The sequence below is a fragment of the Apium graveolens genome, chromosome 1 (assembly GCF_009905375.1).
Source record: "Apium graveolens cultivar Ventura chromosome 1, ASM990537v1, whole genome shotgun sequence".
Taxonomy (NCBI): Eukaryota; Viridiplantae; Streptophyta; class Magnoliopsida; order Apiales; family Apiaceae; genus Apium; species Apium graveolens.
In genome coordinates this window covers 194,761,060-194,903,506 of record NC_133647.1, presented here as the reverse complement: position 1 = coordinate 194,903,506, position 142,447 = coordinate 194,761,060, and the positions used below count along the sequence as shown (strand labels likewise).

The following is a 142,447-nucleotide window of genomic DNA, read 5'->3' as shown; positions in this document are numbered from 1 at the left end:
TACAATTAGTTTATTGTGCAAGTCAAAATTTATGTGTCCTTTTGTGTCTCCAATCTTGACTTTGCCCTTCTCTGTGTCAACCTGATTGGCTAGTTCTAAGTAGTCACATCTTCGTGAATCATAGGCATTGTTGTTGAAGCTCTACTTGATTTCAACCTCCTTGTGCATACCTAATATGTGAGGGCCATATCTTGTTAATCAGATAGTGAGTTTATTTGAGTTGAAATATCTTGGTGTAGTGAGGAGTTTTTTTTTTTGGGCTTCTGTTTGTCAGCAAGTTAAAGAGGTTACAGGGCCTTGGCTAATGTTGGCAGATTGGCATTTTGCAGCCACCTAGTTGTACCTATATAATTGGAATTGGTTTCTCATATTCGGACTCCCCCTGGGGGTTCCCGCACTGTTATTGTTGTGTACTACATCAGGCACACAGAGGAAACCATAAACATATTAAAATTTTCATGCTTGTTTAAGAGCTAAGGTCTTTTGTCTTGCTCTGAGTTGCAGTGATAACTTCTGCAGTACATTTTTTTTTTTTTTTTTTTTTTTTGCCAATAAGGCTTTGGCAAAATGAACCATGCATTTTTGCTTCAATAAAAGCCGCATGCATAGTCTTTTTATATGCCTTTTAATGCTATAGTGGCAGTGCTAGTGAATCTTCTTACCTAAATACTCTTTGTAATCTCTTTACGCATGTAGTAGCCATGGAAAGTTTGATGGCTGCAATTAAGCGTAATCACAAGTTCCATTTTTCTACTATTTTAATTTGGTCCAAGCGTGAACCATGCATCCTAAATGTCTAATCTCATTAGGTGAACTTCTTTAGCTAGTCTCGTAAGCCAAATATCAAATTTTATACAGTTTGCAAGTGAGTGGGGTGCTATCGACAACTATCTTTCAACTTTTTTCAACTACATTATTCCTGATAATTAAGTAATGAAAATACTATAAATGCAACCAAGTGAGATAATAATATATTGAATGTTTCTGTTACTAAGGTTTCATGCAGAATTTGTACTTGAAACATTGCATGTTGAAGGTTTGCATTATTTCTACTATAATATCATATTACAATATGATATTAGCCAAAAAGCCTATTACTTTCGCCTATGTCAAGAGTGCTAATATAGTCAAATGTTACAATATATATTAGCCAAAAATCCTATTACTTTAGCCTATGTCGAGAGTGCTAATATAGTCGAATGTTACTAAGGTTTCTCGATAATGAAGCAATTGGACAATGTGCATGTCTTTAAACCCTTTCTCTTGTCAATGACTTGGTACAAATGTTGTTTTTGACTTGCTGACAAAATCAGAAGATAAGCTTTGTGATGAGGAACGAGAATAAAGAATAATATATATGTTATTAATTAGTTTATATTTATTTGGTTAAAGATAAATACAATATTTACCTATATGTTTTATGTGGGGCTAGTATTTATTAATCAAGTTGGTTATTTATAATAAAGCCCAATTGTTACGGACCTTAGTCCATTAGGTTATTTATTAGGGTTTCTATTCCTATATAAGCATTGTAATTCCCACATTATTACTTAGCTTTGATTATACACTTTTCTTGAGAATAATATTGATTAATTATTCTTGGGATTCGTATAATTCATTGCTTTTTTCTTCTGTTCTTGATTCTATATTATAATTCATCTTTCTAAATTCTTTACTGCATCAGTTTGCTGTAGAATTTTTTTCCTGAAAAAGTTGACAATTTGCTGCAGATTTTGTCTTGCCTGTTTATTTATGTCAATCTGCACTATTAATTGGTACTTCTTTATTGCAGCTTAGAACAGAGGTACCAAAGTTTGGTAACTGGGAAAATGAAGATGTTCCGTATACCACCTATTTTGATAATGCAAGAAATGTTAAAAGTGGTGCCAAGATGAGCCCTGATGTTCCTGAAGACAATACTGATACGCTTCTGAATGAAAAACAGTCATCGAAAGTCTCACTCTCTCAAAAAGAAGGTAACTTACCCGCAATCAAGACAGGCGCTAACCACTCCTCTCAGCAACGTCACGGTGTTGTGAGATCCGTCAACAAGTCAGAATCTGAATCACCCAAGGACCCAGACGCATCAAGACCAAGGCATGAGCGCCGACTGAGCCATGGAGAAGGTGATCTTAAAAGATCAAATGACTCCTCATTGCGCCAGGAAGCTGATAGCAGGAAAGCTGTTAACTCACCACACCATGGTCTTGGAGGAATTAGTACTGATAGCCCTAGAAGGGTTTCAAGGCAAGGTGTGGGTTCTGACCGCAGTGTTGAACAGTCACCACTGCATCCAAATCACCAGACAAGGCTTGGAAACAAAAACAGTGGTGTATCTTCTCCCTCATGGGAAAGAAAGAGCACTCTTGATAGTAGCCATGGCTTACCTTCCACTCCTGGAAGATCTAGATTGAGATCAGTTACACGAGGCGGCGATGACACTGTAAATTTTTCTTAACTCCCAAATGTCATTTCTGTACCTCTTTTGAGTATCATAAATCCTTGCAAAATATTATTTCTCTTAAAGAAGTATGGACCAAGTTACTTGCAGAATCAAACCCGGAATCATCAATTCTCATATGCTCTGATTCTAGGGCCGCAAAAACTTGAAAAAAATATTGGTAAAAGAAGTTAAAAAAAAATGAAAAAATGATAACTTTTCTGAAAAAAAGTAACTCACTTTTTATTTTTCAAAATGAGATTTGATCTTAAATTTCTATAATTAATACTTCTAAATCAAAAGAAATTAGAAAAATGATTTTTTTTAAAGAGTTACTTGTTGCTTATATTTTTTAAAAATAGTTGTGCTTGTTTTCTTGAAAGGGGTGGGGTGGAATATTGTGTTTTGCAAGGGATTTAGGCTTGGAGGGAAAGCACTAAGGTTAAGAGAGAAATGTTAGGAGTAGAAGACATGTGTAGTGCAAGAAAATCGAAAGTTGGAAGATCATGGCACATGAGAATAGAATAAGCACCATGTGAACTTTAAATCTATGAAAGGAAAGCATTTTAAAATAGCTTGTTGCAATATAATGAGGTTTAAGGATAAATTGAGGCATTCATGTTAACAAAATAGCCTTTGGATTCGCTCACTTGTCATCTTAATTCCATTTAAAGCAACTTAAACAAAATTTATTTGCATTCCTTTATATTCTTGTAGCAACTAGTATACTAAACAGCATGATGATGCTGAGAAAGTTTTGGCTTTTAAATTCGTAAATTGCAGTTTTATTCTTTCACTTCCCCAAAATTTACCATGGTATAATTAATAGTATAAAACGTTGTATGGTATATGTTGCTGAGAAACTTTGGTAGTTCATTACAAAAAAAAGACATAGAAAACCGCTTATATTCTGAAACTTCAGGGCATTAGTACATGAGCTTTTAGTTGACTTACTAAGATGCAGTGTTGACTTGGCTTGAATTTCACAGCCTGATGATAGTCCTGCAGTTCCAAAATTTGGTGATTGGGATGAAAGTGACCCTGCATCAGGTGAAGGGTACACTCAAGTATTTGACAGGGTGCGAGAGGAGAAACAGAGTGGTACAGGAAAAGTGCCCATCATGCCGACTGAGTCTTCTTACTCGAACGGACACAAGCAATATGGCAATGACAGCCCAAAGGTTTTATTCTCTAAAGTTCCATTTTAATCGTTGAAACATGTAGACTAAAAGGAGCATTGCTCCTTGTTCTCTAACCTCCATATTTACGTTTTTCTCCATGTCTCATTGCACCATCTGCATGTAGCTTCAGAGTAAATTGGTTTTATTGTTTTCTTTAACCTCCATATTTACATTTTCAGGGCTGTTTTTGCTTTCCGTGGGGTAAAAAATGAAATCTTTTCATTATCGGATGAAAAGTGCATAATACGTTTTACTCAGAAGGCTACAGAATGTATGAAGAGAATGTAGCACGTGAGTTCTTTCTACTATATATAAGTTCACCCTTGAAGTACAAAATGATATTAGAACACCGGCGGTCCTTTTTAGGTGGTGGAAGTACTGTCAAAACTATTTTGAGGCCTTAAACAGTAATGTTATTTTGCATGTAACTTATGCGTTAACGTACCCAGATGTTCCTTTTCTAGTGCTTTAATTTTTGGGCAATCATTAATACCTTTCGCAAGATTGTGCTGGTTTTCCTCTGCTATTTTCATATCTTCTGTTGGCTGCATACTGCTGTACCTACATTATATTTTTTGAATATATGGAGACAAAACTCCAAATTTAGATTCATTTTATACCCTTTTGAATATATTGTTTCCACTTTCTTTTCTATAATTTCATTCAGAGTTATCACTTATCTACATTTTTTCATCCTTGATATTTTTGTTTGTGGGGTTTATACTGTCACATGTCTGACACATTTATTTCTACAAATATGGGTTGCTACGTAGTCGTCGTAGACAGGGGTCTTTGGGAACTTGCAGTTTTTATGCTACAAACTAGTATAGAACCTACCTTGGCAATTTGTTCAATCTTAGAACAGCAGAGTTTCTTCTTCTGCCCTTGCAAGTAGTTTTGTTTTTTGCCCTTAAATACGCTTTGCTTGTGGGATGGAGGTCCACCTTCTGCAGTTTCGACAGGGACTCGTGACCTAATTCAATAGTGTAATAACGATCCAGGATCTTACTCTGTCCATTATGGATGACCATCATACGATAACCCTGTCGATCTTTTTTAATTGCAGCCTTGAACCCTACCGGTGGTCCGGTTCGGGTCTCAAACTAACCACACTTTGATTGTTTTGGGTGCAAAAGAGAACCCGTGCCTTGATTGTTTATAAGTGAAGAAACCCCACATTATTTGATTTTATCATCTTTAATATAAACAAAATTAGGTTCTTTTATGCATGTAACTAGACAAAAACTAATAAATACAATGCAAATTACTTGTATTATGAACATCTTTCGGTGAAAGCTTAAACCAGGTAAACAAATTGTTGGTAAAATACCTTCATACATGATACTACCAAAAGCCACATGAACTGATATTGAAATGACACGAAAATAACATCTTAAATGCGCAACCAACTGATACAACATGATATTAAACACCAAAATGACATTTTAATTGTGCAACCAACTAATAGTCTGATACAACACGATATTAAATCGTGTGACCGATGGTAATTGAGATTTAGCTCTCCCTAATCTGCCGCTTGAGTTAGCATTTTGCATAATGAGAGTCTGTGATCCATCAAGAATAGTTTTTCTGTGAAAACTTCCTAGATTCAGTGGAATACTAGTTTGGTTATGATCGGACGAGGATCGTTCCTTTTTCGTCTTTAGATTCTTTGATCTTGAACTTCCTAGAATTCGGTTCCTTTTTCGTCTTTAGACTCTTTGATCTTGAACTTCCTATAATTCGGTGGAATACCAGTTTGGTCTCTACATTAAAACTTATGATTCGTTGGTCTCTACATTAAAACTTATGATCCGACAAGGATACTTCCTTTTTGATCTTCCTAGAATTCGGTGGAATACCAGTTTGGTCTCTACATTAAAACTTATGATCCGACAAGGATACTTCCTTTTTAATCTTTAAACTCTTTGATCTTCAACTTCCTAGAATTCGGTGAAATACCGGTTTGATCTCTCCATTAAAACTTATGATCCGACAAGGATACTTCCTTTTTAATCTTTAGACTCTTTGATCTTCAACTTCCTAGAATTCGGTGGAATACCAGTTTGGTCTCTACATTAAAACTTATGATCCGACAAGGATACTTCCTTTTTGATCTTTAGACTCTTTGATCTTCAACTTCCTAAAATTTGGTGACTAGTGACTCTTTGATCTTCAACTTCCTAAAATTTGGTGGAATACTAGTTTGGTCTCTACGTTGAGACTTATAATCCAACGAGGATACTTCCTTTTTGATTTTTAGATTCTTCCTAATTAAACTTTGGTCGGATAGGCAGAGAGGCAGGGCTTTTGTTTTTTATTCTATTGTCAAAAGTTGACTGTTGTTCGTGTTGTCGAAAGAGTTGAACAATGAAAATACACAATGAGTCGAGTTTATTGATCTGTAGGGCTCAAGTTTATCAGTCTGTTTTTGACCTTGTGATCCTTAAACACCAGTCTACTGTTATGATGTTCAATTGCAGTTTGCAGTGTTCTCCAATAACATTTTAAGCTTAAACAATTTTTATTCAGAAACAAATTCAATGATTGAAAATGTTCTTTCTCAGTACAAATATTTACATATGAAGTAGTTACAAGTTACAATAGTATTAGACATACTTTCTTGTAATCAAAACAAATACAACTAGATTTATTTCTCTTACATATATCGAGTTCACTCTATTAGAGAAAAGTGAATCTAGAGCAAGTGTTGTACTAGTAAACATTTTACATGTGATAAGAAATGATCAGCATCTTGGGGTAGGGACGTTACAAACAGAAGAAACTCTCCTGGTCCCCGGAGAATTAACATATCCCCTGAGCAAAGGATTCCTCAAGTACCCGCAAAGACATGGCTTCTGATCTCGCAGATTCTTGCAGCAAGTCGATGTCGGTGATTGCGATGGATTCTGAATTGCCGGTAGACATGAAGATAGTGCCACAGGACTGCATGTAACTGCCTCTGTTGCATGCATTTCTGTAACTAAAACTAACACCAGTGCAATACAAAGTGCAGATATGTAATAACCATTTAGCAGCTTCACCATCTTGAAATGTACAAACTGAATTAGTTAGAACAATGTGTGTTTGTGTGTGTGTGGAACTTAACAGAGTGAGAGTGTTGGAATAAATAGGCAAGAAAATGAATGGAATCAGATAGCAGTTATTGTCAATTTACCTAAATAAAATTTATGGTAGTGGCCTTGTGGGTCTGCTTTGAGTAACTCCCAACCAACTATCTTATTTCAACTCATAATAATTTCGATTTGAGAAAAATGGGCCTGAGGTCACTGAGTCTTCCATAAAATTATTTAATAAAATAAATAAATAAATTTATAATTTAAATTGAATAATATGATTATGAAATATTAAATTATCTATATAATAAGTGTATTACATCTACATATTATAATAAATTTATTTAAGAACTACTTTCGTTACATATGTTAATTTTATATTATATATTTTATGAGATTATTTCTATAAATAGATCTATTAAAATTTAAACTTTACTTCAAATTTGTATTAAAAACTTACCATAAGTGGTTTTCAAAAAAAAGAAAAACTTACCATAATAACACAATTCATATTTAAAATTGTATTGTAAAGTTTCTATAATTAAAATGGGTCATAATAATTAAAATGGATCATAATAAGTATATGGATCTTTTATGAACCTAATATGGATACCAAACCTAAAAATGGATAGTCCACTAGGTCAAATTAAAGTTAAAAATCATATCCGAACCAAAATATGGATACAAAACTTTAGGAAAAGGTTATCCAGCAATTTATAATATATAGACTAGTAACTCATTTTGAAATTACAAATTTAACTTTCTGTATTTATAAGAGAAAATGTTATAACCTGAGGTAGTACCCTGAGGTCATGATTCTCGTTCGATAAATAAATATTCGTAAAATCAATAATTTTGTCAAATTAATAAAAAAAAATCAGTAATTTACGTAATAAACATAATATATTTTATTATGTTGAAAATGATATGGAATAGCTAATGGGAGCAACATAATGGGACATCCACTATAGCCATAGTTGAATCATCATCGCCTAAGTTGGGACAAAGCACCACTTATGTTGTAAGATAATCTTAAAAGTGGCTTTTTTATTGGTTATTCTTTTTCAATTGTTGATTATTCAAGATCAGTAAAAGTTGGAGAAAAAGTAATTACTGATTTTTAAGAACGACATTAAAATTACATTTTTCTATAATACCCAACTTTTTTAATATTTCTTCACCTTTAATTTTTTGTTTTTAAATTCAGTATCAGTTAATAATTTAATAATTTATTGAGGTGAAGAGAGTAATTATTATTACCATTACCGCACCGATAATATATTACCCTTACATGAATATATTGAGATGTATTAACACAACAAATACAATCAAATTCTAAAACAACTTGTTTACATATTCACCGGTGAGTCTCTTGACATCTCCAACAGTCTATTGAGATCATTCTTTAATATAAAATAAATTATCAGTTTTTAGTAATTTAGTGTACATTCATCTCCAACATCACTCTTTATATTCATTCCTCATTCAATTTAATATTATTAAAAGTAAATTAAAATCATTAAAGTACAAAATAAAATGGAAAGAAATAGAGTATATCTTATTAATTTACTATAAAAATATTAGTTAAGAGCTAATTAGAAGCTTTTAGAATTGAGGAGAGAGAAGAGACTCTTAAACTTTTAAAAAGTTTCTAAGAGTCTCATGAGTTCAAATTTAAGCGGCACCTTTTATTTTACAATTTAAGAGCCTATATAGAATTTGTTCGAGATGCTCTTACAATACTTATTTCCACATCCTCTCTTAAGGCTCTGGAAAGTCTCTCCCCCTTCCCTCAAAATCACATTCTCAAACCCGAAACCCCTTCGGGGAGATAGTTTGGTTTGCCATATCCCGAAATCAGTTATGAGTTTTAGCCATTTCAACCCCATGATATTTGGTTCAGAAAAATAGAATTTCGTACTCATTTCTCAGACCCAAGGTATGAATTTTTAATAACTTGAATTAACCATTATGGGGGGTATGGTATCAATCTTTATTTTACTATTTTAATTTTTACTTTAACAATTAAATATAAATATTTAGTACTTAAAGAAATCTATGAATATAAAATATATTAAAATAATAATAAAATTAATATATTTAATTAAATTAAATTATTGACTTAACATATTTTAAATTAAAAAATTTATTACAACAATCAACAAAACACATGATATGAGATATGATACGTGTTCCTGATACTACTTTAACCCGATTCTTGATTTCAACTTGATACCACATTTTGAACCAAACGAGTCCTTACTTATTTAGTTCGGAGCCTACTTATGTACCCTGCAACTGAATTGGCCCAATTAAGCCCATTTAACGGTTTTGGTTTCTTATGTTTACCTTCAATATAGAAATATATATTATTTACCTTTAATATTAAATTACATGAAAATGAAAAAATTAAACTATATTTACTTGCAACCATATATTATTTACCCGCATACTCAATAACATGTAGATAAAAGTAAAAAAAAAAATATTATTTTCTATAATAAACACATTACAATTTATTGAGATGTGCCAAGACAACAAATACAATGAGATTCTGAAATAACTGGTTTACATGATCCACCAAGAACATATGGCATGCTCAAATTCCTGCAATACTTGTCGCACCCACTAGATCCTCCATATTTTGAACATGTTCCCACATCTAAATGTACCCAGCAAAGCTCAGCAGCTACCAGCCCTGTGACAAAATACACAACTTTTTTTTATCTAGTTTATAAAATAAGAAGAACTAATCAACATCCACAAATCAAATAGCTACCTATCGTTAATAGATGTGCTGTGAGTATTTATATAAATTATGTTACTGTTTTTTTTTTTACTAATTAATAATGTTACTATTTTCAGTTATATAAAACAAATAAATAGAAAAAAGAAAAATGAAACACCGAAAAATAGCGGCCGCTGGTTCTCTACCAGAAAAAAAAATGAAACAAACACGCCGCTAAATCTGATAATTGATTAAATTAAAGTAAATAAACTGAAACACTTTTATCTCTTCATCGATCATAAAAGTTCAAAATTATTTTTTTTGTACCATCGAAATTTAATTTTTTTTATTGTACCTGTATATATGGCCAAAACAACAAAAAAGAAAGTTATGAGCAAGTGATTTGAAGAAATCGACATGTTCTTCCCGGCCATTTTATTCCTCTTTCTGCGGTGATATATAAAAATTTAACTTCGATATATATGTAGTGTTCATAGATCAGATTTTATTTATAGTAGAGAGTAGCAATAAATACATGTCTTATAGATATGGTAACATCTATACATATAAAATCTTATGGATTTTGTTTTGGATTATGTTCTTGAAGAGTCTAAAACCTATCTCTTGAATCTCAAGAGATAAAGATTCTGATTTCCATCTTGTTTTTTAAACGGAAAAAGTCAAAACTTAAATGTGAACAAATTTTTGTTGTGTTCAAATAAAATCAGGCGAGATACAAACTAGTGAAACTTATGAAAGATGGCATGATTTATATTTCTCGATAATCATAACAAATCTCGTAAAATTTATTTCATGCTTAATGAGTCCGGTTAATAAAAATTAAAAACTCCTACAAGTGTTTGAATTGGTAATGTTTAAACGGAAACTCATTTATTTCACATATATATTAACTATGCATGTATAAGTGTTTGGATTATTAATTCGGATTTTTTATGGTGTGGCACACAATAAAAATTAATGTGTCAAATTTTGATTAATGTTTTTCTGATAAATGCTGATGGATCCCCTGTATTTATACTCAAGCAATAAGAATACTTCAAATTTATAAAAGTTAGTGTTTAATGTGTGATCATAGACATACCGTTATTAATATAGTAGCTATGTTGAATGGGATTGAGAATCCAGTACACATATTTACCGTATCTTGGTTTTGCGTCATTCACATGTTTACCATATCTTGGTTTTTCGTCATTCCCATATATATCGTTCCAATACCATCCATATTCATTTTTTCGGATATCCTCCATTTTCATTTCTAATTCTCGTTTTTAACGTTCATTGTAACGCCTCCAAGTGAGTTGATAGTGATTTTACTTTTTAACTATGTCAGATAATGATAAAATAAACGGTGACGACGACGAAGACTTGAATGATTCAGCTCAGCGTCTTTATTGTTGATGATTAATGAAATGTGGAACATATTTCTACTGCGGCATGATTTACAACTAAAAAGAACACTAGCAGTAACTTTACTTGCAACTCAAGTGATCGTTCCAAATTGAACTCTCCACCATGATCTGTTCAAATGTCAATTATTCTCAAACATTTTGATCTGAACATAGCATGGTGAACATGATATGTAAGTTGTACAGCTTACTCCAGTAGAGGGGTCCAAGCCCTACTAAAGTTTGTTCTAGAAGGTATGGACTGTAGTTATACTTGCTTACTTCATTGATGCGGATCTGGAGAATGATGAAGGCGAACATCTTGCTTCAACTGATAAAGTCTTTACAGTGCCTCGGCATGGGTCACCAAATACAGCATTTGAAACTTTAATCGAACAGCTATTTCGTCCCTCACATGCCTGATAAAATGAGAAATATTTGAGATTGAGCTTCAGTATGTTCAGCGAAGCATGTCCTGTTACACTAAGTTGGCCCATTTCCAATCATTGTTATCCCTCAAATTTAATTGTAAGATTAAAACTTAGTAAAGTTTAGGTGTAATTGTAAAAGACTTAAATTGGGAATAATACAAGGTGATAATAAAGAATTAGCAGGTTATAATGGCACACCTCTAAGAACTTTGAATATCGATAATTAGATCATAACACAAACAATTAACATACAAACACTTTTAAGTATCAGTTACCTGGGACACTACAGATAACGAGTTAGGTGCATGGCAGTTGCCTTCGGAGAAGTACTGGCATTTTCCTTGAGGGGTTCCATAGCTAGCAAATTCAATTGAAGAGATAGTATGTTCATCTTCACACTGCAAATGCAGTTCGGGTGTCACATCATTTATCGAGATTTTTCCTTTTGTAATATCTGGATGCCACCACATTTGAAGAGGTGGGTAGTGCGTCTCTGGCACTTGACCACAAATAGTTTGGCTAGAAATTGTGTTAATTGTAATTTTAGATGGGTTCCCTCCCGTTTCCTCAAACATAACTAGTAGATTTTGATTTCTCTGTAACCATGACCTCGGTACGTGGTACCTAAAAGAAAATAATCTTAGTAAGTTTATTAGATGATAATTGCAGGCTCATCACTGGTGTCTTCACATGCAGACTTAATCAGACAAGAACTATAAGCTTTCAAGGGTAAGAGTTGCTGCTCACATAGATGTTGCAAAATGACCATAACCATATAGTAATGCATTATATTCAGATAAGATCGATACAAGTATGCATACCATATTTGAGTAGGGTCCCCACAATTAGTAGTACACTTATCAGAAGAGTATGCTCCACGATAATCACAACTTCTACATCCACCTTTAGGAGAAACCAGATTCCAGTATCTTCCTATATGGTGACCATTAACCCACGCCTGTCCCTTTCCCATGCTTCCCAAATTAAGGACAACAGGATCAGTTCCGCCAGGAGCATCAAAGTATGTCTGGTGATTGCAACCAAACAACAAGAGAAACTTAAGATGTTAGTAGCACTTACCTTCCCAAAAGAAAAAAGATCTATGTAGCATATACAATAACTGATCTGCAAATAACATTAGCACAAGAGCAATATACAGTTGTGGCACTTGGGTGCATCATCAAAGATGCAACGATCATCCAAGTCCTTTAAATTAGAATTTCAATACGTCTAACACATGCGCATCTTAACACACACATCTACGTGCTTGCAAGTTAATAACCGACTAATAAATTACAAAGTATTCAAAACAACAGTACTAGTATATACCATGAGTTATACTAGCTTGTACATCACCCGCATGCAAAAAATTTACGTACAAGAAAACTCAAGTTCAAGTGTATCACTTCATTAGATTATGCCAAATATCAGTAATAAGAATAATTACTAATTTACTACAGTAAATTAAGAGGTAGTGTATGCAGCTAGTAGCAAGCTTGTTGGCACCTTATCGTCTCTTGCTATTCTAGCATCTATTTCTACTCTAGCATTAAGTAACATAGGCAGTAAGTTTTATAATTTTGTTCTATCAAAATAGAGATATTGCCTCATTGTAATACTTGGAGAAGTATGAATATAATTATCTTCTACCCCAACTGATCTCCCTCTTCCCTCTATAATCTGGCATATAATCTCAGTTTGTAAGAGGTTACCTTGTACCAAGAAAAAATTGATGGAGTAGCAACAGGCGTCAACTTGGTCCATCTCACGGATTCGGCTTTCTCCCTAGTATATAATTTTAGGAACTCACCTTTAAGTCCAACCTATTTTCATAAGAACAAAATGATTCAGAATATAGTGAACTATTTCAAAGCCCTAAAAAAGGAAATCAATTGATTAAGAAAATGTACAACTGTGAAGTCCATTGATGAAACTTTTAGATATCACAGAAAATCTAGAGGATTAATACCTAAATTTCATATCAGAACAGAAAAAGCTTTATCATACAACAAAAAAAAAAAAGCGATTCCAATTTTAGTCAGCAGGCACAGTTTAAATGTCTACTTTAACGATTCAAAAAGCTACCTCTCGTGGTTACAAAAATACCAACATGAGAAAAAGTGAATGACTAAAATCAAGTGTAACCGTTTGCTGCTAATGCTAATGTCAAAATTTAGAGAAAAGATTTCAGAAAAAACCTGGTAGGTCCACGAGGATTCTGTAAGATCTATATCCCCATTTTTGCTATTGGTAAGCTTAATACGACCTCTAAATCCAGCCCCATCTTTCTCTAAGAAGGCTCCATAATTCTGAAAATTGAAGATATAACTAAGACATACGAAACAATCCATAAAACTTTTATCATCTCCCTCTCAAATATATACAATATTTGGGCATCCCATCACACACAAAAATAATATAGAAGAATAGCTTAACTACATTCTATACTAAATACAGGAATGATATGCGAAACAAGTAGCAACCAAAACTAAGAGAATTCAGGACACAATAATTCAGACTGCATGAAGGGGTTCTTATAGCTTTCAGTTACCAAATATCTGTAATAGAGATAGGGAGCTACTAATAATGAATTGTAGGAAATCAAATTGTAATCTCATTAGTAGACTATCGGTTAGATAAAGTAGTTGTAAAGCTTTTTCTTTTTCTTTTTTTTGTATAAACCATTTTATTATTCAAAATTTAATCTTTTTTTCAGCGTCCTATTTTTCAGTTTCTTTTTCTGGATTATAATTCTGTATTCCAGTTATGACCGTAAACTGAACCTCTGTTTTTTCTGGATACGCATTTTCAATAGATACTTATGTTGATCAAATTTAATTGTATAATGTTTCTACATGTCATTGTTTTAATGAATATAGATTCACTACCAATCAAGATAATGTTTTCTGTCATTATATATATTTGCTAATTTATAATTTTTCCAATCACATAGGCGTCAATTTGTAAATGCTAAAAAAGGGGTGAAAATGAAATATAAATTCTCTGTATAACAATTATGAACAACAATAATCTTAACAATAATTAATGAATCCCCAGTAGAAAAGCAAGGTTTTAGCCCCCCTCCTCTCTTTCCTACTATTACCTGCAAGCCCACGGTTTCAGATAGCAATACTATGTCATTATATCCTTGTACAAGTTGAATAGGGTGAACCACCTTTATCCACTGCCCTTTTGCACTGCCTTCGCTTCAAAGAATGTGAAACAATTAGTAGATTTATGGAATAAGAGTGCAAAACTCTTGGAAAAGAATATGATTCGCGTAAAGAAGGATCAAGAGCAAGAGAATATATATCTGTGCCGAATTTCAAATGCCTAGACACATTTCCTAAATTTCTATAGCATTAAATTTTTTGGATAACCACTGGAAATTGGTGAGTGAGTGTAGACTGTAGAATAAGTTAAGATTAACCAGTTCTCATCTGTTCATGGATAATTACTAGATGAAGTAATGTCTGAAAAATCTAAACATAATTCTGTATAGGTAAGAGTAACTGATGAACCAATGCGCAAACATGGTGTTACAGACACATATATTAGGCAAAACAGAATTAGTTGCTTGACTTTCCCTCTGTCCCCTTAGTCTACTTAATCCTTATGTAGGGTTTCCTTTCTAAGAAAATGAATAGACTTAACAAGTTACAGTAGCTTAAAGGGGTTAATTTAATTTTAAAGAATTGTTGACTGTTACCCTCTCCAACCAACACAGCACCTGCACCAACCACCACCTGACAACCCCCTTCAGCTGCACTAACCAAAACCTCCTAAAAGGTAGAGTTGCAACTTCTTTTAATATCACAATTGAACCAGTTGATCCACATATTAACATCTGTTATAGCCACCCTGATGATATATCAGGGAGCCAAACAGAAGCAACAGGACTTCTAACTCATAGCTCAAATGAACATGTATCTTATGTTCATACTGGTGTTTCATGTGGAACCGTAGAAGGAATTCAATCGCCACTAATTAGTGTCACTATTTTCACATTTACGATTATAGACAAAATCACCATAGTTTGTTTGTGCAAGATATAGGGTGTGACTTTTAGGCATTGAACACCAGGTGCAATATACGTACAAATTTTTTTGTCAAATGATTTAGTTACTTTGGTTAAAATATATCGTGAGCAAAAATCCAATTGCTTTTAAAAAACAAACACTCCAATGCACTAGCTTGAAGGCTGCGGTGGTATCATAATTTAACAATATGGAACATGTTTCTAGAGTAAAAAAGATTTGACTGACTTGTGCTACAAATTTCCTCAATTTTAAATAGAAAATTTGCTAAAACTCATCAAGCTCAAAGAGTAAGGCGAAGATAATTTCAAATTACAGATGCAAAGAAAACAATATCACATACCTGAAAGCTCCCCATTAATGAAAATACGAACCAAATCACGCATGCTATCAATTGATAGTTCTGGACTGACCTCATTTTCCTCCCAGAATGATATTTCATCATCTGATATGTATATTCTGTGATTTATTTAAAACCATAAACTGGTATTAGAACTTAAATGGATTCATAAGACAATCAAAGGTGTAATAGGAATTAAAACATAATATGCCTAAGGTTTTTTAGGCTATAATGCCATGATAGCTCACAACCACTAAAAGGCAGATGTTAACCTACATATTTGTACATTTGGAGAAAAAAAATTATCAAAGTCAATAATATACAAATAGTGTCAAATTAAAAGGCTGAAAGAGAAATATGTTTAAATCAAGTTGCAAACAGTTTTTCATTAAAAACAGTCATTTGCAGGAATTTAAATATGCAAGCACTTCTGGCTTCAACCCCCAACATTTTACTACCAAGAGAGGAGTATTCTCCATACATGTTATAATTATATCAATGACAGATGTACATTGTATTAGGAGCCTATCACGACCTACAATTATGCTATTGCTTCAATTAGATCTAAGTATATGTCACTTCAAGAACCCAACCCTTCGCTCATAATAATTTTCTTAAACCTTCAACTCCGGTGACGAACTCTCCTTATTTCATGTTTTGAGACAGATATTCTTGTGTCTGGAAGGGAACAAAAACTAGAAAAGGAAAAAAGTGTATATTTTGTAGGCTTTGTTGTTTATGAATTGATAAAAGAAACAGAAAGAGAAACCTTCTATTAAAGCTAGGGTTTTAATTATCTGTGTAACTAGAGGAAAACGCATAGTTATTAACAATTTACACGAGTCAATTAGCTTTATTTCGAACTCAGTCCATATTATGACAAAAATCATTGACAAGAAAATGATCAAATATTTTGTCCAATAAATATAACTTAGAGAGATGAAATTATATCATGACTTAAAGTCTTAAACAGTTGAACTATTTCTCCTTTTTGACGTCTGCTAAATGTTTAAAATTACGTGTGGAATTAGAATTATACATGTACTGCTTCTGCAACTCATAAATCAAATTTAATTTGCAACTATGGCAAGAAGAGTAATAATTCCTGTTCCCACTATTTGTAGTTATGATATTACTAGTGATCACCTTTGCTCCAAATAAATCTTTGTCTTAGAATTTGAACTGACTTGAACAGGGTCGGGACAGAACTGCTTTGTACAATTGGACTAAACTGTAATGCCCATGACTGGGGATTTTTTTTAGAAAATAATCGCAGTTCCGTACCTGGTGGTATACCACAAATAATCAGATTTGTCTTTTGTGACATTCAAATGTTCCATTATGCTTCGAGATGTGAAGTTATTATTACTCCACAAACCGATTGGTTCCTTCAAAGTCATCCAGTCATGTGCAATATAAGTAACTTCTTCTTGAAACATTAGCAGCTGAGGTATATACATTTTTGAAGAAGGCAAATTAAGCTCCACGAGCTTTATTGAAGTTTGAGCTCCGACCTGTTACCAGTAAGGAACATATGTTTACCAATTTCATCATGAAAGTAAATATGAATTATATAAAGTACTAGCTATGAAATTGTCATGGTAGTGCAGAAGAGATGTAGAGTTGGGTGTGAGAAGCAGTTTTAAGATTTCTTGAATTACAAAATAAATTTAGGTTTCTTGTCTTAACATACGATCTATGGTAAGATACTGGCTTTGATTTAAATTATGTCTTTACTCCTTAGAAGGTATGCTTACGATAAAAACATAAAAAAGATATATGACAAATAGTCCGGACAGTCAAAATTAAAGGCTAGTCTACTTCTACATCACTAAACATTTCCAAGAGAAGTCTTGAGATGTAGCGCTCTTAAGTTAGATAGGGCATCTGATGCTTGTAAATGAATAGACATGCATGATGCAATATAAAACAAATAAAGGTCAACAACCAATCAACATAGTGCTCATAAGCAAAATATAACTGCAGTGCTGATAGTCACTTTGTTGCAGTCGGGGAACATAGAAATGATATTTATATGCAGAGAGACAGAGAGTATATAATTATCACATAATAACTAACCATTAATCAAATATATGATTTGAAGCTTCACTGCACAGACAATTATTCCAAGTAATAAAAGAAAGCAGAAATTTTCTTATCAGTGGTGGCATTCTTAAACCTTTGCTGTGTTGAAAGCCACATGCTTGCAATCTGGCAATATACTCACTGACCACGGAGGTAAAGTATATACTTGACCGAGAAATTCAGCATCAGCTGCTTTATGTTCATCTATATTTGCAAGGAATGCTGCACAGATACTCCCACTTTTGGAGAAAGTTCTGATTTGTCCTTCGTCCAAAATATTTCCACGGTACACATGCGCCTACGATTTGTTTGAGTTCAAGTCAACTTTCAACTTCAGATAACATATAAATTTAAGAAGAATCATAGAAATGTTAGCATCAAACTGATGACACTGATGAATTGTTAAGAAGAGTTTGGATCTTCACTTCGGTACAGACAGGGTGATTTTTCCTTCACTGAACTCTGGTTTCAAAAATGCTGAAGCAGCTATTTGATCACTTAAATGGAAAGAGGTAATGAGTATGAAGTAATCCTTGGTGGCTCAACTGAGGGACATTAGTTTCTATGATCTTGGTAGCATAAAATGGCCCATTACAGAACATTCAGGATTTTGTATGTTGTAGCTAAGTGTACAACGAAGATGACAACATAGTCAACTACAAAATATAAGACGCATAATCCTTAAACTTATTCAGTTGGGACAAACCTCCTGCTTTGGACCTAATTTCATATACTGAGGCGAATCAGCGGCAACAAGTGCAGGTTCACAAAGTTTAATAGCGGCATGAAGGTCCTTCAAGTGTCCCCATTTTGGTTGGCTCAGAAGTCCTAAGACAAATTAAAAAAAAAAGAAAAAGAAAAAGCAATTAACCACATTTCCTAAGGATGACATAATGTAAACACCAACGGAATGGATGCATACATAAGTAATCATTTTGACACATATAACTTAATGTTTGTTAAATTAATACCGTATTCATCGAGGGGGGCATCATAGTCATAACTAGTGATATAATTTGGACCTCCAGAAGTCCTTCCGAAGTTCGTACCACCAAAATACTAAAAACACAGAGTAGGACAAACATGAGTTCTAAGTCTTCCGTAGGCGATTTCTTCACATGTACAAGTAATAATCATCTTTTTGTTTGTCTAAAATGTAAAGTCCTAGATGCATTACCACTGCAGACATTAAGTAGATAAAATTTGCTTTCTTACTCGGTGAATTGAACAATATTGTCAACCAGAACCACAAGAAACATTTTTCCCAAAAATACTTCAATTCATATTTGTTAAAGAAGCTATTTATAATTGCTAAACTAATCTTTGTAAGGGTTCATATTATATTCAGAATGATAACATTATATTGGTTTGTGTGCCATACCATATAATAATTCTGAAAGCTTCCTCCACGTTGAAAAAAACGAGCAACTGCAAATGCTAGGTCTTCAACTGGTCTATGGGGTAGTGGACCACCCCAATATGCATACCTTCATTAAGAGAGAATATAAAGCAAACATAAATCACGAGCTCAGTATGCAGGCCTGTGTCGCATTATTAAGTGAAACATATTTGGTTCAGGAATACCAACAAATTAGTTTACAAATTCAAATTAATTACTTTGTTCAATAGCAATGTGAATAGCGTTTTCTTATGTCTGATTTGTGGTCACTGTGTCAGGTGTAACCATGTTTAACAGTTCACGTTGGCTGATGTCATCACATTCCACAATTAAGAACATCAAGAAATTTAATGACAGAGTTTAACATTCAACAAATTTAAGATAAGGTACAATCATGACATTCAAATGTCACTGTTTCTCTACCATTTAATTTTTTTACTCAAAATTTCCAGTCATGAACATTGTTTTATATCAGCGATCTCTTGCTGGCTTCCCAAAGATGTCATCCAACATTTTCTTTTTTGTATGGGAGAATTATTTTTCGTGCTAATTATTGGCCGTTTCCCGCCTTCTAGAGTTTGCTCTTCTATTTCTAAAGATTTCATTCCTGGGCTGACCAACTAGATACGGAATAAGAACAATACTAAACTACTTGAATAATAGATAAAACCTGAAGAAGAGGAAGAAAAAGATTCAAGAAGGATCAACAGAAATATACTGTATAAATATGATGGTAATTAATTAGGAGGTAAATGTAAAACCAAAAGCAAATACAATGAATAGATACGGAGAAGAGCATCAATCAAGTGTCATCAACAAAGATTTCTTGGTACTTACCATCCATCCCAATTTTCTGTCCAAAGCATTGGTTTCTTTTTTGAATTTGGTCTAAAACTGTCGCAATAGTATCCATTACAGGCATCTAGCTGCAAGCAACATAGTAGAAACAACAAAATGACCAAAATAATTACAATTTTGAGAGTAACTACTTATTAATTGGTGGAAAGTATTTCAATTAATCAATCTTCTCAATTCAAAAAGGGTCATATAATAAAAAATGAGAATATTTTTTTCCTCATAAACAAATGTAATAACAGCAGAAACGTGAAAAGCAAACAGCAAGGTTTAAAAAAGTTTACTATGTATTCTGGAGCATCTACTTGTCTGCACATAACCCATGGAACACCAGCACCAAGTCCAACAGCCATTTTGGCAGCCCATTTTACATAGTCCTTTCCTTTCTGTCCAAAAGAGCCCTCAATATCCCCATACTCATTCTCAATCTGATAAACACATCAATTATGGGATGCCAAAGATACTAGTAATTCAACAGGAAAAGAGAAACACCAAAGGAGTCCAATTACAAGGGACTTGTAGTAAAGCACTGAAATACATTATTAGAGTGGCAATAAGCATCACTTCTTTTTTGCAATTTCTTAATGCAAGACAACAAAAATGGTCTACTTAATAACAACTGCACCTAACCCTGATATATCAGGCACGTGATGGTCATAGTTGTTGATTGCGTAGAAGTTAGAACAACACAATTTACACTTTACAAAGTACAATACTTACACTGTGAATTTGACATTATGAATCACCTGTGATATTATGATGAATAAACCCGTACTATAATTGGAAAGAATGGAAAAGCAAAATCAAACCTTCATCAAGGTGGCATTACCAAAGTGGTTGAAGATGAAAATATTTTAGAAATAGTATAATGATTTCGTGGAAGTAACAAATGCATTGACATTATTATTACTAACGGTGATTGTTTTAGTCCTCAAGCTTAGATGTCAGTAATGACTTTAGTTATATCATATATTGTGCACCTTACTTCAGTATCTTATCATACATGATGAGATGCATTAAACGTGATATGGGGTTGTATGATTTACTAGTCACAACTTGTTTCAAACCGTTTCCCTCTTTATATAAACGGCACATTGCATCAGGCTGATTAAGTATAATATATCTACAAGGTAGTCAATATAAGATAAATTTACATAAACCATTCCTACAACCTGCAACATAATAATTGGGCCACCTTGCCAGCTAAAGAGATTTTCCTCCCGCATAAGTTCAACTATCTTTTTCACGAAACGCTGCATCTCCTCCTGGAATAGACGAGGTATGCCAACATAGCAATCAATTAATCAACATATATAGGAAAAAATAAAAACAACACCATACAGTTTGAAAGATTGGGAGGAAAAACAAAATTTAATGTACAAAATTAGAAGTAGTTTATTAAAAGGGCTCGAGAACCCACATATCAATTTCAAAAAGTTTATAAGTTTAAAAACATCTAAACTTCTTCTCTGTGATTGATCAATAATTTTATATAGGTCTGCATTTTCCAAAAATGACAACCGTATACATTGAGCTTGTGAACGAACTATGCCCTAGCTATATTTTTTAAAAGCTAATACAATATAGGATGTTTCTCAGCAGATCACATTAATACTCAATACCAAGCACTGTATGTTTTATTCTATAATATAATCTACACATGTGGATTATAATTCTGAATATAATCCACTTGATGCTGACTAAAATGTACATCGAGTTACATGATATAGAGATATCTAAAGTCACTTATATTGTATATGTGACATATATCTTGACCAAAAAGGAGGTGGAGTTTCCAAAACATGAACAAAATGGATTATACAAAATACGTAATGAATTAAATCATTTTACATTCTAAAACTGTTATCACTATTCAGAAATTTCTGCCTTGTACCTTAAATGGCTCATTGTTAGTACGAAATTCGATACCAGGCACATCACGAAGCCAGACAGGAAAGCCCCTGAAAGGTTATCACGCCATTAAATAATTGATCATTACAGTCGATCACAGGCTGCTAATAAGCAAACAATTCCGAGTCTCCATATAAAATGTAAATTTAAGCAAACTTTATGAAGATGCTGCAAAATGTAATAATCATTCAGGAACGATTTACCACAAAGACTTGAGTTATCGCTGCACAATCTATGACTGCTAATGTTTTCTTTTTTGATGTTAATGTTTTATTTACAATAAACCTTCCCTACCTGATGAAAAGGTTTAGCAGCTCATTTCTTTGTAACTTACTGTGTGTTTATGCAGGCAGGCACATGTGTGTGTGTGTGTGTTCAGTTAGATGAATAACGAGAGAATAACAAGATTTTCATTAATAGAAGAACCAATTCTGAGAGAGAGGAAATCATTGATGCAGTTATATACAACAGTTAATGGAGAAGGATTTTGCTACATAAAAAGATCGCACAAGACATTACGATCATGTTTCAGAAGTAGGTACCGAAACTCCATCGCAATGCACATAACTAATTACACCTCAGCAAGTATTGCAATTCAGGGAATCTATACTATACTATTATAAGCGAAACATGGTTTCGTTTGATCGGTTGGTTACCACCTTCCTAAAAAGGAATGCTAAAACCTTCTAAAATAAAGTTTAAACAATTATAATTTTATTAAAATAAATAAATCAAGTATCTAATATAACTACAAACTCTATAAATTGTCATCCAACTTAATATCTAATTGCACTCAACTTCTTTTTTACCTCTTTTGTAGGAAACCAAACACTTTCAAAATTAATGTTAGTAATCAAATTGTAATATAACAATAATATAATTAACAAATCAAGAAAAAATAAAAAATATTTTTAAAAAAATAATAATATCAACATATCTATCTATCTATACTATACTAAACATGGTTGTTAACACATTCCTAAAATATTTATTTTCACCTACCAAAATAAAGTTAAAAAATAATAAAATATTTACCTCTTTCACAGGAAACCAACCACTTCCAAACTTAATTTTAATAAATCATATTCTAATATTAGAAAATATTTCATATTTTTAATTCTTATTTTAAATCCGTCAGTATCACAATACATACAAAAAGTTAACTTTTTTAATTTCAATAATACATAATTATTATCTTTTATAATTTATTTTTATAAGATAAGTAAATTGCAAATATTATAATTAGTCCGTGCATCGCACGGGTTATAGGCTAGTAACTTTGAAGTAATTTAGTATGCCATTAAACTATTTCATCACAGGCTGTAAACTTGTTTCAAATGAACATACTGGAAAGTGGAAAAAAATGATAACAAAATAGAACTGCAAAAGTGAAGAGGAATAGTATGAGACCCAAAGTTCCACTCGGCGCAAACATAAGGACCTATCCGTAGATGAAGATAGAGGCCATTTGATCCCACTAGCTTCACAAACTTGACGAGATCATATCTTCCTTGAAAGTTATACTGGATTTCAAAGGTAAAAAGGAAAAAACAGCAAGAGTTAACAGAGTGTTGAATCGACCTTATAAAGGAAAATCTTTAAATAGGAAATCAAACCTTTCCTTTAACTGGTTCATGACCACTCCAAAATACGTATGTTTGGATAACATCTGCGCCACCTTCCTTGCTCTTTGCAATCAGATCAGGCCACATCTGCAAGAAAATTCTATTAAGTAGACAAGGAACACATGCACCTCGAAGCTTGTCAAAAAAATTCCATATTCCCACAAATGGAACACTGCGTATAAATTGTAGAAGTCCATATAAACTGTGATGCATAGAGAAGTATAGAGGCCCGATAGTACATTGCAACAGATAGTTACTAAATATAAGAGTTTGGTGAAACTATATGAACCTTAATGAACTGGTTCGACACAGAATAGAACGTGTCTGAGTCTCTGACATGTTGCAGTGATCGAAATGTTAGTTATTACTCGATAGTCTAAAAAAAATATTGTGGCAATTTGTAGGCATCTTCAAGGTGTACCAACCATTGCATTCGACTAAATTTTGGTTACTACTCCATTTATGTTTAATGACTACAAAAAAATTAGAGTCCGCCAAAGTTGATGAGCTATACTGAACTGCAAAGGGTAGATGATGCAAGATAACCCCTAAAAGTTTGACACGGAGCTTGACACTTATATATTGCTAAAACACTACTGATGCAATGTCTTAAATTTAAAATTTTCTAATTTACAATAGAACAAAAATAGTTTCTTCAAATATTTATTTATCTTAAAAATAGGAATCTTCACCGTAAACAATCCTCTGTTTAAAAATAGTTGTCTACTACTTTAAAAGGCATTGATCACGTAGTTACATAAATTTATTTTATTGGTCTTTAAAATACGTGCCGAAATTAATTTTGAAACGAAGGAGGGAGTAACATTAATATACTGTGTAGAAAGTGAAATTATTTTGAAACGGAGCAAGTATAAATAAAATAAAATAAAACCGGTGCAAATACGAAACTTGAAATAACAGCGTGCACATAAATTGCAACATATAGTTACTAAATATAAGACTTTGGTGAAACTATATGAACCTTAATGAACTGGTTCGACACAGAATAGACCGTGTCTGAGTCTCTGACATGTTGCAGTGATCGAAATGTTAGTTATTACTCGACAGTCTAAAAAAATATCGTGGCATTTTGTAGGCATATTCAAGGTGTACCACTACCAACCATTGGATTCGAGTGAATTTTAGTTACCCCTTTCATGTTTAATGACTACGAAAAATTAGAATCCGCCAAAGTCGTTAAGCTATATTGAGCTGCAAAGGATGATGCAAGATTGCCCCTAAAAATTTGACACAGAGCTTTACATTCAAAAAATGCTAAAACACTAATGATGATGCAGTGTCTTAAATTTATCTATACTATATTATAATAGACGAAACATTAAAAGTTTGGTAGTCGATCGGTCGTTACTTGTTAAAATTACTTAATTACCCTTACTTAATTATTTCAATTCTAATTATTGGGTCGATCAATTCTAATTCTAATTGATATTGAAGTCAACTTCATCTGTTACTTTACCAATTTCAATTCTATTTTATATCGAACTCTACATCATTATAATTTATATTAAATTCAACTTCTTCTACCAATTTATATTTTAATTCATGTCGAGTTCTATATTATTCTAATTTGTTACTTCGGCCTAAATTAATAAGCAAACTAAATATAATTATTAAGATTTAGTTGATATGTCATGTGAATCGGGCTAAGATAAAATAATAATACTACCAGTCCTCATAAAAAAATTATAAAAATGAATTTGGATAAACAAAATAATATATTTATTTATCCAGGATAAAAAAAATACATTATACAATTGATTCAGAATAACACAAAATTAAAATAAAAATACAATTCGACCAACAAAAATAAAATAATATATACTAATTATTCAGTCTAAAACAAAATTATCTTATTGATCCACACTTAAAAAAAATAAAATTAAACTAAAAATAATTAGTTTGATTTGGTCGGTGTATTGGGCATCACGCTAAAATAAAATATTATAAACCACTGATCCGAGATAAATTAAATTAATATTATACTAAGTATAATTCGTATTCTATTGATGTGAACTAAAAATAAAATTTTAATTAAAACATAAATATTATTTTTTTAAAAATACACATAGAATTATCAATAAAACTATATCGTTCAATCAGTAATATTGTCTTTTTCATATATCTTTTATAGAATTTGTGTTAATCGATTAAGTAATCAACATGCTAAAATAATATTTTTTAATGTCCCAACATAATGAAGATATTATATTTTTACCCTCAATAAAATAATAATTTCGTTATAATAACATTTCCCTCCTTACCAATGCTATCACTTTAAATAAGTTTAAATGTTCTAAAAAGTTACGAACATATACGTCTACTAATATAATTATTATGAAGTCATATCATTTAAAATTTTAAATGAACAAAATTCAAAATTGAATTCAAAATTTTAAAAAAAAACTTATATAATATTAAAAAAATCCGTGCAATCCGTGCATCACACGGGTTTTAAGTAGAGCCGGCAATTTCGTACACGACACGATAACACGTCACGAAAATAACGGGTTTGGTTTGACATTTTTGGTACACGAACACGAAAGTACACGGATGAATTTAGTGTCGGTTTTGGGTTTACACCTGGGTACACGACACGAAACGAAAGTACACGAAATAAATAAATATTTAAATAAATTTATTAAAATTATATGAATACATATATCTTACAATAATATTTTACATATAACATGTACATAATAAAATAGATTCAAATTTAAATTTCATTATAATTGAATACACTTGAGTCTTTATGACTTATTAACTTAAGACTCGATTAATAAAAATTTAATACTTAAATATATATTTTATTTATCTTTATTTTTATAATTAATTTTAAATTACACGAAACGTACACGAAATGAAGGTACAAGAATACGAAACGAAACGAATCCTTAACGGTTCGGGTTCGGGTTGGACATTCGTAACACGAAACACGAAAGTACACGACACGAAAGTACACGAAACGAACGAATTGCCAGCTCTAGTTTTAAGGGGTGAAAAACCTAAATAACCATTTTTAAATAATAATCGGCCAAAATACCCACCAGATACTCCATTTTTAGTGAAGTATCAGGTTGATACTCCACTGACATAGGAGTATCATGATACTCCTTTGTAGAGATGAGCAACGGGTCAGAACCGGACCAAACCGAACCGGAACCGAAAGAATCGAAAACCAAAATAACAATATTTCAAAAACCGAACCGGACCCGTTTATATGTAAGAACTGAACCGGAACCGAACCGTAAATTTCGGTTCGGTTCGGTTCCGAACCGAAAGAACCTAAGTTATATTTTATTTCATATTTATTTATTTTGCATATTATTTTATATTCTAACTTTTTAAATTTTGACTAGTTTTTATTATTTATTAAGGGTAATTTAGTAAAAAAGGATTTTTGATAGTGGTGGATCATTTTAAATTCGATTACTTTCTAATATTTAAGAATAAAAACATTTATAAAAATATTTGAAACTCCATATATATTTAAAGAAACTAGTAATACAATAAAATTCTTATTGTCTTAAAATTTATTAAAATGTTATAAATAAGAAAACATAATATTTGATATATATTCATATATTTATATATATATATATATATTTGTATTTATTCATTTATATACGGTTCGGTTCTTACGGTTCTAGTATGTTAAGAACCGAACCGAACCGAACCGAGAACCGAAAAATCTAGAAAAACAAGAACCGAACCGGACCTGAATTACTGAAGAACCGAATCAGAACCGCAATTTTTGATCGATTCGGTTCGGTTTTTGGTTCTCAACCGGGAAATGATTACTCCTACTCCTTTGTCAGTGGAGTAACATTTGAGATACTCCTTTGTCAGTGGAGTATCTCTAAAATTTAAAAAAAAAAAAATTATTATTATGAAATATTTTTTTCGATTGGGAAAGTAGTATCAGGACTGATGCTGACAAAGGAAAGTGGCGTATCCCAGAGTATCTTGCGGGTATTTTGAGCACTTTTTTAGAAGTATTTTGGTCATTTTTTCGGTTTTAAGCTAGTAATTTTCTAATTTACAAGAGAACAAAAATAGTTTCTTTAAATATTTATTTATCTTAAAAATAGGCATCTTCACCGTAAACAATCCTCTGTTTAAAAATAGTTGTCTACTACTTTAAAAGGCATTGATCACATAAATTTATTTTATTGGTCTTTAAAATACGTGTAGAAAGTGAAATTATTTTAAAACGGAGTGAGTATAAATAATAAAATAAAACCGGTGCAAATACGAAACTTGAAAGAACAGCGTACACATACCTGAGGAGTGGCTCTAGGGTAGTGAATACCGGCGGAAATGAGCATTCGGCGACGACCGTCGATGATCAAAGCTCGATGATCGTAACTCACATTGAACGGCGTGAAATACTCTCCGGCGACGGCGATGATCGCCGTAGTAAGGAGGAGTAAACATGGGAGTGTAATTTGAGTTGAGACCATTGTTTACTCAGAATATAAAATATTATATTTTTATTTGAACACAACTACGAGAGAAATTAAAATGAAGAAGAAGATATGTACAATCGAAACTAGTACGTGTAATCAATAAAAACACCCTTTAAAGCCAAGACTGTGTATTTGTTTTTTCTTTTTTAATCAAGGGGTCACGTCACGTGGTCACCCTTATCTTGAGCTCTCTCTTTATGTTATTTTTATTTATGTTTCGTTTATTTTCTTCCTTTTTTGTTTTTGTTAACTCTTAAGATTTTGATGTTTTGATTCGGGTTAAATATTTCCTTTTTAAAACGTAATGGATCGGTCTCAACCATTTTTTTACACTGTATTTTTAAATATTTATTCAATTTGTTACATTTTAAAATTTTCCAAAAATAATCAATTTTTTATAATATAAAAAATAAATTCATCTGTTTATTTCCACTATACCCACTTTATACATAAAATATTAATCGGTCATACCACTTTACTCACTTTTATAAATTTTAACCACTATTTTATCATTTTTCTTAACTTTCGTGCTCAACCCAAATATAAACAAATGAGAGAGACGGAGGGAGTACTAACTTTACAATCCGTACGATGCACTGGTCTTCATTAATATTTTTATATTATCAAAAATTATAATAAAAAAAAAATTGGATCATGATCTTATTAGTATATTTTTAAATAACAATAAATATTTGTTGTTGGCGAGATTCAAACTTGAATCTTGAGTGTTGTATAAATAATAATATAAATATTTGTTACTGTTAGTAGTGTATAAATATTTGGTGTTGGCGGGGTTCGAACATGAGAGTTTGAATAGTGTATATTCTTTTAGCATTTGAATTTAACGGTCATGATCACTTGATTAAAAAGATCTAACGGTCATAAATATGAATAATCAAACCAACCAAAAAAACATACAAAATATACCTCATTCCGGTTATATGGTTAAATATATACTAGCTTAAAACCCGTGAGATGCACGGATCGCGCAGATTTTTTTAATATTATATAATTTTTTTAAAAAAAATTGAATTCAATTTTTAATTTTGTTTATTTAAAACTTTAAAGATATGACTTCATAATAATTATATTAGTAGACGTATATGTTCATAACTTTTTAGAATATTTAAACTTATTTAAAGTGATATTATTGATAAGGAGGGAAATGTTATTATAACGAAATTATTATTTTATTAAGGGTAAAAATATAATGTCTTCATTATGTTGGGACCTTAAAAAATATTATTTTATCATGTTGATTACTTAATCGATTAACAATAATTCTATAAAAGATATTTAAAAAAGACAATATTACTGATTGAACGATATAATTTTATTGATAATTTTATGTGTATTTTTAAAAAAATAATATTTATGTTTTAATTAAAATTTTATTTTTAGTTCACATCAATAGGATATGAATTATACTTAGTCTAATATTAATTGAATTATCTCGGATCAGTGGTTTATATTATTTTATTTTAGCTCGATGTCCAATACACCAACCAAATTAAACTAATTATTTTTAATATAATTTTAATTTTTTTAAGTGTGGATCAATAAAATAATTTTGTTTTAGACTGAATAATTAGTATATGTTATTTTATTTTTGTTGGTCGAATTGTATTTTTATTTTAGTTTTGTGTTAGTCTGAATCAATTGTATAATTTATTTTTTTATCCTGGATAAATAAAATATATTATTTTGTTTATCCAAGTTCAGTTGTATAATTTTTTTAGGAGAACTAATAATATTATTATTTTATCTTAACCCGATTCACATTACATATCAAATAAATCTTAATAATTATATTTAATTTTCTTATTAATTTAGCCCGAAGTAATAAATTAGAATAATATAGAACTCGATATGAATTAAAATATAAATTAGTAGAAGAAGTTGAATTTAATATAAATTATAATGATATAGAATTCGATATAAAGTAGAATTGAAATCGGTAAAGCAATAGAGCAAATTGATTTCAATATCAATTAAAAGTAGAATTGATCGACCCAATAATTAGAATTGAAATAATTAAGTAAGGGTAATTAAGTAATTTCACCAAGTACCGACCGACCGACTACCAAACTTTTAATGTTTCGTCTATTATAATATAGTATAGATATATATATTTATTTGATTTTAATTTTTAGATATGTTGAAGTTTTAATTAAAATGTTAGTCAAAAAATGGAAAGTTGTAATGAATCTGAAATCTCAAGCAGTACACCAAAGAAGAAGAAGAAAAAAAGTAGAAATATTAATTTTAATGAGTTTCAGAGAACTCTAAAACTTGTATATAAGAGGAATAATATTTGGATCAACTGCTACCCGTACGGGTTCGTCCCAGAGCGGACAATATCATTCTAATATGTAGTTAGGCCTGCTTAGCAAGTCTAACGAGTGTTATCAGAATTTCAGGTTATAACAGTACATAACAATCTCATATGAGCTCCATAATGGACCTAAAAAGCAGCTGAAGGGTTACCCCATGACGGCTTTAAGGGGGCAGATGTACCTTCCACTATGGGCCTAAAGGGAGCCAGAAAGCAAAAAGGATTTCAATATAGCTCAAGGGGGAGCAAGATCACACAATCAGGTGGTAGATTCGACAGGTGTCGAGCCCGATGTGTTAAGGAAAAGATAAATTGTTAGAAGTTTTCCCACGTCGTTTGTGGGAGGAGCATATTACTATTATATATATATATATAAGAAGCCAGATAACCCCATTGGTAGGAGGCCTTCTGGGAGTTATCCAAAAACAAATTCGCGCGGACTCGGCCTAGAGCGGACAATAATATACTAATTGTAGAGTTAGGTCTGCTTAGCAAGCCCATGAAACCTCGAAGAAAAGGAAGCGAAAGTTCGATGTAATTAAAACTTATGAAGTGAAGACATAAATCACAAAAAGGTGTACAAGTATGAAAAGTGAGGTATAATTGAACCAAACAAGATGAGAAGACGTTTAATTTTTTCATATTCTCTAAAAGTTGAACATTGATGTTTTGACAAGAAAACTATGTTGTTATTTATGGTTGCATAAGAAACCAAACAAATGGATCAAAGATTAAATGATCAAAAATTATAAAAATGAATTAAAATATATTAAGCTCTCGTAATAAATACCTGTTAACTAACAACTTAAAAATTATTATACTCGCATTTTTGTTAGCAAAATATTTAATCAAGTATTTAATGTATTCTCCTCCCGTGTGATTCGACCCTGTGACCAAGAGGATAATTATCTCCTCTTTAACCAACTGAGTCAACCCTTGCGGACATATATATTTGATATTTTATTTAGAGGTATTAAAATTTGAAAAAATATATATAAATAATTGAAATGTATAATATTATTGATATTCGTATTTACGGAAGATGATTATTTTTAGAATTATACAATAAATTATACCCCGGGTTAATAATATATGTTATGCAAGGCATGCCTATAAAATAAAAAGACTTAGTCAAATTGACAGCCCTAAGAATTAGTTGTATGATTATATAAATCTGTATTATGTATTGTATTATTTGAGTCTGTAAAAGGGTTAAAGATCAGACTGAAGTATTTTTCTGTAAACAGTCTCAAGACTAAGAATAAACTCTGAAAGAAGATCAACAAGATCATGCCGCAGAGAAAAGTTGAAGAAACTTGGAGTTGAATAAATATGTTTTAGGAAAAATATTATAAGTTAAGATATCTACAAGTCACATATCAAGTCATATAGAGAAGTCATTCGAGAACTCCAGAATGACTTATCGAGAAGTCTAAATGTTTTATAGAGAAGTCTCAGAGAAATCGATAAGTCAAATGAAGATATAAAAATTGGAGATATCGACAAGTCAAATTATCATTAGAGATCTCAGAGATATCTACAAGTCAAAATAAATATAGAGATCTCTGAGATATCGACAAGTTATTTCTGTATATAGAGAACTTAGAGATATCGACAAGTCAAATGAAGATATGAAGATTGGAGATATTGACAAGTCAAATTATCATTAGTGTTCTCAGAGATATCTACAAATCAAATGAAAATATGAAGATTGGAGATATCGACAAGTCAAATTATCATTAGAGTTCTCAGAGATATCTACAAGTCAAAATGTATATACAGATCTCTGAGATATCGACAAGTCATTTCTACATACAGAGATTTGGAGACCTCGACAAGCCAAGTTCACTTATAGAGAACTCAGAGATCTCGACAAGTCAAAGACACTTGTAGAGAACTAAGAGATCTCGATAAATCATTATACTTATCGAGATGTCAGTTCTCTATAGAACAAACTGGAGATCTCGATATGAATCTCAAGTACAGAATGCAGACAAGTTAAATATTCAAGGTTATCAATCAACAAACGATCTAATCACTTATATTGAAAAATCTATAAAAACGGCTTGAAGAGTGCAAGATCAAGGGCCAAGATTAATAATAGTACTGTTAGTTGCGCGTTTATAATAGTACCTTTATAATTGAATTTCAGTTTAATAATTGAATTTTGTATTAGTTTTGATTTAGAATTAATAGTCCGGAAGTGCGGGTTGTTGCATTGGTTTTATAATATATAATATAAGTTGAAGAACTATCGACGTGTATGATTTTGTGTAAAATGTTAACGGTCTGCATAATGTTGTTAATTTAACTCAAATTCCTTTTGCATTCAAGAATGGTCCACCTCCTTGCCCTTTTCACCTTTTTATGCTTGGAATATGATTTTATTTATTAACTTGCAAAACAAAGTAAAATAATTTATTTATTAATAAAATTACGAAAACAGACATAAAATAGATATTGAAATATATTAAACGGACCTATTAGAGCTCTAGAAAAAAGAGATAAATATGATTCGAGCAATTATAGAGCTCCCGATGATTTTCCTTTATACAGTAGTCGACTAAGCCGCGATTCACGTCCGCCTTATAAAATATTTTCTTAAATTTGTATTAAATTTTATAATTATGTGAACAAAATATTTACGGTAAAAAATAAAAATTACATAGAACGGTAAATAAATTATTCACATGTTTTCAAAATTAATATTAGTTAATTTTGTTTATTACAAATACAATAAATTAATAATATTTTTATCACGTTTTTTCAGTCGCTGACGACGACCATCATATTTAGTAACTATTTTTTTGGCAAAAAAATATATAGATCAAAACCCTAATTATACACAATAACAAAACTTTGATTTTTGTAAAAAGATATATTATAGCATAGTATATATATGCATGCATATTCCTCTCTATCTGTCTTAATAACCTCTCTCAAAAACTCACAAAACACTGTAATATCTTCTTCTTCTTCTTTTTCTTATGGATTTGAAGAACTTTTTTTGAAGTCTACATTTTTCTGAAATTTCCGATTTACACTTTTCTTGAATTCTACATTGTTCTGAAATTTCATGATTCTTGATTTAAACATTTATCGAAGGCTACGTTGTTATGAAATTTCTTGATTATTAATTTTTGTTATGCGCAATAAAACGATGGTAGCTTTTCTTGATTTATGATTTTTGTTATGCGCGAAAACACAATGGTAGATTTTCTTGATTTTTTCTGTAGTTCAGATATTGGTCACAAGACTGTATTGTTGCTTAAGATGACAAGTAAGTTGACAGATTTTGAATACCAACTAGAAAAAGTAGCAATAAGCGGATAGTAAGTCACAAATCAAACTTTGTCAATACAGTTGTTAAAGGATTTGTTGATGATTGTGAAGCATCTAACGTTCGTAAATTTTTTCGTCAATCGAAAAAATTTCAATTTCTCTTTCGACTATCTCGATAACCTTATTCAGTACAATATTGATGATCCTGAAAATATGTTCATGAGTGTCCTTGAGATTCTTACCCTTTTGTCAAAGGATGATTTGAAGCTTGTATGATGAATAACATGAATTAAGACTCGGTTTTCCTCCATATAAGTCGTACGAAAAAAAATTGCTCAATAAATTATTTCTTTTGATCGATGAGTGTGATTGTACTTTTTAACCAAAATGATTTAGTTAGTTTGATAAACATGTTACATCTTGTAATCTAGTGTTGTGGGACAAGCAGTGGCAGACCTAGGATTTTTCATTACCGGGGCTGAATAAAAAATCAAGTCTTAAAATTTTTTCATCAGTATAAAAAATAAGATTATAAAGTAAAATTTTATTTTAACATTTTTAATTTTGAAAGGATATATAAATTATTCCATTAAATAATAACTGAATTATTTACATGAAATTTACACATTATTTTATGCATGTAATATACATGTTAAAAAATTAAAGTAGATGTTTATAAAATAAATTAGTGAAGCTAAATTTTCGATTTCCTATAAAAAGTACTAATAGGTAACTGTTATGGATAAAAAACTAAGGTTATTACTTGCTGTATTTATTACTAAGATTCGGGAGCTCAAGGCCTTTAATGGCTGCTCTCGTGTTTCGTGGCTCGATCTGCCTTTACGAGATGCCTACGTATCTCTGTGAATTAGAGAATCAAGCCAAAAAACGTAGTTCTGATTGGTGGGGGTGATACCCCTTATATAGATGTTGGGAGTCCTTGAATTGGACTTGGTGTAGGAGACTTGGTGGGCAAGTCTCATAATTAGAATGGACTTTGGAGTCCTAGATAGTAGGAAACTGATTCCTTATCCTTTTAGGTCCCCTTGAGGCTAATCTCTAAGGATTTTTATCCTTATCGGGACTCTTCTCAACATCTGATTTTTCTCTTATTAATTAATTACGAAATTAATTAATAATCAGGGCTTTTGGGCCTTTTTTATTCCATCAGGCTTGATCTGGTCCATCAGGCTTAACCTTTCTGGTCTGAGTATCATATATCTTTTTATTGGGCCTAGCAGTCCACAGCTTGTACAATTAATGCAGCATTTAATTATACAATCATAATTTATTTATCCCTATCATTTGCCCCCCAACTTTTGGGAAACATTGATTAGGTTTCGCAGAAGTTAAGTCTATTCGTTCCCTTACAGGGTTTCGTTTTCCCGTAAAGTGTGGAGCGACCTACACATTTACAATGAATTTTCCTTTTATTCAGGAATTATCTTAATTTCCAGGAATTCTTCCCTTATTTCCGGGATTTTTCCCTAATTTCCGGGATTTTTCCCTAATTTTCTGGATTTTTCCCTTAATTTCTGGATTTTTCCCTTAATTTCTGGATTTTTCCCTAATTTTCCCCTAATTTTCTGGGATTTTTCCTTTTTTTCTGGAATTTTTCCTTTTTTTTACTGGGATTTTATCCTTATTTTCTGGATTTATCCTTATTTTCTAATTTAAATGATCAGAAAAATAGAACTTTTGCTGCTCAATACATCCTAGGCGTTGTTGATCCACGCCTAGGAGACAGTTTCCTAACAACGTCTAGGAAACTTGCGTCCTGGGCGTTGTTGGAGGCTGATGCTTCCTGGGCGTTGTTGATCCACGCCTAGGAGACGGTTTCCTAACAACGTCGAGGAAACTTGCGTCCTGGGCGTTGTTGGAGGCTGATGCATTCATAGATCCTAGACGTCGTGCACCCACGCCTAGGAGACAGTTTTCTAACAACGTCTAGGAAACTTGCGTCCTGGGCGTTGTTGGAGACAGATGCTTTCTGGGCGTTGTTGAGGACAGACGCTTCCTGGGCGTTGTTGATCCACGCCTAGGAGCCACACTCCTCACAACGGCTAGGGACAATGCATCCTGGGCGTTGTTGAGGACAGATGCTTCCTGGGCGTTGTTGATCCACGCCTAGGAGCCACACTCCTCACAACGGCTAGGGACAATGCATCCTGGGCGTTGTTGAGGACAGATGCTTCCTGGGCGTTGTTGATCCACGCCTAGGAGCCACACTCCTCACAACGGCTAGGGACAATGCATCCTGGGCGTTGTTGAGGACAGATGCTTCCTGGGCGTTGTTGATCCACGCCTAGGAGCCACACTCCTCACAACGGCTAGGGACAATGCATCCTGGACGTTGTTGAGGACAGATGCTTTCTGGGCGTTGTTGATCCACGCCTAGGAGCCACACTCCTCACAACGGCTAGGGACAATGCATCCTGGGCGTTGTTGAGGACAGATGCTTCCTGGGCGTTGTTGATCCACGCCTAGGAGCCACACTCCTCACAACGGCTAGGGACAATGCATCCTGGACGTTGTTGAGGACAGATGCTTCCTGGGCGTTGTTGATCCACGCCTAGGAGCCACACTCCTCACAACGGCTAGGGACAATGCATCCTGGGCGTTGTTGAGGACAGATGCTTCCTGGGCGTTGTTGATCCACGCCTAGGAGCCACACTCCTCACAACGGCTAGGGACAATGCATCCTGGGCGTTGTTGAGGACAGATGCTTCCTGGGCGTTGTTGATCCACGCCTAGGAGCCACACTCCTCACAACGGCTAGGGACAATGCATCCTGGGCGTTGTTGAGGACAGATGCTTCCTGGGCGTTGTTGATCCACGCCTAGGAGCCACACTCCTCACAACGGCTAGGGACAATGCATCCTGGACGTTGTTGAGGACAGATGCTTCCTGGGCGTTGTTGATCCACGCCTAGGAGCCACACTTCTCACAACGGCTTGGGATAATGTACCCTGGGCGTTGTTGAGGCTGTTCGAGCCTTGATTCATTCAATGAACTTTGATTTTAAATCTTTTCAAAATTCAAATCTTATGGGCTTCCCGCCTTTTTCTTAGGCCCAGGCCCGTTGGTGCATCTTTGAGCTCCTCTATATAAGAGGTGGAGTGTGAGTTCATTTCTCATACTTCACTTTCACAAAAAATTCTAAACTTCAACTCTGCAATTAGTTTCTCAAGAATCGCCACCTCCAAGCGATTTCCGGCTTTCTACTCCGCCGCTTTCTGGGCTTATTTTGAAGATTCCGTTTGAATCTTCATCTTTTTTACTTACTTTCAAGAGCTTCCTGGGTTTTTGTCTTCATCCATGGCGGATTCTGATTCATCTCACTCCCATGTCCCCCAAGCTGTTGCCCGTCCCTCTAGAGCCAGCCGAGGTAAAAAATCTCTTGTACATTCCTCAGTTATTTCTCTTAGGGATCTTTTAACCGAATTTGGGCAAGCCTTTCCTAACATGTTACACTTAGATGCATATAATTATCCTTCTAGATTTGGTCCAGATCAAGTAGGTACCATAGCCCGCCTTTTTGGCATTTCTCACCCTTATAGGGCCGAGGCTCCAGGCCCAAATGATAGGGCCTGCTACTCAAAGCCTGGGGCCATTCGGGTCTATAAGGAAACCTTCTATGCTGGTTTTCGCCTACCTCCTCATCCCTTTGTTTTTCACCTTTTGGCTGAGGCCCGAGTCTGTCCGACCCAACTCACACCCAACTCCTGGCGTTTTATTCATTGTTATATGGCCCAATCTCGTAAACACGGTTTTGAGCCAAATGTTTGTGTCTTTTGTTATTTATTTAAATTTGTAAATGCTCCTGAGGACCAAGGATGGGTCAAAATAGTTCATAGATCTTTGGCTCGTTCCTGCTTTATTTCTGGCACCAACCCGACTCATATCCAACATGGAAGAGTGAGTGGTTTTATGTATTTCTGGATTCCGAGGAGGGTTGGGACCATTTTTTCAGGCCCAACTTCTCAAAAAGTATAGACGGGTCTTTAAGAGACCTAAAATTGGGGATAGATGAGGATGCGGCCATCAAGGCCATTACTGCTGATAACTTGCACCATTGCGCTCTCATCCTTTCAGAGGGTAATTTGCAAGGTTTAGGTCTAAGTGACCTTGGTCCCGAGGGTATTTCTTTCCCCTTTTTGTTCCATTTTCTCCATTCTCTATTTGTCCTTTTTCTTACGTGCTCTATTTGCCTGCAGCTAGGGCCGCTTTGGACACGATCTTCAAGAAGCGGGAGGCCCGTGCCGCCAAGGGCTCTGCTGTTGAGACCCACCGCGACAAGCGGGTTAGGATTGGTGATGGCCCTTCAGTCACAGTTCAGGAGGCCGTCCCTACCTTTTTATCCCAGAGGCCACCTAGCCTTGATGAAGATACCTCTCCCTTCACCGTCACTTGGGGCCTTCAGAGGAGGGACACGGTGGTAGGGAGTTCCGAGGCTGCCGCCGTTTGGTCTCAGAGTGTGATCACGCCTCGTGACAGGGCTGAGATCGTAGAGTCTTCTGATGACCTACAGATTGAGCGTCTGGGTGCTCAGGCCGTGGCTTCCGTAAGCCTCTTCCTTTTCTAACTGTTTTTTTTAATTACTTACTGTACTTTGATATGTTCGTACAGATGAATACCTATCTCCAGGCTGCCCTTCATAATTTGAAGGATGTGAGGACCAGCCTAACTATTGCTGAGAGGGACAGGGATAGGTACCTCAAGGCTTCCGAGGCCAACTTCACTCGTTTCCGTGAGGTAGAGAAGGAGCTGGCGGATGAGAAGGAGAAAGTTCGTAAGCTGGAGCTGGATGCTCAAAGGGCCCGAGCTGAGGTGATAGCTGAGTATAAGGCATCTCAGGACTTTCAGGATGTCCTAAATGCTGAGTACGATGCTAACTTCCCGGAGACCTTTTCTAGCTGTTGGGAGCAGATAGTAGAGGAGGTTGGGAAGAAGATTCCGGAGGTGACTCTCACTGCCTATCCAGTCCCTGATATTCCTGGGAAAGAGCCTCTTCTTGATGATATCCCTCTTTCTCCTATTCTTGCTTCTTCTGCTGAGGCCGAAGCTGTTTCTCCTCGAGGTGCTGATCCTGTTCCAGTTCCTTCTTCTGCTGCCGATGAAGGAAACATCGATGATGACTTCTTCAAGGATCTTTGAGTATTTTGTTTGGCCCATTGTGGCTTTCTATGTATTGACTTAATCGTATTCAGAACTTATTACCCTTCGGGGCTTATATTTTATATGTTGCTTTTCTTGCCTCTTTCCGTTTTGACTTTACAATCTTAATATGCATTTGAATCTTAAACATCCTTAGATTGAAATAATTTCAAACTCTTTAATATGAAGTCTGGTTTTTCAAAACCTTGCATAGCATGGGTTCGACCCTAATCAATAATAACTAGACAATGTAAATTCTACTGGAATATAAAATCCTACGCAAGCAAAGCTTCCAGGTGCTTTTAAACCTACTTGTCACAATGACAAGTGAGAATCGTACTTCGCCTATCTTACACGTAGTAAACCTTCAGGTTTTGTGCGTGCCAGGCCCTCGGGACTTCAAAACCATCCATAGTTTCCAGCTTGTAGGTTCCTCTACCCTGAACGCTCTTGACTCTGTACGGCCCTTCCCAATTTGGGGCTAGCTTTCCTTTCTGTCCGACACCAGAAGCCTCTATTTTTCTCAAGACTAGATCGCCTTGTTTAAAAAACCTTTCTTTAACCCTTAGGTTGTAGTAGAATGAAGCCTTTTTCTGATATTATACTATATTTGCATGTGCCGTATCTCGCACTTCATCGATCAGATCCAGGGCTAACCTCTGCCCTTCCTCATTTTCTTCTGCATTGAAAGCCTGAATCCTTGGAGAGGAATGTGATATCTCTACTGGAACTACTGCTTCTGCCCCATACGCCAACATGAAGGGAGTTGCTCCTGTCGTAACTCTACAGGTAGTCCTATAGGCCCATAATATGGGAAGTATCTCATCCACCCAATTATTTCTTGACTTCTCGATCCTTTTCTTTAATCCATCCAGGATTATTCGATTTGCTACTTCTGCTTGCCCATTAGCTTGCGGGTGAGCCACAGAGGTGAATCGTAACTCAACTTCATTTTCTTCACAATACTTCTTGAATTCCTCATTGTTGAATTGCGTTCCATTGTCAGTGACGAGGATACGGGGAATTCCATATCGGCATATAATGTTTTCCCACAGGAATTGTGCAACCTGCTTAGTTGTGATTTTGGCCAAAGGTTTGGCTTCGATCCACTTGGTGAAATAATCAATGGCTACAATCAGAAATTTCCTTTGTGCCGTGGCCATAGGAAAAGGCCCTAGAATATCCATCCCCCACATGGCAAAGGGAATAGGTGAGTTGATAGAGGTCAGCATCTCGGGGGGTTGTCTAACAACTGGTGCATGCTTTTGACAGCGGTCACACTTCTTCACATATTCTTTGGCATCAGCCATCATTTCTGGCCAATAAAAGCCTAAACGGGTTAACTTATGAGCCAAGGCCCTGCCCCCCAAGTGCTGCCCGCAAATACCTTCATGCACTTCCTCAATAGCCAAGCGTGCCTCATCGGGCCTGAGACACCTCAAGTAAGGAACCACAAAAGATCTCTTATACAGAATCCCATCTATCAAGGAGTACCTTAGTGCTCGAATAGTTAATTTCCGTGCCTCAGTCGTATCACTTGGCAACCAACCGGTCTGAATATGAGCCTTGATGGGATCAATCCATGACGTCCCCAAGCCTATGGGAGCCACAAGCTTAACATCTATGCTCCGTGTCTTCAAAACACGGAAGTACACACTTCCTGAACTTTCTTCAATCTCAGACGAAGCGAACTTTGATATCGCATCTGCTTTAGCATTTTCTTCCCTTGGAATGTGTTCAACATGGCATTCATTAAATTTGGTCATCACAGCCCTTACTAGGCGAACATACTTAGCCATCGTACCATCCCTTGCCTCAAATTCTCCCTTTACCTGGGATATGATCAGCTTCGAGTCTCCACGGACTTTTAAGTTTTTGACTCTAAGTGTCCCAGCTAGACCAAGGCCAGCAATCAGGGCTTCATACTCTGCTTCATTGTTTGTGGTTGGGAAGTCTAGCTTCATAGCATACTCAATTAGGAATCCATCAGGGCTTTGCAAAACCAACCCTGCTCCACTGGAATTTGTTTTTGATGCTCCATCAAAATAGAGAACCCAATATTCTTTCTCCTTGTCCTCCTTGTCGACTCCCTTGTCTTGAGGTATGGTATCTTCCTGCCCCCCGACTTCTTGGTTGGGTATGGTACATTCCACCACGAAGTCAGCTAGTGCCTGGGCTTTTATGGCCGTACGTGGCTTATACTTGAGATCGAACTCTCCCAACTCTATTGCCCACTTAATCAGTCTCCCACTCGCCTTGGGACTGTGAATGATGTTTCTCAGCGGCTGATTTGTCAGCACTTCAATCTGGTGAGCTTGAAAATAAGGACGCAGCTTTCTTGAAACCATCACCAAGGCTAAAGCGAATTTCTCAATAGTTGAATAATTCAACTCTGCACCATGCAAGATTTTGCTGACATAGTATACGGGTTTCTGGACTTTCAATTCCTCCTTAACCAAAACCGCGCTCAAAGCGCTTTCTGAAACAGCCAAGTACAAGAATAAAACTTCGCTCAGAACTGGCTTAGCCAACAACGGGGCCTGGCCCATATACTTCTTTAACTCTTCAAATGCCTTCTGATTTTCCTCACTCCATACGAAGTCTTTAATGTTCTTTAGTGACTTGAAGAATGACAAGCACTTGTCTCCTGACTTGGAGATGAATCGTCATAGCGCAGCGACCCTTCCTGTGAGCTTCTGGACATCCTTGATGGTTTTTGGTGGTTCCATGTCCAGGATCGCCTTGATTTTATCGGGGTTAGCCTCAATTCCCTTTTTTGAGACCATCAATCCCAAGAACTTTCCAGATCCTACTCCGAAAGCACACTTCGTAGGATTCAACATCATCTTGTGGTACCTCAGGACCTCAAAAGCTTCCCTCAAATGGGTTATGTGATCAGTCTTTACTAGACTCTTGACTAACATGTCATCAACATAGACTTCCATAGTCTTACCAATAAGATCCTTAAAAATTTTGTTTACCAACCTTTGATAGGTTGCTCCTGCATTTTTGAGACCAAACGCCATAACAAGATAGCAATAAACACCAAAGTCAGTGATGAATGATACCTTTGGAATGTCATCTTTATGCATTTTGATCTGGTTGTATCCGCTAAATCCATCCATGAAACTCAGCATCTCATGCCCAGCGGTGGCATCAATTAAAGTATCAATTCTAGGCAGCGGGAAACAGTCTTTGGGGCATGCATCATTCAGATCAGTGAAGTCTATACACATCCTCCACTTTCCATTAGCCTTCTTCACCATTACAGGATTTGCTAACCACTCTGGAAATTGAATCTCCTCAATGAAACCAGCCTCTAAGAGCTTTTCTACTTCCTGTTTTATAGCCTCTTGTCTTTCCGGGGCAAAATTTCTTTTCTTTTGTTTCACTGTCTTCCTGTTTGGATCCACGTTTAGCTTGTGAGTAATTAACTCCGGGTCTATGCCTGGCATATCAGCTGCCGACCATGCAAACAAATCATTATTTTTTTGCAAAAATTTCACTAACTTCCCTCTAAGGGGATCCTCTAATGTGGCTCCAATGAAAGTCGTCCTCTCAGGATTCTCGGGGTCTAAAGGAACCGAAACCAATTCTTCTGCTGGTCTTCCTCTATTCTCATCATTTTCTCGAACATCCATATCTTCAATAGGAAGAACTTGCCCCCCGACTCCATCTGCCCTCAAAGAGGCCACATAACAGCTTCTAGCCATTTTTTGATCTCCTCTCTCTTCTCCAATCCCGTTTCGGGTGGGAAACTTCACAACTGAATGGTATGAAGAGGGGACTGCCTTGAAGGCATGTATCCCTGTTCTCCCCATGATAGCATTATAAGTTGAACTAACTTTTACCACCACGAAATCCAGCATCTGCGTTGCTTGCCTTGGCTCCGTACCTATGGTGGTTGGTAACTTGATTATCCCTTCTACAGGACATTCTACTCCAGCAAATCCATATATCGGCATGTCGGTTGGTGTTAACTGGGAATCGTTATACCCCATCCTTAGAAAGGCGTCATGGAGCAAGATATCCACAGAAGCACCATTATCAACAAGGACCCTCTTGACCGGGCTGTTTCCTATTATCGGTATTATGACCAGCGGGTCGTCATGAGGAAACTTGACTCCCTCTAGGTCAGAATCATCAAAAGCCAATGTTACTTCTGTCCTGGCCCTTTTCGGGGCTTCTCCAACAATATGCATAACCTCTCTAGTATATGCCTTTCTGGAATTTTTGGATAATCCAGCAGCAGTTGGACCTCCAAAGATCGTGTTTATCACAGGCCCTCGAGGTTTCGGCCCTCCATAAATGGTGTTTATAACTGGTCCTCTAGGCTGGGGGTTTCGCCCCTGATCGTCTTGGTCCCTCCTACGATCCTCAAAGTTCTTCCTTCCATTATTATTCCTGTCCCCTCCTTCTCCAGTATATTTATTCAACCTTCCTTTTCGAATCAAAAACTCAATTTCGTCTTTCAATTGCCTACACTCATCGGTGTCATGGCCAACATCTTTGTGGAATCTACAATACTTGCCCTTATCTAGTTTGGCTGGATCAGCCTTCAAGGGCTTAGGCCAGCGAATATCTCTGTCTTTCTCAATTTCCATCAAAATCTGACTTCTAGGAGCATTCAGCTTAGCGTATTCAGTGAACTTCTGCCCAGGTCCTCCCTTCTTGGGGGTTGAATCAGGATTTTGTTCGGTTCTAGGATACTTGTCCTTAGCGATATATTCCAGATCTGTTTTTCGCTTCTTGCCTCCCGTGGGCTCATTACTTACTACGGTCTTCCTCATGCTTTCTTCAACCTTGATATACTTCCCTGCCCTCTCCTGGAGCTGTAACATATTTTCAGGGGGACGTTTGGCCAAGGACATCTTAAAAAACTCATCCCTAGTTCCTTGCTGCAGTGCTATCATGGCTACCTTATCATCAAGGTCTGGGACTTTTAAAGCCTCCTTTGTAAAACGATTCAGGTAGTCTCTCAAAGATTCCTTTGCTCCCTGCACAATACTCATGAGAGATGCTGAACTTTTCTTATGGACTCTCCCACTGATGAATTGCTTAATAAAAGCCTGACTTAACTCCCTGAACGATCCAATTGAGTTTGGAGGCAAGCGACTATACCATCTTTGAGCCATACCTGACAGGGTTTGAGGGAAGGCCCGACATTTTATAGCGTCATTCACGGGTTGCAGCAGCAGTGCATTAGAAAATGTCCTAACATGATTAGCGGGGTCTCCCGTGCCATCATAGGCTTTGATACTGGGCATCTTGAATTTTTTCGAGATATGGGAATTCATTATCTCTTCTATGAAGGGTGGAGTTGGATCATCAGGATCTCCAAGGGGAAGAAGATTGCTTGGATCAGTTCTTGGGACAGCAGCCCTTCTTCGTACCGGACCATCCAGGTCTATGACAGGAGGAGGGTTTCTCCCCCTAGGAGGCATCTGGGGTTTGGTGGCCTGGTGAGCTTCCAAATCACGCCTCAACCTTTGGATTTCAGCCTCATGAGCCCTGATCCTTTCCTGCACTTCTTGGGGATTCGCCCCTGGGGTGCTTTGGGGGCGTTGCCTTCCATTGACCATCGGCTCTTTTCCAGGACGCCTCCTTCTCGGGGCCACTTCATCGTCCGAAGATTCGGAGTCCCTCTCAGTGTAAAGACCAGAAAATTCCCGATCTTCAGGGATAGGATCCAATCCTCGTATATAGGGGGGCGACTGCCCTCGTGCTATGCTTCGCCCAGCATATCTGCTTCCTCCAACCTCGGGGTAAAGGGGCATCCCATAAGGGGGGTTAGTGGTAACAATAGTTGAATATTCATACCCGACGGGTCGAGAATTCACAGGTATATGTACTTGTTGAACTTGAGGATTCGTACCTTGAATAGTCGGGGGAGTCGTCCCTTGTGGTTGAGATTGAGTTGCCCCTATCTGGGTCTCCCCCTGAGTAGATGCATAAGTTGAATGTGGAGGAACCTCCACGGTTGATGAAATCACCTGGGTTATCTCTGATGGTGTTCCTTCCTCCAGAGCACTAGTTGTTCTCCGTGTTCTCGCCATGGTTGTTGTTGTGCTTTCCCACAGACGGCGCCAAATGTTATGGATAAAAAACTAAGGTTATTACTTGCTGTATTTATTACTAAGATTCGGGAGCTCAAGGCCTTTAATGGCTGCTCTCGTGTTTCGTGGCTCGATCTGCCTTTACGAGATGCCTACGTATCTCTGTGAATTAGAGAATCAAGCCAAAAAACGTAGTTCTGATTGGTGGGGGTGATACCCCTTATATAGATGTTGGGAGTCCTTGAATTGGACTTGGTGTAGGAGACTTGGTGGGCAAGTCTCATAATTAGAATGGACTTTGGAGTCCTAGATAGTAGGAAACTGATTCCTTATCCTTTTAGGTCCCCTTGAGGCTAATCTCTAAGGATTTTTATCCTTATCGGGACTCTTCTCAACATCTGATTTTTCCCTTATTAATTAATTACGAAATTAATTAATAATCAGGGCTTTTGGGCCTTTTTTATTCCATCAGGCTTGATCTGGTCCATCAGGCTTAACCTTTCTGGTCTGAGTATCATATATCTTTTTATTGGGCCTAGCAGTCCACAGCTTGTACAATTAATGCAGCATTTAATTATACAATCATAATTTATTTATCCCTATCAGTAACTTTTTAATCTTACGTGATGAATTCTATAAATAATATTAGACAAATATTTATATATAAAAATAACGTTAAAAAATATAATTGTTTTTCTCAAGAAAAGTTAACACGTGAGATACAAACACTGAATCAGTTTCGATATGTGTGTTTAATTAAGTGGTAACCTAGATTATCATATGATCATAAGATTGACAGAGGCTCATATGACACCATATTACATGTAAAATTTTACAGCTATAGAAACTGACCAGGGCTGGAGCCAACCCCAACCCTACTCTCGGTCCGCCCCTGGGGACAAGATTATGGTAATCATAAGTTTTCACTAATAGATTTAATATTCTTCTTGGATGTTATAAGATATATTATGCTCAACTATTCTATTGCAGTTGCTCGAGTTAATTAAGTATACAGAGATATAACCTAGAAAAGTTTCACATAATTGTACAAATCTTTTTGATTTTGAGGTAGAGTTATATAATGCAGCTATGCAAACCTCTACATCATTCAAATCACTATAATTCCCCCTAAAGTTAACCAATAAATCCGCTTGTCTTCTTCTAATTTTAGCCGCCTAATCTCATTTTCCATTTGTTCTCCCATCTCAATATCCACGTTCATCCCCTATTTTCCCTTCTCAATTTTCTCTCCCTCTCTCTTATACCCCCTCTCAATTCCTAGCAGCCCCTTTTCCATCCATACAACACCTCTTTCTCTTGTTTTTTTTCTCGATAAACTTCCATCTTTTGTTTACTTCTTCTTGTATAAGAGTAAGTCCAATGCAATGCTATAAGTGGTGTCATTTCTATAATTTGAGACAAAATGTCAAAAAATTTCAACTCCAAAAGAGTTCTATACTTGGATGCAAATATGCATATATGCATCCTTGGTTCTAAATTTGAAACCAAGGATGCATTTATGCATCTAGCCACATCATTAAACTACTACAAATGAGATGAATGTTTTTATGCTTTAAATGAAATTTAGGGAAATGTGACAAAAATTAGGTAAATTAGGAAATATTTGGTTTTAAAATGCATCAAGTATTGGAGTTGAAGTTTTATTTTAGTATTAAAACACACTTTTTGGTGCCAAATTATAGCAATAGTTATAGCTATTTTGCATCTTGCATTGGACTTGCTCTAAAATCGAGTTTCGTGGATCTATTTGAATTTTTCACTTTTAACTTTCAGATCTATCAAGTTAAGACTAGTTCTGATTTTATAATAAATTATAAAATTTATAAACAAATTATATCATTGAAAAATATATTTTATTTATTTTATTAAATAATTTTTAGTTTTTTTAAATAGTATAAAAATAATTTTTTAATCTATGGTAAAAAATAAGTCAACTTCACGAATAAAAAAAAAGAAACGTGACAAGGAACGAGGGAGTACTTAATTGCATGGAGAAATGTAAGTTGGATCAATGGACATCTGTTTTGGGTGTTTTGTAGGGTTTAATTCTAAATAAATTATAATTAATAAACATATAAAGTAATGCACGGTTGAAAACTAAGAGAGTTGATGACGCGGAAAACTTCTAAAGAGAAGAAAAAACCGTGGGTGCGTATTGTCCCTGCCAAAAATGTTTCACTATTCTTATGTGGATACAATATAGAGGTTCTACTCTAATTATTTGAAGTAGCTTGATCTTCTTGTACATGATTCATCTATATTTATATACATGTTTTTCAACTAATCTCCTAAAAAACCTCCTTCAACTCTGAACTGGCTGACGTAATATTCAAATCCACTATCCCCATAAATAGGAACCATTTCCCATGTTTATCACTTAAATATTTGTTAATTGACTGAGTCTCATCTTATCCGTTATTCTTTTATCCTGCCACATGTCGTCAAGACGCCTTCCTTTGCCATCACGTCTGTGTCTTCACGTTGTCATCTCGTTAATCAAAATTGTGGTCACAACATTTGCCCCATTAAATTAATGAAATTAATTTTATTAATTTAATCTTCCAGAAGCGTGTAGAAATGCAAAGCAATCTTAAACTGATAAGTCACAGTCTTTTCTCATTCTCTACCTCTAGATTCACGTTCCTCGTAAATAGGGAAAGCCAATTTATCTCCCAAATGTTGTGTATATCCCTTTTGTATTCTTACTTTCATATATCCATGCCAAAAATAATCCTTAAACATATTTCTCCAAAAAACTCTATATCAATGGCTGAATCGATTGAGAAAAGCAAATGGGTTCCCACCAATATCCTCGACCCTCGAGATAAAGGCAAGCAAAATTGGAAAAATGATAGGATTGTTGAAGCTATGGATGTATTAAAGGATAAATTTAACATGGTGCTCCCTTCTCCCGATGAACTCATCGAGTGGTACCGCGAGGGCTGGATATGCTTATATTTCTACCCTTTCAGCATAGGTTTGTATCTTCCTTACTCCGATCTTGTTAAGAATATCCTTAATGCTTTGCATGTATCTTCGCACAATTGATGCCCTTCGCTTGGAGAACCTTGGTTTGTCTTGACGTCATCGAAGAAAAACACAACTTAAAAATCAATGATGATGTAGTTAAGTGTTCCTATTCCATCAAGAAATTCAGTAATTGTCGATTTAGTTTTGTGAATAGAGATAAGCATAATCCCTTGATTTTAAACAATGATACGGTGAATGATCGTGGTTGGAAAGGAGAGTATTTTTATGCCAAAAAATCGACCCTTGGCGAGGATGTTGATTACTTACTGGAGAAGTGGAACGTAGATGATAACTTTACCCTTTCAGTTCTCGTTTTTCTTCATGTTATTTTTCTTTATGTTTCTTGATAATCGTTCAAATTATTTTACCCTTGTAAGGGTTTTAGACCTTGCTTCCTTAATTTTTCTTGCTCATTATTCACATGTTATTTATCACAATTGTGGCTCTATATGTCATCGTTATTTTGAAGAAATTTGTACTTGTTAGCCCAACATGTCTTGATGTTCGCGTAACTACTGACTCTTTTATGCACCCGTCCTCACTTTTTTCCTAGGTGTCGAGTTCAAAGCAAAAGAGGATGATGACGTTGATAAGGAGATAACTAGAAAGATTATGGCTTTACCAGTTGCCGAGAGGATTTGGCCGAATTGTCTTAATAGACCCATCATGAACGCTTCAACGATCGATGTGGAAGAGTTTGTTGCCTCCATGAAGAAAGTTACGACAAAAGGAGATGTCAGTCTTTCATCCGGAGTTACAGCGGCTAAAGGTGCTTCCTCTCGAACTAGAAGTAAGTTCATATCTCTTGCTCCTATGCCCTCTTTGTCCATACAAAGTATTTTTTCCGAATCTAGAAGGAGTCCCAAACCCTTGAATGATATTGAGATGAGCTCTGGACGCAAGTATGCTAGAGGTATTTGTCGTGTGCTTTCCCACTTGCTATGCCTTTTCATTCTCCTTAGTGCTCTTGTAGTTCTTTTATCGACTATTGACCCATTCTTTCTTGTTGTAGAATTTAAGCCACCAGTGATCAAGCCGTTGATTGTTTCTAGTAAAGATCTTTTTAAGAGAGCATGTGAGGATAAATATGTTGAGATCGAGAATTTGAAAGCCCCGGTAATTTTTAGCCCTGTTGTTAGTCCTCCTGCTAAGAAAGTTAGAACAGGTCCCTCTAGTGTGTCCACATTCGGAGATATGAATTATTTTATACCCCTTGTAGCTCACTATTACAGTGTGCGAGCGAAGCCTTCCTCCTTTGCTCATTTGTTGGGGGACATGTTATTGCCCCAATCTATGGAAAGCCAAAGTTCTAAACCTATTGAAAGCATCTTGGATGATACAAAAGGCCACATCTTTCACGTAAATCGATTGTACTTTCTTAATGTCACATTATCAAGCTCATCATGTTACTGTGATCTTTATGTCTTCTTTTCCCTTTCTTTGCAGGCCTTACAGAATGTCATGGTCGCCTATGAGGCTTATGCGAATGAAGTGAAGAAGTTTAAGGCTCTCGAGGATGAGCATAAAGATTGTTCTAAAAAATTGCAGACTGCCCTTGATCGTGCGTCGGAAAATATGAAGAAGGTTAATGAAATTCAACAAGAATTCGATGAATTTGCTGCAAAAGTCCAGTCGTTAGAGAACGATATGAAGGATGAGGCCGCCAAAGTGGTGACACAACATGTTATGCGTACCAGAGTGGAAATGATGCTTGAATACAATAAAGGCGAGTGGAAAAACTGGGATGTTGACGAGACCATGAAGATTTATAATGACACCTACCCTGATGACACCTTTCATGTTACGTCTCCAGATGGTGTAGACGACGAGGAAGGTGGTGACAAGTCTACTAAGGATCTTGATGTCGATGACAAGTAGTTGTTTGACTTTCTTTAATTTTGAGACCATGAGTCTTATCATATTGGATTTTCTTTTAAAACTTTGATAGTGTTTTTGACTCCCGTTTCACCTGTCATGGTGGGGAGCTACGTTATTTGTCACTTGTTGTGAACAATTATCGTTATTTCAGTGTTTCTTGTTCAAGCTTTATATCGTGTTGCTTTTCTTCTTCTTCTTTGTTTTTGTTATTTGGATATACTTTTATCCAAACAGTTAAGTTTTTTCCTTTTTCTTTGTCAAACTTATTTTGTTATTCGTGATTCGTACTCATTAATGCATGCATCGTCATGTCTTATCAAGAGGGTTAGAGGCCTAACCCTCTTGAAATAAGTCAGTTTGTTTAGAGGTTCTTGTTGGCGAATCTTGAGAGATTAAGCCCCTTATTTGCCTTGTTTATATTATTATTTTTTTGTAACATCAAGGTTGGCCCTTGATACGTCGTGGGGTGATCAGCCCACTTACAGTAATAGAGTTGAGAATCTAAGCTTCGTATCTATTGTATAATTCGTCGTGTATGTTTATCATTTAAATATAGAAAAGTTGTATAATAAGTAAATGATAGAGATATTAAACTCTTAAAATTAAATCAAGTATAAGTAAATGTGTGAATAAAAATAAGCTAAGAACCACACGTATTTATTCATAATGAAGAACATAAAAGAAGCATAATCAACTACAAAACAAACTAGTTCCTAAAGAATCCAATTAACCATAGGTCCAAGTACTTGTCCTAACGACTTATTTACTACCAAATAGGAGACTATAATTCAAATGAATGGTGAAGTGATTACATGTGGTATTTCTTGAGATGCAGCACGTTCCATTTTCTTGGAACTTGGATGCCTTCTAGAGTCGAGAGTTTGTAAGCCCCTCATCCAATAATTTCATCAATCAAATATGGTCCTTCCAAAGTGTCAGCGAACTTCCCAACTGTCATGTCCATTGTAATTTGGAATACTTTTCTTAGCACCAAGTCGCTTACTGCAAACGTCCCAAGACGTACATTATTGTTATAACTTCTAGCTACTGCTTGTTGATAAGATGCCATCCTGATTTTGGCCATGTCACGTAGCTCATCAACTACATCTAGATCGTGTACTCGTTCTTCATAGTTCATCTCTGTAGTTGCCAAACCATACCTGGCTGTTGGTAAAATGAATTCAGTTGGCATGACAGCTTCCGCCCCATAGACTAGGCTAAACGGAGTCTGTCAAGTTGACATTTTAGGTATTGTCCTGTCTGACCATAACACCAAAGGGAGTTGTTCAACCCATATTCCTTTGTGTGATGTCAGCCTCTTCTTCACATTGTTGATGATAATCTTGTTGCTAGAATCGGCTTGCCCGTTAGCTTGTGGGTACCTTGGTGTAGATTTCACCAGGTTAATGTTCCATCTTCTACAAAAATCTTCAGTCTTATTACAAATGAATTACGAGCCGTTGTCACAAATTATTTCATAAGGAATACCAAATCTGTATAATATATTCTTTTCAATGAACGAGATTACTTCTCTAGATTTAATTTGCCTGAAGGCCTCGGCTTCGATCCATTTTGAGAAATAATCCGTCATTGCCAACATGAACACCTTTTGTCCTGGAGCTGGGGGCATTTTCCCTACTATGTCCATTCCCCATTTCATGAATAGCCATGACGGGATGAAAGGATGTAATAATTCTGACGGTTGATGTATGATTGGCGCATGTCTTTGGCAGGCGTCACACCATTTAACGTATTCAATAGCATATTGTTTTACCGCAGGCCAATACCCCATTCTAAGGATCTTACATGACAATTTCCTACCACCCGTATGATTACCACAGTCTCCCTCGTGCACATCACGTAAGACTTTTTCATATTCTCTTTTCTCTAAACATCTCTGTAATAGGCCGCTAACATATTTTTTGAATAGTACACCATCAATCAAACAAAATCTGGACATCTTCATCTTGAATGCCGTAGCTTCACTCTTGTTGTTAAAAGAGATGTCTTTCAAGAGGAATTATTTGTACTTTGTTGTCCAACCATGATGTTCTCATTTCTCTATGTCCATGACATAGTGCTTTTCTTCGTTCCTCTCCATAGCTGGTTTCAGAATGTGAATATTAGGGATGTTCGAGAAGTTCATTTGTCGAGATACTGCCCCAATATCTGCCAAGGCGTCTGCCTGAATATTTTGTTCCCTTGGAACTTGTCGTATTGTGAAAGAACCAAACTTACTCTGTAGCCTCTTGACAAGATATGCCATCATTTTGCAATCTTTAGCCTCATAAATTCCCTTTACGTGATTCACAATGAGTAAAGAGTCACAATTGACTTCTAAATGTACTATGTTCAAGTCCAGAGCTATCGTCATCCAAATTATCAATGCCTCGTATTCAGATTCATTGTTTGTTGCTTTAAATTCACAACATAAAGAATATACCAAAGTGTCCCCTTGTGGTGACTTCAGTACTAGTCCTAGGCATGTCCCATTGACGTTAGATACGCCATCTGTGTATAGTGATCAGGGTTCTACCTTTGTAGTAGAAATCAAGTGTTGAAGTTCCTGATCTGCTTGACATAACAAGTTAGGACTGAAGTCGGTCACAGAGTCAACTAATGCTTGAGACTTGATGGTTGTTCGGGAATCGTAAGTAATGTCATACGTGCTTAGACGTATTGACCACTTCGCCATTCGTCCCTCCAGTTCTGGCTTGCTCAACACGTTCTTCAATGGGTAATTCGTTTTGACACATATCCTGTATGTTTCAAAATAGTGCCTCAACTTCGTTGACGTTATGGACAGAGCTAACACCAGCTTTTCCAAAGACGCGTATCTAGTTTCTAGTAGACTTCGACTCACATAGTAGACATGAAATTGTGATCCATTTTCTTCTCGCACAAGGACACCGCTGACGACATGATCTGTTACCGACAGGTACACATATAAAGTTTCACCCGGGATAGGTTTAGATAATAGTGGTGTTGTAGACAAGTATTTCTTTAACTATTCCAGGGCCGCTTCATGTCTTGTTTCTCATTCAAACCCTTTGTTTTTTCTACGTACGTCATAGAATGGTTTTCATCTGTCTGATGATCGTGATATAAATTTGTTGAGTGTTGCAACTCGTCCTGTCAGTTTTTGTACTTCTTTAATAGATCTTGGACTCGTAATTTCAGAAATAGCTTTTATTTGCTCCGGACTCACCTTTATTCCTCTTCTAGTCACCATGTGTGCTAAAAACTTTCCTGAAGACACTGTAAAGTTGCACTTGGATGGGTAGAGTTTCATATTATATGCACGTAGTACGTTGAATACTTTCTCCAAATCCTGGACATGATCATCTACATTCTTCGACTTTACCACCATGTCATCAATATACACCTCCATTGTATCACCGATTTGTTCTTTGAACATCTTATTCACCAGTCGTTGAAAAGTTGCTCCCGCATTTCTTAACCCAAAAGGCATTGCCAAGTAGCAATATATACATCTATCTGTCACGAAAGTTGTTTTCTTTGCGTCCGATGGTTCCATTCTAATTTGATTAAAACCACTCGACGCGTCAAGAAATGTAAGCAGTTCATGTCCTGCTGTAGAGTCGACCATCGTATCAATGTGTGGTAATGAACACAGGTCTTTAGGACAGACTTTGTTCAAATCTATATAGTTAACATACACTCTCCATTTGCCATTCTTCTTTTGTATGATTATTACATTTGCCAACCATTCCGGGTAATCGACTTCTTGAATCATTCCGTTTTTCAATAACTTATCGACTTTTTCGTTAATTATCTTGTTTCTTTCTGGTCCAAACTTGCGTCTTTTCTGTTGAACTGGAGCATAGTTAGGGTCAACGTTTAGTTTGTGTGTAATGATGTCTGGGCTGATTCCCGTGATATCATCATGCCCCCACACAAACACGTCCAGTCTTGTTGTTAAGAATTCAACCAAGTTAGCTTCTATATGAGGTGACACGTCTTCTCCTATCAGGACCTTTTTGTCTTCATTTGTCAACTTCACTTCTATTAGATTTTCTGGTCCTTTTAACTCGATGGTAGGTAGTTCCTTCTAAACATGTTGTACAGTGGGTTTTAAGCAAGTTTTGTAACATTCTCGTGCCATAGCTTGATCATCGCAAATTTGCTGGACTCCCAAGGTGTAAAAATTTTTACCGCCTGATGTAGTGTTGACGGGACCGCCTTCATGTCGTGAATCCATGCTCGTCCCGGAATTATATTATAGGTAGATCCTTCTCACCAGTGAAGCCAACGAGTATGGTAAATCTTTTCTCAATATTTGCTTCACTTAATCCCATTTGGCATAACGTGTCAAACATCATTATATTAGCAGCACTTCCATTATCCACCAGTATTCTTTTTATGAGACAGTTTCCCATGGGTAAGGAGATCACCAAACCGTCATGTTGGGATGCTACGACGTGTTCCATATCTTATTCACCAAATTATAAAATAATCGAATCATCCGTCGTGATGTCGGCTCTTGAGACTTGTAACGTTTTTCCTCTAGGTATCCTTTTGGCTTGAGAATATGTAGCTTCAAAAATTTCAGACCTACCAGCAATGTAGTTGATCACTTTGGGGTGAGGTGGTGGAGGTGGTAGTTTTGTAGGCGTTCTTTCTCTTCGAACATGATTAATTTTATGTGTCGACATGTATTCTGTTAAGTACCCCTTCTTGACTACAGGTTCTATTTCTTTTCTCAGTGCCACACAGTCGTTAACCCTGTGCCCGTAGTCCCCGTGGAACTCACACCACAGCTTTGAATCGAGGTTTGACTTCTTTGGAGGCCATCTGACTTCATTACCCAACTTCCCAAATTCTTTAACTACATCACATTGAAACCATAGCTGTCGAACGTGGGAGGCAGGTTATGATCTTTTCTCCAATCGGCTCGAGTTTGTGACATGTTCACATGCTGCTCTTCTCGCGAGCTACATGAGTATGGCTTGTAATCTGTTTTGTAGTCTTTAAGTCTCGACGTCGTCACCTTCCTGCTTGGCCGATAATACTTATCCTCGTCTTCCATCTTGTCCTCTTCCGGGCGTACCTGCGCCATAGCTTTAGCTTGGACGTCGTCCATAGTCTTGCATGGATATTTTGTTAATTCGCCGTAAAGTGGCGAATCTCTTTCTAATTCTCTACTAAATGCCTCAATTTTCGTAGGAGTGTCATATTTTGTTATAGTGACCTTTACTCTATTGAACCTGGTCAAGTAGTCTCTGAGGGGTTCTCTATACTTCTGATAAACCTTGTACAAATCACTCGTAGTTTTCTCAAATTGTCTGCTACTTGCGAACTGTAAGTTAAACGAATCTTCTAATCCAGCAAACGTCTTTATGCTTCCATTTGGTAACCCCATGAACCATTGTAAAGCTCGTCCACTTAATGTCGATCCAAAGCCTTTACACATACAAGGCTCCCTATACTCACCATATATGGGCACCGTGAACATTCGTTGTCTGTATTGAGCAATATGTTCTTGAGGATCCGTCGACGTCGACCCCTCGTACTGTTTCATGTGAGGGACCGTGAAACATTTTGGAATTTCGACAAGGGCAATATGATCTGCGAAAGGAGAATCAACATAGCTCATCGGATTTGTCATTTCGAGAGGTCTCGGAACACCAGGAATTCTTTGGATCATATCCTTCACTTCTTGTAGTTCCTTCTTGACTGATTCAGGTATCTCAGTCCTTGATCTGGACTTTCTATGCTTCGATTTCCTTCTGTCGTTGCTCTTTCCAGATTGCTCGTCGTAATGGCTTTCTTCCGGTTGATCAGTGTCCGTGGGTATCTCCAAGACCTTTCCGTCTTTGTCCGTCAGAATAACGTCATTAGTCTTTGCTTGGCCTTCTTCTCCTCCGTCATCATTAAATAGCCGCCGGACAACTGGTTTACTCTTTAGTCGGCTTTTGCTTTTGTTGTGAGATTTAATCGTCATCAGTTCTTTTTCAAATCGTTTTTTTTTTCAAATTTTAGAGTCTTCATGTCTGTTTGCAACTTCTTTACAATCGCCATTAATTCGATGTTATCCTCCTGTTGTGAGTCTCCTTTCGTGTTGTGGGGTGTCGTCGGCCATGTTTATCAATCAATCAATCTTTAGAAAAATTTTCCACAGACGGCACCAAACTGTTTTGGGTGTTTTGTAGTGTTTAATTCTAAATAAATTCTAAATGATTAATAAACATATAAAGTAATGCAAAGTTGAACACTAAGGTCATGTTTGTTTAATGGTATTAAGCAGGGGATAGGATTATAATCCTTTAAATTTTCCAATCTCATGTTTATTTTGTAAAAAAATAGTGAAGAGTTATCCAAGGATTATAATCATTTAAATTATCTTATCCCATGTTTGTTTTGTTGGAGAAGAGGATAATACTATAATCCCATCTAATGCTTGGTGGGAGGAGGTATTGTTTTATCCCTTCTACAAGTCATTTTTTAAAAGATTATAATCCCCCTCATTGTTATCCCATATGAAACAAACATAGTATTGGAAAATTTAAAGGACTATATTACAATCACATATACTATCCCACAAAACAAATATAAGATAAAATTTTAAAGGATTATATTCCAATCCTACACTTAATCCTTCCAAACAAACTTAGGATATGATTATTTAATCCATATGACTAATTTTGATGGGATTAGTTATCCCCAGATTATTATCCCGGGAAAACTTCTAAAAAGAAGAAAATATTCACTGTTCTTATGTGGATACAATATAGAGCTTCTACTCTAATTATTTGAAGTAGCTTGGTCTCCTTGTACATGATTCATCTATATTTATATACATGTTTTCTAACTAATCTCCTATATACCTCCTTCAACTCTTAACTGGCTAACTTAATATTCAAATCCGCTATCCCCATAAATAGGAACCACTTCCCATATTTATCACTTAAACATTTGTTAATTGACTGAGCCTCATCTTCTCCGTTATTCTTTTATCCTGCTACATGTCGTCAAGACGCCTTCCTTTGCCATCGCGTCCGCGTCTGTGTCTTCACTTCATGTCATGTCGTTAATCAAAATTGTGGTCACAACAACATCCAAACTGGTTTACTTTAAATTTGCTGCTTTATCTGGACTTTAGAATCTACTTTTAAAAAAAGTATCAATTTGTTGCAAATCTCGAAAGCCAAGTGTACAGCGGCTAATGCTTCTTCCCACAAACTGTAGCTCTGAATCCGGTCAGGAGAGGAGATGGTATTGTATCAGCTTGTCTGTATCCCAGCAGGCAGCAGCCCTCTATTCTGTCAGTATTCCTCACATTCAGGAGGCTCTGATAATTTGTGCGTGGCAGCACAAATTATCCTGGTTGAGCGTAGAGTCCAGGGAAGATGAGAAAATCAATTCTTATATGACATACAGTACTTCTTTGTATACATAATATCTGGAGATTGAGGGTGTTGGATTAAAATGTTTTCCAACTTCTCTTAACAACATACATACTAGATCGTTGTCCGGTTACATCATGTGGAGTAACTTATGACAAATCAGGATTGAGCCTCACAAGACTTTCTATGAAGAAAACGGCATTATATGAATTCTGACTGTCACCAACAGCAATTTTTCTATACGAGTTCTCACTAATATTATACATCACCAAGTCCCTTCCATCTGTAAGTGTAATGACCTCCCTTTTTCTTGATATGCAAATCGGGATAGCATAGCTCGATGCTATGGGCTTTATCAAAGAAATAACTTCACTCCAACAAGCCTTTCCATTGTAGTCTATCATTCGTATCTTAACATCAGTTTCTTCATAAGAACACACACAAAGGCGACCTCCCAAAACACCAAGTCGACTCTGGACTATGCTCAAATTTCTTTTAGCTGGCAAACATATCTCCCGGACTTTCTCATTTGCCAAATCAAAGCAAAGGATCGTTAGACTTGGATAGGCAGCATAAGCTTCATCCAGGGTTGTAGATATTTGCTTCAACCAGTGCAAAGACCCTGAGAAATGTACTGCCTGCTTTTGTATATAGCATTGCAGAGTACCAATGTCTCCAATTCTTCGCCAAGTATTTGATATACCTGTGAACACCTCAAATTTGATAGGAGAGTCAATATAAACAAGCCCGTGATCATCATCCTTAAATCTAGAAGCAGCTGCTCTAACCAGCTTGTAGTCATCAATGGATGAATCATAACCGCCCATCCCATAAAAGACACCCCCATGGAACGGATTTCCTGGTCTTGGCAAAATCTTGAAATCATTAGTTGAAGGATTCCACAGCCCTAATCCATCCATGTCAAGAATTAGACATATCAAGCCATTGCAATAACCATAAATTTTGGTTGAGTACATGAATTCATCAAAAAAAGGAGTTTCAGGGAATAGCTTCTCTACTGATCCACAATCAGTATCAGGCGATAAGATTTGCATAGTGTATTCAGCAAACTGTTGCTTTGAATGTGGAAGAAACAGTATACGGCGTTTAAGATGCGTGTTAACCAAAGAACAAAACGACTTGTTAACACACCTTAACTGTAGCAAGCATTTCACAGGAATGAACAACAATATTTCTTTAAGTATTTCTTTTGGAAGATTCTGCAGCGACAAGGATGCATAACGTACATTCTTTGCATCCATTCTTGCTGGGATGTGATGCTTTCAAGTCTCAAGTTCTAACCAATATTTCAGCTTTTTTTCTAGGCACAAAATCAATTCGTAATTAGATATTACATGCATTATGTAAGGGTAAAAATTACTAAATACAATAATTCTTCAAAGAGGTGCCCTCAATAAAACATACACGAAAATTTGGCACCAATTACCAAATTAGCTTCTCATGTCCAAAATCAGTATATTTTTGTAATTATGCGCAGTTTTGCATTTAGGATATGAGCAGTCTATTCTGGATAGGTTTATCTAAATTTTTATATCATAGGACATTCTAAGGATACATACGACAAGATCCTTACTTTACCTTCGGTCCTGACTCGATCCACGTCATAAATCTCATTGAAATTGTGAGACTCGCAATTGATAAAAACAAGAATCTGGGGAAATTGAATTGAGGACACAGTTGTAAAGCTAGATTCTACTGTGAGCTTCTTGCAATAAAGCCAAGCATCACTAGCTCATCGATCATGAAATTGATTCGATCAATAACTCTTCGAATAATTATGCTCAACCTTAGGTATGACAAGGACTAAGGACAATCCATGCTAAAATTTAAACATTAACTAAGAACAAATATAGCACAAAGGATTAATAAGCAGATTGAAATAGCAAGTAAAAAAAGGAAGAAGTTTATAAAGACCAAATACTCGTAGATTCGACTCTCGTATCCAACATATCGGAGATGATGAGATCCATACATGATACACTTTAACATGTTAATGTAAGAATTGTATGAAAGAGGAAGGTAGACTCACCGGGCACGAGAGAGCAGGTGATGATCATCCTCATAATATGGTTTCTTTGTTGTGCGTGTTGACTACTTTCCAAGTCTTTGTGTAGTGTTCTTCTCCTTTGTCTTCTTCCGATTAGTTTCAGAGAATAAATAAATTTCTTTTTTTTATAAATAGCCTTGACAAGAAAGTAAAATTTTCCACAAGTGTTCCTACTCCTCACTTTACTTTTTCTTATTCTTAAAAATCATTTTAGCCGTCAAAAAAGAGTATGTTAATAAAGAAAGTGTGAACTCTGGTGGCACAGGACTGTTACTCTGAATAAGAGTCTGCAAAGTCAAGAATGTTGTGGCTACATCAGGTTTATCATTGTCACTAGGGGAGCACGGGTCGGATCGGGACGGGTTTTGAATAAAACCGAAACCGAAACCGAAATCGCATACCTTCAGTTTCGGATTCGGTTTTGGTTTTCTGCTCAGCCCTATTTGTCACCGAACTCATCAAGTAGTTTCTGCAAACCTATACATTTACTCAGCATCAGCATCCTTTACCATAATAAAATGCTGATTGCTGAGTAAGATGATATTATAATGCACAGCTAACCCAGCTATTTCTGTTGAATGGTATCCAGATTTTGGGCAGAGAATCTCAACTTCTGCAATGCATCGAGAATATTTTGTGTTCGCAGTCAAAGAAACTTTTGATGGAAGCATAGTATCATCAGGATATGCATGGAGCCAAATTAATGGAGCCTCTGTGCAACCTGCTTGCAAATGCTACGTATGATTCCGATGTAAAGATGGAGGCGGCATGGGCAATATTTAACGGAATCTATGGTAATATAAATCGAGAGATAGACGACTACTCGAGATACGATGGACAGATAAAGAAATAACGAAAAATATGAACAAACTCAAGTATTAACAAATTTTCGTGACAAAAAAAAAGTACAACTGATATTTTCTGATGGCTACTCTCGCATAAGGAGTTTTTATAAACTAAAATGCAAGTATACTTTGATGCATCCAAACCATGTGCTATAACATTTTGTAATATTTTTGATAGTTAGAAACACTCCAATATGAAAGAAGTGTACACCCTTTTACTTTCTCTGTCTGGAAGGTTTCCAATAGCTGGTGTTACATATATTGGCAGTCTAATCAATGTTATGAAACCCAGGAAGAAGTGAAGTAATAAAGCCAAAAACAATCATTTGAACCTCCTTTACAATGCCCCACCAGCGATTTCCGTTATTGCCCATGCCAGGTTCTTGCTCATTCATAACTGCCTGCTGTCCATTGTGCTCGGCATGATTCTCATTCTCAGCTCCAGGTTGATTACCTGGCATAGACAGACATATTCAAATAAGAGTGTGTAATTAGTGCGAAAAGAGCATGTCTGTATTTATCTTTGATTTAACAGTTTGGATTTAGTCGTAGTAACCAATAGCCTCTGTAAGAATCAACCTCCTCTATGGGAGCTTAACAAAGGGCTAAGGCTGAGAGATCACACTTTCTTGTTTGCAGAATTTTCTTAAAATAGTCCCACGCCTAATAGTTCACGGGTATTAGGCTCTGGTCTGTTGGGTTCGTATATAGGGTATAAGCAAGGTCTATTAGGTAGAAAAGGTTTAATGTCCCTTCCTTTTAAAATAATTGTAATTATCTTTTGTAACAAAAGGATTATTACAGTATTATCTTTCCTTAAAAGTTAAAAGAACCAAAGAATTTTTTATCTTCAAAAAACAAAAATAAACCTATCTTCACACTAAAAAATCACTGTACTGTTTTTTTTAGTAAAATACTGAAAGACAGAAATATTATACACTGGGTTAATATTGAACACGCAGGAATCTCAAATAGGTTTTAATCAGGATTGGTCAGGATTGGTCCTAGTCATGCTTTTTAGATACCGAGACATACCTGCCCAAGCAGCATCCCCATTCCCTTGTCTATCAAAAGGAGGAATATTATCAGGCCTAACAGCTTGCCTTGGTGGTTGGGGAGGTGCAGCTGCTCTCTGCATACCTTGTGATAGCCATCGAACCAATGGTGCAAGAGCTCCAGTTTGGTACCTGCAGGCAACCAGAGTCAAGTGAGTCATACTTGACGTTATCACACTGCTTCTGTGTGTGTGTGAGAGAGAGAGGGATGGAGGGAAGGGGTTTGTTTCTGGGATAAACAACTTACAGATATATTAGTGCAGCAAAAAACACGAGAAGGAAAAGCCTCTGTTTTGATCCATCTTGGTTGAATAGAAAGATTACGGCTGCCAGCTTTAAGATAAGAAACAAGTCAATCTGAAACGCAATCTGAAATCTTCTTACTACAACCTGTCTTTGTTGTCCGGGTTGTTGCTGCTGTTGGTCTTGTTGTCTTACTTGGCTTTGCTCCCCACCCATTTGTCCAGCCTCAGAAGTTGGTTCACCGCTGGAACACACATGCAGGAAAATACAATATTTTTTAAAAATTAGACCTCTCATCAAAGTGAAAAGTCCCATTGCTCATTTACTTATGGGAGGCCCACTGGCCTAGATACACTGTCAATTAATTTATCATCATCATATCTCCATCATCTAATTTCAAAATGTTGAATATTACTAAATACCAACCTCGTCCTGATATTAAAAAAATACAATGATATGTTATTTATAGAGCTACTTAACCACTAATTTTAATCATAGAGTTCCATCACCTTTTGACAAATTCAATGCATACAAGTATATACGAAATCGAGAATGTCTTACGTCGGTACATTGTATGTAAAGGGAATAAGGGTGGTAGGTGGAAACGCCGACATGGGACCCATAAAAGGATATGTAGGAACAGCATAAAGGCCTCCCCTACGGTTCACTTGATCTTGACCCTGCTGCAGAGGAGGAATAAGTACTGGATACATAACCGGGAACATCTGCATACTTCCATTCGGTGCAGGGGAGCTGCCTAAAGGAGGCATCTGAGACAATAAAGTAAATATACATTATTAACACTTAGATTAGCTGACACAATGACATGGATATCTGAAGGAGATCCTGATAACCAAAGTACAGATGACTTGGATTGCACACAAATACAAAAGTAAGGCAAGGGAAGGCTTATATGTACTCCGTCATAGGTGAATTCTAGCTTTTAACTTTAACAACTCGTAGACATCTTTTTTAAAAGGTCTGAAGAAGGTGAATGAAAAAAGATTTATAAAATTGTTTCCTAGTCATTTACATTCTAATTGTGTAGCCAAGACTATATTAACTAGGATTCATATTTGCCTATTTGGTGTTAAGGATAGTTATCAACACAATCTGGTTGATCCCAATTTAAATTTGTCCTTCCATATAAGAAAATTTGAGTCATTTCTATTTTTTCAGAGCATATGTTTACTGCTCCGAGCAGTGGCGGAGGGAGTATAGGGCTGGTGGGGTCACAGGACCCCACTAGATTTTATAGATTTTAAATACATTTATATATACGGCATTTCTAATGGGTGTCCAAAACCACACAATAAGCACTAAATTTTATGAGTTTGATACATTTTTATAGGTAGAATTGTTGTAAATGCAGGGGTCCATCAATATTTATGATTAGAGGACCAATCAAAATACACCCAACTCATGAGAGTTGGCGTTTATTGTGTGCTCTTGAGTATACATTAGAAAAACAGTTATATATAATGTCCATACATAAAATATTTAGCTGGTTGACTTTGTTAAACTTAAAAGGGATTTTTGTTTAATCTTTACAATTGAAAAACCTGAGTCTATGAATACAAGAACAAAAAAACATACAAAGGAGATTGAGAGATATTTGGACAACATTCATCATCCACCTTTAAACTTTTGACCCGCGCGATTCGTTCACGCGATTCGTTCATATCTTTTAACAAACAAAAATTATTCCAATTTCCTATACCTTTAATAAGAACATGAGAAATACTACTACGAATTGTAAAATATGTGAAGTTTACTATTTTTTATTATAAACTATTATCTATTAGTATTAATATTTTAAGAAAATATTTTGGCCCCCACTACGATGTACTGCAAGCTCCGCCACTGGCTCCGAGCCTTATTTCACATGTTCCTGGGAAAACACGTCATATTACCTCTTTTAGTTTTTTCACATAACTATATCTATATATAGTGAGAGTAAGAGCAATTAGACATATTGAATAAAATGCTAGACAGCTATACGCTAGCATCCGTGTAACCTAGAAAATAGGCTGAATTAGTCATCTATACCGAGCCGCACATATCTCGTAGGCCGCACATATCTCGTAGTTGTACTCGAGCTTTTATCATCCTAATCGGACCAGCTTTTACTTTCCCACCGGATGCTTTTCCACTAAAAACTAAAACACTAAATTAATTGCTTGGGATTCTTTTGAATTTGTTTTTCCATTTCCCCACTAGTCGAGGAGGCTATGCTAAAAAATTTGCATTTGGCGACAAAAAACAATTAATTCGTATTAACAAAAAAGAAACTTGCTACATAAAGAAAGCTTTGTCCTTCTATCTTCCCTAAACCTTATAAAAGCTTAATAGACCACTCACTAACTCCCAATCTCATAATAAAGATCGCATAGATGTCGAGTTTTTGATATATTCGTAACTGATATATATACATTAGATACTACCATTCAAATCTTACATTTGAAACAATTTGATGCTCCCGCTAGCCTAGCAAGAAACAAACCACTGAACTTAAATTCTGATATTCAGACCCTAAAAAATAAAATGCTTCAGGATCAGATAACCAAACACCCAACTCAAAATCCTAAATTCCGATCCTCAAAAACCAAATGCTCCAAAAAACAAAAACCCAACTCAAATTCTAATATTCAGATCCCAAGATACTAACTGCGAAACACGTTACACCCAACTTTATTTCTATATTACCATCCTAACAAAACCAACTGCGTCAAGAAACAAAAACCCAACCCAATTTCCGATATTAAGATCCTAAAATATCAACTGAATCAAGAAACAAAACACTCAACTTACATTCCAACATTCCCATCCTAAAAAAACCAACTGCTTCAAGAAACGACAACCCAACTCAATTCCAATATTAAAATCCTAAGAAAACCTACTTGTTCACAAACTGAAACAACAAACTTAATTCCGATATCCCAATCCTATTACTAAAATCAAGAAACCAAAAAAACCCAACCAACCTAGATTCAAGAATTCAGATCAAACAACTAGTTATATCATCATAAACCCAGTTCACTAGATAGAAATTAAAAAACTTTACTTAGATATATCATCACAAAACATATAATTACACAATTTTCTAAATCAATCTTTAAAATTTGTGTGCAAGTAGAATATAAAAACCTAAACTTGATCTATAGAAACAAGACATACATACAAATATATAATGAGAATTAAAGAAAAAAAAAGAGGTATGAAAATAACAACCTGGGTATGCTCATGCTCATCACCAACAGCCTCTTCAATCCCTGTTTTCATCATTTTCTTTCCTCTAGGTTGAATGAATGTGTGCGCGTCTGTGTTTTTATTTATTCAATGTCGTCGATACTTTGTTCTTTATTTTATTTTATTTTACTTTTTGAGTTTTCAACTTTTACTCATTTTTCTTCATCCTTAATCCCAAGTTTTAAATTAAAAATTAATGGAAGAAGTCGTAGATAAGTTAAGTAATTTTACTTTATCTCGTAAATTTGATCCCTAATTTTTAAAAATAATCCTAAATTTGACACTTTTACTTCAAAATTTTCAAAACAATACTTAAATAATATATTTTTTTATAAAATCATCAAGTTTAGTAATTTTTAAAATTTTAAGCATCTTTATTTTAATGCGTATAGTGAATTTTCTTTCATTTGTCTCAGATTTCCAAAATTAAAATTTATCACAAGTTTAAAAAGCTATCAATAATCTAGAAAGTAAAAAATATATCAAAATTAATTTTTTTCAAAACTGAATATTTCTGGAAATTTATAAAAATATTTGAGAACAATTAATGAAACATACCCCTTGAATTAGTGAAGAAGCATCTAAACTGAACTTTAGTGATCTATCATCAGTAAATTTTGTATTCATTTTACTTTTTTTTCTAGGTGATAATTTTCCAGCAATTTTTTGGAACCTAAAAGGAAAAACTGAATAATGTCATCATATTTATACAAGAAAAAATATATTGAATATCATATAAAAAGCTTTGAATTTTAACAAATCTTTTTTGACCATAAAATCTGAATTTACAACTCCAAATTTTAATATGATTCTTGCAACATATAGACCTTTTTCTTCCAAAATCAAAACATTGTGTCAAAAGAGTCAGAAACCAGAGCATTTGATATTCATCCTGTCAATATGATTCCATGAACTTCAGAACTAAAAAAGTGAAGCTGCATTTTTTGCAAACGTGCACGACAGGCGACAGCAATGATATATTCAACAAAGATGGGGTGGGGGAGTTTTTATTAAGCAGTAGTTACATCGAAAATTTGAAGCTCCATTGTGCCAATTATTCGATAAATTATAGAATCAATACTGAAATAACTGTAATGGACAGAATTCTGAAGTTTTTGAAGCAAAAGAATATGTTCTTGATTTAAATAAAGTAGAGAGTAATAATCTTCGATGAATCCTTGACCTTTCCACCAGCGTTCGTCATCATATTCAGGAGTGCTCCTCCAAATTTACTGCAGGAGGTAACTGCCGAGTTTAACTGATATTATCAGTCGATGATAAATTGATCATCCTGATGATCTCCTTCAACTCTTGTGTCATCATGCACTATGTCATTCACATGGTGCAAGTTCTGCATCATTTGAGAAAGATAATGATTGCTAGCGCTAGTATGATCAGAAATACCAGCTGAATGACCACTCCACTGTGAAACCATGCCAAGCAATTGGCCAGTAAGGTTTTGCTGTTCATGAAGGATCCTAGTCTGAATCTGACTCATCTCAGCTCGGTGCTGATTTAGTGTCTCATCAATCTTCTTCTTCCACTCTGATCTTTTCCTATTAAATCTCTCATCCAACTCATTCTCGTACATCAATTGTTCTTCTCTTCTTCTCCTAACTCTTTCTTCACTCTCCTTCTCCGTCGATTCCCATTCACTGATTCTTTGTCTCCGCACCTTCTCCATATTATTAACCCTCTCTTCTCTATCGTTTTCCCTCTGTTCCCATTGCCTCTCACGCAGCTGCTCGTTTTCAGCTCGCAAATGTTCTCTTCGCTGTCTCTCGCGCTCTCTCTCCACCTCCCGCTGCTCAAAACGAGTTTCCGATTCTCGTAATTGTCCCAACTGATTTGCAAGAAACCCCCAGGCCCTTTTATCTAATCCCTTCAGCACCTTCCGCTTCTTCCGCGTATCCGACCCCATTGGCTCAATATCTTGATATATAAACCCATTATCCCCATCTTCCTTCAAAAGCCCACTACTACCACCATTAAAATTCTCCTCCCCTTCTTCCCCATCATACTCAAATTCCAAACCCATAACCCCATTCCCATCCATACCGCCACCAAAATCACCATCTTCACCCTGACCCAAATCCCCAAACTGAACCGCATCAATCCCGTGACTACTCCCATCAAACCCTTCACCATTTTCATTATTCCCAACAACCATCAGTTCATTCCCTCCAAAAACAATCCCCACATCCCCAAAAACCTCCTTATACCTCAAAAAATTCGACCAATGTGTCAACCCCTCAACCCAATCAAACTCCTCACCACCCGAATCACCAACCGATTCCGACTTCTTAATCTTCTGCTTAACTAATGAATACTGATGCCTCATATTCTGCACTTTAGTACACACATCCTTCCAAGTCCATTGCCAAGGATACGAAATCGGGTCACGAATATGATGAATAGAATTCACATACAAAGAAATGGGTTTAAATTTTTTCTCCCTAGTTTTCATCTTAGCTAAAGTTCCATCACATACCATCTCTTCATACTTGTCTATCAAAGTTCTCTCCTCTGCCTCACTCCATTTTTTTCTCCTCGAAGGAGGCATCAATAAATAACAACTAAAGATACAAACTTTACATACATTCAACAACTCAAAACTACAAATAACAATTACAATCAAGAACCCAAATCAATTTCTACAAGAAAAATGTCAATTCTATACATACATATACATATAAATAAAAAATCAAGATTCACTTAGTACTGACCTTGAGATCACGAAATTTTTCAAGAAATCTTGATGGGTTGTTGTGGATTGGCAAAATTGGAACTGGGTTTGCTCCAATTTTAGGTCTTGATTAAAAAGATTAGATTTTTATTTTATCTGTTCATTTTTTTCTGGAAGAGAATGAAAAACAATTGGGTTTTTGCTAGGGGAGTTAACAGGCATTAATCGATTTGTACGTGGGTAAGGATGGGTGATCAATTTCAAGTCTTAAAGGACCAAGAAAGTCGGGCCATTTGGCTGCACTAGATTCGAGGTATTTTTTTAATGATATACACTATATTATTATAGGTGATTGTAATCGTATATTTTATGACACAAAAAATTTGGATTAATTATCAAATAGCTCACTTACTCCGTTGAAATGTATCAAGTGAGTCACTTATTATAAAACGAACGCAAATGAGTCACTCATTTAAAATTTTGTATAAAAAAGATCACTTTATCGTTAGTCGAAATTCTTAAAAGTATTATATATTGAGTTTCACACATTTTTTATAAATAATATTACATCTAACTTAAAGATTATGAGTTCTAATATTTTGAATAATATTTTTAGATTTTTAAAAATTTATCTACTATTTATTTTTATTTAAATCAAATAAAACAATCAAAACATTAAAAATAAATAGTTGATAAAATTTAAAAAATCTAAAAATATTATCTAAAATAGTAGAACTCGGAAACTTTCATTTGGATGTAATATCATTCATAAAAAATGTGCGAAACTTAATATATAATACTTTTAAGAATTTCGACTAACGATAGAACGATATTTTTGATATAAATTTTCAAATGAGTGACTCATTTGAGTCCGTTTTATAATCAGTGACTCACTTAATATATTTGGACGCAGTAAATGACCTATTTCATAATTAACCCTAAAAATTTTAGGATTTTTTACAATATTTAAAAATCAAAGTAATTCATTTTCATTTACACTGGCACAAGTTTAGATTTGTATAGACTATAGATACAGTCGCGCAAATTTTTTTCATTTCAATATTTCATTATTTTTGTGAAAATTTTTGGGCAATCACTTACTCAAAAATTGTCTCCGCGAAGATTCGATGTTATTTGAAACTTGTTTACCTTGAGAAAATGCTGCAATTTTTGTAGAAATTATGAAATGACACAAATGAATACATTGTTCTCAAATGGTGCAACAAATATTTACGTAACTACGTGATCTATTTTTGTTCTGAAATGATATGACAGCACATATGTAAATTGATGATTTATTTTAATTTATAGTTTTTACCTGAATATAGCAGAGCATGCTAATTTGGAAATATTGATTCTGTAATATGAAATAACAGTTACTTATTTCGGATCCTGCTATTAAACAAGATTCCCCCATCATCAAAGTTCATCAATGCATCTTTAAATAGCAAAAATGGAAAACACGGATGCGGCTTTGTATTTGTAGTAGATCAAAATTGATTTGGGAGCAAGACAGATTTCCATGATGTGAAAAATATTGAACACGTTCTGGTTGTGCTGGATTGAAGACCATCCAGGTCCTGACACTCGTTTGTACTAGTCAATTCCTCCACAAATAGCTTTGTGTGTGGAAGAAACACTATTTGTACTGATTGGATATCATACATTGGAGTGATTGAGGTGTCCTATTCTTCATGTGAAAGCAATGAAGGTATGTAATATTTTTTTGTTCTAAATTTAATGTTGTCCACCTCTGTCAAATCTACTGAAATATATGTTATTTGCTATGTAAAGAAGAAATGCTTGATGAAAAACAAATAGTTGATGGACAACAAATACTTGATGAAGCACCATGGTATTTCATTGTTAGCTAAATGTCATGGAACAGTAAGTTAAGTTTTCTCATTTATATCTATTTAGATTTATCAATTTATTTTATATTTTCGTATATTGGGACATGTTTAAGATATGTTTACTTTAACCGGGGGAAGAACAAACACAATATTGATGTAGTGCCCTATCCACTAATATCCGAATCTTATTGGGAACATATTTTATTTTAGTTTTGGCTGGTTTGTTTACCTTATTCTGATATATAGTGATATATTATGGTGACATATAAATGGTATTTCGTTTTTGTTTTAATTTATTCAAAATTAAACTTTTCAAAATTTTGTTTATAAAGGAAACAATTATACTATCATAGTCATTCTTTTTAATTTATAACGTGTGTAATTTAATATTCATCATATTTTCATGTTTCTCGTAACGAAATAATAAAATTTGAAAATGAAGTATTAATATCATATTTATACCATCTAATATGTCATGTGCCATAATTTATACAAGTTATCGATATTTTGACAGAAAAATTAAAATAAATATATTTACACACAATTGTCCTAGTGTCGAGTTCTTTAAATACTTTAATGATGTGCCAATTAAGTATATTCGTAGAACTGCGAATGTTGTAACTTATATGCTAGTGAGAGCTCCTCATTACACGTCATATTTTATGGAATAATTTGATATAATTCCTGATATCATTTCCAATGCATTACTTATTGATAAATTCAATAAAAGTAAGCACACTTTTATTTTTTTAAAAATACCTTTACTAGATTTTCTCACAAAAATTGGGGATTTTGTTTTGGACGCACATTAAACACAAAAAGCATTTGGTTTGAAACAGGGGTTCTAGTTCTTGTTGTAGCCTTAAACCCCCCCATCATCACAATTCACACCCAAAGTAACATAACAAAGATGAATACCATTACTACTACTAGTACTACTACTACAAATTTATTACCATATGCCTCTTATTCACTACAATCTCCCCTTCTCAAAAAAATTAACCATCTTTTTCTCTCTACACTCATCACTAGTTCTCACCATCACTCCCCCAAAATCACCACCACAAATCTTGCAAACCCATCAAACCACGCTCGCTATCGCAATCGTAATGAAAGTGTTCTTGTTTCAGCTTCCGGGTCACCGGAACCTCAACCGGAAAAACAACAAGGGGTTTTAGCGTCTGCTATTGAGGCTGTTTCGGAAATTGTAAGGGAGTGTAGTGGGGGTAGGCTTTCGAGTGAGGAATGTTATCGAATTGCGGAGAAGGCTCCTAATTACGTGGAAATGTTGGTGGGTTCTGTTAGTGAATTGGGGGTTGATCAAGATTCTTGTTTTTTTAAAGATAGGGTTTTTGAAATGGGGGTTGAGAAAGGGGATAAGGGCATTGTTCCTTTTTTGGAGAGTTCTTTCGGGTTGTCGCTTCCGTCTGCTATGCATCTTTCCAGATTGTGCTTGTCTTCCAATCAGACTCTTTCAAAATTAGTTGTCAAAGTAAAGTTTTGATCTTTTGTAAATACTGTTAGTAGTACTGTTTGTCTTGTCTTGTTGTTGTTGTAGCTAATGTTTGGTGTTATAGGTGAATTACTTGAAGGAAACGTTGTTTTCTGATGATGGTAACGAGGACCGTGGTGATATTGGGAAAGTTGCTCGTAGGATGATGATGCGGTTATCGATATCTGTTGATGATGATGGTCTTCAACAAACCTTGGCCTTCTTTGAAAAGGTTTCTACTTATCCTGTATTCATACTACTTTTACGACTTCAAAAGAGTGACTTATGATAAGAAATAAAGGAGCCTACCTCCCCTTTGCAGTCTTTCCTATTGTTACGTACTATTTTGAACTGTCCTCTGCTCCTTCTATGTTTCTTAGAAACAATTTGTGTTGGTAGTCAAGTATTAGAAGAAAAGAAAGGGATTTCAAGTTTTAAGAGTATAACTATATAAAAATGAGGGGCTTCTACTATTAAGACATATTCTCTTAGGTCTCATGTTGTTGAATTCGAGTAAGCATTTCAATTGCGGGGAGAAGGGGAACATATAAAGTTATGTATATGGTGATTTCTTAGGCCAGAGCTTTAGCAATGTCCACTATTGCCCTCCAGCCGTAGTACATATTACCTATGGCGCTCCTTGGTGACTCGTAGCTCTAGATTTTCCTTAACTTTTCTTTTCTCGCCATTGTTCATCTCCTATCATGTTTAAGGCTTATAGCTCGGTTTCTCATTAGATTGTTCAAATAAATATTCTGTTATTGAATCATTGATAGATACTCTCCACTTAGAGAACTTATGGCAGTACTGTATTTCCCACCAATGATAATCCCTATTACAAGTGTGCATGACTACATTAATTCTTTGTATATCATGTTTCCCAACGTAGCTTATCTATTTACAAAGCATTAACTATAAGAATTGTGATGATGTGAATGTAGAAGATCACAAATAAAGGACATTTGTTTTAATTTTCTGAGAGAAATTTAAGTTTGTGTGAAAGTTGTATTGTCCTGTTCCATGCTTTCATGTGAGTAGCTAAAACCTCAAAATTTTGTATTGCGTTCTCATTTACATGTCCTCTAGGCTTTCTTTTATAATGTACGGTGCTCAACCGGGTCATGTCATGCCAAATAATTAGTATATACACCATGCAAGTCAATACAGAAAGAGTAAAATATAATATTCCTCTAAATCTACACAAGTGTATTTTTTTTTTGTAATCAGAGAATGCTTAGGTCCTGAATTTTGCTTTCCGTTCAATCTCCGAAGCTGGGGTATGCGGTGTGATCTCAGTGGAGAGCAGATACTGTTTGGTATCAAACCCTGATGTCATGTTAAGGTGGTTGAGATTATCATCAGGGGTGGAAATGTAAAGCTCGACCGACTATGACCACGATTTACAGAGTTGTCACCTTAGATAGACACGTAATTGATATTATTGACCCAAGTATGTGGACCAAAACGATCCTTTTGTTGACACGTTTCTGAAGATGAACACTGTGCTAAGTCTGGAGCTAAAACACACACTAGATAATTACTTTAGACTAAGAATAGAAGAGGAAAACACATAAATGTATTACGGATATAAGATGTAATCGAATTAGTAGCTAATTTTAATACAACCAGGAGCTTTCGAGAGGCTTTGGACTTTACTCAGACAAACACATACACTGACTTCTATTTCAATACCTCAGCTAAACCCCTCCTCCCCCTTTTTTATTGTCCTGCTCTTGTTAAGTTACCCTTCTGCCCTCCTACCTCACAATTACTTTTCCACCCTTGAATAATTTATTTATTATTTTTCTTTCTTCGTGAATATTTCCATTTCACATACTGAGGGTCTTCATTCCTTGCAATACCCGCCTCCCAAAGAGGCACCTTGTCCTCAAGGTGAAACTCCGGAAACCGTCGTTTAAGCGCAGTGGAATCCTCCCAGGTAGTTTCAAATGCCTCCATACCTTTCCACTTGACCAGCACTTCCATTTTTTCCTTATCTTTCTTGCGCACTCCAAGTATGCTCTCTGGTTCCGCCAGAAGCACTAAGTCGGCCGAAATACTAGAGGGAATATTTGGAGATGTTGGTACGTCTCCTATAGCCTGCTTCAACTGCGACACATGGAAAACAGGGTGAAGTTTGGATGATTCTGGTAAATTTAGCCGGTAAGCTACCTTACCCACCCGCTGCATTATTTCAAATGGACCATAAAATCGTGCTGATAATTTTTCCCATGCACGCTTTGCTAACGACTGTTGGCGATATGGTTGTAATTTTAAAGGATGAAGAAAACTACTCCAATCCTGGCATTACCTAATTTCGAATGGCCATTTGTTTTAGTAACAGATGCGTCAGGCTTTAATTTGGGAGCAGTACTGTCACAACATGGTCATCCTATAGCGTTTTATAGTACAACTTTGGGACCAAGGGATCGTTTGAAATCAATTTATGAGAAGGAATTAATGGCGATTGTGTTATTTGTGATGAAGTGGAGGCATTATTTGTTAGGCAGAAAATTCACCATCAAGACGGATCAGCAAAGCTTGAGGTTCTTGTTGGAACAACGAGAGATTGGAGCTGAATATCAAAAGTGGGTCAGCAAGTTAATGGGGTTTACATTGAGATCCAATACCAACCAGGACCATCGAATACGGTGGCTGATGCTTTGTCTCGACAAGCTGCAACACCAATAGAATTGGGCAGTAAATGTCAACCCATGGGGCAGAGTGGGAACCGATTCTACAGCAGATTCAAAATGACCCTTACATTGTTCGATTGCGGCAGGAACTCGATTCTACAGAATATTCAAAATGACCCTTACATTGTTCGATTGCGGCAGGAAATTATGCAGCGGGTAGTCCGTCAAAAGGTTTTGAATTAGCTCAAGGAATTGTAAAGTACAACAGGCGTTTAGTTTTGACAAAAGGGTGTAAATTCATCAATACAATTCTACAAGAGTATCACAATTCAGCTGTTGGAGGTCATACAGGAGAGTTGAAGACATATCAACGGGTGGCTAGGGAGTGGTTTTGGCCTGGAATGCGGAAGGAAATAGCTGAATATGTTCATGGGTGTTTAGTTTGCCATCAATATAAGACTTCTACCTTGAAATCAGCCGGCCTCTTACAACCTTTACCGGTACCGAATAAGGTTTGGGATGAGATATCACTTGATTTCATTGAAGGATTACCGAGATCAATGGGGTTTGATGCTATATTGGTAGTGGCGGACCGTTTTACCAAGTACGCACATTTCTTGCATTTAAAACATCCTTTTAATGCTCAATCAGTTGCAGCACTGTTTGTTCGTGAAATCGTGTGACTCCACGGTCTTCCATCTATCATAGTCTCTGATCGAGACAAGATCTTCTTGAGTATGTTTTGGAAAGAAATCTTTCGGCTACAAGGTACGCAACTGCACAGGAGCACAGCCTTTCACCCCCAGTCCGATGGACAAACAGAGGTAGTTAACAAGGTGTTAGAGACGTGTTTAAGTTGTTTTGTGAATGGGCAACCTCGTCAGTGGGCATCATGGCTATCTTGGGCAGAGGACAGTTATAATACTACTGTCCATTCAGCCACACCTTACTGACCATTGAAGGCTGTGTATGGAAGGGACCCCTTTCCACTAGTGAAGGGAGCAGCTAATAATACAGAAGTAAGTAGTATTGAAGAGCAATTGTTTGAGATAGATGCGATGCTGGATGAATAGAGGTTCAATCTATTAAGGGCTCAGAATCGAATTAGTAGCTAATTTTAATACAACCAGGAGCTTTTGAGAGGCTCTGGACTCTCCTCAGATAAACACATACACTGATTTCTATTTCGATACCTCAGCTAAACCCCTCCTCCCCCTTTTCTATTGTCCTGCTCTTGTTAAGTTACCCTTCTGCCCTCCTACCCTCACAATTACTTTTCCACCCTTGAATAATTTATTTATCATTTTTCTTTCTTTGTGAATATTTCCATTTCACGTACCGAGGGTCTTCATTCCGTGCACACTGCCACCCCCATTTTTCTTTTTTTATGGAGGTCCTGATCTTCAATTCAAGCTCAGGAGTGGTGAGCTCAATGTGCAAACTTTATTCACCTCTTCTTTTTCAAAATTTTATATACTGTAAACCTATCAAATCATAAAACCAATACTTTGAATCAAATTTACCCTATTTAATTACAATCAATTGAGGATATAACCTAGCATAAAAATACTAAAACTAGAGAATTCATAGCAACATCACAGTTATTTTCACACTTTTAACCGGAGTTGTAATTCTATTGAGGGGATAATGCAATCAACTTTAGAATAAAATGAAAAATGAAATAATAGTCCTACTGGTATGTTGAATCAGTTGCTAAATCGACTATGATTATGTTCAGAGTAATAATCTGGAGCGAAGATAACATATAAAATGTCTTGTAATTTATGCTTGCAATTTTTTTTTACTCAAGAGTAATCAATACTACTAAATGATTTTAAGTTATCTAAAGTCACAAGCAAACTCATCCATGTAGCGTACACTTTCCATATGGTTTTGATCACCAAGACCTCGTTTGTTTCGTCAACTGTATTACACATGAAATTTGAACTTCCTACACTAAGCACAAAATACCTTGGTGTCTTAGGTGTTTCCTTCATTACTCTGCATAGTTAATTTTGGTAAAGTTATTGATGTTTTAATATTAGATAGCTATGTAACTTGTGGTCACGGTGACCATGGGGGAACTAGGTAACTAAGTTCCCATTTTCTGTAATAACTACAGAAGTCTTGGAACTTGGAATTCCCTTGTCTAATTTGAAATTCAATGAACCATAGACATTAATGCGTTTTTCATGCAAGGAGTCTCTAGCACATAGTTCGGTTACATTAAATCAAATGAGGCCTAAATAATCTACTTTTAATGGTATCAAGTTACCAATTCCCCCCCAAAAAAATATTTCTATTATTTGGCATTTTCACTTGCTCTAATTGCATTGGTTTTTCTTCTTTCCTGCTCTTGTAAACATTGACTTGTGATGCAGACACAAGCAAGACGGGGAGGTCTAAATTTGTTGGATGATAAAGATTCATCTTTTACCCGGCTCATCCAATCATTTCCACGTATTCTTTTGTTATCACTGGAAACTCGTTTGAAGCCAATGGTTGAATTCTTAAAAGACGTCGGTGTCCCTAAAAGAAACATAAGAAATGTTGTTCTCTTGTACCCACCTATAATATTTCACGATGTTGAAAAGGACATTAAACCTGCTTTTGTCAAGGTATGTTTGTTATTGTTTTCGAGCATCGGTGTTGATGTGGTCCTTTCTGATTTAACATTTCTTAAGCATCCGGTGGCTAATTTCCATTCAGTTTCCCTTCTATATTAGTTTCTTGCTTATAAGTCTTATGCTGGAGTGTCTAATGCAGTAAATAGCAACCATACACTTCAGCAGCTAATAGCAACCATATAAAATTACATACTGTTTTATGTGCAGTTCAGTTTCGTTTCTTTAGTAGAAATGATACTCTGCTAAATGATGTGCTACATGTTAATAAGAATTAAATGTTTATGCACTTGATATCTGCAGATACATTTTAGTTATGGGCAATTGGGCATTGTGGCTCATGTTTACCTAAATAATTTTCTATGTCTTGAGGACACATATTGCAACCAATTTCGTGATTTACATGAAAATATTCTGGGAGCACTGAGATTGATAATTCATGCTAAAACTGGACAATTATCCGTTGTTCTGTATAATCAAGATTAACGGAAGGTGCAAGTGACTTGTTTTAGGAGCAGTGTAATTAAGGCACTAGGCGTGCTTGTCTCAGTTTGTTTTCTGAATTTTAAATATGGCTTATGATATTAGTATTTGCCATTGAGGTATTATAGATGTCATTATGTATACCTTGTTACCGGAGCAGAGAGCAGGGACATGTAGTCATTGTCCTCCTTAACTAACCCTTCCATCATCTCTGCTAGGAATATTACAAACAGCCTTCCGTTGATGCCAGTGGCAGCGGGCTACAGTCTTGAGCAGACTGAAACAGTGGCCTATAGAGATGCAATAGGTTTTGTCTGTATTTCTGAGTCTGAAACCTATCTCCTTAAGAGGACTCTGGGTCATCACATCCATCTCAAGAACTACTACAGCCACTTCTGCTCCCAAGTTTTTTGTCAGCCATTTTCCTCTTGACATCCTAAAGCTTTGTCGATATCATCCTCAACATTTTTGCCATTTGAAAACTTAAATTCTACTCTTTTCATCTTCCGTCAATTAATTATATGATTTTAAGTCGGCTGTTTGCGTTCTTTATGCCTGCTTTGAATGTGTTGCATATGATTAAACATCTTTACTCATACTTCTTTCAGGTAAAAGCAGAAAACAAAGATTTGAGTAGGCTATTGATCAAATATCCTTGGATTCTTTCTTCAAGCATCCAGAAGAACTATACGGAAATCCATTCTTTCTTTGATACGAAAATGGTATTAAAAAATTGCATCTTTTTTTCGAGCGAGTATGAATCATCTAGCTCTTATCTTAAACTTGAACTTTCTATTGTTATAATTTTTAAGGGTATATTATGCTTTTGCGGAAAAGGATGCTTCCAGAACAATAAAAGACAATAAAAGTTTGATGATGCACTATACACATTTGCGCCTTATGATACTAGAAAGGTGTATGATCCCTTATAAATGTCATTATCTATTCTTAGGTTATAAATTTATGAACCATAAAGAGCTGTCTTTTGTGGATAAAAATATCTTCTTACAATGCCATAAACTTCTGTATTTACCACAATGAAGAAAAATGATTAGGGATTGACTACAATTTTAGATCTATTAATCAATTCTATCATTGACAGGTTTGTGTAAGATTGATCTAATTCTATTTTCCATTATCCAATATCCAATTTTTTTCCTGACTATCAGATTTTAAGGGGGCATTCTAAGATCTGCATAATTTTCTTGATGCCCTGAACTTTACATTCATTTGTTGGTGAGAACCTTTTCTTCTCTGAAGGAAGAGGTTGGGGGGAGTAATTTTAGGTCATAATGAGCTTAAAATTAGTGAAGCTTCATTGAAGCTAAAAAATTGCTAAAAAAGTGTGAAAATATGTTTCAGACAAAAGCGTGAAGCACTAAAAAATCGGGCTTCATTGAAGCTTGACAAAAAAATAGGGTTGTGTTACTGGATCAGTCGAGGCCCAACAATTTTAGCCCAAAACGCATGTAAAACTTTAAAAGCCCAACATAAGTATTGCAGCAGTTTTTAAAATAAAAAAGACCATAATCGAAGATCATTTAGCACAAGTCAGAAAAAAGAGTAAATCGGACGAAGATAATTTTCATTTCTTTGCTGATAATGATATATTAGGTTAGATTAGGTCGGGGAGCATTCGCAAAAGCTTCAGGTGCTGGAGAGCTTCGGTACTCCCAAGTCACAGTCAAAATCAGCCTTAGAAACCTAAACAATTAAAATCAACCGTATGTTTCAAGTTACGTGTTCTGGTAAATTTTGATTGGGACAACTTAAACACTTGAAGATGATTGGGATGAAGAGTTTCAAGATGAAGATGATAAATAAAATCCGGGACCATAGAGATGATGCATAAACTTTAAATTTTGATTCTTGATATTAAAAGTTAGGGTTGCTTTTGCTGAGAAGTCTAAGTTAATATATTATGAAGTATAAAATATGTTATATTTGCTTTAGAAGTGTGATTTAATATATTATGAAGTATAAAATATGTTATAAACCCAAGTCATTTTATGTTTAATTGTAAGTAAAATATATTAGAACTATTTTTTAGCATGCGCCTCACTTCAAAGAAGCGTGTCCTTCGCGCCTAGGCTCTAGGGAGGGTTTGCGCTTAATGCTTTTGATAACACCGGTCTCTTAATGTGGAACCTTTTTTTCTGTTACAATACATATCCCTGTATATATGTGACTATATACACAGGAAAATGGAAAATACATATAGACTTAGGCCTGCATATGTGTGTGATTGAGCAAGTGTAGGTGTGCACCTATATAAACGTATTGCCACCATCTTAAAAATGTTAAATCATAAGTACCAAAAGGAATATATTTACTGCGTCAAGTAATTTTGAAATACATATTTCATACTCTAGTCTAGTGTAGTAATAGGATGTTATTGATTTGCCTAAGCTTCGTACTTATGCTGTTCTTTTTAATTCAAATTAATTGTATACATATGTATATTGTGTGTTTGTAGGTACCAAAATCTAGTGTGGACCTTGCAATTAAAAGTTGGCCACACCTTTTGGGTTGCTCCGTCGATAAGTTGAAGGTGATGGTAAAGCAGTTTGCTGAACTGGGTATCAGTAACAAAAAGTTGGGTCAAGTCCTCGCTAAAAGTCCTCAACTACTTCTGCAGAAACCTCAGGAATTTCAACAGGTTCCTCACTCTATTATTACTAAAGATGTCATAGTAAATAGTACTAATTATAATTATTGCCAATGTTCTCATTTTTCTTTTTGTTCTCTTTTTGTTTGTTCTTTGTATTGTTGTTTTCAGTCTCGGTCTTGCTTATTTTTCTTGTTTCTGTTCTTGGATTGGACCTCGGGCTTGGTCATATTAGTTTTTTCTGCCTCTCATTGATTTATGGTTCTTGGTCTTGTTTTATTTTAGTTAGGTAACAGTTGTTTATGGTCTTGGTTCAGTTCTAAGTCTTGTTTTTCGTGTTTTTGTTTCTTGCTTTTGGCTGTGGCATTGTTCATTCTCCTTTACACCTGGTTCTTGTTTTGGTCTTGCGTATTAATCTTTTTTCTTGATCTTCTTGGTCGAAGTCTGGGTCCTGGACATGGTCTTGTTCACTTGCTTTAAAAATTAGTTCTAATGTTTTTCAGGTGGTAAATTTTTTGAAAGAAGAATCAGGACTTGATGAGGAAACTGTTGGTAGGCTACTTGGACGATGTCCTGAAATCTTTGCCACCGATGTTGACAAAGTTCTCAGGAAGAAGATTGAATTCCTGAACAGTATGGGTATTTCTGGGGTTTGTCTTCCACATGTCATCAAAAAATATCCGGAGCTATTTGTATGTGATGTTGGCAAAGCCTTGCATCCTCGGTATACATCTCAAGTTCACTTATATCTACTAATTTAGAACTCCACTTCATGAAATATCCCATCCAAAATGCTGTATCATATTATTATCTAGTAATTCAGCACAAACAAAGTACACATTGTGGTTGCCATAGGCTAAAATCATTCCATTTAAGGACAATTGAGTTGCTCCGTTGAACTGCCTGAAGTTGCAATAGATGCCTGTTATCATTGTAAGAATAATTCCTGTTATTGTTGCAGGATGATGTACTTGATGGAAATTGGGCTGTCAAGAAATGATGTTGCATCAATGGTGAGTAGATTCTCCCCACTTCTTGGCTACAGCATCAAAGAGGTTTTGAGGCCCAAGTCGGAATTTCTAGTGAACACAATGAGAAAACCTTTGAGCGAGATTGTTAAATATCCAAGGTATTACAGCTACTCGATGGAAAAGAAAATAGAACCCAGATATTGGGAATTAAGGAGTAGAAATGTGGAATGTAGCCTGAAAGATATGTTGAGCAAAAATGATGAGGAATTTGCGGCTGATTTTATGAGTGTTGAAAAAAATCCTGATCATGTAAGATAAATATGACGATCCTGATCTGTAGCTAACAATGTCCAATATGGTTTCCTCTGAAATGTGAATGAAATGGGCTGGGCTTGTGAAGCTGGCACCTTGTTTCATTTTCTAAACTAAAATTTCTGTGTGATTTATAAATTATGGTATTATTTAGGACAACTAGCTCTAACAGCAAACAATACCTTTCGATCAAATTATAGCCACGAAAAGGAAAACCAAAATTGCTGCCTTTAGATTACATTCAGTGATAGCTACTCATTCTCAATATTACAGTACCTCATACCCAGAATCATAGTACATTAGTACTAGACCAAAAATAAGGTAGGATGTCTCAGTACGTATCTATTGTACATCATTGCTTCATTGGTTGTAATTGTAAATCAAAAATATTTGTGACAACAAAGAACAGACTCCTTTTATGGAGACACTGAAGAAGCATAGCCTATGAACTTGCTAACCACAGAAGCATCCCATTTGTTTCACAAGTGCAACTTGATAGCGCGTTTATTTTGGTACAAATTGTCACCTGTTCAAATCCTCTCATCCCTACCTTACCTATTTGTTCTTCGTTGAGCATAACGATCGATTCAATATCCAATAATATATTTTATACTATTTGTTTCTTGGTTGTTCCGGCTCCTACAGCCACCTTGGAGTTGTGTCCGATAGATAACTGAGGAAGAGTGCAGCACCCCATTGATAAGTCCCCTCTCCATTGCCCATCTTTTTCAAGCTGCAAAGCAGTGTTCTTTGCAGTATCAGGGACAAAAGGGTGACCAATTTGCCTCTCTGCAACAATCATCAGCTCGCGCAAAACCTTGGCAACAACTGACGATTCATCTGACATCCCTAATCTCTGAACAAGTCTAAAGAACGTTAGACCCATCGACTCTAACTTCTTCATCTTCCTCCTCGTCAATCAACAATACATCCTGACATTTCAACCCAATATCTTTAGTTACCACTGGTCGGACTCCTACTGACTTCAACATGCTAGATCTCCGTGTCAACCTGTCCGCTAGAAATTTGGCAACATTAAAATCAGGGTCCTCATCTGACAGGTTAAATAGTATAGGATTTCTTTTACATGCAAAGGTACAAAACTAAAAATGAGGACACAAAAGAGAATTACCTCATCTGACAGGTTAAGAGGATCATCAGAAAGTTGAATAAAACTTCATCGGCTGAAAACTCTCTAAAAATTAAAAATTAAAAATTTGTCGATTAATTAATACCTCTAAATTAATAAAATTCTGTGCTCCCAAATGCTATGTATTTATCAATAATGTTTAACACAATATGCTAAATTTGGGACTTACCAAGGGTATTTATCCATGGTGGGGTTCCTTCTTCCGAGCGTGACTTGATAGTTGAATATATCAACTTTTCTGGCTGAAATTTGCTCAAATCAGGCACCAAACTATCACCAGAAACACCTTCTTTCTCAATTGGCAGTTTAGGTTGTTTATCATGACTTTTTTGAGGAACACCCTCTTTCTCAACCGGCAGTTTAGGTTGTTTATCATGACTTTTTTCACCGGAAATAAAGAAAAACTAAAATAAGGACCCACTACAGAGAAACTAACAATTGATACAGTTTCTTCCACCAAATATTAGTTATGCTTAACTTGAAAATGTACATGCATTTGCATACAACATGAAACAGTTACCATCTTTTAGTTATTACTCCCTCCACCTGAATTATAATCATGGCAATAACATTGTTTTCATAATTTATAAATGCCATAACCAATAATCTCAATGGAAGCAAGGAGCAAGGAAGCAAGACAATCTCAATGGAAGCCAGGAGTAGAAATCAAGCAGAGAAATTCTTTCCAGGCAGAAATCGACAAGATACCATGTTTCCTGATTATAAGCAATATATAATGAAACAAAGCATATCATGCACAAACCTTTAACTATATATTCACCTGGGCTGTTACCATGTTTCCTGTCTTGTCATCCAAAGCCAGCTTTAGAGATTTACAACATGGGATAAGATACATTATCTATACAAAGTTACTTTGCAGGAGCCATTTCCACCCAAAATGAAGTGGCCAGCCTGAGTTGATGATCACCTTGTGACACTAAAACAGCCTTATATCCTATGTTTGGACTACTCGTTTCTGCACCAGAAACAGAACGTCAACTATTACCAGCTATTCTTCTCTGTAAAAGTCGACTTCCATGTCTCATGCCTCCGAAGTCCAATCTCCAATATTTGCGAGGAGAAATATGCACATTCTTTACAAATCATTTGTTTAGAATAACATCCAATTTCCAACTATGTATAAGTTGTGCATCATTGGTTCTGACTCCTTCCACGAAGACACTGAAGGAGCTAAAACTTGTAAAGTATGATTATTATGATGATTGCGGCCTTACAATTACAATAGATCGTAACCCCTGTTCCCCCAATCATCCCCACAATTAAAGTTCACCGCTGTAGCACCTAATAAGACAATCATAGCTTATAACCTTAAACATAGAAGAAATATGCAGATAGATGCGGGTAGGAAAAGAGCCAATATAAGTAAAACTAAGTTGCAAGACAGAAAATAAAGGGCCGGAAAGGTTCATTCAAATCAAGAAGCAACTAGCACCAATAACAAACAATGACTTTTCTTTACTAGAGCCAACAGAATCACCAAAGTGAGTTTCAAAGGTTTGGCTTGGAATATGCCAAACTAAATTACAACCACCTTTACCGCCTTTCTGTTCCAAACAGTCATAACTCATGCTCATTCTCAATATCATAGCCATCACCCTAATCATATGAAAGCCTGGACCAAAAAGAATAGCGGGATACTTATTATGTATATGTTATATATCACTGGTTATGATTGTAGATTAAAAGATTCGTGATGGTTAACTCCTTTCAGGAAGACAGTGAACTAGTGAAGGAACTAGAAATGTGAAATATGATTATGATTACAGCCTTACAAGTACAATGAATGACCCCCCCCCCCACATCTGAGAACCTTAATCATTCAAAGAAACATAGCCGAAATACGATAATCAGGAGAAAATTAAGCAAAGCAGAAAACAGCCAGAGGAAGGAAAACTAAGTTACAATCTTAGCTTACAACCCTAACCTTTCTCAGAATCATAACTCACAACTATGATTCTGTCCTGATGAATGTCTAGACTAAAAATTAAAGTAGGATGTCCTCCGTACATATCAATGGTTGTAGTTGTAAATCAAAAATATTGTGACAACAAACTCCTTCCAGGGAGACACCAAAGGAACCATAGCCTGTTAACTTACTAACCACAGAAGCGTCATATTTGTTTCACTAAAGTATCATATGCTGGAGGCAAAGTGATTTTGAAACTAGACTTTAAATTTTTTATTAAAAGAAATAATATTCTTGCATTGAATTTCATGGAATAAACCATTACATAACTCCTACAAGCCAACAATAGATATCAGCATCTACAGTACTCAAAATTCCCACATTCATCTTGAATGCACCAAACAAAAACTAAAATGGCAGACAATCAAACATAAAGAAAATACTGGCAATTAGTAAAAACCAAAAACGCAATCAACCATGCCTTGCTTGGAAATCCTTCATGAAAGCAACCAACTTCTCAACCCCAGCCAAAGGCATAGCATTATAAATGGAAGCACGCATCCCTCCAACCGACCTATGACCCTTAAGTTGCACCATCTTCTCCTTAGCCGCTTCCTTAATAAACTCAGCTTCCAGCTCTGGCTTCTCAAGAGTAAACGGGACATTCATCAATGACCTCACACTCTTCTCCACCGGACACCTATAAAACCCTTTACTCCCATCAATTGCATCATACAAAATCCTCGCTTTCTTCATATTCTTCTTCTCAACTTCCCCTAACCCCCCTTGCGCCAACAAATCCTCAAACACAAGCCCGCACATATAAATCCCATAACACGGAGGCGTATTATACAAGGAATTATTATCATCATGAATCTTATAATCCAACATTACCGGAGTCAGCCCCTGCGCATTCCCAATCAAATCCTTCCTAATAATCACAACCGTAACCCCCGAAGGACCCACATTCTTCTGAGCACCAGCATAAATAATCCCAAACTTACTAACATCCACCCTCTTGGAACAAAAATTAGAAGACATATCCGCAACCAAAACACCCTCCTTATTCTGAATTTGCGGATAATCCTTAAACTCAACCCCATGTATAGTCTCATTAGCGCAAATATGCAAATACTTAGCATTGACATTCTGTTTGAGCTCCCCAAACACGGGAACTTTGGTATATTTCTCCGATTTCCCGGACCAAATGACATTGACATTACAGTACTTACTCGCCTCCTTAGCGGCCTTATCACCCCAAGATCCGGTAACAATATAATCAACGGAATCTTGAGGAGTGCAAATGTTAAGCGGAATAGCGGAAAATTGAGTAGTAGCGCCGCCTTGGAGGAACAATACAGAGTAATTATCCGGAATGGATAAGAGCTCCCGGAGATCAGATTCGGCTTTTTGGATGATTTGGGTGAAGTCTTTGCCACGGTGGCTCATTTCCATGACGCTCATACCGGAGTGTTGGTAAATGAAGAGGTCAGATTGGGCTTTTTTGAGGACGGATTCGGGGAGAGTGGCTGGGCCAGCAGCGAAATTGAAGACGCGATCTGGGTTAGAAGAAGAACAGGAGATGGAGAAAGAGTTGTTGTTGTTGTTGGGGCGGGTTGAGATGCGGTGGGTGGTGAAGAGGGAGGATTTGTGGGGGTTGGGGAAAAGGGTAGATCCGGTGCTCATTGACATCATTTTTGCTGCCATGCCCTCCTTTTGGATCTGTTGCTGCTGTTTGTTTTGAAATTGCAGTGCGTCGTGTGTGTATAGATGTTAAATAAAATCAGGGTTGGGTTGGTGGGCTGCTGGAGGCGAGATGGCCCTTTTTCAAATCAGGGACGAGGAGGAGGAGGTGTGTGTTGTTTAGTGTGATTTTGATGTTGGGGTAGGTACAACTTACACATCCCCCCCTTAGATTCTCTACCTACACTCTTTTTTTTAGTTCAAATTAAAATTTTTGTTCAATTTTCAATATTTTTTATCAAATCGCCCACGCCGCTTAATTTCGTACACGACACGAAAATAACGGGTTTGGTTTAACATTTTTGGTACACGAACATGGAAGTATACGGATGAATTAAGTGTCGGTTTTGGGTTTACGCTTGGTGACACGACACGAAACGAAAGTACACGAAATAAATAAATATTTAAATAAATTTATCAAAATTATATGAATACATATATCTTATAATAATAATTTACATATAATATTTACGTAATATAAATACAAATAATTTAAATTTAAATTCCAAAAGACTTGACTGCACTCGAGTCTTTACGACTTATTGGCTTAAGACTCGACTAGTAAAAACTTAATATTTAAATATATATTTTATTAATCTTTATTTTTATTATTAATTTTAAATTACACGAAACACGACACGAAACATACACGAAATGAAGGTACACTAACACGAAACGAAACGAATCCTTAACGATTTGGATTTGAATTAGACATTCATGACACGAAACACGAAAGTACACGACACAAAAATATACAAAACGAACGAATTGCCAGCTCTACACCACACCATATCGTAAGACGCAAATTTTAGTTCTCGTGATACGGTTGCAATTTAAACATTTCACAAATCGCGCAATGTAATGCGGTTTGCGATTTGAATGTTTGATAGTTTCATACAAACCGCAACTCACCGTAATTTCATAAAATAATATCTATGGTTCCGATTGCGTCAATTTTGGTAAATTCTATTTAGATTTGTTATTGTTTTGTTTTTTGATTTCAAAAAACTAAATTCAAAGGTTATGGTTCCGATTTTGTTCGAAAACTTGCGCAAATTATATCATACGATTCTACAAAAGAAGCAAAGATGATGTATGTATTACTACAAATCCACAATTTTCCATGGCCTTCTATCCAGCGTTGTAACATTAGGCTTTGGGGGCCTGTCGGTGTGCGTGTCCTGAATTATAATTTCCAAGGAAACCGTTTGATGGGATTTGCAGTTTACATGATCACTTGCTAATACATGGATTTCAAGTTCCACCGACAATGTAAACCAAGTACGTATACCCTTATAATTTACACTTCTTCAACTTCCTTAACATAAGCCCAGCTACTGCAGAATTCACTTGGGTTGCCACTTGCCACTAAAGTTATAAAAATTCACAACATAATCTTACTTCTTTCAGCATTTGCCCTGATCACTGTCTATATCCATGCAAGTGTTTAGCCCATCGTCTAGCCATGTAAGGGTCACGATTATCCCACCCTCTCCAACTACTTAATCGACTACTATCTACCATAATCCCACCGGCTCCTACCTCCTCATTCCTCTCTCTTTTACACTCTAGTCCAACTAGGAGTTCCCCTGTCCTAATGCACTCATCTTCCCCATTATCAACATAGCTATACTCCACACAAACATCTCCACCCTCCACCAGATTTAGCGGGATTTTCCTTTCCTCCCCACTTCTTAGTTCACCGAGTCTTACAACCCTTGAATTGATCCTTAATTGGACATCTCTCAGAGCACCTCCAAGCACCCTGGCTAGGAAATTGTCAAATTCATGTATGACAAGCCCATGCAAAGTGCCAAACCCATATCCTACATGAAAACGATGGATAGGAATAAGGACTTCCATGTCAAAGCCATGATAGGATCTTGTTGTCCCGCCAGACAAATGCAAGATACACGACTCCAAGTTTTCATGGTTGCGATCCGCGAGTATCTTTACACCCTTTTTGAGTCCTTCGATAGGTTCTGCATTCCCCATATAATGTAGACGATCAATGACTTGTAAAGCTGTTCGTTTGCCACAAGAAGTCATGCGCCTTAGTGGAAAAACTCGAGCTGCAGCAGAAGAGTAGGCAACAATTGCTAAACGATCAATAGGTCTCATTGAGAATACCACTAGAGCCATGTATTGCTTCATCAGCCTTAAGTTGGACCCACTAGGGCTTATTACTAAGACCAAGTCAGTTGATGGTTGATGAGCTAGTCGCACACATAAATAGGTTCTATTACTGGAAAGATGTCTATACGGGCTTTGTCCGGTTGGATCGAAGTGATGCGGTGATGCTGTCAATAAGGACAAAGAGCTATTTGTACGGGGTTGTGATGAATTTCCACATATATCAGACACCGGACTCTGATGCAAGTATGTGTGAGGGTTAGAATGAGTATTCGGTATGGATATAAGAGTCAGATCAAGGCGAGAATGATTAACTTGATGCTCAGGCTCAATAGGGTCATCATCATTATAACGAGCAGTGCGGATGAATGAGCGGCGGTGGACCCGGAAAGAGGCAATGGAGTCATCTAGGATTTGGAGGACGGGATCAGTTTGATTGGCAGGTACAGAAAAAGGTGCAATTAGGTTGCGTGGCAGCTGCGTCCATTGTGCACGACATATAGGACATGTGACACCACCATGGCGGACATTTGAGGAAATGCAAGTGAAGTGGAATACATGAGAACACTGAGCAGTGAATATGGCTTGCCCTGGACTGGTGGCTGTGTTGTAACTCAGGGGATCAAGGCATATTGCACACAAATTCTGCAATAGAAGAAAGGGAAAATGTAAGTCCTTGAAAACTGAACTACAGATCACCTGTATGATCAAATGAAAATAGATGTTTATAATATGAAATTGCAACTATGCACAAAAACTCTTAAAGTAGTCGTAAGACAAACCGATTAAGTACTTGATTTGAAATGTAACTGTAGTCAAGTTTTCTCTTTTCTTTTAAATTTTCTTATTCTATTGTGTAAGGTAGTTTTGTTTTGCTAAAAAAACTAGTGATTACTTTATTGACAATGAGGATGATTTATTACCTAAATCCATGGATAAGGACCACTTCTTGCAACTAAGTTGATCTGGCACAGGGCACCGGGGAGAAAAAGGAATAAAGGGAAAGTGGTTTTCGTTTTAATGGTTTATGACAAGGAATCTTGTTTCATGCTTAATTAACAAAGACAGTAAGAGCAATATTAAGGATACACCAGAGCTGCATATAAGGGGCTTTTGAAGTTGTCATAACAAACACTTGTTCACAGACTTTATTAAGTATACAATTTCATTTGACGAAGATTGTTGGGGATCTATTCCCTATTTGTTGAGTAACATAAGGGGTGAAACTCTCGTTAGACTGGCGAGTAATTTGTTGGCAATGAAGATCAGCATTAGTAACTTTAATCAATCCATAAGGGCCCGTCAATTTCCACATAATTAATCAGGCACAGGCCAGCAAGGAGAAAAAGGAAGAACAAAAATAAGGGAAAGGTTTTTATTTTAAGGCTTCCAACATTTCTCCCTTTCGATTGAGATAAAAATGTATCAGAAACAAGTAATCCAAAAAGCTAATATCACATAGACACATCAATTTAACTACATTGTATGAACAATTACATCACTTATTTCAAACATAAACATGCACATACATATACTTGATGTACTCGAAATTGCAGCATGAAGAACAAGTACATATATTTTAATGTAAGTGTGCAAGTTGATTTAGTACCTTGGGAGGAGCATTGGTGCTGCAGTTAGGCATTTCATCAGTAATTGCTTCAGAATTCTTGATTACCTAAACCAAAAATAAATAAAAACATAATTATAATGCATTTCCAGGCCTTGGAATGTATAATTATTAATAAAAGAAAGGAAATGACAAAACAAAGAAAGATGAGAGAGAGAGAGAGAGATGAGGAGAGAGAGAGAGAGGGAGGGGCATACAGCAGTAAGAGCAAGGGGATGGACAAGGGGTGGAGGTGTGGATGGAGAGAGATAGCAAGGGGCAGCACCAGCACAAGTTTGAAACAATTTCTTGACAGCCCTCTTGAGATTCTTGCTTCTAACCACCATTTCATCAACTCTTAATAACAATGTAACGTAGCTTGTTGTAAAAAATAATATATGAATATTTGTAAACACCCCAACTGAAGCTAGGATAGTTGCAGGGAGAATAAGTGGTAATAATAAGACATGGACAACATAGAAATGATTAAAGATAGATACAGAATGGGCAAGAGACAGTAGTAGTAAGGGGGTGGTGTTGTAGATATGTGTGTGTATATATAAAGGGTAAAGAAAAGGAAAGAATGAGAGAGGAGACAAAAGAAAAGCGATTCTCGAAATTTTGTGCGAAACAGCAAATTTGAGCTGCTTCTGTAAGGTGTGTGTGTCGGGTCCCCCATCCTTTTTCTTTTTGGTCTTTGATATCTAGTCAGTCTCCTGTTTGCTTCCTTGGGCCCCCCTTTTGTTTCCTTTAACAATAATTTTGTAAGAGCATCTTCATCCACTTTTTAGTTCATTTCCTGAATTTAACGTAAAATATTGGATTGTAATAACTTATGACATCAATATATATTCTCATTTTCAACAACATTCTCTATATTCATTCCTTATATAATATTTTATTATTAAAAATTATAATTATTACAAAAGGTGAAAAAAAAGAAAGTATTTCATTCAAATATTTATTATAAAATAAAAGTAAGAAGAGCAGAGAGTTTAGTTAAAGATAAAAAAATTAGAACAAGATTTTAGTGGATCTTAGTGATTTAAGGAATCACTAGAATACTGTTAGAGTAGCTTTTTTTCTCTAATTCTTTATATTATAAGTTAGAACTCCAAATAGTTAAACTCTTGGAGTTGCTCTAACGATTTCTTTTGAATGCAGTAAAATAAAACAATTAACTAGTGAGAATAAGTTTCAACTAGTTTATACTATTTTCACAAATTAATGTACTCACGATTATTGTAATTTACATATAAAATTTATCACAAACCAAAGTTTGAGAAAAAATTAGATGAGAGGTTTACTATTCATTTCCCTTCTTATTATTATTATTATTATTATTATCATGATTACAGAAATGGTGGTTGGTTTTTTCAAAAATCGCAGCAATTTTTTTTAAAATATTTAACTGATTTAATAAAGATTAATAGCTTATTAATATTTCAAAAATCGTCAATAAATTATAAAATAATATATCAATCGATTAATTATAATTTTTGAAAGCCGGCAACAGCCTTAGGCTTAGAGTATCTCTAATAAGGGGTTGTCAAGTTATTTGTTCACTTTGTCAAGTCATCATATATATATATATATATTAATATTTTATTTTCACTCAATTTTATATAAACTTGACAACATTCTACTCCAATAGTTAGTAATCTTTAATTGTTGCTTATGTGATCCCTTAAATTAAATTGTAAATGACCCATAAACTAAAAAAGATATTATTTATATAATTTTTTTGCATTTGTATATGTATTTTAACAATTTTAGGAAGTTGTTAAGTTTTGGTAACTTGATAGACGACCTCTTGACAACTATAAAACTCCGATTGGTTGATAACGAAGATTGTCTTGTCACATAACATTTTGACAACCCCTTGTCAACCTCGATAGAGATGCTCTTAATACAAGTTGCAAGGCTATGGAGGGATGCAGTGCTTGTACAGTTGTACCTACAGGCTACCGGGGGGGTGTAAGCCTATAAACAATTGAGGGGCAAGGCATCTAATACAGTACCCGATTGTTCTTTCAGTGAAGCCTGTTTTTATATATATAGACCGGACACTGATTTTATTAAAAACACCTGCACACCTACACCAGTTTGATCAGGGACAGGGTCCCAAATGCCCAGGAACGAGCAAAAGCTACTCCAAAATTGAATCCAAATTATTAGAATTATATTTTCCGTGTTATTAAACTTTAAATATTACTCCCTTTGTTCCCGTAAATATCTATTGGGAGATGGGGCTCCATATGTATTAAGACACCATTAAAGTGTAGTTTCGTAATTAATTTTTTAAAATTTATTCTTCTGAATAAATTTTATTGTTTGAAGTTTAATTAAAAAAAATAATTATGAAAATATACTTTATATTCATATTAAAATACGTGTCAAATATTAGAAAAAAGGTATAAAATTGAATGTGATAGATTTTAATGGAAATATAAATAGTAAATAATAGAAATTTTTACCGTATATATTTGAAAGAAATGAGCAGTGTTGTAAACAATGGGATTTTTTTTATATAAATTTTTATATTTTTCTTAAAAAAAATTCAATTTTTACTATTGCGGCTGATTTTTGACCGATTTATATGATTTTCTCCGTTTTTGACTAATTTTCGTAAATAACAATTTTTGATTTGATTTTTGCTTAATCAGTTCAAAATTTTGCGATCAACAATTAATTACCGACTTTTAGAGTAGGGGTGTGCACGGATTGGTTTTTACCGAAAACCGTTACCAAACCATATATGTCGGTTCGGTTCGGTTTCTACCTAATAACCGTAACCGAACCGTGCGGAACGGTTTTTTTCGATTCGGTTATCCGTACGTCGGTTTCGGTTTTTTTCGATTTTTAATTTTAAAAACTAAAATTTTATTATAATTTTAAGAAAAAATTACCATTATTTTACCATTGTATTTAGTCCATCAACTTTATAATCTAGAAATATAATATATGATGAAACTGAACTACATTCTGGAAAGGCCGTTGATAGTGAAGGAATAAACATATAAATGAATAAGAACATGACAAGAGAAGAGTCAATACAACAAACAACAAACAACAATGAGCAAGGTACTGGTTTATTTCGACTACTAAGATTATGTATAGTAAATAATTTATTATGAATATTTAATAATATATCATACATAAATAATTCTAATAAATTAATAAATATTATAAGCGGTTTGGTTTTTCGGTTCGTTTTTTAGGGTGAAACCGAAACCGTTATATCGGTTCGTTTCAGTTCGGTTACGATTTTTTTCAGTTTTTTGTTGATTTCGGTTTTTTTCTGAGCGATTTTTCGGTTTTAGTTTGCTCACCCCTATTTTAGAGTACCGGAAATAAGTTGAAATAGTATTTTGAAAAGAAAAAGGGGTGACTTAAAAATTGACCGTTTGATTTAGTATTCAGTAATTTAATTTGAAAATGAAGATTGAAAACTCAAAGGCTCTGTTAGGGACCGGGGGAGACGGGGACCATATATAAACTAATCCCGATAAAGGGAAAGGTAAAGTTGATATTTTAATTTTGCTAACAGCCCCATTTGTACTTTTACAATATCTCTCACACATTAGTTGATTTTATTTGATTACATAGAGGGCCACTTAGGCGCCAAAATATTTATCACTAAACAAGCCGCTCAATCGCATCCAACCGCTTAACCGCTCGCAACCGAACCGCATTTGCGGATATTCGCGAAACGCGGGTTGGTTGTGGATTTAAATTTTAAAAACCGCTCATTCGCGGTTTGGATGCGGTTTTAAATTTTTAAAAATCGCAAAATCGCAACCGCAACCGTAACTCGCAACATATATTTATAATAAAATATATTTTCAAAAATATAGTTGATATCATATAAATTAATAAGTATACACATTTATCAACTAATCTTTGGTTAATGTTAAGATTTCGTTCATAAAATTCACAATCATTATAAGATATATAACAAAACAAATGAAAAATATAATCAACATGTAATTTTTTTCATCCTTTTCTTTTTTCTTTTCTCTCGCCTCCACATTTTAGTATATTTTTAATATCCTTACTCCACACGGAGTATTAATTTATATTTTATTTTTGAATGTAATTTATCACGTAACTTAAACTTCAATTTATTAATATTTCGAATTTATTTTTTTGCAAATTATTAATAATTTTAAAATAAGTGGTTGAACCGCAAACCGATCCGCAATAACCGCAAATTCGCAACCGCAAATGACGCGGTTAACCGCAACCGCATTTGACAATTTTTTAAAACCGCTCTTCACGGTTTTGTTCGACTTTTACCCCAAAACCGATCCGATCTGAACCGCGTACACACCTACTAGAAGTATTCATTCATCTATTCCCTGTAATTACAATTTACTATTGTCATGAAAATAACTAAGTGATAAATCCAAACTTATTGTCATTTTAATAATGGAACAATTTACTATTTATTCGAGTTTATGAGAGATATTTTGGCGCCTGTACAATTACAAGTTCGAATACAATTACAGATATATAAAATGATAATAAGTTTGGTTAACAGTCTTTTCATGAAAATAAGTAATTATAATTTACTATTTATTCGACTCAATTATTAGTGTAGTTGCCGTATGACTTTTTATCAGTGAATTAATATTTTTGTAAAAAAAGAAAGTAGAAAAGCCCTTTGGCCAAAGTTACAAATTGGAGTAGCTCAAAGTAAATTTTGACAACATTGGGTTGGGGGTATTTGGAAACTATCTTCTTCCCTTTGTTTTTGACCGACTTGTAGTTTACACTGCTCTATCTTTGCCGGCAGGCTGACCAGTCCAATGATTCCTTTCCTTTCAAACCACAAGAAAACACGGATTATTCTTTCATTTGTTTTCCAGATTACTCAACATACCAATCACATTTATTCATGTATCTCGACTCTCTCCACCACATTCCCATTCCCTTTTTTGAATCGGCCTTAATCTAAGCAACATATCAGAGTGTATCATTGATTAACGATTTTAAATTTTACGTAAATAATATTTTATTCTACCCCAGAAAACAAATCTTTTTAACTTTTCAGGGTACTTACTTTAATGTGTATAAAAGTTACTCCCTCCGTCCCACTGAATTGTTTACCTTACTTTTCGGCACGTTTTTCAATATTCGTTTAAAGTATACTTCCATAATATATATTTTATTAAAAAAAATTCTGAAAAAAAGTTTCATTTTTAAACTTTTATTCAAAAAAAAAATTACAAAAAAATATTATGAAACTATACTTTATTGAAGTCTCGAAATACGTGCAAACCGTGTACGTAAACTATCCCGCGGGACGGAGGGAGTATAATTTTACCTACTATTTTCTAAAATTTATTTTCTTGAAATTTAATATGTATATTTTTATTCAGAAAAAAAATTGAAAAGTAACTTGTGGAGCTATTCTTTTCATTCACATTAAAATACGTGTAAAAAATCAAATAGACTTGTATTTTAGGATGGGAGGAGTAATAATTTAATTGTAATGTATTCTTTAAGATGATTAAAACAAAGATCATCACTCGTAGTTGTATATAGTTTGATAAGTTACTAACTTATTGACCCGTTTAATTATGATTTCTGAGCATGCAAGGAGTACAGAACCAGCAGAGCTGGCCAAATGGGCGGGTTTGAACCGCTCATTCGGGACCGGTTCGTACGGAAACCGTAAAAAATTCGGACCGAACCGGGCCGGTTCAAACCCGCACAGCTCGGTAAATTAGGTGAACCGAACACGAATACCAATTTTAGAACCCGGGACCGCACGAGCCCGCACGAGCCAAGCCCGCACGAGTCGCACGGCAAGCCAGCTCGCACAGCCCGCACGAGCCCGCACAGCACGCCCGCGGGTGGGGGTCACGCGCCAACGTCTTCCTCCCTGCTCTGCTCCCTGCTCTTCTTTCTGCCATGGCTGCACCTGCAACGTTACACTCTGATTTCTGCAGGTTAACGTTACACCTAACTCCACCTCCAACTTCAAGGCTCCAACGGTACTCTAATTTCCTTATAAATATATACATACAAACACAACTTTTATTCACAGTTTCTTCGACCTCTCTGTTTCTCTCAATCTCAATTTCTCCGACTTTTTTCTCCTTTCTCCGACTTCTTTCCCATTTCTCCATCTACAAACATAACCCATTCGAATATAAAATTTACAATTCAATCCCCATTCGCAATTTTCAATTCAACAACAAAAATTCGAATATTAAAAAAAGGTAACAGATATTCGCGAACATGAAAATGGAACAGGGAAGAGGGAGCATTTCTTCTCAAGGTTCAACCCCATCGGCTTTGATGCTCCCGCCTCGACCCGGATCCACGTTTAATACCGAAGAAGGTATGTTATTTTCCTGTCGATTTTAACCAAAAACTATGGGTTTCTGCTTCTGTGATGTTAGATTTTGTGTGTTTTTGATTGTATATATAAGGCGGCACCGCGGCGGTTTTGATGTTAGATTTTCTGCTTCTGCTTCTGTTTGTTGCCTTTAGTTGTTGCCTGTTGTGTTGGTGACTTGGTGTCTTGGTGACTGGTGTACTGAAATTCAGCTTATAAACTATAATTCAGCTTATAAACTATAATTACCATTCTGTTGAATTGTTGCCTTTTTATTAGTAGTACTAATTACCATTTAATTTTCAACTTACTACTAATTCAGCTTCTATAGTTTTATTCGTGTATTATATATATAATATATTGTTTATTCGTTTTGTAAATTCATTTTTTTAATTCATGATTGTAATTTTTTTAATTGATTATTGTAATTTTTTTAATAGATTATAATTTTTTTATTCGTATTTAATTTTATTCGTTTTTTAATTTCTGTAGGTGCTACGAGTTCGAGACAATCATCGCACGTGTGGACATATTTTTTGAAAGAAGCTATGCCGGATAATCCGAATAGATTTAAAGTACATTGTTTGATTGTGTACAAAATGATAGACCACAGCCACCATTTAGTTATGCTCGAGGGACCGGCACGGGAACACTAAGCCGACATTTGGAGAATATTCACTCTATTACGAAGGCGAGTCACGAAAGTGGAGAAGCACGAAGAGGTCCACAACAATCACACCTCGGTGGTTTTATGACATCAACGGGAGGTGGAGGTATGCCTTTTTCCTATAGTAGAGATAGAATGATAGAAAGTTTTGCTACTTTTGTTACACTAGACGAGTTATCATTTTCTCACGGTGAGAGTGATAATTTAGAATATATGATGAAAACTACGATAAATCCGGCATTTAGAAAAATTCCTAGAAACACACTAAAACGGCACACAATAACACAATATCATTGCGCTAGAGCACAATTAATTGAATTTTTTTCGAGAATTTGATGGTATGGTTTCGTTAACTAGTGATTGTTGGAGTTCGAGTCAAGGTGAGCCTTATATATGTGTTACCGTTCATTGGATTGGTGTCGATTACATGTTACAAAAACGAATTATTGCATTTGATGTTATGGACGAATCACACACCGGTTATAATATTATGTCTAGAATTTTAGATACAATTAAAGAATTTAATTTGTTTAACAAGGTATTCACCATTTCCTTAGATAATGTTGCTAATAACAACAAATGTATTAATTATATTAGGACCGAAATTCCTTTAGTTTTAGATGGAGTATTTTTACACATTAGATGTTGTGCTTACATAGTTAACTTAACGGCTCAAGTAGGAATTCAACAAATAACTAATTTATTAGAACCTATTAGGAAGGTAATTAAGTATCTACGTTTGGCGGGTAAATATAGGTCTAGGTATAAGAAATTGTGTAAAGAAAATGGACTAAGGCCGAAAAAATGGGGTATCGATTGTCCTACAAGATGGAGTTCGACATATAAATTACTTGTTGAAGCAATTAAATATAAACCCATTATTACCATCTTATATAACGACGATCCAATTCACCAATACGAAGGAGGAATTATTACCGAGGAAGATTGGGAATTAGCATCTACTGTACGTGACATACTTTATTGTTTTGCGCATGCTACTAAAGTTTTTTCTTATGTTTATGAACCAAATGTACACCATTGTATCATTGAATGTGTTAGTATTGTTACTACTTTAAAGGAATACGAAGAAAATGATAATTTTAGTGATATTATTAAGGATATGAAAATTAAATGGATCGAATACTTTACCGAATTTCCGTATATTTATGGTATTGCATGTCTTCTTGATCCCGGTGTTAGGAAGGAAGGTTTAGAAAATATGTTAGAACATTATTATGCTGTGTTAGGAGTTTCATATAATCATGTTTTATATGTAACTAATTGTTTAAATTTGTTGTTTCGTCTTATAGATATGTATGCTCCAAAAACTCAAAGTACTATACCACCAAAGAGTAGTAATACTTCTAGTAGGTTTAGTAGTATCATTTCATCTATACTAACCAAAAAACAAAAATGTAGAATTTCCCAGTCATCTACCGTATCTTCTTCTGCCACTAGTATGGTTCACAAATTTTTTTCATATAATTATGAGTTAAATGATGATTTTGATATACTAACATGGTGGAAGAATCATGAGTTACAATTTCCGGTTTTAGCAAAAATTGCAAAGGATATTTTAGTTGTCCCCGCTTCTACAATTGCGTCTGAGTCCGCTTTTAGTGCAGGCAGAAGAGTGTTAGATGAGAAGAGATCCAGTCTTGCGCCAGACGTTGTAAAAATTTTAGTTTGCAAAAAAGATTGGGATCAAGCCGATAAAAGACAACAAGGAAGGAAAGAAGACTCCGACGATGACGACGAGCCATGGATGACAATGGATACTTCATCCGAATCGGGAACCTCAACTAGCGAACAACTTTAGAACAAATATTTAATGTAATTTTTTTTAAGTTTTAATAACATTTAATTTATAATTTTTTAATGTTTGATACGGTTTGTTCCGTTTTTTAGAGAGAGAGCAGTCCTCTCACATCATTTATAATTTTTTTAAATTAATAAAATTTATAAGAGGTACCGTCCTCTTTTTAACCAAAAATTTAAAATAATAAAATTAATTGATTACAACTATAATATTTTGAATAAATTATGTGAGATAATAGAAAATAATGTTACATTTTGTTATTTATTTTTTATTAATTGATTACTAATTTCGAGTTATTATTGCTCGAGTTTTTTTATCAGAGTTAGTTTATCTTTTTTGTTCCTTGAAATGGAACTTCTTTATCTTTCTTGGAAGTTCCAGTCAGGATCTGAATTATGCAATGCAGCCCGCACACGACTCGCCCAGCCCGCACACACGGCTCGCCCAACTCACGAATCCAACCCGCACAGCCCGCACACACGGCTCGCCCGCGAATTTGTTCGGTTTGTTCGGTTCGGTTACGAGCCCTGTTTTAACGGTTCAAACCCGGCCCGAGCCCGGTTCGTAATTCAGCGGTCCGGTTCAGTGTTTAAATACGGAGTGTTCAACCCGTGTGCGGCCCGGCCCGGCACGCACGGACTGCACATGTGGCCAGCTCTTAATTATTTTTGATTTTGATTTCTGAGCATGCAAAGACCTGAAATAACTTGTGACAGAAAATTATCACGAGTAGGGACAACTTTACTCAATTAATAAAAGCAATTCTTGTGTGGGGATGCCAACTTTAATTATATAAATACCTTTTTTGTTTCTTCCACCAAATTATATTAGTATTTTTTTTTTATTTTTTTCCCAGTATTAGAAGATAACAGAGAGAAAATGCATCATACAAACCACATGATATGCAGCTCATTGCCAGCCATGTCTTCACCAAACTAGAGATCAAGGACCACAACCCACTATATTTTATTATTCTCTTCATCATCTTGTACAGGTACCAACTATATATGAACTATACCAAGTGCAATGAGACCATGACCCTTGAATTCAGTTTCAAACATTAAACTATATCATCAGCTACAGAACTGGTCACATATCGAAATTCAAACAAGATTTGTACATACAATCTTTAAAAAATATTCCGATAAATAATTGTAACATTTTCAACATAGCTACATTCAATGACAACTCGAGGCAAGCAAATGCTCAATCAAATGAATCAAAACATACTTTTAAACCTAGAAGGATACAAAAGTAGCATGTATATATTTGCTCCCACTCAACCACAGTGAACAGATTCTGTTTTAAATATTCTCGAGCATTACTACAGATGCAACCGAGGAAGCGGATGGCCATATACAGGCTTTCAATGTGTAAATTACATACAACGTAATGAATTATATATGTTCAAAACTAGCATCCAAACATTTACAGATGTTGGTTCTTTCTCGGTTCTACGAAAACTGATGATGCAAAGAATAAATATATCACTTATCAGGAAGGTTAAATTCTTGAATATACCACAAAGCATGTGACACTAACTTGTTACCTAAGGACTTATTGCAATTTGAAGGACGCCTGACAAGGGAAGATCTGTTTACCATTCACGGGCTCAAGTTGCATTCTCTCAGGTATTGCTGTTCATAATCGATATATTTAGTCCAGTAGTTTTTGAACTTGGGAATACCTATCTCAAGCCATGGTTTCAAGTTGCCATTGTAGTGTACAACGGCTGCTCGTTCAATATCCTTTTGGTTTACATTAGGATTATAGCCAAGTCCTAGTACATGCCAAGATCGATCAAGGGGAAATGTTCGCTTCCAGAACGTTATGAGACCAGGCGGCAGAGTACCCAACTTCCATAACTGTCTGTCATGATTCTGCACAATACATTATAAACAAACAACTGTTTGATGAGCGTGAATTAAGAAGTACAGTGCAACGTAATGGTATACCCAGTAGCTGGAGATACTTTGCATAGGGTAGGATTTATTTATTGACAATGTATCTTAAAGTTTTCAAATAATTTCAAATTGTTCGTAAAAACTCATAATACAGTCCAGCATGTATTCTTACCAAATTCTGCCATGAATGGTACACCTCTGTGATGTTTTGCCTTCTCCATTCCTTTAAATCAAATACATTCATCCCAAATGCCCATCCACAAGCGCGAGGGTCAAAATTTTTCGAAATAAGAGGGTTTGAAAAATTAAGATACCTATCAAATCGATGGAAACTTTCTCCACAAGTTTCAACCACACCAATTACTTTTCCCTGCAAATCTAGAGACCATATCCTGGCAAGATCTTTCTGGACCACAACATCATCATCTAAGAATAACACTTTATTGAGTTTTGGGAAGATTTCTGGCATATAAAAGCGGAGGTGATTCATGATTGACAGGTATTTTGGATTACGGAATTTCATATTTGGATCAGAATCAGCACGGCGATTTTTGAAGTAATAATCTATCATTGATGGGGAACCCAATTGCTTAAGAACAGGACTGTAGCTTGCATTTAACCATGTAAACTCCTCAACATTTTGAACTTGTATTGTAGCTTTCCCTGGAGGGTTTATTAAAAACCACATCCTCATCGCAGCATAATTAAGCTTATCCGTGACAACATGGAAAACATGATTTGAAGGATCCTGCATCAACAGAAACCAAATTAACTCAACACGTCAATTAACAGAATTAATAATTATTGACATGATTAAAGGAATTGAAAACATAAATTTCTAACAGTCAACATGATCATATAAACTCAGTGGCTTCATGTGAAACACAATTGTTAAACAAGATTTCCTGGTTAGTATTCATTTACCTTGGCATTTGATACAGTTGAGTTCACGACTACTGCCGCTGCCAGTACATTGTCTGAAAATAGTGCGTAGTGGTATAGCTTGGGGTCTTCTAGTTTCTCCTGATTTGGGAAGTGTCTTTCAGAAGTATTCAATGTGAAGTACTCCGTTGTAAGGCGCAGTGGGAGACAATGAAGACCTTTGGGAAGCGTTTTTGCAGTTAGGTGTGTCAAAAACAAGGCCTGCTTCTTGTGGACTCGGAGCTGCTCTTCTGTTGAGTGAATAATAGCACGGAGCTTCTTTACAACAGCAGAACAATCATCTTGCATTTGCCTGCCTTTAACCAACGTCTCTTCCATTGCTTTTAACTTTTCGATAGCACTAATTTATTCAAGACCATAATAACATGTCAAACAAGTAATTAGATTTTAGGTAAACCATTTTTAACAAGAATACAGTTCCGTAATAACCAAGATTAACTTGCACAGAAGAAAGACTTTATAGAAAACATTTTAATAATATACAGATAAAAAATTACCTCCTTGGCAACTCAGAATCCTTTGTTGAATCCCCAAGTACTCGTTGGACATCCTTTACTCGCAGTCGGAGTTCCCTTATAAAGTGGGGGTTGTTTCTGGTAGATGCGAGAGAAAGATAGACCTTTGCTCTAATTAGCTGATCTTTAAGATGTCGAACACGAGCATCAACAGGAACTCCTTGAGGAGTCTGCTTTTCAGGTTTAATCCTATGCACTTCTTTTGAGCTAACTTTCCTTGAGCTTTTTGCCGGCTGTTGCTCAATTTTGGGAACCTTAAAGAACAGAGAGATATATAAACATCATATAATATGTCAGGATGACAAGTCAACTTGACAAAATCACATGTGGCAACATGGAAGAAACTGCAATGCAATTAATGAAATCCAAACAAAAGTGCAGGTCTTGCAAGAGAAGTTTTTACAAAAAGACGCAATACGAAGTTTAAAAAGCTACATGTCACCAGAAGTTTTGGCTGTCATATGGATAAAACATGGTAGAACAACTGATCGTTATACATCCAAGAAATCTTATATACTATTACCAAATGACAGAATACTGTTTGTAATTTCTGAATTAAATAAAATAGCAACCAAATATTAAGCTTCCTCTACAAGTGTTATAGCACAACATCTATTCGGAGTGTAAAGATTCAGAATGCTGATTTTTCTATTCAATTCATGCTCCACAATCAAAAATTTTATTATACTGGCCACTTAAAACAGCTAAATATTAGTAACTACAATTACTTAAACTGTGTAATTATTATAATCACAGAAAAAGACTTCCGGCAAGAAAATGATAAATAACTCTAACTGATCCTTGAACAAGTAGTCATCAGCAAAGCTCAAACCTATCTAATGCAGTATGCCAATTATGATTTAATATTCAACTGCAGATCAAGGTACAGAGAATTACTAAAAAGACACGTGGCCAAAAACCTTACCTCTTTTGCTGAGACAGTAGTCAAAATTATCTTCTCTTGTTCAACAGGATCATTTTTCTCGACCTCCAAGGTTTCATGATTGTCATCAGCCTTAATTTCTCCCATTTGTTCTTCCGTTACCTGTCTGATGGGATTTTCATCCTTTGCTCCCTCATGATTATCCTCTACAAATTGGTATTAATAAATTTCAAAATCAAACAAGAATGTTGCAATTCAGAGTTCCTAAAAATACAAAATGAACACAAACCTTCAGTAAGTTGTCTAGTTTTCCAAGAACTATCTGAATTGTTCACATTAATTACTCCAGGTTCTTGTTTTAGTACTGTCAGTGACTCCTGCAATAGCAATTCATAAATTATAACATAGACAACTAGATCTAATAGCTAATCCAAAATAAAAAAAAAACATGAACCATAATTGACTTATAAGCATAATTAAAGAATGAAATCAAACCTGGGGAAGCACATTTAAGGGCCTTATTGCCTGCACACAGCAAAAAATAATATTGATATAGATCTAATAGCAAAATCAAAACTTTAATAGGTATAGCAATTGACTATATTAATTTAGATGAATAGGAAACGAGACTCACAAAGGTGGAAACTTGTTGAATTGAAGTATTGTCAGCTGCATCACAAAGAAATACAATTGAAGTGAGAAAAAAGATAAGAATATAAAATTTATATAGAGAGATAAAGTTCTCTCACATTAGAACCAATTCTGAAACCAGTGATTTGGATACGAATCACTAGTGAACTGTAATTCGTATCCAAATCACCAATTTTAGCTACACAAATCACCGGTTCTCGTCGATTCTCATTTTAAAATTGGTAAGGGATACTTACGAATTGGGTCAAGAATGAAAGAGGAGGAGGAAGGGATAGAGAAACGAGTGTCGGTGTAAAGAAAGATAGGAGAAAGAACAGTAATTAGCATCAACACCAATATCACCACTGTCTTCCATCTCAACACCCCTGCTTTCATTTTCATCTTTTTGACTTGAATCTCTCTGACCCAATTGAAAATCTTGGATGTTTGTCGTTCACACGCACTCAAACACACACAAAGTTTGTTCCTTTACTCAATCTACCAAGACTCTCTACCTCCTTTGTGGGCATCGAGATTCAACAGGGTCGTGTATATGGAGAGAGAGAGATAGAGAATAGACTATAGTGTGTGTCGGCTACAGCAGAGAGAGAGAGAGAGAGAGAGAGAGAGAGAGGAATGTAGGAAATGAAAATGGTGATGTGTGGTGGGGAGGACAGATAGTGAAGCTGGTTTGTTTCTTCAGATTTTAAAATCATTTAATTTGATTATTATTCTAACTTTGAGATTTTATATGTTTTTTGTTATAAATATGGGGCTATGTAGACAAAATGTGTGTATTTAATAAAAAAGCTTTGGAGACAATATTGAAGATTGTAGCAATATAAAAATGAAAGGGAAAGGACACCAATATATATGGCAATATAATTTGTTTTTTCACCAGTGCAATTTGCAACAATTAATCAAAGGATGGGGTAATCTGATAAATGTGTTTTGCTCAAAAATCTTCAAAATGTGATGTGACTAGGGACCAAGTATTCGAGTCAATCAACCAATTCGGATTTAAGCAAATTGTTCAGATAATTTTGCAATAATTTCTTTAAAATTAGTTTAGAGTCCTAGGGCACAGCAGAGGAAGGGGGTAGATGTGTTGATGAAATGCACAAAATACGGTTGTCAAGGCTGGGCTGTCTTCCCAGCTTGCATTCTTTACTTGCTTGCTGTACTTTTTTTTTATTTCAATTAAATTTTATCACAAACATCATACCATGTATGCAGACTTTTTTTAATATATATTGTTGTACTCCTGTGGAACCCTCCACCCACAATCAGGCCCCTCAATTATTAGGATCAAGCTTCTAAATTACTACTGCTAGCCTACTACTACCTCACTTCTCTGCAATACCAAAAAAACCAAACATTTATCCCCCCTGCTGTTCTTCTTCTTCTTCTAGTTACAAAATCACTCACCCGTAGTCTTATCTTTCACAATGTTCGATCCCCCAAGATACCGTTGCATCAAAAGATGTTTGATTCCCATTTTTTCTTCAATCAAGCATCACTTGAATTTTCAATTGAGATCTTTTTTTTTATTTTTTATGCAGTAGCAGAGAGCTCATCCTTCTGCAACTACATTTTGCTGACTCCACACTGCTCCCATAACTACAATGAAGCATGAGGCCTTAATCAGACACACACATTAACGGCTATTTTATGGCCCCCACCCCACAAAACACATTATCTATTGATAAATATGCCTAGAGTACATTGACATATAGAAATTTGAAACACTTGAAAAAATTGATTCAAGAAAAACTAGTAAGCAAAGTTACAAGTAATTGTTTTACTTAACAGAAAACATAAAAGTTACAAGTAATTATATACCATAATTATTCGTCAACATCTTGATTGAACGCAAGCCACTTCCTCGACTTGCAAATCTCGATCAGAAAGCACCATAAAACTGCCCCCACAATCATGAATCCGCTAATCAACCATACAACTTTAGTAGCAATCGCCATTATGAATATGAGAAACGCAGATGGAATCAAACACATGACTATCAAACCGGGCAGCCTTATGGGAACCCTAAACGGCCGCTTAATCTCGGGATAAATGGACCTTAATCGGAGGTACGATGCAAATTCCAACAGCATTCCCAAACTGTACAAGAAGTTAGCTGCTCCAATAATATTGGTAAAATCAAGAAAAGACACCGATAAGATTATAGCAGTAGACAACAAGATTCCAACATACGGAGTGTTGAACCACTTAGATCTCCTGCCAAACAACTTGGGCATGAATCCTAATTCCGCCATTCCTAATAGCTGAAAGCAACTCGAACTCAGTTGTGCTTCAAATAAACCAATGTTGGACAATACCGCACCAATCTCAATCCAGTACTTCAACCATTGTCCAGATATCATTCGAGCTGCATCGGCCATGTACCCACTCTCCCATTCCAATTGATTAAGATCACCAACTCCAGAAACCGCCATCAAGGGAACAATATAAGCTGCACAAGTCAAAATCACCGCACAAAGCAATGCTATCGGAAATGTTTTCTGTGGTTTCTCAACTTCACCAGCCATCGTGCTCACGTTATCCCAAAAATTTAAATTCCAGAACAAAGTATTAAAATAAAGATTCCAATCCTTTTTAACACTCTTCTGGCCTAGACTAATCCAATTTTGAGGACTGATTTTGGGGATAGCCATCACGGACATAACAATAAATGGAAGCAAAGAAACAACCCCTAATAAAACCGCAACGTATCCCACAATAGTTAACCCAGTAAAATTAATAAAACTCAGAACCACAGTGGATATACAGATGGCTAGATTTCTGGGACGACCAGATGAGAAAACAGGAAAAAGTTTGTGCATATAGTTAATGCACAGGGCGGGGAAAGCAGCGATATTGATAACAACGCTGAGATATTTAAAGGTACCCATTAACGAACCAATATAACGTCCGAAGGCACGATGCGCCCATATGACAAAGCCACCATTGCCGGGAAAAGTAGTGGAGAGTTCAGCAGTGATGAGAGCTTCAGGAATAGACCAAATGAAGGGGAAAATAAGGAAGCCGAGAATGGCGAAAAGAGGACCTGCAGCTTTAACAGCGGGTTCTTCACCATAAGGACCGCCAGCAACTTCGAAATAGATAAGGAAGATGAGAGGGATGAGTGTGAGTTTGTTTGAGGGTTTTGGTGGGGTTGTCGGGGTGGTTATCGGAAGGACTTGGTTGTCGTTTGCAGTGGTTTGTGAGGGCTCATCACAAGCCAACATCTCCATTGTCATTAATAGTATTCACGTAGCTAGATCACTACTCTGCTCTCAGTGTAGTTTATAATGCAGGTTGTTATTTGTGTATATTCTCCAGGTGTTTATATATTGATTTGATTTCGGCCATGTCGAGTTACGATAGAACTAGGATTTGCATTTCGAATCGGTCTTTGTAACCGTAACGTATGTAGTATTATTGCAGGGTTTCAGAGTTTGGGTAGGATCAGTTGAAACCTGCAATAATTAGAAGAATTGATTTTTATTTCTTTTCTACTTCAAATAGAAGTAACTTTAATTTTTTTGGCAACTCATGTTAGAAGTATAATTTTTTTTTTGATGCGATTTTATTTAGAGGTATCGTAATTGCTGTTGTCAGTGAAGAAGTACAAATAAACATGCTAATATTGCACCCGTATTCTTATCTAAGAAACTCATTTAAATAATGGTTTTTTAAAAAATTATAAAATATGGTGGATAATAAATAAATTTGAATTAGGTTTAATAAATAATGGGTACGTACGTGTCATAGTTTGGCTATGCCACGAACATGGCATACGGTGACTCACTCTTCTTACTTTCTCGTCTTGTCTTGTTCCTCTTCTTCCACCATCTTCATCTCAAGTTATTCTCCAAAAACACAAGAAATACAAATGGCAGCCAGTAACCAAAACAATAACCAACTAATAATAAATCTTCAAAATCTCCCTCACCTCTGTGACGAAACTCACACAAACCCTCTACAAGACAGTGAATTCTACCACCCAAACAAAGACTTCTACATCTCAGCATCTGATGTTATTCTCACTCCCATCACTTTCGATCTCTCTTCACCTATTTCATTCCTTGCTTACCACCGTGCTGGACCTCGAATGCACGTTTGTTTCGAGGCGTCACGGGTACGTGCTGCTATTGTTACTTGTGGCGGCCTTTGTCCTGGTCTTAATACTGTCATTCGAGAGCTTGTTGTTGCTCTTTGGGATATGTACGGTGTTCGACATATTTTCGGTGTTAAATCTGGTTACCGTGGCTTTTACTCGTCCGAGGAGCCGCTGCGTCTCGATCCGAAAATGGTTCATAATTGGCATAAGAGAGGTGGTACTGCTCTTGAGACTTCTAGGGGTGGATTTGATCTCAAAAAGATCGTCGATGCCATTCAACATCGGGCCTTCAATCAGGTATTTTTTGTGTTTGCTACAAATGTTTTTACTTGTTTATTTACTCCTGTTGCTTTGAGTTGGTCCATTTTGGGATTGTTACAATTTTTTTACTAAATAAATGATATAATAGGTAAATTTCCTAATAATAATATGGGAGTCGCGAGCTCTATGTGCACATGATGAATTAAATTTCGCCCTTATAATAATGAATAGTGCTAGAGACACAAAAAATTGTTACAAATTGATGTGTCAGTTTGGAATGATTTAATCGGTGCTTTTGATGTAAATGAAGGGGGTCTATTTTTATTTAGCCAATAAAAGTTTGACACTTGGCATTTTGTAACTTTTTTGGTAACCAATTTGGTACCCTTGGCATTTTCCTATAATAATTTCACATCATTTTGTAACTAATTTGAGTAAAGTTTGGGGTATCTACCACATCTTTGACGAAGTGTGACTCCATGACTCAATTGATTCATTCGGAATTTAAACTAATGTGATTTTTATGTTTAATTTAGCTTGAATTTGTATTTGGTTAGCTTTATGTATTTAAATATATGTTAGTCTTAGTGTGTATTATTAGACAAATGCCCACAAAGTATATGTTTTAATATAGGAAGCACCATCCAGATTATTTCTATATATGTACCAAAATAAATACCAGAAGAAACTACATTTATAAAAAAATGGAAAGTCTTTCTTGTTTACATTAATTATATAGTTCTAGAAGGTATTTATCGTAGGGCAGAAGTGATGTAATCAATGTCAGTTTTATTATTTGACCAGAAAAGAGAGGGACATTTTTAACTTTATTGCTAATAGAAGCCCCTTCACATTTATTTGAATATGAATATATCTTAAACCTAAATGTAGTGTGTTTAAACAATTTAAATTTGATTTGGGTGTTTTGTTGTCAAACATTAAAAAAAGGTTTAGCTGTTGGTAAACTAATTTGTTTTGTTAATTTTGCTAGAATCCATGATATAAAAAGGAACTTGTAAATTATTATTCAAGTTGCGTTTAGCCTTCTAGTTTCTCCTATTGAATATTGAAGAGTGCGCCGGTATCTTCTTTAGAAGCTTTCTAAAAAAAAAGAGCTAGCTCGTCATGATCTCAATACATATCATTGAGAATTGAGTTTTAAGAACACCTCCCCTCATATAAACTATTAAGACGACAAGTAACAGTACTCTAACAGACTTAATTAACTTGTATATGATTATAGATATTATTTGGGGTTCACATCTTGATTTTTCTATGCAAATTGAGCAGGTCTACATCATTGGAGGAGATGGCACAATGCGAGGGGCAGTGAAGATATTTGATGAGATAACTCGTAGGAAACTAAATATTGGAATTACTGTACTTCCTAAAACAGTTGATAATGATGTAGGTATCATTGATAGATCATTTGGATTCCAGACAGCAGTGGAGATGGCCCAGCAAGCTATCAGTGCAGCGCATGTTGAAGCGGAGAGTGCAGTAAATGGCATAGGCCTAGTGAAGCTAATGGGTCGTAGCACAGGTCACATTGCACTATTTTCTACTCTGAGCAGCCGTGATGTGGACTGCTGTTTAATTCCTGAAAATGAGTTCTACTTGGAAGGTAAAGGAGGTTTGTTTGAATTCCTTGACTATCGACTTAAAGAGAATGGTCATGCAGTTCTTGTAGTTGCGGAGGGAGCTGGACAGGCGTTGATACCTAGAACTGATGCCGAGAAAGAAGAGAAGGATGAATCTGGTAATCCAGTTTTCCTAGATGTAGGTGTGTGGCTGAAGTCAGAGTTGAAGAAGTGGTGGGATCGGGATCATCCTGGGGAATTATCTACAGTGAAGTACATAGATCCAACATACATGATTCGAGCTGTAACCGCAAATGCAACAGACAATCTGTACTGTACCCTACTTGCTAATGCAGCAATTCATGGGGTGATGGCAGGTTACACTGGATTTGTTACTGGTCCCATCCATGGGAATTATGCATATATTCCATTAGACGTGGTAGCGAAAGCCAAGAATGAAGTCGACACTAAGGACCATAAATGGGCATGGGTGAGATCTGTTACCAATCAGCCTGATTTTGAAAGAAACCTGTAATGCAGATTCCTTGCTTGGTATTTTTAATGGCTCACAAATAAAGTATGGAACCGCAGTTTCTAGTCGGTTTTATAATGTTTTTGGATATTTGATCCTAGCATGATTTGTAATGTATTTGCTCATATCATGATTTAGGATGCTATAATTTCATTTGTAATGTTTAGCCATGAATTTCATTTTGTACAAAAACAAAATATTAGAGGAAAGCATTGAGATGTAGTTTCTGGAAATCAAACAGTCTTAGCCCTACTGTTGAACCAAAGAAAAATGCACTACCGAAAACAAACTTTTGAAGCATAAATATGAAGCAAAGAGATCAAACATAAAGGGCAGTGCACTCTCCTTCAGGATTTGTGTACACTCAATGACAGTTGCAAAGCAATGTCACCCATAAAGCCTTATCTTGGTAGTTATCGGCAAATGACACTCCGGGCAAATAAAGAGATCTTTCCCACAATCGTAACATGACTGCAGGTGAAAAATGGATTTGAAGAAATTGACATATTAAAAGTTAAAGATGTGCATTGATTTGAAGGTAAAACTTTTGTACTTGTTCTAACCTGATGTCCACAGCCAAATGCAAGATCCTTTGTATTGTAGGAGCATATAGGGCAACCCTGTGTAAATGTAGAAAAATAATTATAATTACAAGCACATAATATCGAACATGGAGTATCTGAACTTGTAATACAACCAAATTTTATTTTATCTCCTTGAAGGCTTACCCGGTTGGGAAGAATGTTTTGTGTTGAACGCGGTGGAGGAGTGTAATACATCTGATCACTCTGCGTCATGTTATTTGATTGCATATAGTTCCAGGTAGAGTGAGTTGTGCGGCTGTTCTGTATAGGTGGAGGTAAGACATTTTTCCGAGTTGTACTTCTCTGGTTACTACGAGGCATTACAAAATAATTGAGCAGAAAAGCATTAGTAGCATGGACAATGCAGTAGTGTTAAAAGAAGAAAGCTAAAGATAGAAGTAGATGCTGATGATACCTCAAGAGTTGGAAGTCAAGTGTGGCTTTATACTGCGATGGTATTTCCATTAGTGCAGCAAGTGCAAATTCTGTTTCTTTCTGGAAGATGGGTACATTCTTTGACATGATCTCTGTAAAATCCACAAACTACAAAATACAAATTCAACAAAATCATGCTTAAACTGAAACCACTTCTATCATATCAAGGGCGCTGTCACCATATTAATTTGTAACCTGGAAATTGTCAAATGCTCTGGAAGGAATGTTGTCATCAAACTGCATCATCATATCCCAGGGTCCATCACCAACTCCAACTAATATAATTGACAACGGATATTTACTACAAAAAATTAAACATATAAGTAGTTAGAAATGTTCGTCAGAAGCTTGCAGGGTGTATGTAGTACTAACCTTGCTTCAACAATGGCAGCAATTGTGCTTTGTTCTTGAGAGCTCAACTGGCCAGGATTTGTATCAACGCTTCTTGTCACCTACCATTACACATCGAATACTTACTGTCAGACTTAGCAAGAAGGGAATTGAAAAGAAGACTAAGACCCTGTCAAAAGAAGAAAAGAAAAGAAGACCAAGACAGAGGAACCAGAGGTTTGCCTCAACCTGTCCATCAGCGATGATTAGAAGAACATGGTATTGTCCTCCAGTCTCATTAACAATCCCTATAGCAGTTTCAATTATTGGAGCAAAGGATGTTGGTCCTATGAAAAAAATTTAAAAAATTCACAATTAGTTCAAAAAGAAAAATTGTGCTGGAACATTGAGCAGCAATAATCAAGGTAGAAAGCATTATCAGATCTATAATTTTGCTAATTAGTGAGCACTGTAATCAGAAAGCATTATCAATTAAATGAACCAGCTAAACGAATTCGTGGAACAATCTCTCTGTAACGGGTGAGTGCCTCCTCAAAGCCAGTGCAAGGCTTATCATCCGGGAAAAAACTGAATACATCTTGATCATGTGTAGTTGCTGAAAGGGAATATAGAGTAGACTGTGACTGCATATTATTTCCAATGTTCTTGTAATATGAAATTGGCAAAACTCAGGTATACCATCACCAAAACCATAACAAGGAATGAGGTTATCCTCGTCAAAAGCTGACAGTGTTCGTCCAATAATTGATATTGCTTGTTCATATGGATTCAGTGAATCACCGAGGTGATGCAAGCTCCTACGCTGGTAAGACCGTGCACCTGTCCACTCATTGCTCTTGGTGAAATCTATACCCACAATAAGGTTAGAAGATTCCAGACCTGCTCGAGCTAGTGCTTCTGTCACCTAAAATAAGAGATGCAAAGGTTAAAGTACCAACCACGAAAATCAAATTGCAAATTTTGCAGAAGATCAAACTTTCCAAACAACAAACAAGTATTCAGATTCAGACCAAAATAAACAACAAACCAGTATTCAGATTTAAACCAAAATACGTAAATGAGGCATCTATGGTATTTGCTTAAGCCAAAGATTGAATATATCTACTCTATGTAGGGATTGTATTATCATGAGGACTTGTTATAACATCCTACTTGAGAAAATCAGACCACCAGGGCTACCTTGTCTTGAGGAAAGAAAAGCCTGTGACCAAAACTGTAGAGTACACGGGGATTAAGGCAACATCAAATCCAACAGTTTGGCACTTTTCAAGACCTTAAGAAAAAAGGCCCTTGGTTTGCAATGAGGTATAGTTCAGCCTTGCATTACAATTAGTTGTAGACGTAAAATGTAATATTTTCCTAAATCAGGTATAGTTTGCTATTCTACAACAAGTATGTTTTAATGTAGTATATTATTTGGGATGGACAGATTTAAAATAAAATGAATACTATGTTGAAAACTACAAAAGGTACCTGCTCAAGAGAGGTATAATCATCACCAATTCTAGTATATCTTGACTGGGAGTAACTTCCAGAGTAGTATGGATGTGTACCGGATGTAGAGCCAGGAATGGAAGGAGACACATTAACATGGTGTGGATGTTGGTTCCGACTTCCTGATTGTTTGTTTCCCATACTTTCCGACTCCCAACTGCAGAAACTTCTTGAATCCTTTTTTTATACCCCAAACCAAGCCCCTCAAAAACTATATTAGTTGCTTAACTAGTAAGGTAGAGAATCAGAAAGTTCCCTGAAACCATTCAAGTCAACTGATCATATGTTCATACTAGTATATTCTATCTTGGTGAAAGCTCAGGCAGTTGAATTATTCTCCTAGAAGAAACATAAGCTAGCATGAGTACTGACCATCTACAAATAACTGGTTGGAGTACACTACAAACTTCCCATCTCAATTATACAAATCGTCATCTTGTACTTTGAATGTAGAATTATAAATTTATAATATGCATACATAAACATATTCTCGGTTGGACAATCAATAAATTATACAACCACAACGTTCAATCCTCTTACAAATCAACTAAAACTCACAAAATAGAATCATCAATCATCGATTAGAAGTAATTTTCAAATGACAGTAAAGTCAATGATAGTAATGCCATTAAAGGCCATCACTAGATATTCCACGAAAACATATCTAAACTTTGTAGTACCTTCTCAAATTCATTTAATTCCTTTGAAAAGTCAAGAATTTGGCACTTATATTTAAAGCTCTTATAGAGTGTCTGGTGATTCGGCAAGTGAAAATATAGGACAAGTTCCTGGCCAACTATCCTGTACTCTTCATCACGTCTCATGACTCGACATGCCCCGCCCACCCCCTCCCCTGTTTTCACCGGAGGAAGAGAGTAAGGTACCAGTAGGGCAGTGCCCTTTAGTAGTTTTATAATAAATAAAATTATAGAGAAGCAATACAAAAATATACAGACAAAAACTATTGGCATTAATTCATAACATAGTACTGGAAAAAACAGGTGTTTGGGAGCATTCCTCATCCTAGAATGTCCTTTCCAGTTGAAAACCTCTACATATGCATGACAGAATCATCAGAAATCAGGATTAAGTTCAATTCAATGTTTACAACGACAGAATTAGAACATGAATGTTTAGATAAAACAGGATTCTTAAATTATCAAACTACAAATGACTGGATACTATTTCCAAACAATACAGAAGAACAAAGAACCAGTAGTACAGTAGTCTGAAACAAACTAGGAAGATGTTTTGGGTAGCCTGAACTTGTAAGTTGTGCAGTGACCTAAAGCGAAGGAGTCATCAGAGAATCTACCGTGAGCTCTCTTGTTCAAGTAACCAGGATATTTGTGCTGGGAAAAGGGCATGGTCTCATGTAACACCAGGCCTATCTTCTGAGCCTTTTTTACCAAGTCCCATTTGTCATAAGGATTGCCATTCTTGTGGGTCACATGGATTTCTCCAGTATCCTTCTTAAGCAAAGCCTTAGCATTTCTCAAAAACCCTTTAACTAAATCTTTGTTCATTCTACAGCAAGCAATTAAATAGGTGTCAGCAAAATGCATGATCAGATTCAGAAAAAATAAGATGAAAAATGCATGATCAGAAAGCAACACAACTGGTGCAGCAATGCTAAAAATCAATTTTACACGCGTCAAATTCATTGTGTTGTTAAAATGATCATTGAAAAAAAGAAGAAAAAACATATGGCAAAAAAGCAGAGCTCATTGTGCAACAGAAACTGCACCAACTACATGGAAAAAACTGTGCTTGGATTTTTTGATTTGAACGTTGTGTATGCATAAGTGGCCTGTATAATCCATAGTAAACAAATTTATAGGGTTTAACAATTTTATATAATATTAATTTGTTATTTCATGAAAGCCTTGAATCTTGCCAAGGACTTGACTTTGTGTAGGAATTAATGGAGACGCCAATTGGCATGGCTGATTTTCCTATAAGGTTGAGAAATTCAGCAGCGGAGTAATGGATTACTGGTGTTTTGAACTACAGAGTTTTTCTGTTGGTTTAGTTAATTGTACTATATGTTGATATTGTTTTCCAATTTTGTTTTGACGATTTGTTGTTATCCTAAGGTGTTTAATTCTTTAACCAGAGAGGTCAAATCAAGGTGTATGCACAACTTACTGTCCTTGGATTAGTAGAGTACATCAGGTACATTTGGGTTGGATTTATTGTTATTAATAACATACAATTTAAACTTAAGGTTAATAAATTAACATACTTAACACTAATCAAATCATGTATAATTCCAATTAAGCAGGTACACGAAAGATAAAGAAATTTTCACGCTGAGTACTAACAGACACAACAAGTTTTAAAATCGTGTTTGGGTTTGGGACACGACATAATTCAACAATATTACCATGCCTAGGAAGAAGTACATCATATGATTTCCATATATTGAGAGATGTGAATACTTAACGTACTTGATCTGGCAGCCATTGCCTTCAGGAAAAAGGAATCCAACATGTGGGAAGTTATAAACAATACAATCAAATCTCTGAGTTGTGAGAAAGTGATGATCCTTCATCTGAGTAGCATCTAGTCCTGACAAGACCAATCCTCCCATCTCCTCTAGCTGCCTAACATTCTCAACTGCATCACTGTACTTTTTCCCCAGATCCCCTGTACCAAGTCAGTAGAAGAAAATTAAACAGAGTAACTGATGACAGGCATACATTTACATAGTAAAGAAAGATACTACTAACGAAGAGAATCGAGTGAAGTGGCGACTATGTTGCGAGCAGAGCGAAAAGCCTTGGCCAAAGACAGGGAGAAAGAATAGTCTCCTTCTCCAACACAGAGTATTCTCTGTGAAGAAGAGTAATGCTCTATCCATTTCTCTCTTGTTTCAACTTGTTCATCATCAGATGATGATACTGCCTCTGACCCAATTGATGATTCATCGTCATCATAGGAATCACTGTCATCTCCTTGATCTTCAGATACCTCATCTTCTTGATTATCATGATCTTGAGAATCATCATCATCATCATCATCATCATCATCATCATCATCATCATCTTCTAGTTGAAGAGAACCAATAGATGCTCCTTCATGACCAACATCATCATCATAACCATAAAGAAAACATCCAGCTTCATCATCAAAGATTTCATAATCTTGATCAGATGAACAAGAATACCAGTCAACACCAGAACCATCCATTATAGAATAATTAATGACTTTGAAAATGGTAAGTGAAGTGTAGTGCTACTTTAGTCCATGGTCTCATCACTTTCCACGCACATTGACCCTACTCACACTCACAGTCAAATTTTCCCCTCAAAGCTCAACCCTATTTATATTTTCTCCGTTTTAATGCCCCTATATATTCAAACATTTTTGTTTCCCCTCCTGTGTTTTAATACCATTTATTTTTCAAAAAAAAAAATCAAATATTATTAATGATAACATTATACTTGTTCTGAATCTTCTTCCAAAGTAAACTAAAATTTTGGCTTCAAATCAAGATCTTAAAAAAAAATATTTTCCACTGTACAATCTTCACACACACACGCCCACTTTTGAGATTTACTCACGCACCCATTTTTGAGATTTTTTTCTCAATTAAACGCACTCACACATCAACTTTTTGTTTTAACATGGTCCAAACCTCGACATAATATAAAGGGGATAGTACCACAAAATCATTTCAACGGAACTTGTATATCAGTATTAAGCTCAGTATAATATATATTTTCAATCACTAGATATATAATATTCAAGTATTTTTGCATTTTTTCTAGGGTTCAGCAAATTCTCTTAAGAGTTCATATAAGTAAGAAGAGATGCACCTTCACATTTTTGGACAAGATGAACATTTTTTAATACTAACAAGAACAATCTTCTCCCGTGATCCATGTAAAATCAATTATCCATCCGACCCACTTATTAAATCCCGGTCAAGTTTCAGTTTTCTATACTCTACATTTAACATCACCACAGTGCGATTCTATATAAATTTAGTAATTTACCATGCCACCATAAGCGATAAATTCAGAAACTTAATGCATAATTTACATCCAATAACAGAAAGATAACTACAATATCATTAAAAACATATTTATCTACACATTTTAGTCCAACTTTTGCTGACAATTGACAACAGATATGCCCCCAAAACAATCTGTTACAACTTCCAACTTCACAAAATGCCTTCCTACACATAAAACCAATATTTGTTAGGCTAATCACCCAAATAAGCCAAACCTGCAATCAAAAATACAGTTAGCTGATTAATGATGTTCCTTCCAACAAACAGCAGAATTGTTAAGTATAAGACCCCCAGAGCAACAAATTATTCCATGTGGACATCAAGGAAAACAAATTCAAACATTTTAATGTCATACCATGGTTCTCAGGTTTGGATGTTATGCTGAGTGTCTTAGCTTTGCTAATTCTCCCAACACAGATTCGAGTGGTTCCCGCAGCTTATTTTTCTTTCCCTGAATAAAGAAAAACAATATCCAAAAGTTCTTACAACATAATATATAACCCTTTAAATTTTGTATGAAACCAGAAGTAACCAAGTGTTCTGACTTCTGAGTACAACCTTTATACTAAAAAAAACAATACAGTAATAGATAAATAAAACAGTCACATAGAGCCCAAAGAAACCATACACATAGTAGGGCATTAAATTCAATGATGTTAAAAGTAAATGATATGTACTTCATTTATCCGATTATTACTGGGATACTATAGTCAAATAAGTAATGGCAGTTTTTTTTTCTGAGAGTAAATAAGTAATGGCAGTTAATTATTTAGGCAATAAGAAAATATAGAATTACTTAGAACGGAATAACATAACTAATCTGTCATACTGCCGAAGTTCAGAAGTTGACAGATATGGGGTGTTAAATGAATAGTTTGATCATTAACCATATAGAAACTTTACCATTTTATGTTGGGATTGGAAAGATGGCTCAACACCACCCTTATGTGTGACACATCACTTGGCTAAAGTACTAGAAGTCCAAACATACAACAATAAACGTGTAAATCATTCTTTCCTAAATTGAAATGTCTTATTTAATATTCAGTTTACCAAAAAAGAAGTCATAGCATATAATTGGTTTGACATGTATACATTGTCATGCTTTCTTTTTCTTTTTTCTTTATGTTTCTGTAATTAAAGAACGACTTAAAAATGTAGACATTCTACCTAAGATTTAATTTTCTGTTTTTCTTATAATTCACAGATTAGTAAATAGCAACCTTTACAATATAACATGAAAGTTTGTAAAGTAACTGCAAAAGGCTAAAAGTGGATAATTAACTAACAAGATATATGGTTCCAAATAGCTCAGCCAACCAAGTGGCCCTTGTATCTATTGCAAAATATAATATTTAGATTCTACTGCAACACAAATTATATGAAACTGTTATACAGCAAAAGTAAAGGTCATTAAACATTAACCAGAAACAGATGTCACAAAGAATAAATATGGTTTGCATTATGCAACTTGGACTACATTACCAGTGACTAGCAGTTCCACCCCACCAACACCAGGTAGTATATTTGTGCTGGTGTTGTATGTTTTCTCTCTTGTCTGTTGGTGTATTATAATGTAAATTGAAACATTCACGGACACAATACAGATTCAATTTTTTTGAAAAGTTGTTAAACTGAAGATAGATGTGCATACCTTTAAGGATGGAACAAGAGAGAAGACCTCATCAGCAGATTCCGGGTAAATATTAGCAATCATGCATGCCTGTATGTAAACTGATGAAATGAGAAAACATTACCTAGAGCATGAATAAACTAGGCAAGCTAGATTGAGGTTCATAGACATTACCTCACTTTCAGCAACACCATGATTTTTCAGACGTCTGAGTTTTAAGTTAAAGAATCAGCTTGAGATTACAATCAAAATCATTACACAGGCTAAGAGAGGTTCTCTGACCATAAACATAAGATATATAGACAAACACACATTATCTCTAATCACTAAGTGCTACTGCTCTATATTGATAAGATATCTTGATATCTTATGCCCTAGTCAAGTGTCATGTTTAGGGATACTGACCAGACAACAGACATTCAAATTACTTTTGAATTGTCATTTAATTATTATATTGTCCAAATCCATGCCTGCCTGACAAGGGAAGCAAATCATATTTTTGGGGGATTGGGAAACTTGTTTGTAGTTACTCAAATGCATCAGAGCAAAGGAGTATAGACTTCTCTAAGATCCCCACGATCATGATGGAGTACATTGTTTAGGTTTTGTCAATATCCCCCCTCTGCTTGTATCCTACCCTATCTCTATGAAACACATTTCAGTTTTGCATCAGTTGCAGGAAGAATTCAGGACTAAGAGGCTTTGTGACAGAAGTTAATGATAAAATACAGATGACGATTTCCCTTGGAAGTATTATCGGAAAATCAACATTCACTTAACAACCTCTTTCACCATTAACAACTCAATCACAAGAAAAAAAGGTAACTGAGGCCTAGTTCTGAATCTTCAGCTTTGAACTTAATAGTCACAATAACTTTTCAACTACATTAGCAAACAGTCAATCAATAGAAAGTCACTTTACTTTAAACTATTTTAAGGATACTGAAGTATTTCTTTTACAGACTGTGGACTAGTATAATTTTCACTGCCTCTCTTGGCATGCTGAAGTCCCTTGTCAAATGAACTGAAAAAAGTAGAACACTTTTAGATATGACATGTATTGCTCATGAACAAAAAAGGGAAAAGAAAGATAAATTAATATTAAAAAAGGAAACTGTATTCCTTTGAAAAGGCAAGTTAAACTTTTAGCTATGCCTCACATTGGGATTTTTATAGTCGGATCTTCAGAGAGTACAACCATCTGCTCTTGAATTCCTTCTAAAATTTGAGCAGCTTCACAGTCCATCAGGCATGTCACATTCTCTGGAAGGTCTGCTTAGACATAACAGATATATTAAGGGAGAATAAAATGCAAATCACACCAAATACATAACAAATTTGTACGGATACAAATATTTTCCATATATGGTGATAGACTAATATTGTAATATGCATGCAAAGTATATTATCGGCAGTGCATGGAACTCTTAAGGGTTGCAATAATAGAGCAATTGCAGCTATAGCATCATTTAGGTCAGAACTTAAATTATTCTTATTTGCTCCTATAATTTGTATGGCTATCCTGCTTCTCGAGGTGTCAATTCATCTTAGGGCGTCGCTCGTAAAAGTTGTTTTGTTAAGCAATTAACCTGTAAGTGATAATTTTATATTTCTGTTAGAACATGTCTTCTCCGTTTTCTGTTTCTTTCCTTCCCCTTGCATCTTGGCTCTTTCTGAAACATGCATTAGATTCTGCCTCCTTTATTCTTTAAACCACTCCCGTTTCTGTTCCTGACCACCATTACTTTGTCTCCTAGGATATAATCACTGGCAGAACCACCCGAAGCAAGGGGCATCTGCTCACCCTTAATGATATAACTATTAACTCATGTATGTAGTAACAACATCTATGGATCGCATCCCATCAATTCAGACGACCATTTAGACATTTGATCCTACCCTCCTAATGGAGAGCGGGATAAGTGAGTAGATATACTTTTTTCCTTTTTAAATTGGTTAATAGGAGCTACAACAAACTTGTTTTTACCCCGTATGCCATACATGGCTATTGATTACTAAAAATCCCCCACCCCAACCCTCTCATGATATTTGATTCTGCCACTGAATATTGGAAAGGAAACTGCATTTGTTTTACTGTAGCTCAGACCTCCCTACAAACATACATGTGTGTCTTTAATGCTTTTCCATCTTCCAATTTACTTAATTTTCATTTAAAACGATGAACTGTTAACAATATATGGTTTATAATAACACTTTCATTTGCAAAGAAACTAGATAAAATAATGTGGAAAGTGCAAGACAAAAAGTTTGGGTAAAGTTAAATAAAAAACAGACACAATAGCATTATAGCAATAACCAATCTACAAAATAAAAAGGTAATATTGAAACACAACAAAAAACTACCACTGTAGTGATTTACTCCCATTTCTACTCACTACTCAATAGTAATACCTAGCACAGCTAGCATAACTGAATGAAATATTTCAGTCTATTTTTTAGTTTCAACTTTACAGTATTACTTAAAAAATGTACTTACCCTTCTCAACTCTAAGCTGCACAGGAGGTGGTGTTTTTTTCTCTGGGCCCTTACCACCATTTCCTCCTTTATCCCCCTTTCCCCCCTTCCCTGAAAAAATAATTCTGTCAAAAAAGGAAGGTAATAAACATAGAATATTAAGATTAAAGCTATGAGTATAGCTCATTGATGTGAATACATTGAACAAAGTAAAAAATAATATCAATATTGAAGCTGTGAATATAGCTCATTGGTGTGAATACAGAAAGGCGAACCATTATTTATTGGAGTATCACCCTTTCCACCATATTTTGGGGAAAAATTGAGGCCACCTAATGAATCAAAAACATCAAAAATGATCAGAAAAATGTATCAAAAGATAACGATGATCTAGGACAAATGGATGAGTAAACGAGGATAACGGCCCTAACCTTCAAACTGAACATTCCCTCCTTGCTTAGATTTTGTTGAACCATTGTTCAGTCCTGAAGACACTAATTTAAGAAAGGAGATCCAGTCAGTTAAAACTTCAGGCATCAAAAGAGCTATAAATAATATATACACAACATATATAGTCATATGTACATCGCATGTTCATTAAAAAAGATGTTCAACAGGGCTCTGGTATAAGTAACATGCAAGTAGGTGGAACAAAAAATCGGGCCTTTCTTTTAATGAGCTGAAATAACAAGAATATAGATATATACATACCAGATTAGCTAAAGTAAAATCCCTAAACACCTTACTATAAATCAATTGATAAAATTTATGGCTAAGCGTCTTAAAGAGCGATCTTAACTTTTACTTGTGAATACCACAAAACTGTCATTTTGTATTCTCTAAGACCAGCAAGCTCTCCCCCTACTATATGTTAAACCTAAAAATACCCTCCACTATAAGGCATGTCTCAAAAATAAACATCTTCTCTCTTAGCAAAGCTATTTTCATAAAACATGTCCATGTGAATTAAATTGACAATAACTGTAATATATCGGAACTATCACAAAATCGAAAGGCGATAGTAGCTAATGCCACAACTTAAGACAATGCCTTGTCAGTTCTCACTTCTCACAGTCAACACTGACAAAAATATTGTAAAGTGAGCTATTTTTATAGTTAAATATAACTACACAAACCCAAGAAACATCAGAGCATGAGCTAAAATAGTGCAAAATGCAGCCTTTTTATTATAAATTCATAAATAAAGGTAAATTGGTGTTAAATGAAGAAGGGGGGGGGGGTTTCTTGAATAAAGAATCAGACAGTAATTGATATACATAAGTGCATGTCATGGATATAGAGGATATAAACAAGAATTGTATATAATTAAAAGATGAAAGAAAGGGAATGCATGTATGTATGTATAGGAAAAGGAGAGTTACCAGGAGTTTTGAGGGCTGATTTTCTTGCTCTTGGTAGAGAAAACCCTTTTCCTCCTTTGTCACCCATTCTTGATTAAACACACTCTCTCTCTCAATCTCACTCTCTCTGTATATCAAATCAAACGCAAACCCTTCTCTCTCTGTCCCCAACTGAAAGTTAAACCCCTCGCGTTCCGTATATTCTGTGTGTATTTATTTATCACTCCAAATTATATGCTTTCTAACTACTTTGGTCCTCCATCTTTATCTTCTTTGCACCGGTGCGGTAAAAATTGGCAATCGGGAAAAATCGGTGGAGATATTGATTTGGGATTAATTGAAATTTGGAGATTAACTGAAAAAATTTAATCGGAGTAAAAAATTGAATATATTATAATATTAAATTATATTTAATATATTATTATGATTATATTTGTCATTTATTAACAGATATATATATATATATTTATTATACCATAATTTTTAAATTTATTCATATTTAAATTAATATAACATTTTAATTTTAATAAATAATTATATATACTCCAATTAACAAAAATTTGTCAAAATTAATCAAATTTTACAATTAAATCAATCAGGTACTTTGTAGGGGAATAATCGGTTGAAACGGCGATTTTTAGAATATTGTTTTGCAATAAGAAACCACCTGGTATTTTATTTTTAAAATATAGGTTCCCGGTGGTGGCCCTAAATATCAATTTGAGAGAAAAATGGTGCAAACTATCACTTCTGAAAATAATTACCCGAACTGTCAGTTTATCATGACACTTTGTTTAGCGTTTTAGTATAACGGTACTGCGCTCCACGTTTTGCTATTTTTTTTTATTTTTTAACAAGCAAAATGCAACAATATACAACATTATATTTCTCTTTTTTTAAAAGCAAAGCGTGAGATGGTCCTGTGTTTTGGCACCCAAAATAGTAACGTTTTGATTTCAAAATACTACTTCATCTAGTATTTTAAACATTTTTTTTAAAGAACATTTTTTAAACCCAAATAAAAAATTGGTACACTCTATAATCATAAAAAAAATATTTTAAATTATTTTTAAAACACAAAAGAGAATTAGTGAAATCTAAAATGTTAAAAATAATTAAATTAAGTTATACACTTAAATTTTAAAATAGTTTAATTTTAAATTTATATTTTTGGTTTACAGGATTTAGGTCTAAACTCTAAATCGTCGTAATATTTATTAATTTATTTTTTTAATATTTTTAAACCCCAAAAGAGGACTGGTGAACTCCAAATCTTTAAATTTGTTAAATTATGGTATACTTTTAAATTTTTAAAATATTAAATAAAAAAATATTGAAAATATAATATTAATTGATATTTTCGAGACCCTACACAAGACACCAAAATAAACTCAAAATAAGAAAAAAAAAACAAAAATTAGCATAACGTTAATGTGATGGCCTTCGTCAATTAAAAAACAAAACAAAATATTATATTGTGTAACATTTTGGGTTATTTTTCAAACGCGATGTAACGTGGTGAATTAACATTTAGGGTCATAATTTTCATAAGTGACAGCTTGGAACATTCTATACCCAAAATAACATTTTGGTCGGGTTTTTATACTTAGTCATTGACTTTTTTATCATGCAAGTCAAAAATTACTAAAATAACATTTTGGTCGGGTTTTTATACTTAGTCATTGACTTTTTTATACTGCAAGTCAAAACTTTTTGAATGCATAGTTAAATTAAAAATATTATTTTCCGACCAGTAATTTCGGCATTAGTAATCATAATTTTGGTAGGAATTAGCTTTACTCCCTCGGTCCCGTTAAATTGTATACGTTTGATTTGAGCACGAAAATTAAGAAAAAGTAGAATGTTATAAGAAAAAGTAAGAAAAATGGGTAAAGTGGTGGGGTAAATCAATATTAAATGTATAAAGTTATTGTAGTGGAAGAAAATAGTGGATGTAGTTAATTTTTATATTATAAAATTTTTATTATTTTTCATAAGTTTTGAAATGTATAAAATTAAATGGCACATCCCAAAAAGTAAAGTGTATAGAAATGAACGGGATAGAGGGAGTACTATTTAATACCGATTAAGTTGTACTTTTGTTATACGTATTAGTCGATATATTATTTTATAATTTAAATAAATTATATGTGAATGAAAATTCTCCATTAAATTTTAATAATATTATATATCTTGAAAATGAGTTATATATGTATATATATAAAATAAAATCATAATAAATTATTATGACATTCCGTGTCTAGGCCGTCATTTACACGCTATTTTAGGCTCCGTTTGATAGTGCTGTTAAAAAATTGATGTACTGTGAGAAAAAATGCTGGTGGAGAAAAAGTGCCGGTGGAGAAAAATTGCTGGTGGAGAAAGTTCTGTCAGGAAAATTAGATGATTGTTTGGTATTTTTTTTTAATTTATGTATATTTTAAGATATAATATATAAAAATAATATTTTTGAGAAGGTTTGATGTTAAAACTGATTGCTACTTTCTGTAAAAGCTGAAAACAGCTTTTTCCAAAAGCATGTCCCCATAATTTACTCCGTCGGTTAAGTTACAGTAGTTGTACGCAACATCGATACCAAGTGGGGCATTAATCAACAATTTCCTAAACTAACGTAAATACATAATGTTCTTTATTTTTGTTTTTGGTCAAGAAGGTTTTACAACACTTTAAGGCAAGTTTAAGCAAAGTACAAAAATCAGCTTAAATAACCCATGCCTCCATGCATAAATCGTGATTCCAAAAAAAACATATTAAATAATTCTAAACTGCTTAAATAGAAGACCTCAAATATATGTTAAGTTTAACAGTTTCATATTCTCATTTGATTTGCCTTCTCTCTTGCAGCCCAGGAAGATGGACCCTTGTCAAAATGGAAATAAAATTGATAAGACAAAGTTGCAAAGATATCTAAAGGATCAGTTTGAGATGTTGCTGCAAGAAGTAGATAACTTTCAAAAGACAACTGTGCCTGCTGTACAACACTCAATGGAGACTAGTACTGATCTTGTCAAAAGCTTTGCTGATTGTCCTATGTCGTCCTCTTCCGGCTCGAAAATCTCAGAATACGCTTTAAGTGGATACAATAAGCTTTTACAAGACTTTCATGATCTTGAATCCACGATGATTCCCCTGCAACAAAATGATACAGCTAATGATTATAGCTATATTGATACAAACCTTATTGGAACATCTCAAAATCCCGAGCCAACAATGGAGAAGAGTGAAGCAAAAAAACTTTCTACCCGGGGTCTCAGTGATGCAGTAGAAGTAGCACAAACAACAGATAATATAGGTGGCTGTGGCAGCACACAAGGCAGAGGCACGGCAGCCACAATGTCCACTGCAACATATATTAAAAGTCATGAAATTGGCATCAGCAGTAGAGGAAGAATGTTCACATCACTTGTGAATTTCGCAAATGTGTCTAGTTTTGGCTTCACAGGCAGCATCAAGAATGGTGCAACTAGCAGCATCAGCAGAATTGCTGCCTGGCGACGGAGTGGAGTTAAGGAAGTGCCAAAGCGTCGTCATAAGAGGAGGAGGAGGTATCGAGGAGTCTATCAGACGGAAGAAGAGGCTCGACACAAACAAGAGCGCCTAAAAATTAAACAGAGGGCAACATCAGCAGAAGCATATCAGAAAAAGAAGGTAGTTCCCTCTAGGACATTGTGATTTTGATTTTTGTAAAGTAGCTAGACTCAAAGTAGCATGCATTGAAACATGATGAACACACGCATACCATAATTTATTTATTTTTTACATCAGGATTACATAACCAGGCTAGAAGAACAAGTGCAGAGACTTCGTGAGCAGAACAAACGCCAAAAAACATCACTTCTGGTATGTAGAAGAATGCTCCACTTTAAATATTTTCCATTACTAGATTGATGTGTTTCCTAATTTGTAAGTAATAAATTCTATAAATTTGTATTATACTCTTGTTTTTTTAATCTTGGCAGCTTCTGAGAAGCAACTCACTGGTAAATCTGCCTCTAAGACCACTGAAGAGAACCTTCTCAGGACCCATATAGCGCTCAACTTGGACACTAGGAAATGATATCTCCAGACTCTAGCTAACTCCGTGGATACCAAGAGTCTAACGTTGTCATTTTTTACTTATAAACCCTTACCACTAAACCATATACATGATGCAAGTTTATTGTAATATGCAGATATGTATCCTAACATCATAATCATCAGAGTATTAAGTTGGACAAGATACTCAAATGAAGAAGAAACCGGCATCAATTTTTGGCAATACAAAGACAAAAAGAAGCAATTCCAACTTTCCAAGTTCAATTTTTTTGACCCGGAGTGATACAATTAAGAGATTTGTGTCAAGTATTAACTATACCAAGAAACTGCACCTGCTACTGCCTACAATATGCTCCTTAACTTTCAGTTAGTCTAAATTCACAGAATAAAGAAGAAAAACTAATCATCTGAGAGCTCTCTCATCTTCATAGGTACCCAAATAAACCTTTGTTATATCGTGAGTTACTTTCATGGTTCTTTTAGTTGTGGCATTAGGGGCTGTTAGTTGGAGATGTGTGTCTACCATGGGCACTAGCAGATGAATACACATACAAATGTACCATACTCATAATCTCTGTATGCAGTCATCATAATCTCCACCTTTTAGAGGATATTTAACTTTGTCTAAAGTGCTTGCAGTTTATCTTTGATCTCTTTTTGGAATAGGCTGGCTTCCTTCATTGAGGTTGCCCTGGGCTAAAATATTTAATGCTAAACCTTTCAGTTAATTTTTAAGACAAGAAGCGCCTCAAAAAGAAATGCTATACTTTTAAAACCAGCATGGATTAAACATAAAGTTCTTCCTTATCTTATATTTTGAGAATGTCACTTGCAATTTGTTGTTTGCAACTCTACCAATTTCCTGCATTTGAAATCATAGTTTCCTTCGCCATACAATATTTCAAATAAACTTGAAAACCGTGAATCGATGGGTATAACTGAAATTGCATTGCAACAAGAGAGTTATATATACAATGGCTACACCGGATCTGGATTCAGTATAAAATGAATATGAATGTATTTTTAACATTACACTATTGTCTAAACACCACACAACTGAAATTACAAAAACAATCATATATACACCGATGAAAGCATGAATATCAGAGGCTTTGTGAAGCTGTAACCAAATTACAGTTCTGCAAATTCGTGCCAGCTCATCTGTTCTGCCATCTTAAACAATACACGACATTTCAAATGCTAAAGAGATACTATGAGTATGTTAAAAAGTAGAGTTATTTGCAAAATGCAGCCCTTGGTTTGGCCTAGAGCTGTTCACGAACCGAGCCGAGCCGAGCTTTAATTTTTTTTCTGACGAGCCGAGCCGAGCTTTCTTGACGAACAAAAACATGTGTTCGATTTCGAGCTCGAGCTCGAGCTCGTTAACGAACGAGCCGAACACGAGCTTTTATCGAACAAAATCGAGTCGAGTCGAACCGAGCCGAACACGAGCCGAACACGAGCTTTCTCCATCAAAATGAGTCGAGCCGAGCCGAGCCGAGCCGAGCCAAGCTGAGTTAAAAAATTCAGGTCAAAACACAGGTTGACTGTTAAAATAACAAACCAAATACTTTTATTTTTTTCTAAAAAATTTGTCATATCACTAAAATATATTGATCTTAACATCCGTACGGTTGGATCATTCATAAATATTTTTAAAAAAATTTAAACATTAATACGATACTAAACACTAATTACAAGTACAAGTCAAAACACCGGTTGACTGTTAAAATAACAAACCAAATACATTTATTTTTTTCTAAAACTTTTGTCATGTCACTAAAATATATAGATCTTAACATCCGCACGGTTGGATTATTCATAAATATTTTTAAAAAAATTGAAACATTATTATGAGACTAAACACTAGTTCTAAGTACTGTTCAAACAATTGGTTGATTGTCAAAATAACAAACAAAATAAAATTATTTTTTTCTAAAATTTTTATCATGTCACTAAAATATATAGATATTAACATCCGAATGGTTGGATAATTCATAAATATTTTTAAAAAATTAAAATATTAATACGAGAATAAACACTAGTTACAAATAAAGGTCAAAACATCGGTTGACTGTTAAAATAATAAACCAAATACATTTATATTTTTCTAAAACTTTTGTCATGTCACTCAAATATATAGATCTTAACATCCGTACGGTTGGATCATTCATAAATATTTTTAAAAAAATTGAAACATTATTATGAGACTAAACACTAGTTCTAAGTATTGTTCAAACAAATGGTTGATTGTCAAAATAACAAACAAAATAAAATTATTTTTTTCTAAATTTTTTATCATGTCACTAAAATATATAGATATTAACATCCGTACGGTTGGATCATTCATAAACATTTTTTAAAAATCAAAACATCAATACGAGACTAAATACTAGTTAAAAGTAAATGTCAAAACATCGCTTGACTGTTAAATTAACAAACCAAATACGTTTATTTTTTTCTAAAACTTTTGTCATGTCACTAAAATATATAGATCTTAATATATGTACGGTTGGATCATTCATAAATATTTTTAAAAATTTTGAAACATTATTATGAGACTAAACACTAGTTCTAAGTACTGTTCAAACAATTGGTTGATTGTCAAAATAACAAACAAAATAAATTTATTTTTTTTTAAAATTTTTATCATGTTAGTAAAATATATAGATATTAACATCTGTACGGTTGGATCATTCATAAATATTTTTTAAAAACTGAAACATTAATATGAGATAAAACACTAGTTACAAGTAAAGGTCAAAACACCTGTTGACTGTTAAAATAACAAATCAAATACATTTATTTTTTTTCTAAAATTTTTGTCATATTACTAAAATATATAGATATTAACATCCGTACGGTTGGATCATTCATAAATATTTTTTAAAAAATCGAAACATTAATATGGGAGAAGTACTAGTCAAACTACTAGTTAACTGTTAAAATAGCAAACAAAATATATTTCTTTTTTCTAAATTTTTTTATTATATCACTTAAATATATAGATCTTGACATCTGTACGGTTGGATCATTTATAAATAATTTTAAAAAATCGAAACACCGATCAAGAAATAAATACTAGTTACAAGTAGTAGTCAAATCACTTGTTAATTATTAAAATATCAAATTAAAAAATTAATTTTTAATATCTGATTTTTTTAAATTACTCAAATATATATTTTGACATTCGTATAGTTCAATAATTTTAAAAATATTTATAAAAAATCTGAATAAAATTCATAATAATTAAATATATAAAAAATAATTTTTTTTTTAATTTTTTTTCGAGCCGAGCTCGAGCCGAACCGAGCCGAACCGAACATGCTAAAAGCTCGGCTCGAGCTCGTTTTCTTAACGAACACATTTTTGTGTTCGAGCTCGAGCTCGAGCCCTTAACGAACCGAGCCGAACCGAGCCCTTAAGGAGCCGAGCTCGAGCTTGTTCGCGAACGGCTCGGTTCGCGAACAGCTCTAGTTTGGCCCAAATGCATTTCTTTATCTATACTTTATTTAACTGCACTTTGCATCCCCTTACTATTTTATATTAAACATTTAACAAGTGCTCACTATACAGGTGCTCACAATTTCAGATAAAATCTATACATATAAATATATTGGACATGTATACAAGCAGAAGAGAGAGGGGGAACACACTTACAGGAACAGGAAGAACAGTACAATAAAATAACGACATGCCAACTTTCCCAAAGCCAAAAACTGATCCATTCTCCTCACTTTGAAGGGATTTTGTGTCTGACTCTTCTTCAGATACTTCCAGAGTTTTGTAAAAAGGTTCTTCTTCAAGTATTTGGAGAACTTTAGCTCCATCTTCCTCTTGAGCTATTCATACCTTCTGCACTGGTGTGAAGGATTTTGGCCTCCATCGTGCCTTAATTATCCTATTAAATACAAATTATTCCTTCAGATAATTTATCTTCTTCTGTAGATATTCACAAGTTGGATGACAATGAGCATAAACAGTACTAAATACATTTTGTAAGGATGAGGAAAAGACGAGAATCTACATAAGAACAAGTATAGTCAATAAATACACTATGCACTTGCCTATTGTACATCTAAGAGTCCTGCCAAAATGCAGTCGAAAATGTATAACTTTGTCTAATTTTAATGAAGTATATATTGATGGATTTTAATCGCAGCGGAGACATGGTAAAACACTTTTTTACATATAAAATCCAAATAAAAGCATATAAATCGTGATTAAAATATATGAATCGATTACTAACCTTTAATAGCGATCCAAAAGCAACGACCGAAGATCCTTAGCAGCTGTTCCTCAAACGTGAAGCACTCCACCGGTATCCACCAAGAAAACGACGTTAAGGAGGAGGAGGAGGTGGAGAGAATTAGGTTTTTCTAAAAATTTTGGGTTCCAATAAAAATAGGGTTTATAATAGTATATTTATAGGCATAATTAAAACACCTTTTAATTATTAATCCTTTTTCTAAACACTTTAGAAATAATTCTCTCTCTTGATTTAATTTCCAAAATTAAATTCTTAATTAATAATATTAAGAACTTTTCTTAATTAATTTATAATCAATTAAATCTCATTTAATCAATTATTAAATTTGCCAATTAATTATTTATTTCATAAATAAATAATTATCAGCCATTATTAATTAATTCCTCCACCATTAAATCATTCTCTTTTATGGTGTGACCCTGTAGGTTCAATATTAAGCCGGTAGTAGAAATAAATAATAATAAAACTATTTTATCATTATTTATATAAATTCTCTAATTTATTAAATATGATTAATTAATTAATCATATTTATTCTACATCGTGAGGGATACTTCTCAGCATATCGCGATTATCCGGATAATACGAATTCACTGCTTAGAATACCAAGAACATATTCAGTGAATAGTTACCGTACAATAAACTCCTTATACCCTACAATGTCCTGATTAAATACAATGCATGGATCTTGTGTCAAGCCTATCTAATTTAATCACTTGCTTACCATTTACTATGCTTAGTTCTATGCAAATTAGAAACTCCTTTCTAATTTCATTCACTCTGGCCAGAGATTCCTGAACTAGCATAAGTGGATCAGCCTTGAACATTCGCTTCCTTCAATGGAAGGGGTAGATCCTTTATTGATCATACACTATCTTCGTGTACAAATTCCTATACCCAGTAGAGCCCTAATAATGAAGCAAATGTCTATGAGAACAGACATCCTACATAATGAAGCAAGCATAGTATGTACCGATCTTTGCGGATTATTAATTACCAGTTAGTAATCCTATGATCAGGAACTATTTAAGTTTAGAGTTATCATCTTTTAAGTCTCACTATTATGATCTCTTCATAATCCATAAAAAGCTTTACTCTAAACTATGGTATATCTTATTTAAACACTTAAATAGATAAAGCCCGTAATAAAAACAAAACAAGTCTTTTATTAATATCAATGAAATCAAAACAGATTACATAAAAAGTTATTCCTAAATCCTAATATATGATTGGACTTAGGACATATTCCTTTCAATCTCCCACTTGTACTAAAGCCAATCACTCTGGTATCTAATACCCATCTTGCCTTTATGACAATCAAAGTGACTTTCATAAAGTAGCTTTGTGAGTGGGTTTGCTATGTTGTTATGTGTGTCAACTCTCTTTTAATACAACACAAGAAATGTTATCGCGCCCCCACTAACCCTTTTGTAGACACATGGTTCATCTACGTTTTTCATAAAATCAAACTCTTTGATTGTCTCATCAAAATGGATGTTCCATCTACGAGAAGCTTGCTTTAAACCACATATGGTTAACAGCAGCTTACACACTAGGTTTTCATTTCTCTTGGAAAGAAAACCATCTGGCTATTTGCCAGATCTCATATTCGTAGTAAGCAGCATTCGCAAGCAAAATCCGAACTGATTATAACAGGGCTACTGGTAAAAGGTTTCATCAAAGTTAATCAATTGCCTTTGTTTGAATTCTTTTGCCACAAGCCTGGCCTTAAAGGTCTCCACCTGGCCATCTGCTCTAATCATTCTTTTGTAACTCGTATACATAGATTTCATTGCGGATTTCATGACACTATGCCATTTCTCTGAGTCAACACTACTCATAACCTCATTATAGGTCACAGGGTCGTCATCATCAATGATCGACAACTCATTGTCATTCTCAATGACAAGGCCATATTACCTCTCAGGTTGGCGAGACACTCTCCCTAACCTACGAATGGGTTGTTCCACAGAAGGTTGTTCAGTCAGAACAGGTGTTTCCACTTGATCCGTAGTAGTTTGTGCTTCTTGAACTTCATCAATTTCAATTTTGCTCCCACTGTTTCCTTCAAGGATAAACTCCCTTTCCAAGAAGGTAGCATGTCTGGAGACAAACACCCGATGATCGGTGTAAAAGTAATACCCTAAAGTCTCTTTAGGATATCCCACAAAACTACATTGTACGGATCGATATTCCAGCTTATCTGGGTCAACTTTCTTGACATAAGCTAGACATCCCCAAATCTTAACGTGTTTAAGACTCGGTTTCCTTTCTTTCCATATCTCATACGGAGTTTGAGGAACAGATTTGGAAGGCACCTTATTCAGTAAATATGCTGAGTTTTCCAATGCATAACCCCATAGGAATACTGGAAGATTTGCATAGCTCATCATGGACCGAACTATGTCTAACAAAGTTCGATTTCTCCTTTCAGATACCAATCTGGAGGCGTCCACTGGGAGACTATACCATTTACTTTGAGATAATCCAGAAACTCTCCATTCAAGTATTCACCACCTCGATCTAATCGAAGAATTATAATACTATGTTTGGTTTGTTTCTCCACTTCATACTTATACTCTTTAAACTTTTCAAAGGCTTCAGACTTGTGTTTCATCAAACACATATCTGAATCTAGATCTATTATCCATGAAAGTAATGAAGTATGAAAATCCACCCATGGCTTGCGTAGACATTGGTCCACATACATCTGTGTGTACCATTCCTACCAAATTTGCAGCCCTCTCTCCATGTCTACTAAATGGAGACTGCAGTGCCACAATGAAGTGAGATTTTCATCATCCCTTTTCTTTTATTAGTTTGTTCAATCTGAAGTAAATTATGTCACATTTATACAGACCATTATTTAAAGTACCACGTCCATAAAGAATATTATCTCTAAGAATAGAACATTCATTATTCTCAATAATAAATGAAAATCCAGCCAAGTCTAACATGGGAATAGAAATAATATTCCTCATAATCGAGGGAACAAAATAACAATTATTTAAAACAATAGTCTTGCCCGTAGGCATATGTAAATGAAATGATTCCACATCTTCAGCAGCAACTCTTGCTCCATTTCCCATCAGTAGAATCACCTCCTATTCCTCAAGAGTCCCACTTCTCCTTAGTCCCTGCAATAAATTGCAGATATGAGAACCACAGGCGGTATCTAATACCCAAGTAGAAATTTGATTTAATGACATATTCACTTCTATCATGAACATACCTGAATCAGAAGCGGTAGTCTCACTACCCTTCTTCTTCTTCAATTCTGCAAGGTAAACCTTGCAGTTCCTCTTCCAGTGCCCCACCTTGTTACAGTGAAAGCAAACAACTTTGCTCTTGGGGTCTTCAGCTTTTGGTGGAACCGGCGTTTTCTCACCTACTTTCTTCTTCTTGGAAGGGTTTCTCTTCCTTTTCTTAGGATTGGAACCTTCACCAATTAGAAGAACAGAACTCTTCTTAGGGGGAAAATTCAATTCCGCAGTCTTCAACATGTTGTGGAGTTCAGGCAGGCTGACATCCAACTTATTCATGTGAAAGTTCACAACAAACTGCGAGAACGAACTCGGAAGCGATTGCAAGACCAAGTCTTGGCTCAGCTCCCCATCCATGGCAAAACCAAGTTGTCCAAGATGTTCAATCAAATTGATCATCTTAAGTACATGGTTATTCACAGATGATCCCTCAGATATCCTACAACCGAACAGCTCCTTCGATATCTCATATCGAGCTGTCCTCCCTGCCACATCATACAACTCTTGTAGATGCATGAGGATAGTGTGAGCATCCATATGCTCATGTTGCTTCTGTAGCTCAATGTTCATGGAAGCTAGCATGATGCATTGAACAACATTTGCATCATCTACCCACTTACGATACACAACATGTTCATCATTATGTGCATCGCTAGCAGGTTCAGTAGGCTTAGGTGAGTCAATCACGTATTCCAGTTTCTCAATCCTGAGAACAATTCTCAAGTTTCGAAGCCAGTTAGCATAATTAGGACCAGTCAACTTGTGAGCATCCAGTATGCTCCTGAGTGATAGTGCAGAAGACATAATGTATATTATAAATCTGTAAATGATAAACATATAACAACACTTAGTAAATATTCGATTTCTTTTTTAAAACACTATATGAATCGTGTCTTTATTCATAAGTGGCTCCCACTAGTTTATCTAATTTATTCAACCCCCTACATGAAAAATTAAGCATTCATAATGCTAGTGGGAATAGGGATCCTACATTCCATTACACAACCCCGGCTGTAGCACGAACCGCCATGTAATGTTCAATAGGCAGACAACTCTTGTCAATTACATCTTATGTTATTCCTTAATCAAACTTTAGCCTCTTGAATACTTGAGTCACGACTGTGGCACGACAAACTCAATATTCTAAGTCAAGTCTAACCCAACATTCCGTACAATTGAATCAGTCCCCAAAGGCCCACGGTTGTGGCACGTACCGACCTTTAGATTCTTATTCAATGTACACATCTCTATGTAATAGACAAGTATTTCTTATTTCGAAATCAAAGCCCTCGGCTGTAGCACGAACCGACAATGATTCAAAAATAAGAACTACTTTTCTATCATGTTGGAAGGCTATGACCGACACAAGCCCGTTGTATCATTGGCCAATTACTACTTGATATTATTTAATTTTAGATGGATTATATTATGTTACAATCATAATCATATTATAAAGAGATTCTTCCTTTAAAATTAAATATTTCAAATCAATAATCAATAATCAGATGATTCCCAGATCGGGTGGAGCATTGTCAAGAGGCGTCACTTAATAACCCTTTCTTACAGATAGAAATCTGTTGTTGACAGAATCATCCTTTCTCTCATATCGAAAATTCATATTCAATTACGTGTTTCATAAATACAAGAATCTCATGATTGTATTCATAATATTATTATTAAGGTTATGAAACAATTTCACTATACTAGATTGTCTAACAAGCGCCTTATGTTCATTTAAGTTCACCTAAATCTATCATCGCATGATAAACTAAGCATATATCACATATATCAACATGAATAAACATCAAGGTAGGCATGTTACATCATCTAGCATATTGGTCTAAGCATTATACATCTCTATGTATCACATGAAGCATTTAAAAGCAGTTAAAACAGTTAAAAACAGCTTTAAAACACTTTCGAAAATATAAACAGTTCAAAACTTTTATATAAACTAAAATTTGATCATTCCATTAGATCCGTCTCGGAAAAACGAATCCAACGATATATTGCACGCCCAAAACGGAGTTACGAAACTCCCAAAAAATCAAATTTAATGTGGACAGACGGGCTGTAACGCATTACAGGAACGCGTTACAAGCCCTGTAACGCATTCCGGTAATGCGTTACAACCGTATTAAGCCATTAAAAGGTGTAACGTATTCCTTGAATGCGCCATAGGGTGTAACGCATTCCCGGAATGCGCGACACCCCCGCGCGCGCGTGTGCCACACGCGCCTACAGCAGCCGCCGCCGACTATTCTCGCACGGAATTCCGTGCGCCGTACCTGACACAGTAGCACATCACATGTGCCTTTCTTTTTAACAGCAGCACATTCAACAGATGCAGATATATACATACATACTAACAATTTATATATATATATATATATATACATGATTATTTAATTACGAATTTAATTGCATCAACTTCAAAAATTCATAATAAAAAATCTATACATCATAAAATTATGAAAAAAAAATACCCAGACGATCTACAACACTTGTAGAATCCATATCAACATTCAAAATTATTCTGAGAAACGATTTCATATCAGACAAAATTAATCCATGATATAATTTGTAAAAATTATAATTAATTCATACAAGCACATAAAATTCTGAAATTTTTTACCACAGATCTATATGCATACAACCTAAGCTCTGATACCAATGATGGATTTTAATCGCAGCAGAGGCATGGTAAAACACTTTTTCACATATAAAATCCAAATAAAAGCATATAAACCGTGATTAAAACATATGAATCGATTACTAACCTTTAATAGTGATCCAAAAGCAACGATCGGAGATCCCTAGCAGCTGCTTCTCAAACGTGAAGCACTCCACCGGTATCCACCAAGAAAACGACGTTAAGGAGGAGGAGAAGGTGGAGAGAATTAGGTTTTTCTAAAATTTTTGGGTTCCAATAAAAATAGGGTTTATAATAGTATATTTATAGGCAAAATTTTCAGCTGAAATTTTCCCATAAAATATTATTATTATTAACCCATTTATTATTCTCATTAATAATTAAAACACCTTTTAATTATTAATCCTTTTTCTAAACACTTTAGAAATAATTCTCTCTCTTGATTTAATTTCCAAAATTAAATTCTTAATTAATAATACTAAGAACTTTTCTTAATTAATTTATAATCAATTAAATCTCATTTAATCAATTATTAAATTTGCCAATTAATTATTTATTTCATAAATAAATAATTATCAGCCATTATTAATTAATTCCTCCACCATTAAATCATTATCTTTTATGGTGTGACCCTGTAGGTTCAATATTAAGCCGGTAGTAGAAATAAATAATAATAAAACTATTTTATCATTATTTATATAAATTCTATAATTTATTAAATATGATTAATTAATTAATCATATTTATTCTACATCGTGAGGGATACTTCTCAGCATATCGCGATTATCCGGATAATACGAATTCACTGCTTAGAATACCAAGAACCTATTCAGTGAATAGTTACCGTACAATAAACTCCTTATACCCTACAATGTCCTGATTAAATACAATGCATGGATCTTGTGTCAAGCCTATCTAATTTAATCACTTGCTTACCATTTACTATGCTTAGTTCTATGCAAATTAGAAACTCCTTTCTAATTTCATTCACTCTGGCCAGAGATTCCTGAACTAGCATAAGTGGATCAGCCTTGAACATTCGCTTCCTTCAATGGAAAGGGTAGATCCTTTATTGATCATACACTATCTTCGTGTACAAATTCCTATACCCAGTAGAGCCCTAATAATGAAGCAAATGTCTATGAGAACAGACATCCTACATAATGAAGCAAGCATAGTATGTACCGATCTTTGCGGATTATTAATTACCAGTTAGTAATCCTATGATCAGGAACTATTTAAGTTTAGAGTTATCATCTTTTAGGTCTCACTATTATGACCTCATCATAATCCATAAAAAACTTTACTCTAAACTATGGTATATCTTATTTAAACACTTAAATAGATAGAGCCCGTAATAAAAATAAAACAAGTCTTTTATTAATATCAATGAAATCAAAACAGATTACATAAAAAGTTATTCCTAAATCCTAATATATGATTGGACTTAGGACATATTCCTTTCATATATTACCAAAATAGAACTTTGCTTGTCTAAAATTGAGAAAAGCTTTCAATATCAGCTCACTACTATTATGCTCTGAAACAAATAATTTGAAGTCTTTTAGGTCCTACAGAAAGTTATTATTTTGTCACAACCATATAGTTATTTGTCTTATGCATCTTTGGTTGTTTTCGAAAAGTTAAAGATGTACTGGAAACAAATTTTGTTGTACAAATTCAGTGAATGAAGAAAAGTCATCGTCTTTGTTGTACAAATTCAGTGAATGAAGAAAAGTCATCGTCACTACTGCCTTAGCAAAGGGAAAAGAGATTAAAAAGTCTCATTGAGAAGACTAAAATACCCCTATTTTTAATATTTATATAAAAGTTGTGTTTTGTGGGAATCGAACTCAAATTGCTTCATTCTTCTATACAACCTCGTACCACTACACCATATTGTCACATGTGTTTTTAATCATACACATAATATGTAAGTGTGCTAAAAAAATATTTTATTTAACTTTAAAATAGCTACTTGAATTCCGCAAAAAAAATGATAGTTACTTGAATATTTGTTCTATTAATTTTAAAGAACTGAATTCCAGATATAAAGTTAGGCAATGGATTATTATCTTATTTATTATTATTTTTTAGTTTGAAAATATATCTCATATATTTTTAACATATTTTTTATTATAAAAATTAATTAAAATGTGCATATATAATTTTTAAAGAAAATATTGAAAATAGAATCACCTATATATAAATAATCTAGATTGGTATTAAATATTTAGATAAGTTCGAATTATATTGATTCAATGAATTTTAGTTTATTTTGAATTTAAATCGGAAATTTGGCACATTGTTCAAAAAATACTCGAAAATTGACTACATAACTAGCCGAAAAACATTGTTACATTCTACGTTTAGTAAATTTAAATTACAAGTTGAACGAGAATATCTTACCAATAATGTAATTTTTTTTGATATCTTATATTAATATAAATTAATGTGTTTGAGGTATTTATAGAATCAAGTCAATTGATTGTTTGTACTAAAATTACTAACTTCACTGGTAGCGCAATAGTGTTTTGGGACTTGTCCCGATTTTAAAAATATTTGAAATTTGATATGATATCTCACGAGATTTGTTAAAACTATGATGATATACTAAATCGATTTATTTTTTATTTTTTACTTTAAAAAAATTTGCATTTTAAAAAAGAATTCTTTTAGATAAACAATATTTATTGATCAAGATAATATTGTACAAATATTTTGAATTATTAAAATAAAAGTTATATCTATACTATATTGTAGCATTTGATTCAATACATTTTATACTATTTAAATATATATATATATATTGTTCAATAATTTGAAGGAATTAATCGGTTCAACTAATATTTATAAAATTTTATCGAATTGAAAAATATTAATTTTGGAGAATAGTATACAATATTATCAAATTATTATATGAAGAAATATTAGAGTGGTAATGCAGAAAACTTAAAAATAGTTTAAATAACAATATAATTATAATTTTTCTTTCAAATTCTTCAAAAAAATCATGAACATCAATAATAAGTCTTACGATATATAATTTATTTTTATGTTACATGATTGATACTTGGTCGCGTAAAAAACAGATATGGATTGTTTGTTAGTGATAATGTGATTACCATATATAAATTATTGTAATTTATTACATTATTTCAATTTTTGAATAATTATAAATACATGTTATTTAAGTAATCAATTGTCTCGCTAGATATTAATAATGATTATACACGTACATAAATCATATATTTAGCATATATATAATTGAAACCATCATAATTTCTAAGAAATCTAACATACAGTAATTCACATGCTAACATAGACTTATATAACTTAATCTTATTTTGTTAAATTTCAAAAACTAACATTTTTTATTAAAATCAACTTTTATATTAACAGTAGTGTAAATTTTATATTATGATTGCAAATAATTCTGAATTCAGTTATTCATTTTTTATCTTTTTAAATTGTGTAAGTTAATTGTAAATTAGTAGAGAACTCAGTAATAATATAGACCAGTTATATAGTTTATTTAAATAAAATTCAAAATTTTTGGTCAACTCTATATTCAACATATATGTTGATTTTTAATTTTTTCTTTGTAAACATACCAACGACATTCTACATATTAAGTTTATTTATTTCATTTTAAACGTACACTGACTACCCACAGATAAATATATTAGACATTATACAACATTTACAAATAAAAATATAACTAAAAATATTATAATTGCATGCATAAAAAACTCTATAAAATAACCCGTGATAGTTATCAATGAAGTTGGAATTAGATCATATTTGAAACTACTTCTAGCATTGCAGAGAGGATTATAAACTGCATCTGGTAAGCCAGCAATTTGTGAGGATATAAATGAACAAGTGGGGATCAAAGGACTAGCCTACTGTCTACTAATCTATATATCTATATAAAGTAGGATCTCAGGTGTCCTACGTGGCGTTGCTAGGAATGTCCATTCTATTTTCCTGTTCTCTCAATCTCAAACCTTCGCCGAGTCACGGTTTTATTGGCCTAGCCTATTGACGTCTGCCTATATTCTCTTCTCTGCCAATCTGGTAGTCCGTCCGTTACTGGAAATATCAGCAGTCAATTAATTATATTTAGTTTAGCCTTTTCATCTTCACGTCTGACTCATCATATACATACACAATTATATATGCTCACATTATTTTCTTCAAGTCTAACTACAGATTGTTCATGGCAAATCATCTTTTACCTCCTCCAAAATTCCTTTTCCAGATATTATATCACGTGGGAAACAGGGCAGTGGTGCGTCCACGGATGTCCAATTACTATTAAAATTTGAAGTGCAACCTAGATATTTGATAAAAGTCCAGATTGAAAGGTAATTTCATGTGTTTTAGTTATGTTACTCCTAAAAAAAGTCCTACTTTGTAATGCTAAACTTTTTTGGACTTCAGAGATACAAATCAGAATGGAAGTACTAAACTGTTGCTCCTGGAGACTTTACAATCAGGTTCTTTTTTATTATTAACCTTATATCATACCCACGTCAGTATATGTTTACATTTTTATGCTTCATTTTTTTATAATTTTATGTGTTATTGTTTTTTTGCATCAGTTAATTCAGTTTGTGAAATATTGCTTGAATCCAAAATACAGAATACTGTCGTTAACTTTATTTCTCGTACTTGGCGTGTGGTTGCAGGTTCGGTATTAGGCTTTTAAGATAAAATTTAACGGAGAAATATATTCTTGTCTCTCATCATATAGGTAACATAGAGGTGAAAATAACTTTATTAATTACATATATAATTTCTTTAAGACTGGTTTTGTTATTTTATAATTTACATAATTTGTTTTTGGCCAAGTGAATAACTATATTAAGAAAAGAGGTACAAATCTGCAGGACATACCCAGGAGAAAAAGAGTTGGATGCGCATGCTCAAACTAAACACTCTAGAACTAAATGACAATACCATACAAGTAGGTTGTCTAAATAATTATAAAAAACCTACAATAAATTAATTATTACATTCAAATTTATAATCTTTTTCTGGAAACCTCATCCTGGAGTCGAGTAGAATTTTTTTCATTTTTTAGCTAACAATTAGATATTATGTAGAAGATTTCTGAATTTGTGGTTATATGACCCGTGTTATTATCTGTCTATAGTATGTCATAGTACTTTTTCAGTTGCTGGAAAAAAATAAGTACTTGGTTTAAATGTTTTTTAAGCAGACAATGCAGCTGAGATTGTTGGTGGTGCAACGATTTTTGCAGTCCCGTTGATCTTATCTCAGTTTTTTGGTGATTCTAAGCCTTGGGGTACTAAGACTGTAAATAATGCTTATGAAAAATTAGCAGAAGATGTTAATGCTCAATTGGTTGATATAACTTCAAGCAAGTAGGCACACCAGATATTTAAAAATTGAGCAAGAAATATGTCCCAATTATGTATAATGGTGAAGATAACGCTGGTTTCTTGAAGAAGCTGGCTTTGAAATTCAAGGAACCGGATAATATCACATTGTTTTATATTACACAAGTAAGATGATTGCAACTCTCTTATTTTCTTTTTTTGTTCTTAGTTTTAGTATTGATTTGTCATGGTTATCGATTATCAATCAATATCAATTAGATGTACTAATATGATTTAGATTGTGTAATGTGAATTGCTTTATTGCTTAAGGATATTACATGTCGTTATGATATTGAAAACCTCAACCTCACATTTGCCACCAGTGGTTTGACTTTTTTACAGAAACACCCAAGGTTAGGAATTTAGGATTTTGGTGCCCCAGGTGTTGAAGTATAAACAAGTCCAGTTACAAGTGGTAAAAAACTTTTTACTAAATTTTCTCTAATCAGCGAGATAAAAATGATATGTAAAATCTTCCGTAAGACCCTCTAGAATGCGGGAGACTATTGGAATTAGAGAAATAATATCATGTTCACGATATGCCTCAGTGACTTTCGGCATGTGACAAACAGTTTTCACTACTGTTGAAAAACCATTACAATATTTATAATGTGATAAACACCGGCAGAGGTTTCTTATATACCTCCTCAAAATTGGGTAATCTTAATCATCTCATTGTCTTTCCCTCACCACAATTTCATAACTTTTACAAAGTAATTTATTGTTTAGATCAAGTTTCTTTTTGTGCTTTTTAGAACAAAAGTGATTAATTAAAGTATCCAGATGGAACCCAGGTTTAATGGAAGCTCATAACTGGTTGCAGGGTTGGTGACAACAAATGGATTTAAAGCTGCCTATGAATTAAAGATGGTGCAGAAGGACCCAAAGGATGGATGGTTGTTACCGTGTTTTATCGCTCTTAATCTTATCTTCGCCTTCATCCTCTTTTAATGTGTTATGTTACTATATTCAAGTATTTCCAATTAATTGTGAATCTGGAATGTTTGCAGAGCAATGGTCTTCCCTGGATTCAACCATAGAAAGGATTCAGTTTTGATTTTAGTAGTTTGACTGATGCAATTGGGGTATGCTTTTCACCTGTTGATAAATATTGCAACTTGTTTGTATTTTAAAAAGAACCGTTTAGTTACGTCATATATTGAAGAGTGAAACACTCAATGTTTCAAAATTATGGTATAGTACTTTATGAATGTAAATTCAAAGTTTGTTTGCACTAGATTATATTCTTATATTCAAAGTGAAGAACTGAATTTCAGCACCATATGTGTTGGCTTAATTTCTCTCCTTTTCTAAATTTCCACTTCTTTTTATAATCAGGACTGGAATAAGGACTGGGAGGGTATGCCAACTCTCTACGTTCCTAGACGGAGTTGGTGGAAATCTGAAAATCCTGGACTGTAATTAA

At 34.8% G+C, this 142,447-nt stretch overlaps 15 protein-coding genes and 1 long non-coding RNA gene across 26 annotated transcripts in view; 3 read left to right on the top strand and 13 right to left on the bottom strand.

Annotated features, from left to right (window-relative positions):
• LOC141675040 (RPM1-interacting protein 4-like) overlaps positions 1 to 4,278 on the top strand; it is a 5,482-nt gene extending 1,204 nt beyond the window's left edge. The window contains exons 2-4 of the mRNA XM_074481749.1: positions 1,793 to 2,443; positions 3,430 to 3,621; positions 3,801 to 4,278. Of these exons, the coding sequence (XP_074337850.1) occupies positions 1,793 to 2,443; positions 3,430 to 3,621; positions 3,801 to 3,833 (876 nt within the window). The 3' untranslated portion in view covers positions 3,834 to 4,278. The remainder of the gene's footprint in view (positions 1 to 1,792; positions 2,444 to 3,429; positions 3,622 to 3,800) is intronic.
• Positions 4,279 to 9,162: 4,884 nt separating this feature from the next.
• Positions 9,163 to 9,914, bottom strand: LOC141723606 (uncharacterized). Its single transcript, XR_012576317.1, has 2 exons — positions 9,782 to 9,914; positions 9,163 to 9,396 (listed from the first exon to the last, which is right to left on the bottom strand). It is a non-coding gene; the product is annotated as an uncharacterized LOC141723606 (long non-coding RNA).
• A 971-nt stretch (positions 9,915 to 10,885) lies between these two features.
• Positions 10,886 to 28,095, bottom strand: LOC141675030 (beta-galactosidase 9). Its single transcript, XM_074481741.1, has 19 exons — positions 27,817 to 28,095; positions 23,507 to 23,602; positions 23,301 to 23,413; positions 21,874 to 21,940; positions 21,152 to 21,244; positions 20,264 to 20,407; positions 19,962 to 20,050; positions 19,107 to 19,212; positions 18,697 to 18,784; positions 18,432 to 18,553; positions 17,820 to 18,023; positions 16,925 to 17,154; positions 15,644 to 15,759; positions 14,367 to 14,464; positions 13,462 to 13,572; positions 12,976 to 13,086; positions 12,085 to 12,290; positions 11,539 to 11,887; positions 10,886 to 11,251 (listed from the first exon to the last, which is right to left on the bottom strand). The coding sequence occupies exons 1-19, from the start codon at positions 27,994 to 27,996 to the stop codon at positions 11,111 to 11,113; spliced, it is 2,664 nt and encodes an 887-aa protein (XP_074337842.1). The 5' UTR covers positions 27,997 to 28,095; the 3' UTR covers positions 10,886 to 11,110.
• Positions 28,096 to 50,653: 22,558 nt separating this feature from the next.
• Positions 50,654 to 51,721, bottom strand: LOC141714599 (uncharacterized). Its single transcript, XM_074518111.1, has 2 exons — positions 51,290 to 51,721; positions 50,654 to 50,989 (listed from the first exon to the last, which is right to left on the bottom strand). The coding sequence occupies exons 1-2, from the start codon at positions 51,719 to 51,721 to the stop codon at positions 50,654 to 50,656; spliced, it is 768 nt and encodes a 255-aa protein (XP_074374212.1).
• A 5,411-nt stretch (positions 51,722 to 57,132) lies between these two features.
• Positions 57,133 to 59,366, bottom strand: LOC141675015 (F-box protein CPR1-like). 2 transcript variants are annotated; one of them, XM_074481725.1, is made up of 2 exons: positions 59,179 to 59,366; positions 57,133 to 58,449 (listed from the first exon to the last, which is right to left on the bottom strand). In XM_074481725.1, the coding sequence occupies exon 2, from the start codon at positions 58,388 to 58,390 to the stop codon at positions 57,278 to 57,280; it is 1,113 nt and encodes a 370-aa protein (XP_074337826.1). In that variant the 5' UTR covers positions 58,391 to 58,449; positions 59,179 to 59,366; the 3' UTR covers positions 57,133 to 57,277. The 2 variants fall into 2 exon arrangements, with proteins under 2 accessions (XP_074337826.1, XP_074337831.1); XM_074481730.1 differs by having other exon boundaries at positions 57,133 to 58,035.
• A 747-nt stretch (positions 59,367 to 60,113) lies between these two features.
• Positions 60,114 to 64,706, bottom strand: LOC141675007 (uncharacterized). Its single transcript, XM_074481714.1, has 5 exons — positions 64,571 to 64,706; positions 61,901 to 62,109; positions 61,344 to 61,583; positions 61,077 to 61,228; positions 60,114 to 60,495 (listed from the first exon to the last, which is right to left on the bottom strand). The coding sequence occupies exons 1-5, from the start codon at positions 64,622 to 64,624 to the stop codon at positions 60,311 to 60,313; spliced, it is 840 nt and encodes a 279-aa protein (XP_074337815.1). The 5' UTR covers positions 64,625 to 64,706; the 3' UTR covers positions 60,114 to 60,310.
• Positions 64,707 to 65,566: 860 nt separating this feature from the next.
• On the bottom strand, positions 65,567 to 67,522 carry LOC141674997 (uncharacterized). Its single transcript, XM_074481706.1, has 2 exons — positions 67,315 to 67,522; positions 65,567 to 67,203 (listed from the first exon to the last, which is right to left on the bottom strand). The coding sequence occupies exon 2, from the start codon at positions 67,149 to 67,151 to the stop codon at positions 65,856 to 65,858; it is 1,296 nt and encodes a 431-aa protein (XP_074337807.1). The 5' UTR covers positions 67,152 to 67,203; positions 67,315 to 67,522; the 3' UTR covers positions 65,567 to 65,855.
• Positions 67,523 to 69,972: 2,450 nt separating this feature from the next.
• Positions 69,973 to 80,372, top strand: LOC141674982 (uncharacterized). 3 transcript variants are annotated; one of them, XM_074481690.1, is made up of 7 exons: positions 69,974 to 70,619; positions 70,705 to 70,851; positions 75,637 to 75,873; positions 76,971 to 77,084; positions 78,839 to 79,021; positions 79,474 to 79,694; positions 79,932 to 80,372. In XM_074481690.1, the coding sequence occupies exons 1-7, from the start codon at positions 70,038 to 70,040 to the stop codon at positions 80,257 to 80,259; spliced, it is 1,812 nt and encodes a 603-aa protein (XP_074337791.1). In that variant the 5' UTR covers positions 69,974 to 70,037; the 3' UTR covers positions 80,260 to 80,372. The 3 variants fall into 3 exon arrangements, with proteins under 3 accessions (XP_074337800.1, XP_074337791.1, XP_074337796.1); XM_074481699.1 differs by lacking the exon at positions 75,637 to 75,873 and having other exon boundaries at positions 69,973 to 70,619; XM_074481695.1 differs by lacking the exon at positions 76,971 to 77,084.
• Positions 80,373 to 80,460: 88 nt separating this feature from the next.
• On the bottom strand, positions 80,461 to 85,217 carry LOC141674964 (phosphoserine aminotransferase 2, chloroplastic-like). Of its 6 annotated transcripts, none has more exons than XM_074481676.1 (4): positions 82,167 to 85,217; positions 81,573 to 81,781; positions 81,386 to 81,448; positions 80,461 to 81,271 (listed from the first exon to the last, which is right to left on the bottom strand). In XM_074481676.1, the coding sequence occupies exon 1, from the start codon at positions 85,035 to 85,037 to the stop codon at positions 83,802 to 83,804; it is 1,236 nt and encodes a 411-aa protein (XP_074337777.1). In that variant the 5' UTR covers positions 85,038 to 85,217; the 3' UTR covers positions 80,461 to 81,271; positions 81,386 to 81,448; positions 81,573 to 81,781; positions 82,167 to 83,801. The 6 variants fall into 6 exon arrangements, with proteins under 6 accessions (XP_074337777.1, XP_074337783.1, XP_074337768.1 ...); XM_074481682.1 differs by having other exon boundaries at positions 82,185 to 85,217; XM_074481667.1 differs by having other exon boundaries at positions 81,573 to 85,217.
• A 935-nt stretch (positions 85,218 to 86,152) lies between these two features.
• LOC141674956 (putative E3 ubiquitin-protein ligase EDA40) lies at positions 86,153 to 89,374 on the bottom strand. Its single transcript, XM_074481659.1, has 3 exons — positions 89,031 to 89,374; positions 88,816 to 88,881; positions 86,153 to 87,851 (listed from the first exon to the last, which is right to left on the bottom strand). The coding sequence occupies exons 1-3, from the start codon at positions 89,157 to 89,159 to the stop codon at positions 86,496 to 86,498; spliced, it is 1,551 nt and encodes a 516-aa protein (XP_074337760.1). The 5' UTR covers positions 89,160 to 89,374; the 3' UTR covers positions 86,153 to 86,495.
• Positions 89,375 to 98,892: 9,518 nt separating this feature from the next.
• LOC141674927 (putative galacturonosyltransferase 4) lies at positions 98,893 to 103,210 on the bottom strand. Its single transcript, XM_074481628.1, has 9 exons — positions 102,779 to 103,210; positions 102,526 to 102,560; positions 102,387 to 102,416; positions 102,181 to 102,268; positions 101,934 to 102,097; positions 100,991 to 101,262; positions 100,476 to 100,833; positions 99,724 to 100,299; positions 98,893 to 99,527 (listed from the first exon to the last, which is right to left on the bottom strand). The coding sequence occupies exons 1-9, from the start codon at positions 102,921 to 102,923 to the stop codon at positions 99,252 to 99,254; spliced, it is 1,944 nt and encodes a 647-aa protein (XP_074337729.1). The 5' UTR covers positions 102,924 to 103,210; the 3' UTR covers positions 98,893 to 99,251.
• Positions 103,211 to 104,250: 1,040 nt separating this feature from the next.
• On the bottom strand, positions 104,251 to 105,988 carry LOC141674941 (putative polyamine transporter At3g13620). Its single transcript, XM_074481643.1, has one exon. It carries the CDS (start codon positions 105,779 to 105,781, stop codon positions 104,369 to 104,371), a length of 1,413 nt encoding a protein of 470 aa, XP_074337744.1. The 5' UTR covers positions 105,782 to 105,988; the 3' UTR covers positions 104,251 to 104,368.
• Positions 105,989 to 106,299: 311 nt separating this feature from the next.
• LOC141674932 (ATP-dependent 6-phosphofructokinase 2) lies at positions 106,300 to 109,158 on the top strand. The gene is made up of 2 exons (XM_074481634.1): positions 106,300 to 106,941; positions 108,196 to 109,158. Exons 1-2 carry the CDS (start codon positions 106,303 to 106,305, stop codon positions 109,018 to 109,020), a joined length of 1,464 nt encoding a protein of 487 aa, XP_074337735.1. The 5' UTR covers positions 106,300 to 106,302; the 3' UTR covers positions 109,021 to 109,158.
• Positions 109,159 to 109,298: 140 nt separating this feature from the next.
• Positions 109,299 to 112,399, bottom strand: LOC141674950 (E3 ubiquitin-protein ligase RGLG2-like). The gene is made up of 10 exons (XM_074481649.1): positions 111,861 to 112,399; positions 111,066 to 111,291; positions 110,869 to 110,982; positions 110,616 to 110,713; positions 110,409 to 110,488; positions 110,232 to 110,337; positions 110,017 to 110,144; positions 109,746 to 109,911; positions 109,581 to 109,637; positions 109,299 to 109,488 (listed from the first exon to the last, which is right to left on the bottom strand). Exons 1-10 carry the CDS (start codon positions 112,020 to 112,022, stop codon positions 109,405 to 109,407), a joined length of 1,221 nt encoding a protein of 406 aa, XP_074337750.1. The 5' UTR covers positions 112,023 to 112,399; the 3' UTR covers positions 109,299 to 109,404.
• Positions 112,400 to 112,830: 431 nt separating this feature from the next.
• LOC141674904 (uncharacterized protein At4g26485-like) lies at positions 112,831 to 115,194 on the bottom strand. The gene is made up of 3 exons (XM_074481604.1): positions 114,614 to 115,194; positions 114,332 to 114,530; positions 112,831 to 113,408 (listed from the first exon to the last, which is right to left on the bottom strand). Exons 1-3 carry the CDS (start codon positions 115,071 to 115,073, stop codon positions 113,120 to 113,122), a joined length of 948 nt encoding a protein of 315 aa, XP_074337705.1. The 5' UTR covers positions 115,074 to 115,194; the 3' UTR covers positions 112,831 to 113,119.
• A 698-nt stretch (positions 115,195 to 115,892) lies between these two features.
• Positions 115,893 to 121,601, bottom strand: LOC141674912 (DNA-directed RNA polymerases IV and V subunit 4-like). Of its 3 annotated transcripts, none has more exons than XM_074481622.1 (10): positions 121,394 to 121,601; positions 120,443 to 120,505; positions 120,287 to 120,343; positions 120,033 to 120,122; positions 118,696 to 118,807; positions 118,479 to 118,559; positions 117,710 to 117,743; positions 117,557 to 117,625; positions 116,258 to 116,353; positions 115,893 to 116,063 (listed from the first exon to the last, which is right to left on the bottom strand). In XM_074481622.1, the coding sequence occupies exons 1-9, from the start codon at positions 121,458 to 121,460 to the stop codon at positions 116,279 to 116,281; spliced, it is 648 nt and encodes a 215-aa protein (XP_074337723.1). In that variant the 5' UTR covers positions 121,461 to 121,601; the 3' UTR covers positions 115,893 to 116,063; positions 116,258 to 116,278. The 3 variants fall into 3 exon arrangements, with proteins under 3 accessions (XP_074337723.1, XP_074337717.1, XP_074337713.1); XM_074481616.1 differs by having other exon boundaries at positions 115,893 to 116,117; positions 121,394 to 121,600; XM_074481612.1 differs by having other exon boundaries at positions 115,893 to 116,067; positions 121,394 to 121,600.
• Positions 121,602 to 142,447: the final 20,846 nt, after the last annotated feature.

Coding starts and splice junctions, on each gene's coding strand:
- LOC141675030 (XM_074481741.1), bottom strand. CDS start 27,996: ATGGTCTCAACTCAAATTACACTCCCATGTTTACTCCTCCTTACTACG. Junction 20,408..21,151: donor GCCCAATTATTATGTTGCAG/GTTGTAGGAATG, acceptor TGTGTTTATCAG/ATTGAGAATGAGTATGGGGA. Junction 14,465..15,643: donor CATTAATGGGGAGCTTTCAG/GTATGTGATATT, acceptor TTTGAAGCGAAG/GCAGTGCAAAAGGGCAGTGG.
- LOC141674927 (XM_074481628.1), bottom strand. CDS start 102,923: ATGAAAATGAAAGCAGGGGTGTTGAGATGGAAGACAGTGGTGATATTG. Junction 101,263..101,933: donor CTACTGTCTCAGCAAAAGAG/GTAAGGTTTTTG, acceptor CTGTTCTTTAAG/GTTCCCAAAATTGAGCAACA. Junction 100,834..100,990: donor GATTCTGAGTTGCCAAGGAG/GTAATTTTTTAT, acceptor TGAATAAATTAG/TGCTATCGAAAAGTTAAAAG.
- LOC141674941 (XM_074481643.1), bottom strand. CDS start 105,781: ATGACAATGGAGATGTTGGCTTGTGATGAGCCCTCACAAACCACTGCA.
- LOC141674982 (XM_074481690.1), top strand. CDS start 70,038: ATGAATACCATTACTACTACTAGTACTACTACTACAAATTTATTACCA. Junction 77,085..78,838: donor CTTTCTTTGATACGAAAATG/GTATTAAAAAAT, acceptor GTGTGTTTGTAG/GTACCAAAATCTAGTGTGGA. Junction 79,695..79,931: donor GGCAAAGCCTTGCATCCTCG/GTATACATCTCA, acceptor TTATTGTTGCAG/GATGATGTACTTGATGGAAA.
- LOC141714599 (XM_074518111.1), bottom strand. CDS start 51,721: ATGTCCAGATTTTGTTTGATTGATGGTGTACTATTCAAAAAATATGTT. Junction 50,990..51,289: donor GGCAAATTAAATCTAGAGAA/GTAATCTCGTTC, acceptor TCAACTTGACAG/ACTCCGTTTAGCCTAGTCTA.
- LOC141675015 (XM_074481725.1), bottom strand. CDS start 58,390: ATGGATGCAAAGAATGTACGTTATGCATCCTTGTCGCTGCAGAATCTT.
- LOC141674956 (XM_074481659.1), bottom strand. CDS start 89,159: ATGGTGGTTAGAAGCAAGAATCTCAAGAGGGCTGTCAAGAAATTGTTT. Junction 88,882..89,030: donor ATCCCCTTGCTCTTACTGCT/GTATGCCCCTCC, acceptor TTTTTGGTTTAG/GTAATCAAGAATTCTGAAGC. Junction 87,852..88,815: donor GCACCAATGCTCCTCCCAAG/GTACTAAATCAA, acceptor CTTCTATTGCAG/AATTTGTGTGCAATATGCCT.
- LOC141674964 (XM_074481667.1), bottom strand. CDS start 85,037: ATGGCAGCAAAAATGATGTCAATGAGCACCGGATCTACCCTTTTCCCC.
- LOC141674912 (XM_074481622.1), bottom strand. CDS start 121,460: ATGGGTGACAAAGGAGGAAAAGGGTTTTCTCTACCAAGAGCAAGAAAA. Junction 120,123..120,286: donor TGATACTCCAATAAATAATG/GTTCGCCTTTCT, acceptor TTATTTTTTCAG/GGAAGGGGGGAAAGGGGGAT. Junction 118,808..120,032: donor GCAGCTTAGAGTTGAGAAGG/GTAAGTACATTT, acceptor ATGTCTAAGCAG/ACCTTCCAGAGAATGTGACA.
- LOC141674997 (XM_074481706.1), bottom strand. CDS start 67,151: ATGCCTCCTTCGAGGAGAAAAAAATGGAGTGAGGCAGAGGAGAGAACT.
- LOC141674950 (XM_074481649.1), bottom strand. CDS start 112,022: ATGGGAAACAAACAATCAGGAAGTCGGAACCAACATCCACACCATGTT. Junction 110,338..110,408: donor GCTGCCATTGTTGAAGCAAG/GTTAGTACTACA, acceptor AATTTTTTGTAG/TAAATATCCGTTGTCAATTA. Junction 109,912..110,016: donor CTTGACTTCCAACTCTTGAG/GTATCATCAGCA, acceptor AATGCCTCGTAG/TAACCAGAGAAGTACAACTC.
- LOC141675007 (XM_074481714.1), bottom strand. CDS start 64,624: ATGATGAAAACAGGGATTGAAGAGGCTGTTGGTGATGAGCATGAGCAT. Junction 62,110..64,570: donor ATGAGCATGAGCATACCCAG/GTTGTTATTTTC, acceptor TTATTGTCTCAG/ATGCCTCCTTTAGGCAGCTC. Junction 61,584..61,900: donor TTTACATACAATGTACCGAC/GTAAGACATTCT, acceptor TGTGTGTTCCAG/CGGTGAACCAACTTCTGAGG.
- LOC141674904 (XM_074481604.1), bottom strand. CDS start 115,073: ATGGATGGTTCTGGTGTTGACTGGTATTCTTGTTCATCTGATCAAGAT. Junction 114,531..114,613: donor CACTTCACTCGATTCTCTTC/GTTAGTAGTATC, acceptor GACTTGGTACAG/GGGATCTGGGGAAAAAGTAC. Junction 113,409..114,331: donor GGCAATGGCTGCCAGATCAA/GTACGTTAAGTA, acceptor TGCTTGCTGTAG/AATGAACAAAGATTTAGTTA.
- LOC141674932 (XM_074481634.1), top strand. CDS start 106,303: ATGCCACGAACATGGCATACGGTGACTCACTCTTCTTACTTTCTCGTC. Junction 106,942..108,195: donor AACATCGGGCCTTCAATCAG/GTATTTTTTGTG, acceptor CAAATTGAGCAG/GTCTACATCATTGGAGGAGA.